The 144179-nt window shown below is 42.5% G+C and overlaps 1 protein-coding gene across 1 annotated transcript; it reads right to left on the bottom strand.

Moving 5' to 3' along the window:
• Positions 1-72064: 72064 nt before the first annotated feature.
• On the bottom strand, positions 72065-135233 carry CLCN4 (chloride voltage-gated channel 4). The gene is made up of 12 exons (XM_063450098.1): positions 135147-135233; positions 131071-131222; positions 128413-128512; positions 122226-122413; positions 106619-106741; positions 104518-104724; positions 104333-104413; positions 102081-102626; positions 98074-98260; positions 97212-97610; positions 82033-82249; positions 72065-73043 (listed from the first exon to the last, which is right to left on the bottom strand). Exons 2-12 carry the CDS (start codon positions 131212-131214, stop codon positions 72953-72955), a joined length of 2283 nt encoding a protein of 760 aa, XP_063306168.1. The 5' UTR covers positions 131215-131222; positions 135147-135233; the 3' UTR covers positions 72065-72952.
• Between the last annotated feature and the right edge of the window lie 8946 nt (positions 135234-144179).

The raw sequence follows: 144179 nt of genomic DNA, 5'->3' as shown, positions 1-144179 counted from the left end.
TTCTTCATAAAAGCAGATCGATTAAACTGTTAATAGCTACAGACTGATTCCTCTCTTGCAACTGTCACTAGTCACTTCGTCCACCCACTGTAAAGCACTGCGGAATTTGTTGGCACTATATACATAATAACATAGTAACATAATAATTGTAAAGTGTAGAAAAGTGCCTTGTAATATATGTAATAGTAAATCTGAAATTTTTCAGTCATTCCCAGCCTTAACCAAACCCAGACAGGATGAGTCGATTCTAACATGCAACATTTCAGTTAATTTCCCTTTATGAATAGGCCCTTTCAGTTTTTTCTCCAAGACAGATTTATACTATTCATTGTGCACGTTAAGCAACTTAAGCTGTCATTAACAAACCCCAAATTCTTATTTGATATAAAAGATTTTGAGAAAAAAAAACTTTTTTAATAACTACTTCACCACAACATATATCTGCAAAGCATAGCAAAACTGTATTTAACTTATCAGCTATTTATAGGGTCAGTTAGGCAGGACACACAGCTTAATTTGTACAATTATCATTAGGAAGGCTTTTACAGAATTACTTCATTATAAGTACTCACCCAAATCCCCCATGATAATTCAAAAGCTAATTAATTACCTTAAAGCCTCATACGTTTATCCTACCGATAACTATACCCACCCACATTGTTTTTCCCCGCCACTGTAATCATTAGCACATGCCACTAATATATCATGGCTAGGCATTTACCAGCATGCTCTTCTTGAAATAACTTATAAACCTGGGCCATCACATACAGGAAGTGAATTAGTTCTGCACTTAGTAATAATGGCTTATATACAGGCCAAACCCAAAAGCAGATCTCAAGTAATAAAATCATAGCATTTTTGATAATCAGAGTCAGAAATTTGATATCTCTTCTACTGCTCATTTGTAAGTAAGAAACAAATATTGTAAATATAATTAGGGTTTAAATGGACATTGAATATATTGCATAAGTTATATAACTGCACAGTAGGATACACAAAGTCTATGTGTGTTGCAGATTGTGCACCTAGACCACTTCATTGAGATGAACAAGTTTGGGTCTCTATAGTGTCCCTTTAATGCTTATACCAAATTGGACACATCATGACTAATTTACTCCTTCATCTCTACAAAAGACACATCGTTTTGGCATCCATACCTGCCGTTGTTATCTTATTTATTTAGTTTTCTTCTTTGTTATTATACAGTACTGTTTTAACCAGAGTAACGGTGTAATTGCGAGTGTTAATAGGTTATATATTTTTTCTCTTCTTCTCAACAATGGCCTGTGAGCCCATAAGTTCCTACTATCAGTAATGCGGCTGTGTAGGTGCATATGGGGATATTATAGAATATTTTGGCCATTTTGATGGACTAAGAAATAAAGCCAGAAATTAAAGATTTTCAGTCGAGAGATTGACAGGTATGTTTATTTTTTTTCTTTCAGTGCCACAGAAGCGAGCAGTACAATTTCACAATAACTAGCTATTTATAAATACTAGTGTGATCAGGTTTTAATCTACTGGTTTATTCCTGTATATTTGTACTCAGTTATACTCAGAAACCAAACTGTGAGCTGTGATAGTAAATATCACAGATGTACCAGCTAACTACTGAGTGTTACTGACTTTGGACCGGTAGGCGTGATCCCGACCCGCACTTTGGAGGCTCCCTGGCTCTAGCAGGGACATGTGGTACTGCTGTGAATATAGGCAGACTCAAAAGCAGCTCACTCAATGGTGGGTGCCATGTGTCCGTTGGATTACTGTGGAGAGACGTCTAGTACTCTGTATCAAGTGGACAAAATCTTGATTTTTGGAAGAAACTTCAAGTCAAATGGCTCAAACCTGCTCCAAGAGAATTATTAAGCAACTCACCTCAGAGTTCACCCCAACGTCTCCAGCGCAAAATTATACCTCCACTCACTTAGAAGGCATGCTTCTGGTGGCGGAGGCCCCACCGGCATGCTTCACGGATAGCTGAGTGTTGGAACGCATCGAAACTGGGCATATGCAAGGCTAACATTGGAGATTCACGGCAGGCTTGTGTGAAAAGAAGAAACCAGCAGACAGCAATGGATCTCTCCTACCACTACACTAGGATACCGCTAATGCACGCACCTCTGCAATTAGGCCTGAAATGCTACACCATTTTCTGGGACTGTGTCCTGTCCTTGGAGGGAATAGGGTGAATAGGGGGCTGGGTATCTTGCCTCACTTCATATCCTACCAAGCCAAGTCAATAAGAAGCAGTGGTTTGCTGATTTATTTGCTTAACTATTTTTTGTTTTTTCCTTATTGACTACATCCTCTTTTTTGTCACTACAGTAATATGAGTCCTCTCTTGTTCTGGATATTTGTGCATAATTTCTATGGAAAAATTATGGGAAATATTGTTACTCTGCATGTCTACCTTTAATACAAAGATTGTGCAAATTTACATGTCGCCATTGTTATACTGCCCTAATGTGCATTTTGATGTATTGTAATGCTCAATAACGCACAACTTAAATTTAAAAAATAAATAAATAATTCCTTGCCGCTATAAAAGAAAAAAAATATTAATTTTGTGACTAGTTAATAATTTTTTTGGAATTATATTTTCAATATAACAGGGTCATTTCCAGATTAGAATGCTTCTTTATTTTGTCAGCCAAAGGGGTCTGCCCTTTAAAGCTATATATAAGTATTCTAGCTAGCTTCAGCTCCCACCCAGGAGACAGTCTTGCAGCTATTAGGCTGTTCAGTTTATATGGTTCTGGTTAGTTTGCCTGCCTACTGTTAGCAGTGCAATTAGATCAACTCCGTATCAAATTTATACCTAGTGATCAATAACTATTATAGTATTTCTCTGTGTGTATTTACCGGTCTAACTCAGATGCTCTTCATTATCTAGGGGTCTGTCTAACAGTTACTGGAAATATATAACAGGTACGGCTAATATATAATGTAAGTTAATCCTCCCCAGTAAATCTCCCTATATCTATCACCGTACATCTCCTCCCAGCCAAATCCCTTCCAGCATCTCACCTTACTTGCTCACCCAAGAACGTGCTCACCCTTTATCCTTCCGCAGCACCTCATCTTATATCCTGCCACATCATCTTATCAAATAAACTTCCCCAGTACCTCACCTTATATCCTTCCACAGCACCTCATCTTATAGCCTGCCACACCATCTCATCATATAACCTGCCCCAGTACCTCACCTTATATCCTTCCACAGCACCTCATCTTATATCCTGCCACACCATCTCATCATATAACCTGCCCCAGTACCTCACCTTATATCCTTCCACAGCACCTCATCTTATATCCTGCCACATCATCTTATCATATAACCTTCCCCAGTACCTCACCTTATATCCTTCCACAGCACCTCATCTTATTTTCTGCCACACCATCTCATCATATAACCTTCCCCAGTACCTCACCTTATATCCTTCCGCAGCACCTCATCTTATATCCTGCCACATCATCTTATCATATAACCTTCCCCAGTACCTCACCTTATATCTTTCCCAAGCACCTCAACCTATATACTGCCCCAGCAAATAGTACCTCTTGCTCATCTCTTACCGCATTATCTCTTCCTTGCCTGATCACTCTGTAGTATATTTCCCCCTAAGCCTTCCCCAATATATCTTATCACATTCTTCCTCTAACATCTATCCACAGACTCCCCACAATATCTTCCCACAGCCATCCCAATATATCTCCCAACAAATCTCACAGTACACCTCCCTAATGTACATGGCCACATCCCCAGTGCATCTACTAATATCCTCCGAGTATATCCCCTTATTTATTCACATATAAATGCACTTATCAGACACATTCACACATTTATGTTTGCACACACATTTACATATAGACTTATATACATAAACACGCACACAATGTTTTCGATATTTGCCATCCATCTTCATAGCTAGCTGTTAGTGGCAGGGGGCAGGGTCCTCCAATCACAGCCGTGTCCTCTCCACCATAGAGTTCGTAAAGAAGGTCTGTGTAGCACGTACAACTTCACACAGACTAGTTTTCTCTGCACCACCAGACAACAAATGGGTCACAAGGGCAAAATGTATAGTTGGCATTTTCCATATTATGTAGAATAGGTTAATAGGTTAATAGTAGAGAAGTAAACCCCTGATAATGCAGCAAAATTCAGCCTCACTATCTGAATACGATGAACGCTAGGAAAACCTTGCATGTCCCTGCCTTATGTGTCAAAGGTTAACAAAAAAATCCCTCTTTATCCTCCAACCAGACTGTTTGGAGGACTCTTTATACTATAACTTTAACACAGTGTTCTGAAGGCCTAGTCTTGCTGTATCTACATATTATTACCAGGCAAGTATCCAATGAAGCAAGACTTGCCTGTTAGAGTTCTGGGACTGGTTAACCGTACATTATTACACAAGAAAATATCAGTAGTTTTTTTTTTAAATTAGGTCTATTTCAATTTAATATAAATGAATAGATCTTATGATAAACTTTACAAAGTCTTTTGTAGGCTAATTTCTGGTTCAGGTGAAATTTTTTATTTGTGAAAAAACTATAAAAGCGTTTTATTAAACATTATTCATTTGTCCCAGACGTACCCGTTCATCTGGTCTTTATTTAAAGCAAATGTTACTTTTTTGTATTAAACCCCACCTGTAGCCCATTAAAGACTCTTCTTGCTATATCAAAAGGAATACAAAAGGTATCTTAGTAATTCGGTTAAGTGACAATACAGATAATTCATAGCTATGGCTACCATAATTTTATATTATAAGCTTAATTTTAAAAAATGGCAAAATACATGGATACAGTCTCCTGTCATATTAAACAATTATTATAATTTTGTAATTAATTACAATTTTAAAAACAGTTTTTAAAGTAATTTTAGAAAGCAAGCATTCTTACATATGACCAATGTTCATATGAAAATAATTCAAATTGCTTAGTAATTGCTTAGATTGCTTAGTAATGATAAATAATCTGTCTTCTACTATTATTTTTGCTGTTTTACTGTTTATTTGAAACACTTTGTATCTATTCTGTCCGTATAGCATGTTTTACTATTTGTAGATTAATTAATCTAATGTTAATGACTTACTGAGTTATTGTTTGTGCTACATTATTTGTCTTCTTAATGGTTTTAGTGACATGTTATGTCAAATGCTATAATGTTATTAATTTTAAAGATATTCGTAGAAAACAAGTTCAGTGAAAAATATTTCAAGTAATACGTACCAATGAATAGAAAGAATCATGGGACTTTACACAATACTCTTCATGAGCTCCACTAAGCTAAGCCCTGTTAGGCAGAGCTGGCTCCTTGACTGAGAGTGTCATCAGAGCACCCTCTCGGACTAAACACAGAGATCTCCTGGAGGGAGAGGACTGGCCAACTCAGGAATGACAGACACACACGCGCTTATACCCACATTATTACACACACGGTGCTGCACATACTGCTACCCATACAATTACACATACACATATTCATACTCATTTTGTTGCCTGTGCTGGTACACATATATTGTGCTACCCACATTGTCCACATACAAACTACTACACACCTTTGTACAAACTACTACTACCCAACTATTGTACTCACACACAAACACTGCTACACACAAACTACTACACATACTGCTGGTCAAACTGTACACAAATACACCATTAAACACACAACTGCATGTGCAGTTCAAACACTCTGTTACACATACATTCTACACAAACACACACAGATATACAAATATACTCGTAGACATACACTCACACCACTACTCTACAGGTTTCTGTCCCGGTCCCACTTCTCTTTAATCTATTTATAAATGATCTTGAAGTGGGCATTGAACGTCATTTGTCGGTGTTTGTGGATGACACAAAATTAGGTTAATACAGTCTAAACCTGATATAACTTCACCACAGATAAATTTGGATAAATTGGGGGACTAGGCAGGCAAGTGGCGGATGAGACTCAATACAGATAAATGTAAAGTCATGCATTTTAGGGTTTAGTTAGGGATAACATTAAAGGAAAAGGACTTGGGAACAATTATAGATCACAAGCTAGGCAACACTATGCAGTGCCGGTCTGCCATTGCAAAACATAAGGGGGATCTGTGCGTCTGGTCTTGTCATGGCATGCTGATGACAGGTGCGAAATATGCACATAATTGACACTAGTCATGCTCCATGCTGGTTAATAATGCTACTGGAAATTGAGTAACACCAGCAGCAGATATGTACTCCAACTCTGTGTGTGCAGTGTATCACATCTCTGAAGTGGTCATGGTGCTTGGAGTAACCCTTTAATGAAAGCACGGATATTCTTCATTCATTGCTAGGGTAATGAGATTAAGTGTGAATTTTCAAGAATTCAATGAATTTCAAGCTTTAGAACATATTAATAAAATGTTCAGTAAAAAGTTAAGTATCCTTCCAGTTAGCTATTTTGTTCTAAAATTTTAAGTTGACTTTGAATCCACATTGAATTCCTGGCAGTTTCCAACCTTAGTGAATAAATCTGTAAGTCGACCCGAATATAAGTCCAGACCCCTAATTTTACCCCAAAAAACTGGGAAAACTTATTGACTTGAGTATAAGACTAGGGTGGGAAATGCAGCAGCTACTGGTAAATTTCTAAATAAAATTAGATCCCCAAAAAATTATATTAATTGAATATTTATTTAGTATGTGTATATAATGAATGCAGTGTGTGTGTGTGTGAAAGCAGTGTGTGTGTGTGAAAGCAGTGTGTGTGTGAAATCAGTGTGTGTGTGAAAGCAGTGTGTGTATGTATGAAAGCTGTGTGTGTGTGTGTATGCAGTGTGTATGTGTATGAGTACAGTTTGTGTATGTGATGCAGAGCCTTGGAGGGGGGGGGGGGGCATTTTTATTATTTTTTTTAAATTATTATTATTTTTTTTATATATATATATTATTATTTTTATTTTATTTTCTATTAAAATTTGTATTTATTCATTTTCGTCCCCCTCCCTGCTTGTTAGCTGGCCAGGGAGGGGGGTCCAGTGGCATGGGCTGTGTAGGAGGGGGGCTGACAGGGAGCTGTAACTTACCTTTCCTGCAGCTCCTGTCAGCTCCCTTCTCCTGCGTTCCAGTCAGCTCCAGTGTAAGTCTCGCGGTCTGAGTGCCGCGTGGAGTGTTGCCACGGTAACCCATGGCAACGCTCTGACCCCGCGGCTCTCGCGAGACTTACAGTGGGAGCTTACTATATAATACACTAGAAAGACACACCCCCAAAAAGTGTACCTCACACACAATATATAAAATATGCACAAAAGCGTGTATAAAACCCCAAGGGTGATATACACAGGTAGAGGGTGGTACAAAACAATACAACCTGTTTATGGCTGATCGTGAACGTGGAATCTATTGAATGGCAAAAATACAAAATATGGTGAAGTAAATAAGGCAAAGATAAATTTTGCACGTGGTAGAGAACTTACAAAGGAGAGATGGTAATCACGCCTGTCACCCTGTCAGGGGTATTGTCCAAATGAAGGATCAGATGTATATGATATAGACTGGATAGCAGTGGAAGCAGGTGTCTGTCTCGTAGTATATGGAGAGGAGAATTTCCAGATTCAATCGCTTATACGGCAATATCACTTTTGCTCAGGAATAAAAGAAAATAGAAATAGTGCAGATTGTATAAAATTTACAAAATTTATTACAAAGATTGCACTTACAGAAAATCAGTGGTAAAACAGCATGTCTCCATAATGAAGTTTTGGCCTGGTCTCCAGATGGTAATAGAAAGAGATCCCAAAATGGAGATGCACAAAAACAATAAAATAAAATAAAATAGAATGGACTATAATAACAGTGCTGGTAATTAGCATAAAACGTCCAGAGTGTAGTATCCAACGCGATGACTTCCTCAGGGATGTAGATATGCTGTACTCTTTGAGAAACGAACTCAGGGCAGTCCCACCATGATCCAAGAACCCGATCCAGCAAAAAATCTGCAAGAAGGGGCAGAAGCCTTGAGCAGCTACCTGCAGGAACTCTGAAACTAAATGAATGATGGAAAACAAAAAATGTGCTGAAAAACTCGACTTGTACTCGAGTATATACGGTACTTGTTCTATCTATTTCTAGTATTAATCTGTAAATTCTTTTGCAAATTCTTTTATTTGTATTTAATTTCTAGATGGTTTCTGTGCTTTATTAATATTAATTTTAGCTTTGATCACACATTAACTGTGATACGCTGCCCAGTATCAGAGCTAGTATCCTTTTTTTTATTGTGAGGGTAAGTGTGCGTGTGTGTGCCAGTGTGTGCCTATCTGTGAAAGTGTTTCTATATCAGTGCCTGTCTGTCTGTGTATGTGTGGTGTATGTGTGTGCCTTTATGTGTCAGTGCATGACTATCTGTGCTTGCTTGCACTTGTGTATACTTAAGTGTGCCTGTGTGTTTAGATCAGTGGCATCACTAGGGAGGTGTGGGGGTGAAAGCATGAGTTACTATATGGGATGACACCAATCCCAGTGACGCGGCTGCATGTGAACAAATATGGAATTAAACTGCCAAGAATTAGACATTTCAACTTAGAAATCCAAATCAAGGCTTTCTGGTGTCAAAAACCTATTTATCCAAATCCTCAATCATCAACTTAATCACCCAATTAAATGTCATCCTCTTTCAATCTATATTAGCTTGACAAATGACAGTAAGTTCAAAGGCTCTCCAGAATTAGTGGTTCTACATGTGGATAGATAATGGGCTGCATTTTTTCTAACTTCTTTGATGCTTTTACATCTCAACTGCTTCTATGTGTGTTGCAGTTAATCGATTTATCAATTTAAAACTTTTGTAAGATAAAATATAATACATTCCACCGTATTTAATACCTGCTTAGAATCAAAAATTGTACACTTACTGTATGTGTTCAAACCTATGGAAATTCACTGGGATATGTTTTTGTTTTTTTTTAAAGGAACACATAGTATTCCTGACCCTATAGTGCTAAACCCACCATTTAGGTGGCTTGTACCCCTCTCCCTCCCCCCGCCCCCCGTTAGCCTCCTTAGAAGGAATTAAAACTCACCTTAATACCAGCGCTGCGCAGGTCTGCCGGTGCAAGCTCCGTCCCCTTTGTGACATCATCAGAATTGCCAATCTTTAGCCAATCCAATACTTTCCCATGGGGAAAGCATTGAATTGGCTGAAATCGGCAAGAGGGCAGGGCCAAACACCATTTTGGCCAATCATCACCTCCTCATAGAGATGCATTGAATCAATGCATCTCTATGAGGAAAATTCAGCCTCCCCATGCAGAGCGTGGGTACGCTGAACGGCAATGCTGCCTACTGTGCAGCACTGAGCCAGGAAGCACCTCCAGTGGCTATCTGAGGAGTGGCCACTTGCAGGTGTTCTCTGAAAAGGCAGTGTTTGCATAAAAATGCCTGCATATAATGATTATATTCACCAGAACAAATACATTAAGCTGTAGATGTTCTGGTGACTATAGTGTCCCTTTAAGGCAAAAAATTGTTCACAGACATAGATAATGCCAAGGTTGTTCCACTATAAGGTTATTTAAGTGACCTCAAATGGACAGTAAACTGTAAAATGTCTTTGTCTTTTTTCCTCCATTTATCTTTATAACTAGTCAAAATGTTGTACCCATTAGTACAGCTGCTTACACTATTGATATTATGTTGGTGATTTCAATATATAAGGTCTGTAATTATTAGAAGACATGTCTCTGTATTGTTCTATAAAAGCTATTTGGATCTAAACATGTATATTGCTGGAAAGTCTCTTCTGCGTTACCTAATCTGTAACTCTAACTTGTTCTGACAGCTTCAACATAGCTGATGGTTCAAAATGGTTTTAGCTCTCAACTTACATTTTCTCACTAAGGTGTAGACACATTAGTAGTGCCAAAGGAAATTATATACTATGAAAATCTGAAGCAAAGCACAGACATGAGTATTCAAACAAATTAGGAGGTGTGACAAGAGCAGTCAATTGAAGTGAATAGCAGATCATCCATCGTTACAATGTGTCAGTGTCATTTTAATATTCCATGCCAAGTATATGCCAATACCACAACCAGTTAGACTTGTTCTTACGGTTTCTGTGTGTGAGAATAGAATACTGTAAACTGAATTTAAAAAAAAAAAAAAAAAAACATTAATTATTTTCAAAGACCATCATTAATTGACTATAGATTATCAACTGTATATCAAATAGATAAAGAATACAATAAAAGAATACAATACAATAAAGAATATATATATATAATCATATCACACTGTATTGCATCTTTTTTAATTTTTTTATTATTTAGTATTTTTGCTGTGCAGAGATAAACATACAATTGTGTGATGCCCAAATGGCATAATACAGAGCTGACAAATTAAGTGGCAATTAGTGTGAACATGCACATTTTTAGAGTTATAACATTACACATAGAACCATGCATAGAAGTCAAAAAAGGCTTTTCTGGCTAAGACTGGTGGTGCATACTTATGGGTAACATGATTTTTAGGATTAGTATAGAGTTCCTAGCATGGTCTGGTTGTGCAGAAGAGAGTATTAACCTCGGGTGACTATGCTGTGCTGGTCTACCTTACGGGCACACAAAACATCAGTTGCAGGGTGAGTGCAGTTCATATTCGGGTGTCGGTGACCAGTGTCTCTGGGTGAGTGCCTCTTAGCTTCAGCCGATGTCCTTGGGTGGCATATTCGTTGACCGGCAAGAGATGGCTTCATTCCAGGGTCGGGTACCCCTCCAGCTCCAGGTCTGGGTGAGAGCCGGCATCTTTGTTCCACCGACTCGGGTACTTCTAGTGTCCGAGTCTGTCCCTGTTGTAGGGTGGACGGATGGTGTAGGTGCTGTGCGCCTCTGCTTACGGCACGTCTTCCATCCTTGTGGGTGAAGCGGGGCTTGCAAGCCCCTTGTGGCTCTCGACCTGGAGGGCAGCCATTTGGGTGCTTACTTGGTGTCTCGTTTGATGCGCCCTGAGTAGGCCCCTGCTCCTCCGGTCGTCTGCCATGTCTTACTCCTTTCCTGTGCCCAGTCGCGATTCGTCGCTGGAGCTTGAGCCAGAATTGGGCAAATATCTGGTCGAGCCGTGTTAGGGCTTCGTTACATAATCTCGGGAATCATTCTGGTAGGCCCTCGCAGTGTGTGTGTTGCAGTTGTGGCGTCTGCCATTTTCAGATTCCGGAGGCGGTCACCACAGTGTTCTCGCTTGGTGAGTGTCTGCTAGCGTGCTTGCTCGGATCCGAGGGGACGGGGGGGGGGGGTTGAGGTGTAGTTGGACCCAGTCCGGAAGCCCAGCGCGGGAAGACCATCCGCTTCTCCCCTGCTCCTCTCCCAGTAGGCTGCAACAGGACTCCCTGGTATTTTCCAGGCGTTAAATTCACAGATTGCTTGTCCGGAGGTCCCCTGCCCTCGGGAATACTTAGATTGGGTTGTGGTAGTCGTTTAAACAGGTTTTATACCCTGTTGTTGTAGATTAATGCAGGAGCTCTAGTTTAGCACGTCTGGCTCCTTTGAAGGTCAGGCCCCGCCCCCACACTGTATTGACTTTTAAGAAACCATTAATTTTATAATTACATAGTTGTATGCAGTATTAATATTATTACTCCACTACTAAGAAATGCATGCTCAGGGTGTTCTCCCCAATTCCCTATTTTTCTGTATATATTTGGGATGAGCACCCCACCCTCTACTTCAGGTGTCGCTTGGAAGTAACCACAGTAAAGCATAAATTCGAAGAGTCCTTCTAAAAGACGTTTAATCAGTAAGTATTGCAGTTGGCATGTTTTATCAACCATGTTAAAATAGCAGGAGCCACTGATATTGGGGTACTTTGATGGAGTGATGGGGTATCCATCCTGGTAAAATATTTTATAAATAAATAAATAAATATGGTGCAACCAAATCCTTACATTTGTGACAGGTGATTTTAAATTGTTTTGTAAGATTTATCACGGTATTTTTGTGTGTGCTGTTCCCTTACCCATTATATTGCATATAGTTTTGTTTTAACAGTAGCACTACATCTAAGAAATGCATATTGTGGGTGTGCCCCCCACCCTCAACACTTTACTAATTTTCTGTATTAATATATGTGAACCAGAAGACCAACATAGGTGACTATTAATATAAGACTGTAACCTATTGACTTTGTTTATAGGAACACTCCAAGTACCATAACCACTACAGCACTCTGGTGCTCCTCCCCATTGTAAGGAGTCAAATCATTTTAGCATGGTTTGACTTCTGACCTGTGGTCTTTTGGGTTCCATCCCCTGCCTCAATTACGCGGTTTTGATAGCTGGAAGCTCTCTTCACTGAACTAAACTTGGAATGCAGGGCTCAACTCTCAACAGGAAGTAGTGGAGGTGAAGGGCAGTGCCCAGTGGACCCCAGTTACTAAGTGAAACTTGTTTAAATCTTCTTACAATGGGGAGGAGGCCATGGTACTCCTGGCACCATGATCACTACAGTTGGGTGGTGCTTGGAGTGTTCCTTTAAAGAGAAACTTAAGCACTAAACAATTTTATCTCATTGAATTGTGTAACGGATCACCGGGCACCCCGACTGGGTACCTCCATTGATGAATGCTCCTAATGCTTCCCGAGGTCTCCAAGCACTCCACTTGACATCATAAGCACTGCAGACCCCACGAACTGCCACAGCTTGGTTGGGGTCTCGCCGTCACCTACCCACCTTGGACCTACGACAAGGCTCCAGGTTCAAGTGGGTGAACCTCTCTTTCCCCAGAGAGTGAAGCAGGAACAGGAACAAGCTCTTACAAGAGCTTAGTGATTATTCAAGGGAGTTTGAAGAGCATAGCAATCCCATGCAGCAGATTCCCCCAATAAGAGAAAGGACTGATTGAGGGTGAAGTGGATCTGCAGGTTTAATGGTATAGCTGCTCTTTTATACAGTTTTTCCCCACAAGGTTACCGCATAGTTACCGTGATACTGTTCCATTTTCCATTTGTTTTATTACTTAACACAGCTTTATCAATCATTCATTTATTTTGGTGGGCAGATAGTTATTAATGCCAGGGTAGTAACCCTTCTAGAACTGGCAAGTAACTGTGTTTTAGTCCATACATATATAGTGCTTTTAATGCTAGATCTAATGTTGTAATATTTTTATTTTCCATTTTAATTATAATATGATTTGAATTGTTTTGGTTATATATTTATTTTTTTACTCTTGGAACATTCCTTAAAATGTACTCTATAATGTATTTCATTTTACTTTTCCAGTGTTATTTTCATTTGTACTCTAATAAAGAAATTAACTATAATATTTCATTAAAAAAAAGTATTGGCAAATTTTAGAGCCTTTTTTTTACGTATAGAATATTGTAAATATAAAATCAATGCCTGGATTACAAATGTAAGGTTTAAAAAGACTTGTACAATTCAATGTTTTCCTCTTCAGTGTGAATAAAAGAATGTAATCCAGCTTGTCGTTGTTTTGTCTCTTTGCAGGATTTGTAAATGTGATGGAATTGGAATTGGGCCCTAAGCTTTTCGTATCTCATGTCACTGAGGACACATTTTACAAAACCAAGAATAAAATCTGCCACTGCCCTAAGGTTTATTTTGTTTTCAATATTGTAACGTCTTTATCTATAACATTTCAGAACATATTTATTTTCCTATATGCCTTAAGCTCTAATTTTCCTGAAAAGAAAATAGGAAGTATTTGCTATATTTGTAGCAATGTAATGCACATTGTTGGGGAAGAGGAAATCATTCAAACCAATCTTCTTCTACCTGATATCCATCGTGGAGTATATGACCTCAATTGTGCTGCACATTCTTCATTTGCATGAAATTCTTCTAGTATTTTATTTATTTCTCAGTACAATTCACTTCTAAATATATCTACGAATTCTACCTTTCTCCTTTCTTTTCAGTTTTGTTTACAGGTTACAAGTGGAGCCATAGCCATAGCTGCTGAGATGGTTTATTCTCAAAAGTGATTTAGAAGTCAGTATCTTTTACATCTACTACAACTGCTCTCAAGATGACCTTTGACTATATCGTAGCTCAGTCAATATTGTTTTACACTGCAATGGGAAAATAACTGGCATAAGCGTTTAAATCACAATTGAAAAACTGCAACAGATCATCATGGTTTGCCGTTTTAAATTTGGAAATATTGAAAAAACCATAATGGGGTATGTGAATGACCTACATGGAAACATAGACACCCTAAGACAATGTGCTTCTCTCCTCTTTGTCAATAAACAAAATAAAAAATTTCAAATATATAAATAAATAAAATTAAATATATAGTCTCTGTGCGACAAAAGCATGTACACAGAGAGAGCTGTCTAAACCAAATACATACAAAATATTAACTGATAAAGAAATTGGAACAACAAGTAGCATTACCCCTTTTTCCAAACAGTGTGCTGTCAGGTGGAGGTTAGTTAAAGCGGCACTATTACCGCCCTTTTAACCTCCAACCTATTTGCATTTCAAAAAAATAGAATCTGGAGTCTGTAAGTTGGGGAAGCAGGAATTCCTTCTTGCTTCCCCTCAATGTGCAGCAGTGACAGCAGCGGGTTGGGGCTGAGTTAAGCCCTGCCCACTGTCGATTTGGCCCCCGCATTTGAATTGCTCCGCCCCACTTTCCTTTTGTGCGCCCAGTGTGGTTTTGAAGTAATGCGGCTGTCTGTCCTTACGTGTGTGAGCTGTGTCGGCTGCCATGGCGGCCTGTGCTGCCGCACAGCTCACACATCCTAAAGCCGGCCCTGGTCATGGCAGTGAGTGGCACCCGGGGTGGACCACGCCCCCCTTGGTACGCCACTGGCCACAGCAAACCACCAATGAGTACCAGAGAACCGAGGATTGGCGTGTGGCACAGTAGTACCACGGCCTAACCCACCAGGAAGGAAGGAGAACAAATGACACAACCCAGAGGGAAATAAATACACCAGAGCCTGCAGGGAACATCCGTTCATTGGTACATAAGTGAAAGTGTGTGGGGCAGGCAGAGCCTGCCAGTGATAAGGGATAAACAGGAAAGGGGCAAACAGGGCCCTGTGTGCAGGTAGAGCGTGCCAGGAAAGGGATAAATAAGGCCCAGTGGGCAGGTAGAGTTTGTCAGAAAAATCTGAAAAACAGTAATGGGGCAGGCAGAGCCTGCCAAGAGAGGGACAAAGAAGGCCCAGTTTGCAGACAGATTCTGCCAGAGAAAGGGGAAATAGTAATGAGACAGGCAGAGCCTGCCAAGAAAGAGACAAATGAGGCATAGTAGTGTGTAGGCAGAGCCTCCCAGAGAAAAGGATAACTAAGGCCCAGTGTACATGCAGGGCCTGCCAGACAAAAGGGGAAAACAGTACTGGGGAGGCTGAGCCTGCCAGGAAAGGGACAAATAAGGCGCGCAGCCACTTCCTAACGCCCCCCCCCCATGTCCTCCCTCCCTCTATGGGGGTCAATATGATCCCCATAATAGCATAATTAAAATCTCCCGAATGCCCTACTCGCTAAACTGCGAGTAGGAGCATGTCTATTAAACAGTGAGCAGCTTGTAGCTGCTGACTGTTGTAAAAAATAAGCTCCCCATCCCTCAAATCAACTAATGGGGGACCTAGTACAGGTCCCACATGGTGGGGCATCTAGAAAAATAATTAACAGTGGAGTACATAGTGTCCTCCCTCAGCCCCCACACATGCCCCGCGAGTGGGGCTATTCAACGGAACGGCGGCGGGTGAGGGAGGTAATAACACAAGGGGAGGGGGGCATACTGCCTCCCCCGGCCCCATCCATGAGTGGTGGGAAGGGGCCTTAAGTAACAAAAGAAGGTGGGAGCACCTATTATCTCCCCCCTCTCCGACCCCCAGCCATGTGCGGCGGGTGGGTGCCAAAAGTAACAAGGGGGGGATCTATTGTCTCCCCCCATCCTGCCCCCACCCATGAGTGGCGGTGCCAAAAGTAACAAGAGGATAGGGGGGACCTATTGTCTCCCCCTCCTACAGCCCCCACCCATGAGTAGCAGGTGGGGGCCAAAAGTAACAAAGGGGAAGACCTATTGTCAGAAGCGGCGGATGGGGTTCCTAAGTAACAAAAAAAGGTGGGGGGACCTATTGTCTCCCCCCCTCCGGCACCCAGCCATGAGCGGTGGGTGGGGGCCAAAAGTAACAAGGGGGGGACCGATCGTCTCCCCCCATGCTGCCCCCACCCATGAGCGGCAGGTGGGGGGCCAAAAGTAACAAGAGGAGGGGCGGGTCCTATTGTCTCCCCCTCCTCCAGCCCCTACCCATGAGCGGTGTATGGGGGCCAAAAGTAACAAAGGGGGGGACCTATTGTCTCTCCCCTTTGACTCCCACCCATGAGCGGCAGGTGGGTCCCCCAGTAACAAAAGGAGGGGGGAACCTATTGTCTCCCCCCACTGGCCTGACCCATGAGCGGCGGGTGGGGGCCCTAAGTAATAAGAGTGCTCTGATAGGTAAATTTAAGCCCAGCAAGTGACCAATCAGGCAAGGCTCAAAAGTTACCTATCAGAGCACTATTATTGGTTGGTTTCAACACTCTGAGTCAAATTGCAGGACATGGGAAGGCTTTATAACCTTTTCCCCACCCTGCAGAGCTCAGTTTTGCGTGGTGCCCTCGCTGGGTGAAGATGGATTATTTTTGAAGTGTCAGGTTCGGCGGGAATAATGGATTTTTATTTGACCTTTTTTGGGGCTGAAAAAAAAGAAGGTTTAAGAAAAAAGAAGACATCTAATGGTAAGTATGAATTTGTTAGAACAGTGAGCAACCACAGGCTGCTCATGGTTTAGTAGACATGCCCCTACTCGCAGTATAGCAAGTAGGGGCATTCGGGAGATTTAAAACTCCATTATTCACTAATACTAAGTAAACTTTACTTAGTATTAGTAAATCTGGCTGAAAGACCAATTTAGATCTTTCAGCCTTTTCGTACATAGCTCCCTAATGCCATGGGAATTAGGGAGCTATCTACTCGCAGCACGAATAGATCAGCATTTAATTCATTCGAATGAAATACTGATCTGAACAAAAGTCCTGAATTGCATCCTAATATGAATGAACAAACTCTGTTAGGGTGAAATTCGGTAGTTTCGCCGGCGTCCTGTCTATGTAATTTGACGTTTGGGAATACTGAAAGCAGGTATCGCGCGATCAAGGAGGAAAGCTTGAGTATTGTGGGAAAATTTATCTGACCCACAGGAAGTAGGTCAGAGCTGGTCAGGTGTATGAAAAATACATAAGACAAAGTAGTCCCTACTTTGTCTTATGTTTTAAAGAAAACTAGAGCAGACAGGAAGAAAAAAAGAACAGATCGTGAGGGAGGGAGAGAGAGAAAGCAATTAGGGAAATGTTCGGCATGACAGTGCTGCTTTACGTAAGATTTTCCCATCCTATGTATTTAAACACGTTAGCACAATATTGTTATAAAAGGATATTTAGGTAGGGATATCTTAACTATGTTGGAATTAGGGAACCCAGGAAACACTATAACAAGAGATACATACAGGCTCAGCGCTAGTTTTTCAGATAGTCGGGGTAAAGCACATTCACACATAAACTTATTGAAAATCTGTGCTTAAAGAAAACCTTCCAATGTATATGATCATTATTAAAGCAGGTATGAAAAAACAAAATCTAAATAGGGTTTTTTCTCTAGCGTGCCCAAACTGTATACAATTTTCCAAAGATTCAGGACTAAATTCCTGTGATTGATACACCGACATTTTAAAAAGTGAGTGAACATGATGAAAAGGGAACATTGCAATCCCTAACATCCCTTCCTCAGGCTTTGTGACAATGAATAAAACATCTATTACAAAAACCACACAAGAGGACAATGACATGTGCAGAAATCTATACTTAAACTGGGGATTTTATATCACCATCTCTTCCAGTGTAATCCATAAAGGGAATCACAAACGTTCTATTAATGTATAAAAAAAACAATAAAACTCACATTTGCTAAGAACGATTCAGGTGCATAACGTAATGGTGTAATAGGTAATTATCCCCCGGCCAGCTGATTCCCCATTACCTTTCTCTGTCATAGTCTCTTTGGGACTCACTCTTTAGCTATCAAAGGCCTCATTATTTATGACCAGGGCACCTCATTAGTCATTATACCTTATGCTTTAACAAAACACATTGTATGACGACAGTCTTCCAAGGTTACCAGGGTCCAGTTAAATTAGGACAGGGAAAAGCAAAGTCAGTTTTGTAAGAGCTTGGTGTAGTGAAGAGCCAACATCCTCATTATATTTACCAAGATGTTTCTCCATTCATTACCCAAGCCATCTATTTAAGTATGAATAGTACAAAAGGTAAGGTCCCTAGCGCGTGTTTGTAGAGCAGGTAGGCAGCTTGAACAACCCAAACCAGAGTCTCTTTTTTCTAGTCGTGGATATTGTGGAAAGGGGACAGAGTAAAGCAGCGCCTTAAATGTATCCTCAAAATCCAATCAGGAAAATTCAATGTGAGAGGACAAAACAAAATATTTATTTATTTATAAAATATTTTACCAGGAAGGATACATTGAGATTTCTCTCGTTTTCAAGTATGTCCTGGGTCCACAAAACATTACATTGATACATTAGGGTACAATAAAATACAAAAACAATATTAATACACAACATATACAAAATTTAACATAGAACTTCCTTCCCTCTCTCCTGCCAGCCCTATTCACTTACTGTGTGCCTTTCTTTCGGGCCGGTGGGGAGATCAAAGACCTTCATCACCAGCCCATTCGCAATTCGTTGGGGTAGGAGGAAGGTAGGACACAGGCGGCTGTGTTCCTCTCGTGAGCAGACTGGTCGGAGCAATGCCGCACGTTACCATGGCATAGCTCCGAGCCAGCAATCTGTTTACGGGAGAAGTAAAGGCCGTCTGCAGCAGCAGGAACTGCAGGCTACACTTCCCCCGCTACCACTGGACCACCAGAGCTGGCAGGGCTTTCTTGTCCCTCCCCTTCTAAAAGGTAAGAAGAAGGGGGGGTGTAGCATTTATTTTTATTTTTTTAATAAAATTATATAAAATTATAAAATATTAATATTCTCCCTTATCCCCCCAAACACACTGCACTCCTCACACACTGCACCCTCACACACATACATACATTACAACCCTCACACACATACATTGAACCCCTCACACACACACTCACTGTGAAATGAGCAGCTTCCCACCTTTGGAGGGCCCTAAGGTGGCAAGCCTGCCAGCTCTTGAGCCCCCCCATGAATTGAGGCAAACAAGGCATCTGCCGGGGGTGTTTGAAAGTGCATTGAAAGTGCTGCCCAAGGCAAATGCCTTGTTAACCTCGCTGTAAATACAGCACTGCCCCAACACAAAAAAGTTAAACAAAATTAGAATGAAGTATGTGCATTTGAGCCTGTGTATATATGAATGTGTTTTTGTATATTAGTCTATGTGTACATGTATCTGTGGGTGTATATGAATGGATGTTTATGTGTGAGTCTGCTTGTGTTTATAAGTCTCTTTGTGTGTGTGTGTGTGTGTGTGTGTGTGTGTGTGTGTGTGTGTGTGTGTGTGTGTGTGTGTGTGTGTGTGTGTGTGTGTGTTTGTTATGAGTCTGTGTGTATGTATATCAGTGTGTGTGTGTCTGTGTGTGTGTATATATGATTCTATGTGTGAATATATGAATGTGTGAGTAATTTTTCACAAATAGGTGATTCTGGGGGAATAGTGAGACAAAACAAAATTATACAGTTTGGGGGAGGGGTGGAAAATACATTTCAACATGGCTCCCATGTAACTTATGTACAGACAATTAAAGTGAATATAGAGCAGCATATGATGTTTAGTTCCCATTCTCTCTGCTTACAGTGCAGACTGATCATGCTGAGCTGACATACTGGGCAGAGGAGATTGAATACCTGCTCTGTCCCTGTACCTCTCAGTTGCATTATAGTGTGCAACTCAAGTAAAAATTATTACAAGTAGATTTGTAAGGCATAATGTAATCAGTAGTACCGCCGCTCTCGTCTTTAGACTTGCAATAAATCATCAGACACAAAGTACCAATTGCTCCCTTTTTTGAGTTTTTACAGTCATTTGAATTAATAATAGGAATCACAATTCATCAAATAACAGCAAATTGAAGAATTTAGTTATATAACCATTTTAATAAATAACTTTTTCAATCTGGAAAAAACAATCTTTCTTCTCATATCAATTTGTTCTCTTTCCTTCTTTAAAAAAAACTTTTCATTCCATCACGTCCTTGACCTCCATCACCATCTCTTCATCTCCTGAGTATTCATAGCATATTCTCCATTTTGGCCATCGGGCTCTTCACTAACACTAGTATCTGTATTACGAGGTATACAGAGGCCACTGGGTAAATGTATTCTAGGATTAGGAGGAGAAGGTGGTACAGCATGTATGTTGTGCTCAAGAAAACTGCTATGCAGTGTACAAAAGTCTTGACAGTCCCTCGCAGTAAATAAGAATCTAGCATTAGATGACATACTGCTGAGCACACAAAGAAACACACATAAACGCATATGTAACAACATAAGGCAAAAAAGTTGATGACTCGTTCAGAGAATGGTGGAGGTTTGATGTTTTTTGCTGAGAATTTCACCTGTATCAAAGCAGTGGGGAAAAAAGGGTATAAGAAGGAACAAGTCATTTTTGGGAGAATTACAACCTTTCTTTTTCCATTTTGCTAATGATTAGAGATGCCATTGGACACAAAGAATGTATTCAGTAACAAGAATGTCTATCATGGGTAAACAAATCTCTCCAACTGTTAGCTACAACGCACTGTAGGCAGTCTGACAGGGAAACAATGTGTTGGCCGTTAGATGTCAGTCTTCAGTTTATGTTTGGGGGAGAGGGTTGACTGAGAACATACATGGGGCAGAATGAGAAGTGATGGGAGCTGGATAAAGGAGAATGTTAGCTGTAATAAAGTGTGTGGGCAGAAACTAGTTGCAGGGAGTGGTTGTAAATGCTAAGTAAATAAGGACATAATTTGGAAACAGGAGTTAGTGAATAGATGAAGGGAAAACAGACAAGGAAAACAGTGACTGATATGGGTAATGAAGGGCATATATATGGCTGCCCATTGGCAGGTGCATGAGGTGTGCTTCATGTGTCCAGGCACACCCTAATGAGACAGCTATACAGGCCAGCAGGGAGATGAAAATATCACCCTGACCAGTCCTGCATCACATCTCTGTTATAAAGGAGCTTGGGACAGAGGAAGTTCTGGTTCTATTTTGGCAGGTGGTTCATTGGTCCCTCATTGGTCCAGAATACCCAGATGTCAGAGGAGGGCACACATGGTCGTGTAAGCTCTGGCTGTGCATAGCATTGCCTCGAGTGACCACGGCAACACTTTGACACTATCTGTGGTGCTGGAACTCACTAGACATGCAAAATCTGAACCAACATTAGACCACTATAGCAAGGTAACTTAAGATGGAGGGGGCTGGACTGATGGGGGTCTCTGATGCCTGGTGTACCTAGGGTGACCTAAGGAGCTTGCTTGTGCGTAGTGGATCAGAGTATTACCACAGATTACCATGGCAATGCTCTGATTCTTAACCCAGCGCCAATCATAAAGTGTATATGTGGTCCGCACAGGCGTGTAGACCATATTCTGAGACCTCTTGGACCACCAGGAACAAATTCAATATTGATTCTTAACATGCCCAACACTTATCATGCTTCTACCCTACACTACTTTTATTTCCCCATCTGTGCCACAACCCCTATACTTTGTCATCCTTACCCCCTACACTACATTTCCATCCCCTTACACTATAGCCAATATATCCTGTCCATCTATACAATACAGCACCATGTCCCTATTCACCCTTTATACATCTTCAATATCCCCTACACTACAGCTCCAGCATCCCATACAACAGGCCTATTCTATGTCCACCTCTATGCTACAGACCCATCCTCCTTTATGCTACAGCCACCTCTATGCTACAGACCCATCCTCCTTTATTCCACTGCCACCTCTATGCTACAGACCCATCCTCCTTTATGCTACAGTATTGCATGTTTGTATGTACTCTGCTTGTAATGTTGCATTCCTATGGTGTTGCAGCTTAAAATATTGAGTGTTTTGTGGGGATGCTTCTTGTGTATGTTTATATTTGAAGTGGATAGAGGATGTAGTGTAGTGTGTGAGGAGAAAATAGTGTGTGAGGAGAAAATGAGGTCTGCTGTCTGTGTGGAAAGGGTTTAAAATGTATGTGAGTTGGGATAGGGGCTATATTGTGTGTGTTTGTGGCAGGGTAGGGTTGTAGAGTGGAAGGATAGAGTTGTAATGTGTGGAGATATGGGCTGTAGTTGCGAGGTTATAAGGGCTGTACTATGGACGAGATTTTGGGCAGGATGAGGACAGTGTTAAAGAAACACTTGAGCACTATAACCTTTACAACTCACTTACGTGGATATGCTGTCCTCCCAGTCAGGGCCAGATTTCCCATAAGGCCACCAAGGCATTGCCTCAGGGCCGACCGGAGAGAGGGAGGACTGCTAGAACCCTTTATCAGTAGTGCTACAGTAGAAGTGCTCGGACTAGAAGAGATTAGTATAACAATTAGACAATATCCATACATCCCCCGAGCACCCACGCCACATCTAGTCTTCCCCATCATTAGATGTCTTCATATGTTACATCACATGCTATGAAGTGCCTGGCTCATTAACTGAGAGCACTCAGCTGTTACTGTCAGCCAATGAGTTTGACTCTGCTTAGTTCAGTGGAGCTAACTGGACTATCCAGCAATAATATTTAGAAACAGCGATTGCAGGTGTAAACATCCAGTGGGACTAAGTTGTTACATAGTTACATAGCTGAAAAGAGACTTGCGTCCATCAAGTTCAGCCTTGTTAAACTATTCTAAAACTGTATGACAAACTACACTGGGAGTATGTCAAGGGCAGTCCTGGTACCATTGGCACTGTAGTGGATATTGTGTTTGGAGTGTTCCTTTAATAAATATACACTTTTATATAGCACTAGGAAATAAGTAAGGGCTCTATAATTCATTATTATTGACCATTGTTAATAATATCACAGCGCTAGATTATTCTGCTGCTGATTAAGCTAGTATTTTAAGTGTATTTATATTTCATGCAAAGGGTCCTTAAAATTTCATATTTCACTTATCCTAATTATTGAAATAGATAGATACATAGATAATTATGAAGCAGAAAAGGGATGCACTCACCGTTCTCATTGTACTTGCTGTTTTGGCAAGAACACAGTTAATACTTTAATCCTAAATAGGTGCCTTTTCACCCGTGTTGGCGAGTAGGGCAGATATCTGATATAATGCAGTTAATGTATAGCTATCAGTGTTCAGTAGGTTCTGAGTGCCCATGGAATGTTTACTATGACATCACTGCGTGTTACCTAGCTTTACTGTTCCTTAATTTATTATGACATCACAGTGTTTTACTTTTTCTGTTGTGCAAAGTCTCTACTGAGTACTGAAATACTGACTTTGTTATATCTTGATGTTTTTTCATAGATAAAACAGAAAGCTTAAAGGAACACTATAGTCACTTAAATTACTTTAGCTAAATAAAGCAGTTTTAGTGTAAAGATCATTCCCCTGCAATTTCACTGCTCAATTCACTGTCATTTAGGAGTTAAATCACTTTGTTTCTGTTTATGCAGCCCTAGCCACACCTCCCCTGGCTATGATTGACAGAGCCTGCATGAAAAAAAAACTGGTTTCACTTTCAAACAGATGTAATTTACCTTAAAGCGGCACTGTCATGCCGAATCCCGTTTTTTTTTTAACCCCCCTCCCGCCTCCACTACATCCAATCGACCCCCTAGTCACCCCCAAATGCCCCTAAGCCCCCCACATTACCTCTTTTTAATTCTTTATCTTCTGCCCCGATCTTTATTCAGGGCGCCGCCATCTTTGTGTGGGTAGGTGAAGTCCCTGTGGGACACGTCATCTACCCACACTACACAGACTGTGAGATTCCCGCACATGCCCAGTGAAACACCTGGACATGCGAACGGGAATTTCATCTATTCATTCATTCATCAGACAGACGAATGAATGAATAGAAAAAATCAGACGAACAAACTAACACTGTGTATCAGTGTTAGTTTGTTCGTTCAGTTTATTACAAGGAGGGAGCTACCGGCGTGCAGCTCCCTCCTTGCAATATGTAAAGACAGAAGCGGCAGGGAGCAGTGCTCCCCACCACTTCATAAGCCCCCCATGTCCCCCCTCACTCTATGGGGGTCAATATGACCCCCATAATAGGACAAGGGAGATTAAAATCTCCCCAATGCCCCTACTCGCTATACCGCGAGTAGGGGCATGTCCACTAAACAGTGAGCAGCCTGTGGCTGCTCACTGTAAAAAAAAAAAAAATGGTAATAAGGGGGGGACCTACTGTCGTCCCCCCCGGCCCCCACCCCTGCGCGGTGGGTGGGGGCCCTAATAAAACAATAAGGGGGGGGGGACCTTCTGTCCTCCCCCCCGGCCCCCACCCCTGAGCGGTGGGTGGGGGCCCTAATAAAAACAATAAGGGGGGGGACCTATTGTCCTCCCCCCCTGGCCCCCACCCCTGCGCGGTGGGTGGGGGCCCTAATAAAACAATAAGGGGGGGGGACCTATTGTCCTCCCCCCCTGGCCCCCACCCCTGCGCGGTGGGTGGGGGCCCTAATAAAACAATAAGGGGGGGGGGGACCTATTGTCCTCCCCCCCTGGCCCCCACCCCTGCGCGGTGGGTGGGGGCCCTAATAAAACAATAAGGGGGGGACCTACTGTCCTCCCCCCCGGCCCCCACCCCTGAGCGGTGGGTGGGGGCCCTAATAAAACAATAAGGGGGGGGGACCTACTGTGCCCCCCCCCGGCCCCCACCCCTGCGCGGTGGGTGGGGGCCCTAATAAAAACAATAAGGGGGGGGGACCTATTGTCCTCCCCCCCTGGCCCCCACCCCTGAGCGGTGGGTGGGGGCCCTAATAAAACAATAAGGGGGGGGACCTACTGTCCTCCCCCCCTGGCCCCCACCCCTGCGCGGTGGGTGGGGGCCCTAATAAAAACAATAAGGGGGGGGACCTATTGTCCTCCCCCCCTGGCCCCCACCCCTGAGCGGTGGGTGGGGGCCCTAATAAAACAATAAGGGGGGGGGACCTACTGTCCTCCCCCCCTAGCCCCCACCCCTGCGCGGTGGGTGGGGGCCCTAAATGAACCCCCCCCCCATCAAGGTGACTAGGGGTCCCAAGCCCCTAGTCACCCCCCACCCAAAACATTCTATCCCCTACCTACCCCCCTCACCCTAAAAATAGTGAGGGGGGAATAAAATAACTAACCTGTAAAAAAAAAAAAATTACACTTACCATTTGACGTCTTCTTTTTTCTAAATTCTTCTTACTTCAGCCCCCCAAAAGGCCAAATAAAAATCCATAAACCCGTCGCACTTTAAAAAAAAAAAAAAAAAAAAACGAGCGCAAACAAAAATTAATCCATCTTCACCCATGGAGGGCACGCCGCGTACTGAGCTCCGCAGGGCGGGTCTGCCCCGCCCTGCAATTAGGCTTAGAACACAATGATTGGTTGGTTTAAACCAATCAGAGTGCTCTGTGTCATTTTACACAGCGTGGGAAAATTCAAAAGAACTTTCCCACGCTGTGTAAAATGACAGATCACTGTGATTGGATGGTTTTCAAGCCATCCAATCACAGTGCTCTGTGTCATTTTACAAGCGTGGGAAAATTCAAAAGAACTTTCCCACGCTTGTAAAATGACACAGAGCAGTGTGATTGGATGGATTTCAAGCCATCCAATCACAGTGCTCTGTGTCATTTTACACAGCGTGGGAAAATTGAACTTTCCCACGCTGTGTAAAATGACACAGAGCACTGTGATTGGATGGCTTGAAAACCATCCAATCACAGTGATCTGTCATTTTACACAGCGTGGGAAAGTTCTTTTGAATTTTCCCACGCTGTGTAAAATGACACAGAGCACTCTGATTGGCTTAAACCAACCAATCATTGTGTTCTAAGCCTAATTGCAGGGCGGGGCAAGGCTTTATAAGCCTTGACCCGCCCTGCGGAGCTCAGTACACGGCGTGCCCTCCATGGGTGAAGATGGATTAATTTTTGTTTGCGCTCGGTTTTTTTTTTGTTTTTTTTAAAAGTGCGACGGGTTTATGGATTTTTATTTGGCCTTTTGGGGGGCTGAAGTAAGAAGAATTTAGAAAAAAGAAGACGTCAAATGGTAAGTTTAATTTTTTTTTTTTTACAGGTTAGTTATTTTATTCCCCCCTCACTATTTTTAGGGTGAGGGGGGTAGGTAGGGGATAGAATGTTTTGGGTGGGGGGTGACTAGGGGCTTGGGACCCCTAGTCACCTTGATGGGGGGGGGTTCATTTAGGGCCCCCACCCACCGCGCAGGGGTGGGGGCTAGGGGGGGAGGACAGTAGGTCCCCCCCCCTTATTGTTTTATTAGTGCCCCCACCCACCGCTCAGGGGTGGGGGCCGGGGGGGAGGACAGTAGGTCCCCCCCCTTATTGTTTTTATTAGGGCCCCCACCCACCGCGCAGGGGTGGGGGCCAGGGGGGAGGACAATAGGTCCCCCCCCCCTTATTGTTTTATTAGGGCCCCCACCCACCGCTCAGGGGTGGGGGCCGGGGGGGGAGGACAGTAGGTCCCCCCCCCCTTATTGTTTTATTAGGGCCCCCACCCACCGCGCAGGGGTGGGGGCCGGGGGGGAGGACAGTAGGTCCCCCCCCTTATTGTTTTATTAGGGCCCCCACCCACCGCTCAGGGGTGGGGGCCGGGGGGGAGGACAATAGGTCCCCCCCCCTTATTGTTTTATTAGGGCCCCCACCCACCGCTCAGGGGTGGGGGCCGGGGGGGGAGGACAGTAGGTCCCCCCCCCCTTATTGTTTTATTAGGGCCCCCACCCACCGCGCAGGGGTGGGGGCCGGGGGGGAGGACAGTAGGTCCCCCCCCTTATTGTTTTATTAGGGCCCCCACCCACCGCGCAGGGGTGGGGGCCGGGGGGGAGGACAGTAGGTCCCCCCCCTTATTGTTTTATTAGGGCCCCCACCCACCGCGCAGGGGTGGGGGCCGGGGGGGAGGACAGTAGGTCCCCCCCCCTTATTGTTTTATTAGGGCCCCCACCCACCGCGCAGGGGTGGGGGCCGGGGGGGGGGGCAGTAGGTCCCCCCCCCCCCCCCCCAATCTTTAACCCCGCGCAGGGGAGGGGGGGTGTTTATTGTTTTTTTTGTTTTTTGTTTTTTACAGTGAGCAGCCACAGGCTGCTCACTGCTTACTAGACATGCCCCTACTCGCGGTATAGCGAGTAGGGGCATATTATTTACTAATACTAAGTAATCTTTACTTAGTATTAGTAAAGTTGGCTGAAAGACCAATTCAGGTCTTTCAGCCTTTTAGTAGATAGCTCCCTGATACCGTGGGAATTAGGGAGTTATCTACTAAGCGGCTGCAAGATGCAGCCGCGGCAATGAATAGGATCGGAGTTTCATTCAATAGAATGAAATTCCGATACAAACAAAGTACCGAATTGCATCCTAACACCAATGGAGAATTCTGTTAGGATGCAATTCGGCAGTTTTGCCGGCGTTCTGTCTAAGTGACAGGACGTTTGGCAATACTGACAGGAAGCATTGTGGGAACAGGGAGGAAAGCTAGGGATCATGGGAAAATTGCTCTGACCAGCGGAAATGAAGCACACTTTGCTCCTCCGCTGGTCAGAGCTGGTCAAGCGGAGGAATCCCATAAGACAAAGAGTCCCTACTTTGTCTTATGGTTTTAAAGAAAACTAAAGAAGACAGGAAGAAAAGAAGAACAGATCCTGAGAGAGGGGGAGAAGAGGAAGAGATTGAGGAAAGGTAAGTTCGGCATGACAGTGCCGCTTTAAATAATTGTATCTCAATCTCTAAATTGAACTTTAATCACATACAGGAGGCTCTTGCAGGGTCTAGCAAGCTATTAACATAGCAGGGGATAAGAAAATCTTAATTAAACAGAACTTGCAATAAAGAAAGCCTAAATAGGGCTCTCTTTACAGGAAGTGTTTATGGAAGGCTGTGCAAGTCACATGCAGGGAGGTGTGACTAGGGTTCATAAACAAAGGGATTTAACTCCTAAATGGCAGAGGATTGAGCAGTGAGGCTGCAGGGGCATGTTCTACACGCCAAAACTGCTTCATTAAGCTAAAGTTGTTCAGGTGACTATAGTGTCCCTTTAAGTATTTTCTTGTGACTCCAGTGTGATTTTTTTTAAATAAAATTTGTATGAAATATAAATAAAAAAGTTCACTATTTGTTAATAAAAAAAAATAATTAAATGTTTTTTTATATTATTACCAAAAAAATTATAATTATTCGTACAAACTTTACAGGTTCACTTGTGCTGTACAATGATTTTTCATGTACCCTATATCTAAATTGCTTGTTAAATATTAAATGTACACCTACCTTTATCTATTTTTGTGGGTGATTTAACCTTACTTTCTGCTGACTCTCTAGTTTATATACTTTTCCATATACATAGATTTACTCATACATACACAAATACATATATGGTATACAGATACATTCACACATGTATACATACACATATGAGTGAGTGCTCTCTTACGTTTGTAACTTTTGCTTTGCTGAAAAGGCAATGAAACACTGTAAGAGAGATTCAGGTATTAGTAGGCTGCTTCACACAGGGGAGGGTCTTGGTTGTGGTAGAAATCTAAGTATACAGAATGTGTGAGCGCTCCTAAGAACAATTCCAGATATGAGATATATCAATATTTAATATTTAATTTATATACAATACATATAAGTTGATAATAGCAAAAACACTATAAAATCATCATATCATAAATAGAAGAGTTAAAGTTAATTAATAGCATCTTTCAAATCCCAATCCCTAAGAGAATTAAAGGACCACTATAGTGCCAGGAAAACATACTCGTTTTCTTGGCACTATAGGGTATCTAGGTCCCCCCCACCCTTAGGGTCCCCCTCCTGCCGGGCTCTAGGGTGAGGAAGGGGTTAAACACATACATTTTCTCCACCGCCGGGCTCCCTCGGCGGTGGGGACTCTCCGTCTCCTTTCCCCGTCATCAGTTGAATGCGCATGCGCGGCACGAGCCGCGCAAGCATTCAGCCAGTCTCATAGGAAAGCATCCTCAATGAAAATCACAGTGAGAAGCGTGGAAGCGCCTCTAGCGGCTGTCAATGAGACAGCCACTAGAGGCTGGATTAACCCACAGGTAAACATAGCAGTTTCTTTGAAACTGCTATGTTTACAGCAGAAAGGGTTAATTCTAGATGGACCTGGCACCCAGACCACTTCATTAAGCTGAAGTGATCTGGGTGCCTATAGTTGTCCTTTAACTGTGGTCTGAAAGACTCCAAAGCACAAATCTACTAAAATGTATCAGATAAATATAACAAATATATATAATATATATATATATAAAAAGCAGTGATATCTGAGAGGTAGTTATTATGATAGAGGTATTCCTGATCACAATGCAAAAAAACAACTGTGAACTGAATACCTCTAAAATAAAAACAAATTAAAATAAAAATAAAAACGAAAAAACAAATAATAAGTATCAGATAAGAGCTGATAAAATTATTAAACTAGTAAATCAAGTGTCTGCATATAGCACAAAAAATGGCACTCTCAATGGGGTAATCAGGCCTAAACAGTGGGGTATGAATGAATTAGATAACCCCCAAAAATAGTAAAAATAGTGATCCACCCTACATATCTATTATGGGCATAGAAGTTATATGTAAGATTTCTGATACAGTCAAGCAAAAAAAACAAAACACCTCAATATAGCTGAAACCAAATGGATTTTTAAATTAAACACACTTAAACCATATGGTCTAAATCATGGTTCGTCAACCTGGTCCCTACCGCCCACTAGTGGGCGTTTCAGGATTCCAGGTGGGCGGTAGGGATTTCCAGGTTGATCGGGCGGGCGGGTGTGAGCCGGCGGTACCCGTGCGACTGGGTACCGCCGTGACCATTTGCGGCTCCGGCCCGCCCGGTAAACCGCCGGGGCCGCCTTCCAAAGTGTCCATCGGGTGGCCCATGCTGTCAGGGCCACCCGATGGATGCGGATTGTAAGGGGGCCCGGTCAGCGCTGGGCGCTTTAACAGCGCGACCGGGCCCCCTGTGATGACATCAGAGCTGGGAGGAAGTGATTCCCCGGTCACTCCTCCCAGCTAAAACTGAGAGCCGCGCGGGAGGAACACCAGGGAGTCAGAGTGGGAACTCTGACTCCCATCCACCTGAGCCACCACTAGACCCCAGGGAAAGTCACCCTCCTGCACCTTAAAGGTAGGAAACAGGAGGGTGACTTAAATATAATGTGTGTGTTTGTTTGTGTGTGTGTGTGTGTGTGTCTTTGTAGGTATGTCTTGTGTGTGTGTGTGTGTGTGTGTGTCTGTCTGTATGTGTCTTTGTATGTATGTCTTGTGTATATGTGTGTGTGTCTGTCTGTATGTATGTGTGTCTTGTCTTTGTATGTATGTGTCATTGTATGTGTGTCTATGTATGTCTGCATCTGTGTGTGTCTGTTTGTATGTGTGTCTGTCTGTCTGTGTCTGTATGTATGTCTTGTGTGTATGTGTCTGTCTGTATATATATATGTGTGTGTGTGTGTGTGTCTTGTCTTTGTATGTATGTGTCATTGTATGTGTGTGTGTCTATGTATGTCTTATGTGTGTGTCTGCATGTGTGTGTGCATGTCTGTTTGTATGTATGTGTCTTGTGTGTGTGTGCCTGTCTGTGTCTTTGTGTGTGTATGTATGTGTGTCTGTCTGTGTCTTTGTGTGTGTATGTATGTGTGTCTGTCTGTGTCTTTGTGTGTGTGTGTATGTATGTGTGTCTGTCTGTGTCTTTGTGTGTGTATGTATGTGTGTCTGTCTGTGTCTGTATGTATGTCTTGTATGTATGTGTCATTGTATGTGTGTGTGTCTATGTATGTCTTATGTGTGTGTCTGCATGTGTGTGTGCATGTCTGTTTGTATGTATGTGTCTTGTGTGTGTGTGCCTGTCTGTGTCTTTGTGTGTGTATGTATGTGTGTCTGTCTGTGTCTGTATGTATGTCTTGTGTGTGTGTGTCGTATGTGTGTCTTGTCTTTGTATGTATGTGTCATTGTATGTGTGTGTGTCTATGTATGTCTTGTATGTGTGCCTGTCTGTTTGTATGTATATGTCTTGTGTGTGTGTCTGTATGTGTGTCTTGTGTGTGTGTGTGTGTCTGTGTGTGTCTGTGTGTGTCTTTGTGTGTGTGTCTTGTATGTGTGCCTGTCTGTTATAGTGGACTATAGTAAGTGGGCTACCTAGCTCAGCCTTCCTACTGGGCATTGCTATAAGGACGGTTAAAAAATAGAAAAAAGGGGAAAAAAAGGTGGGGAGGGGAATTGAGGAGGGAGAGGAGATGAGCTGACGCACAAATGAGAAATCATATTATGCGCAAACAGAGAAGTTGTCTGAATATCACTGAAAGAGACCTTCGTTTGTTCCTTACGAAAATCGAACCAGATATCAAATATTTAGTCTCGCAGCATCAACCTCAAGGATCTCATTAATCACTAGTAAAGGTAATTTCAATTTACTTTATTGTTTTCTCATTAAACGTTATAAAGTTAAAAACCTTATAAACCTGCATTAAGTAGAAATAAAAAGATAAATGTACGTACATTTATTTTTTTAAAAAACACCCTCCTTTCTTAAAAATATTCCACATTTGCGCGAAAACTGGTGGGCGGTAAGAAAATTTTTTCAACCAAAAAGATGCATTAGTGGGCGGTAGGTAGAAAAAGGTTGACTACCACTGGTCTAAATGATAAGATACACCAGATCATTTAACTATGAATAGTATTGTTGATCTACAACCCAGTTGGTTTAAAAAAAACAAACAAAAAACTCCCTAATGTGACATCATCCATATTATAACTACAAGCTATAAGTTTACACATAAATCAAATGTATTTATAAATCAGAGGTATAATTCAGTAGAAGTCCCCGTTTACTTGATAGCCTCAGGCTAGTCCTTCATATTTTAGATGACACACGATTGTTTTTAGTTTTTTTTTAAATGTGTTTTTATTTTATATATTTATATAGTGTTATGCTGTCTGGCATCATATTTATTTCTTTATTTTTATTTTTATAGTTATTTTTGAACATTATACATCTTCACCTGATAACCTACATTATTTAGTTATATTTTGCACGTTGCACTTATTCCTGATCAATATGTATTTGGAGGAATCCATTTCTGTTTTTCTTTGAAGTCCATTTATTACTCATTAATTGTCCAGCTTTAGAGGGTATATAAGCCTGACATCTGAGATCTGGGACAGCAGTCCTGATAAAGTCTCCGCAGGAGATGAAACGCGTTGACACTTCTGTCTTAGCTTTAGCCTTCATTGATAACAGTACTGTTTCTTTAAGGAGGCCGCTGCCTTTTTTTAAGTTACCGGCCGCGACTCACCACGAGATTTCATCTTTGTGTGCTCCCCCATTCCGGTACTGGTAAGTAGTGTTGTATGCTCCAGTGGACCTGTCGCTACAACACTTGGACATATAGTGTCAGATCCCAGGTAAGGTCGGGAACATAGGGGGTTGAGCTCGCTGAGAATTGATTTTACTACAGACATCCCTGCAATCTGTGGAGCCTTGTCTCAGCATCCTTCTGGACCGGTGGAGGGGCCCCCCGCAGTTCAGTATATGTTCTGAGACATTTATTATTTTCTACCTGCAGGTTTATTTTTGCTATTATTGTGTGTGCATATTGTGTGTTTTTATCCCCTTTTTTGGGGGTTATCTAATTCATTTACACCCCACTGTTTAGGCCTGATTACCCCATTGAGAGTGTCATTTTTTGTGCTATATGCGGACACTTGATTTATTAGTTTAATACATTTTATCAGCTCTTATCTAATACTTATTATTTGTTTTTTTTTGTTTATATTTTTATTTTAATTTGTTTTTATTTTAGAGGTATTCAGTTCACAGTTGTTTTTTTGCATTGTGATCAGGAAACCTGTATCATAATCACTATCTCTAAGATATCGCTGCTTTTTATGTATCATTCAGATACTTGTTACATTTATCTGATACATTTTAGTAGATTTGTGCTCTTGAGTCTTTCGGACTTCAGTTAATTCTCCTACAGCATTGGGATTCGAAAGACCCTATTAATTAATTTTAACTCTTCTATGTATGATATGATGATTTTATATAGTTTTTTCTATTATCAACTTGCTTGTATTGTATATAAATTAAATATTACATATTGCTATATCTCATATCTGTATTTGTTCTTAGGAGTGCTCACACATTCTGTATATTCTGAAAAAGGCAATGGACCACCGATTTTTCAAGAATGAGTGTGTCGCTTCCTGCATCCACACACATGTACACATACAGACATATATGTTCATACTGCTGCAGACCATTTTTAAAATCATTAAAATCCGTTATTCACTCACAATTAAAATGAATCATCAAGCACATCAAGTTATTGGCAGTAACCCAGGATCCCTTTCCAGTCCAACAATAAGATACTGCCAAGATACTGCCTGCACTATTGTGTCTTCTTTCCATATTTAATGCACTGATGGATTAAAGGACTGTAGAATTTTAACAACGGATCTTACTGCATTGGTCTGTTCAAGGTATTCTATTCAAACAGAGTTTGTGAGTGCTCATTTGGCTATTCTATGTAAACTCTTTAAAGGCTATTATACTATATTTGTTTCTTTTTTTATGTACTCTATATTTGTTTCTTTTTTCTATGTACTTCTTCTTCCATTAGACCCCACATTTATATATGTGCATTTGTCAAGAGATCATGAGGGTAACAAAGGCATCACATGGAGAGTATATGTGGGTGTTCTGAAGTATTTGTATTTGAAGCTTTTTTTTTTTTTATTCACTTTTTATTGTATATTTCCTTGTGCTCATATTTTTTTCCCCCTACTTGCGCTTTTCATACAGGCTAGAGGATTTTTATCATATGATCATAGGCATCCACAGTATAGACAACTGCCCCTCTACCCACCAAAATGTCTTGATAATGACTTTTCTTTTTACAAATTGTTTTGCACAATTTTAAATCTGAGTTTGTATCCTTAATTGTGTGCAATACATGGTTTAGCTGTCAAAATGCCACTGCTTTTTCTCTATGGATATGTCTTGGACATAATAGGTAGAAAGCATGAGAAGTGGAACGAGAATGATTTGGTGCCTACATTTCACTAGTAACTGCAATTTCAATCTGATGCCAAGTTGTTTACAGTAAACTTGTTTTTTTATATGTGCCCTCTTCTATTTTACTTAATGATAGCATTTCATGGGCCTTATCAGTGAATTCAAAGTGATAGCCATCTACAGTAGGCACAATGAACACAATGTCCACATCAGAGTTATTCTTTAATTTTTAAGAGATTACTTTGAGTATTCGAAAATTACAAACAATGAAATGCCTGTAGAATGATTCAGTTGAATGTATGTCGTTATAATGAGCAGTCTTATTACACCGGGATGGCAATCTTGATTAATAAACAAGCACATATGAAAAGGCTCTGTACTGTACCCACTCATGTTCATTTTTTACCCTTCGACTTTTGGGTTCCTTTAGTGTTCTTTTTCCAATCTTTGTCTCTTTTTGACCATTGTTCTTGCTCATTAGCTGTACTTCTCCTTCCTAACATTCCTCCAGAAAATAAAAAAATTGCTGAATATGCAATGTGGCAATGCAATCTGTCGGCCTGATTTAGATCTGTGAACTATTTCCATGAAATCTGAATTTTGCATGCTTTTTAGATTCTTTGCAGCTGGATCACAGATGTGTGTACGTTGATAAAAACCTGCACTAATCAAAGAAAGTTACTACGTATGTATCGCACAACTGATATGTGTAGGGAAAATTGTATTTTGAGAATCCTAAACTAACAATGAAAAAGATTGCCGAGTTCAATATCAGTGAGCAAGCCACTACTCTAAAGAATAAAGAATGAAATGTATTGAAGACAAGTTAAATAATTCAGATAATGTAGGATTGGACACCTACATGTAGAATAGTGAACTTTCATATTATATTTTCAGCGCTACTGTTTGTTCCTTTTTACATTTAGTACATTTCTTTGCTCAGTTTTTTTACCATATAATACAATATTTATTCCCGGTGTGAACTGACATTAGTGTTTCATGTCTGAAATGTGGCAATTTTTATTTTAAGACTGGAATGTGTTGGAGAATTTAGTTACTTCTCGAGCATTTAAATGTACACAGAAGCCAAGTGTCATGAAATTATTATTAACGTTTAATATATCTCTGGCTAACAGTTTAAAAGTCACAAATCTGTTCCCCAATGTTATATTAATGGGTATCGTGACAACATTGAACATCCAGTAAGGTGTAGTTCTGCAAAAAAAAAGAAAAGGCCAAATAGGCCACTAGGAATAAATTCATATATAGGCCATTATAAAAAACAAATTGCAAGACACTATAGAGCACTGTTTTTAGTATAGATTACTAACCTTTTCCTCTGGGTATGTATGGCTAAACTTAACATTTATTTTAGATCTTTATTAACTGAAATTACAAGCAGTCGACTCTGTGGATTAGTATATACTAAGAAAAATGTTTAACTGAATTGTAAACACAATACCATAACCAGTAAACATAAAAAAATGCTAAAAAAATAAATTGCAAGAATACACCTTTAAAAAATACGCGCTCGCCCATACTCATGACAACTGAAGTACAGAGTATGAATGGTTTCACATAGATGTTGTTGAAGAAATTCAAGGTTGTATAGTCCTTTATTAATAAAATGAATAAGAATCAGAGCTCATCCTTAATGAAGCAGTTTAGGTGAATAGATCATGCCCCTGCAGTCTCACTGCTCAATTCTCTGCCATTTAGGAGTTAACACACTTTGTTTATACATCACTAGTCACACCTCAGATATAGTACTAACCCCAGAATAAACCTGATTCTATCAACCACACTATCTGTATTTTAAAGCTCGTGACAATCAAGCAAAAAAGGTTTAAACTGTTAAAACAAGGAAAGATGCTAGCTAGCACTAGACTAGCATGGATTCCGACGTGCGTTTCACCTCTATTACAGGCTGTGCTCTTTGTAGAATATCTGACATCTGCCATTCGCGCTTGAATTTAAAGGGAATTTAAAGGGAAAAATGGGTGTTACTTCTTGCCCTCAACTAAAATCTGATTGGTTAATGATATGATAGACAGCAAAATACTGCTGCCTAGCACTTCAATATTCCATTTTTCGAAGCACGACAAAATCAAGGAGGAGAAAGGGGCTGCTCCTATCATCCTGAAACTCACCTAAACAAAGATTTCACAACTTTACCTAAAAAAAAAAAATCATAATCCCATAATTATTTACATGTAACATTATCCTCTTAGTTCCCATGTACGTACACAATTTTGCTGAGATTTTGTGCAGAGTAAATTTCTGGCGTAAAGTGTAATGAGACATTGTGTTGTACCTCTGAACACTCAAAGAAGTCTCAACCAATATCATGAAAATAAATAGCATCCAGTTTTGCTCTTTAAATATACATATGTGAAAAGGCTCATCATATCAGTGTGCCTTGTAACATTATCTCCATATTCATGAATTGCCATTAATAGTTAAACAGCTGCTAAATGTTACAACGCGACCTCCTGCAGAAGTTTGTCAATTTTTCTTTCCTCATTTCTCAAAGGCATTAATCCAATTTTGTTTACGCTAAAAGTGAGAGAGCCATTAGATGAGGGATCCATTGTGAGAATAATTGATCCTGACTACTTGTTTGTCCTTGCCTTTGGCAACAATTACTTATGTTCAGAAGAAAGGTTAAAACAGATCCTGCCATTCAATCTCCCTGCTTTTATTATTATTAATATTATTATTTTATTCAGAAAAAAACACATACATTTATTTTGGAAATAATTAGATAATCTATGTGTATTTAATATTTCTGTTTTCATATGTCAGTGTGCATATTTCTACTTTGTCAGCATATATCCTTTCAGTATACATTTATATTTGTAGTATATAAGAATGTTTAATCAAAGCACTATGGCCCAGAATCTGTACTGGACAGCATATAAACTTTTGTGAATAATTGTAATCAATGTTTTGACAAAGGGGGGGTGGAGCCTGACCGTCAATGGAACAGACATGTGAGCCCTGAGCTCTCTCTCCCCCGGGCACTAAATCCACAACCATCCGCAATTGTATGAAGGATAATCCAAATCATAACACCCTCAGACACGAAGACACCCACAAGACTCAATATCTGTTGGGAGGCAACAAGAAAAGTGGTCAGACAACGCAGACATTACCCTAACAATCAACCTACCCAACATAACATGGTCATGGTGCCTCAATCCCACACTCCTCCACAACCCGACTACAAAAGAAGCCATCCAAAAAGCAATCTCCGAATACTTCACATTAAACAAAACCTCAATACAATCCGAAAGCACGCTTTGGGCAGCGCACAATCATAAACCTCACCTCTGCACAACAAAACAATAACTCAATAGGCTAGAACATACACTCAGACAGCTAATAACCTTAGAATACCAAAAAGTCCCAACTACAGACCTACAAACACAAATCATGAAATGTCAGGTAGACCTGAACGAATTCATGGCCACAGACGCAGCAAAAGCCCTTCAATGGACTAAAAATGTTATGAAAAATCTAATAAAGCAGACACCCTCCTAGCTCATTGACTGCGCCAACGAACCACACATAAACACATCGACAAAATCACTGCACTGAATGGACAAACTAAAGAACTCCCGGACCAAGTAGCTGAGGTCTTCCAGACCTACTTTTCAGAGCTCTACGACCACAATCCAGAAGCGCGCCTAAACCCGAACACCCTCTGGGACCTGATGGAACAGTACTTGAACTCAGTTAGTGTACCCACCCTCACCCGATCAGCCGCGGACCACTTCACAACCCCTGATCACCCGAGGAGAAGTGGCAAAATCCATTAAAAGTCTCAAACCAAACAAGAGTCCTGGCCCAGATAGGTACACAGGCCTGTACTATAAAACTTTCATGACCACACTCACCCCACACCTATGCAACCTATGCAACACAATACTAAAAGGCAACCCATTACCAAAGGAAATGCTCCAGGTCAACATCTGCCTTCTTCTGAAACCAAACAAAACACACTTAGAACCAGGCCATTACCACCCCATCTCGTTACTGAATGTAGACATTAAATTATGCACGAAAATACTTGCCAACCGCTTGAACCCTTACCTATACAAATTAATTCACCTGGATCAGGTTGGATTCATCCCCAACAGACAAGCATGCGATAACATCAGGCGCACATACAATCTCATTTGGGCAGTAACACATGAGAAAATCCCCACACTGCTCCTATTGTTCGACGCTGAAAAAGCGTTTGACCGACTACTCTGGCCATTCCTATTTGCGACATTGAATAAATTCGGGTTCCCACAACCCTTCCTAGAATCCCTGCAGACACTATACACCTCCCTCACAGCTAATCTTCCACTACCACCCACCCATCCGCCATAATTCAAAATACACAACAGCACGAGGTCGGGCTGCCCCCTATACCCCATACTTTTTGCCCTCTCGCTGGAACCACTGCTACAATCACTCAGACACAACAAAGACATGGCAGAAATCGCAATTTGCACAGAAGAATACAAAATCGCAGCCTACGCAGGTGACAAACTGCTGACTATCACTGACCCCACCAACTCCATGCCACCACTACTAGCAGCACTACAGGACTACGCAAAGATATCAGGGTATAAGTTGAACATAGAAAAAAAACGGAAGTCCTACCGATTCACATCGATGCACACTCACTCAAAAATCTGACACACACATACCCATTTGACTTCACCAACACTGGCATAAGATAACTAGGGACCCACATTCCGATAGACCTGACGCAAACATACCGGCTCAACTACACACTGCTTCACAAGATCTTAAAACCTGGACAGGCCTATCAATCTCATGGATGGGGAGAATGGCATCTGTAAAAATGAATCTACTTCCCAGATTCCTCTACCTGTTCCAGGCACTACCCATATAAATCATCACCACTGACTTTAAAACACTGCAAACCAAAACAGACAGATTCATCTGGGCCAACAAGAAAGCCAGAATTAAAAGGGCAACATTCTACATCCCAAATATATCCAGGGGCCTGGGCCTCTCCCACTGTATACATTACTATCACGCAGCGCAGTTAGCACAAGTACCACACCTACATGCCCCATACGACATAAAACGATGGGTGGCCTTGGAACACATGATCTTTGACAGGGACTTTCCATTGCCCTATGTCTGGCTACCCAATCAAGCTAGACCACAACGACCCACCACCACCCCAGCACTACTAAACTCAATCAAAATTTGGGATAGGATCACAACCAAATGCTCTTTGACATCCGTCCCATCCCCACTCACGCCAGTACTACGCAATGCACAGTTCGTCCCAGGCATGACCAACCAACACTTCTCCAGATTTGAGGACAATGACCTCCTCCGCTTTTACCAATTCTTCCAAAACTAAACACTTCTTTCATTCCCAGACCTCCCCCAAAACACTGAACTAACCACCTTTCATCACTTTCGATATATCCAAATTCGCAGATTCCTGGACACACCCATCAACAAAAATGCAGGCACCACGAAACTCACCTCCTTCGAAAGAGCCTGCATGAACCGCCCGATCCAAAAAAGCCAGATCTCCATACTCTACGCAACCATAATCACAGCCCACTATGAGAGATCCCTGACATATGTGTCGGCTTGGGAGAGGGATCTAGGACCACCCTCAGACTGGGGAGACATCTGGGAAGCTACAGTTTCGATATGCGTAAATCACGCAGAACAAGCGTACAAAATGCTAATGCACTAGTACCTATCCCCTCTCCGACTTAAACAAATGGGCATTTTGAACAGTGACCTGTACTGGAAATAATGGGGGGGAAAGGGCACCTATATCCACGTTTGGTGGGAATGCGCTCAAATAGGTCACCTGTGGCTCCAAATATCACAATTAGCATCCATGATATTATATACAAATATCCCACTAGATCCATGGACATGGCTCCTTTCAAAACCTCTCAAAAACACCCCCAGGTACCAAAATAAACTAGTAGCTAGAATCGATCTGGCAACGAGAAGAGCAATCGCAGAAAATTGGGGCAGACCCGAGGTACCATCGCTACAAACAGTGATACGCAAAATATAGGACGCCAGGAAGATGGATAAATTATCCACCCTGGTATATGATACCACCACCAACTTCAACAAAATATGGGACCAGTGGCTCTTCGCGTTCCCTCAACCCACGTGAGGACCCAACCACGTGAGGACCCCCACTGCTACCCTTTCTCCACTGCACTCCCCTTCATCCCAAAGACATTAACTCCCCCACTCCACTACAACAGGATACCCTTCCACCACCACCTCCTTTTTTCTTTTTTTTTCTTTTCCTCAATCTTTTAGCTACTTTTCTATTTCTCCCCATCTCTCTCCCCTCTAGTCTCTCCCCATCGGGTGTCTATAACTCTCTTCCCCTTGCCCCCTCCCCACACACTATGCACGCACACACCACCACCCACACCAGACCTCATACACCCCACATACACACCCAGCACACACCCCTCACGCACACAAGCACAAGTGAAATGCAAATACAGCTCTCAGAAAAACAACAAAAAGTAGACCGAATAATACCCACACCACCACTAAGCCAACAGACGCTGACTCACCATCAGATAATAACTGACCAACATAAACAAGAGGTCAATACACACAATTCACAATGCTCTACAGACCAAACAGAGAACAAAGGAAGAAAAAGCACCTCTTCCAATACGGAACACCATTCAACAGTTTCCCACAGTTTGCATACTAGGCCACGTATCAACCACCTTTTAACACCCCAAACATCATAGTACATTCGAATATACAGTGAAAACGAAATTGGACTAAACTCGCTGCAAAACTATAGATACAGATGTATGACGAAATATCAAACAGCCAAAATGTATTCACGTTATGTATTACCTCAAGCAATTATCACCGTATTGTGCAAAGATGATATTGAGAAACATGTTTTACCCTCTACTGTACGAATGTACGAATTATAAAAAAATGTCTTGACAAAAAACAACAATAAGAGTGAAACACATTGATAGTGGTCATTCCTGTCAAAATGACCTGTGATAATTAAGTGATAATTGTGACTGAATTTTAAATTTAAGGCCAAAATTGCCAAACTGTAAAAGTTCTCCAAGTTAACTATGCTTCCAAATCAGTAAATTTGGCCTTACATTCATACCCTTCAATACTAGCGTCTCAATACTAGCCAGTGATGCAATCATGTTACTGGCTCTGCCCAAAGGTGAGGATTTACCCTGAATATGGGCTAATTCACCTGAATTACTGATGGGTCATTCTGGCATGAGAGCACGTTAAGCTCCTTGCCAATCAAGCAGACCAGCCCACTGATAGTGGACCATGCAGTGTCCTAGTGCCCTTAGCAGGGCTGCCATCAGATTTCTGGGGCCCCTGACGCAGCTCAAGGTCTGGGCCCCTGGGGCTCGCCCACGAGTCCGCGCACATGGCCCACCGACAAGTCCACCCACAGAGCCCATCCTGAGTCCACCCACAAGGATGAAGTGTGTGTACCGAATGTGGTGTGTTTATAGTGGATGTAGAATGTATAGTGGATGCAGAGTGCATGTGTGTCGTGGTTTCTGTGTGTGTGTCGTGGACACCTTATAGCCATGGCTCGTGAGAGTACGGGAGGTGGAGGTCAGTGTGTCCTGGGCCCCTCTTTTAAGCCAGCATGGGCATATATATATATAATGATACTCGCTATATATATGCACAATGGAGGGCAGGGGGCCCCAGACCCGCCTGGCCCCAGGACCTCCTCCTCCTTGACAACCATCACGGTTGTCATCCCCTGATGGCGGCCTTGACCTTTAGTGCAGCACAAGTGCTTCCAATAATGTGCTTATGCTACACTTTTTGGGGACAGTTCTCTGAATTTTCTCCCTAAAAGCAAGACAGCAGGGAACAAAGTTGTGATGGTTGGGAGCCTTCTCTATAAATGTCTGACAGTTCCTACTTTAGTGAATAACTTTTTGACTGTAATGAAACAGATAACTGTCTGAATGGAAAGATATGAAATAGGGCAAAGCCATTCTCTAATAAACAGTGAGCATCGGATGAGGGTTTAAAATTTAATAATGCAGGCTGGACAGGTCACTGCCCATCCCCTGCCTCTACCTCTGCATGGCCAGTGTGTGGTGGTTCTAATAAAATAACATGAGGGAGGTATATTTAAGTCACCTCCCCTTCCAACCATGGGCATTCAGTTACTATTTAATTTAAAATCAATGCTTTGTACATATTTAATATCTTATATTTTGTTTAGGGTGTGATACAAAAAGCACACATTTTAAACAAAACACACCAAATGCATAGAGCTGACCCAGTTACTGTTGGAATCTGGACATTTTCAGGAAAAACCTTATGTGTGTTTCTGTCTGTGTGTTTATGTGTGCGTGCGAAGGACTTTTACGGTCCACTTTAGAGCAATATAAGACAGGATTTCCTTCCTTAAAAGGTCTAGTTTTGTCAGACGTGCGAATAACCCCCTATTTTGGGTTAATTTGGAGTCACTCAAATGAATGAATTCAAATCTAAATTGTAGTGAATTGGGCTTATATCTTTGCGTTTTCTGGTCTCCACATATGCAAGGATATGTTCATATTTTATATGATAGAACCTGATATACTGTAAACATAATTTAAAGAGTTTCTTTCTACATTTAATCTTCTTTTATGACAATACATAAAATCAATATCTCACAGTCTACTCTGTTGCATCATTTTGTCACAGAGAGAAAGTTGCAGTATTTAACATTAAGTACTTCATTTAACCCAACAGTGAAACCATTTCTCCAAAGAGAGATCTACTGAATTGTGAATATAATTGTGTTGGTGTTTCTACACCTTCTGCATGAATTGAATGTATAATAGATATATTTATCTACTGTGTTAATATGTATTTGTTTTATTTAAAAATAGATTCCAGTCAGATTTTTTTTTTTTTTTTTTTTAAATATGCTGTTTTCAACACGTAGATCTTCTATTAAACAAGCGAATTGGTGAAATTGGTGCAATAGAAGTAAACAAGAGAGCTGTATACGATTAATTTACACACCTTAACCTGTGATAAATGCAGGATAACAAAAAGTAAACAGAACTTTATGCACAAAACATTTTAGTATCAGCAAACAATATATTGGTACATTTTGAGCTGGAAACTTTTTTTTTTTGTAAATCCCGTTGTTATTATTTAGTAACGAGGTTTTACAATAAAAGATAACATCATTTTAACATTTAGTGTACTTGAGTATGTAGCAATTACAAGACTTTGTACATTAAATACATGCTATTATTATTATTTTTATTTCGCCAGCATATTGCACACAGCACTTTACAATATTATAAGCGGAAATTTTAACAATAAATAAAACAATCACAAATTGTTACAGGAACAACAGATTGATGAGGACCCTGCCCTAGTCAGTGGTGTATCCTGGTTTTGTGCTGCCCTAGGCAGGACAAAACTCAGGCGCCCCCCCTTCCCCCCCGCGCCACCCCCACCCAACCTTTCCCCCCGCCCCGCATTCTATATACACACACACACACATTCACTGACAGATACGCATACACTAGCTAACAGAAACACACACTCGCTAACAGAAACACACACACACTAACAGAAACACACACACTCAGTAACAGACAAACACACTCACTAACAGACAAACACACTCACTAACAGACAAACACACACTCACTAACAGACACACACACTCACTAACATACACACACACTCACTAACATACACACACACTCACAGGCAAACACACACACTAACAGACACACACAGACACAGACACACACTAACAGACACAGACACTAACAGACACAGACACTAACAGACACAGACACTAACAGACACAGACACTAACAGACACAGACAGACACACACATTAACACATTTTTTTACATTTATTTTTAACACATTTTTTTAAAATTTATTTTTAACACATTTTTTTTTATTTTTTTTAACACATTTTTTTAAATTTATTATTAACACTTTTTTTTAAAAATTTATTTTTAACACAGCCCCCCCCCAGCCTCCTTACCTTTGGGAATGCTGGGGGGGGTCTCTTCCTCCCTGGTGGTCCAGTGGCTGCTGGGCGATCGGGCTGCACTGCCTGGCGGGCGGGCGGGCGGCCGGCGAGGGAGCACTTCCCCTGAGCTGTCTGCTCAGCTCCCTCGCGCGCCTCAGAGTGAGGCTGGGAGCCGGAATATGACGTCATATTCCGGCTCCGCCTCCCAGCCTCACTCTGCGGCTGGCGAGGGAGCTGAGCAGACAGCTCAGGGGAAGTGCTCCCTCGCCGGACGCCCGCCAGCGCCGCCCGACCGCCGGCATGTCTGTTAGCCCCAAGGCTAACAAGACATTTGCCTTGGGCATTTGGGGGCGGCTTTTTTTGCCGCCCCCTGGAAAATGCCGCCCAAGGCAAATGCCTTGTTTGCCTCGCGGCTAATACACCCCTGGCCCTAGTTTAGTCTACAATTCTTAATTCACATTCTCAAATTTTAGTTGCTTTAAAGTTATGTAAATATTTGTTCACTGTTGTGTCTAGAAAAACATCTGTTCAGGCCTTTTGGCTCATCAAATGTTTATTAAGTTGTGTACCATTATTTGGTAAACAGTATTTAACTTTGTACCACTATCTCAGCACCTGCACAGAGAAGGGTAAAAAGGGGTAGGAGGAGGAGTTGCCTACTACAATATATTATGGTGTCCAGTCAACTCTATATGGGAGGACAGTGTTTATTACTTTCAATGTCCCCCATCCATGTAGCTGGCAATACCCTTCATCTTATTTTTTTTCCATGAATGTGCAATCTCTAATCTCTGCAACACTCCATTTCCTTTCTAAGATCACCACCTCATTTACTCTAAATAGCCCTACCCCATCATCCTCAACCTAACCCCCCTCAACTAAGAAGAAATCTGAATTAAAAGACCTCCAGCAGCTATCAGCTAATACTGATTCCCAACTTCTATCCATCCCTACTCTATCCTGTCCCTCACTGGCTATATTCTCATATAACACTACCCTCACCTCTGCCCTGGACACTGCAGCCCCGCTCCAAACATGCACTTTGAGGAAAACACGCCCCCAACCGTAGCACACAAAATCAACACACTACCTGCAGAGATGTTTCCATTCTGCTGAACGCTGCTGGAGGAAGTCACGCACCCAGTCGGACTTCCTCCTCTACAAATTCATGTTGCGTTCATACAGCAGAGCCCTTGCCAAACAGTCCCACTTTTCCTCCCTCATTAGCTCATGCTCCCGCAATCCCAGGCATCTTTTAAATACCTTTAACTCCCCTCTTTGCCCTGCTGTGGCCACCCCCACAACTAGCCGTCTCTTTTCCTCTCGCCCGCTTGATCCTGTCCCTTCTCACCTTATCAGATCTATCTCCTCTTGTCTTGTGCCTTCCTTAACATACATCTTCAATTGCTCTCCCTCTTCTGGTGTTGTCCCTGCTGCCCTTAAACATGCTACTGTAGTACCCATCTAAAAATACCATCTCTTCCTCCCCTCCCCTTCAAACTATTGTCCCATATCTTTACCCGTCTGACTTGTTTCCTCAATTCCAACTCTCTCCTTGACCCTCTTTAGTCTAGCTTCCGCCCTTCCACTCTACTGAGACTACTCTTTTTAAAGTCACTAACAACCTAATAACAGCTAAATCCAAAGGGCACTACTCCATACTAATTCTTCTTTACCTCTCTGCTGCCTTTGACACTGTTGACCTTGTTCTCCTTCTCCAAACTCTTCAATCACTCGGTCTCTGTGACACTGTCCTCTCTTGGTTTTCCTCCTATCTCTTCCAATGCTCATTCCGTGTCTCCTTTTCTAAAGATACATCCTTCCTTCGTCATGTCTCTGTTGAAGTCCCCCAAGGCTCTGTACTTGGTCCTCTTCTATTCTCTCTTTATACTGCCTCTCTTGGCAAACGTATTACCTCATTTGGATTCCAATACCACCTGTACAATGATGACACTCAGATATACCTCTCCTCTCCGGACCTCTCCCCTGCCATCCTGCAACGTGTCACTGCTTGCCTTTATTCCATCTCTGACTGGATGTCCTCCTGCTTTTTGAAACTCAGTCTCTCTAAAACGTAGCTCCTTGTCTTTCCTCCTCCTAATACTGATCCTCCTCTTTTGCTCTACTTTCAAGTTAGTAATATCAAAATAAGTCCAACCTTGCAAGCGCACTGTCTTGCTGGTATACTTGATTCTTGCCTCACATTTGAGCCTCACATCCAGTCAAATCCTGTAGATTCCACCTTAAAAACATAGCCCGCATCTCCCCTTTCTTACACAAGATGCTACTAAGGAGCTTGTCCATGCTCTAGTAAACTATTGCATGGATTATTGTAACTATCCTAATAGGTCTTTCCACAAGTCGTATTGCCAAGCTACAGTGTGCAATGAATGCTGCAGCTAGACTGATTTTCCTCTCCTGTCGCTCCTCTCACACCTCTCCCATCTGTCGGTCTATACATTGGCTTCCTGTATCCTATAGGAGTCAATTCAAGGTACTAATCCACACCTATAAAGCACTAACCAATTTTAGCCCCTTCTATATCTCTTCACAGATTCACAGGTATGCCCCTTCTTGGTCTCTCCGCTCTGCCCATGACCTTCTCCTGTCCGTTGCTGGCACCCACACGGCCAAGTCACACTTGCAGGACTTCTCGCAGGCGGCTCCTTTCCTTTGGAATAGCCTGCCTACGACCATTAAGCTCTCCCCTAGTCTTCAATCATTTAAAAAGTGTCTCAAAACGCATCTCTTTAGGAAAGCTTATGGCCACCCAGAGTAACCTCTACCTCACATACCTTCCCCTTGCTCTATCCTGAAGGGCAGCACTCTATTCTCTCCTCCAGCTCTGCTTCACTCCACCTTGTTTGATTGCTACCTCCTGTCCTGTTGTGTTTTATGCTCTACCACCGATAGACTGTAAGCTTGTTTGAGCAGGGCCCTCTTCAACCTATTGTTCCTTTAAGTTTTTGTAATTGTTTCATTTATTGTTCAATCTCCCCTTTGATAATATTGTAAAGTACTACGGAATATGCCGGCACTATATAAATACCAGTACTATTAATAATACTATGTTAAATCTCCTTTGCTATAATGGATGTCAACCTTTGTGCCCATTTGGTCATTTAGGTTTGTTGCAAACTCTTTGCACTAAAGATCTGTTCCTTCATCTCCCATAATTCCTACATGTGTATATACAAGGGCTCCAGGTAGGGAATATCTGTTTTCCTCCACAATATATTCTTATGGTTAATTATTTCTTGTACACCCAGGTGTTTTGTTTTTTTATGTGCATGCAAAGAACAGGCAGACTCACTATGCCCCAACAACATAAGCAAGACAAGTAATATCATAAAGCATATTAGTATAAGGCACACAGGGACAACTGCACCTTTTCTTTTTATAGAAAACAAGAGTGGCAATCAGAATGACATTTGGAGGGTGCTAGTTGGACATTGTGTAGTCACAAAGATTAGTCATGCCTCTATTTAAAATTAAAAATATTTAAAAATTAAAATGCTATTCCGGTGGTACCTCACACCACAACGCCTAGCCACCATGCACCAGACGCCGACTAACACATGCTGGAAACAGTGCGGGGAGACGGGGACATTCCTACACTGCTGGTGGACGTGCCCGAAACTCCGCCCGCTGTGGCAAAGCGCCACCCAATTAATCACCAAACTGTTACACAAACCATGCCCGGTGGACCCTTGGGCCCTGTTGCTATCCAAACCCATAGAACCATTCACAAGATCAGAAAACAAACTAATTGCCCGTATCGCACTGGCCATCCGCAGATCCATTGCAGAACTCTGGTCCACGCCCCGTATCCCACCACAAGACATGATCACACGAAAAATAGTAGAGTGCTCGCAAATGGACAAATTGACGGCACTAATTCGAGACACCCCTAAACAGTTCCACAAAATATGGGACCCATGGCTGGAGGGGGACACGACTATCCCCTGGTGACTCGCACACACAGACAGGGACACGATCAACATCATAAGTAAAGACTGAACCGCCAACACTCCACCACAACACTGGCTCACCACAAAACTCATACTCCACATTACACACTCTAGGCCCTCCCGGGGCTCGGGCGGGGGGGCCCGACGCCCCGGGCGGTCCACAGGCTGTAACCCCTTTCTATATCCCAACTCACCCATATAAGACCACCTGCAGGGATATCAACCCACCTACCTAATCCCACCATCATGACGTCCCCTAACACAACACAAACAGACACACAGCACACCCACGCATCAGAGGGACGCACAGACGACCACCCCACCAACATACACATTACCGAACCCGACAAGTACAGACCATTACTGTGACCCTACAGATGGGGCACTGTAGAGACCACGCACAGCCTATCACAAACGACAAGAGATGGACAAACCCGACATCTGGATCTACAGCAGGACTACCCTCAGCACGAGTCCCCAACACCCTCACCACCCAATACCAACTGGGCGATCAACCAGGCAAGCCCACTGACGCAACCCTAAACGAATCACCCCCGACGGACACGACAGATAGGAACCAAACAACGTCCCCGACGGGACTAGACACTCTAACCCTGGCTGGACTCACGACCTGACCAGACCCCCACCCCCCCCCCCCCTTTAACCTAAAGGCAACCCCCCACCGCGACGATATTGGTATACACAATTACTGGCTCCCAAAAGAGCGAGAATGAACGCATGGATTCCTGACCACCAATCAATACCGATACATCACTGTATACCATTGCTTGCTTTATAATATTCTTATGCGTACCCTGCGATGGTACAAATCTGAATGGATGCAAATGTTATGCCCCCACCCCAACCCTTTCCCTCTTTTCTTTTCTGTACCCCCTCTCCCGAATATTGATATGTTTATTTAAATACACAAAAAATCCGACAAATAAAGAATGATTAAAAAAAAAAAAAATATTTAAAAATATAGCCACTGGAGCATCTAAAAGAGCCACATATGATATAAACATCATAATTTTGTGTGTATATAAGTAGACTTGAAAACTCTTTTTTTTTTAAATTCTTTATTTTATTTGTGCTTGAGGTAACAATAAGCGTACAGAGGCCACGAAAGGCGCTGCAAGCAGTTTCACATCATTTCACAGTGTGGCAGTTTAGACAGCACATTTTTGTGTTTTTTTTTTATCATGAAAGTAACAGGCTATAAGACATTCGCAGATTGCAAGAAACATGCTAGGTTACATGTGTATACAACAAAATTATTCTCGCTTAGTGTTATGGTTAGGTATGCCGCCCTGCGTGTTATTAGGTTAGATGGTTAGATGTTTGTACCCAGGTCACCATTACGGCCGAGCCGGTTCTCGCTGTATTAATTATGTTTGTTGCGTGCTGCTATGTGGTTGCGGTGTGCTAGTTTGTGCATTGCTAAATAAAAGCCTGAGCTGACAAAAACTGCTGAACTTCATCTAGTGGACAGGATATGTTGGTAACTCTGCTTTGTATCACTAGCAAAAAACAGAAGAAGAAGAGGAGAGAAAAATAAAATAGGAAAAGGAAAAAGGTGAACTGTCATAGCTTATAGGTGTATGTATTGCACATTCTTATATTTTAGCATGCTGCAGACATGTAAGCATGAAATACAGTAAGAGTCCTGAGATCATTCGCTTATGCTGTAAGAGCACCCCGACACCCCAGTGGCAGGTCGCCAAGCACCTGCACTCCAAGAAGGGATGTCATGCAGGTTCTGCGCCCCCAATGAGTCCAGAGCTGTTTCGTTCTGTCGTTGCTGCCTTGGGTCGTAGCTTGGGTACTGAAGGCCCGTGAGTCCCCCTGTGATGTGGAGCCCTCTTCCGCCGCCTTCCTCTGGCTGTTTGGTGCCCCTTCTCTGCAGTCCGTCTGGTAGGTGTCGCTGTGCCATTGTGGAGGTGGTGCAGGCCCGCTCCTCGGAACAGAGTTAGGGTGTGCACTCTGCGCTGGTCGTCTGGGCAGGTCCGAGGGGTCGAGTGCTGGGTGTAGGGTGATGGGTCTGTTCCTCGCTGGTCAGCAGGCAAACGCTCGCGCCTTTTTGTCGAGGGTGGGATCCAGGCCTTGGTAGTGCTTATCCGGTGGTTGCTGTGGGTTAGTGGGTACTGGGTTATTTCATGCAGGCGCACAGTGCCTGCGTGGGATTCCGGAGGGTAACATCCCCTTGGAGGCCTGAAGTGCTCGTGTGTGCCAGCAGGGTCGCAGTGCCGCCATCTTAGTTGCGGTCTGGGCTGCGTTTTGGCGGCCTGTCAGGCCTCGAGAGCTTCAGTGTAGTCGGGGCCACAGGGCGGATTGGGTGCGGGCCGGGATCACCCCGGGAGTCTGGCTGGATAGCTTCGGGCAGGATAGTGGGCGGCGTATACTCCGACTCTTAATGCATATGTGTCCGCTTGTAAGCCGACTTCTTGTGCTGGAAAGACACCCTGAGGCCTGTCCAGGACTCCTGTATTCCAGCTCTGCTGATCGGGATCCAGTGAGATTAAAAGCCTCAATGGGTGGCTGACATCGCCGTGTAGAAGGAGGCCTCGTATTGCGCTGGAGACATCCCCTAATGAGATAATGGTGCCGCCCTCTATGTGATGTATGAAGCCTCCAGTCAGGCCCAACATATCTCTTCTTGGGGGCCCGTGGCTTACACAAATTCCTGAGGGTCAAGAGCACATCAGGCGCCATAATCCAAATCAGGATGTGGCTTCCACATCCCCTCTGGATTGGCTGCTCCAGTTTCGCCTAGAACTTGTCACATATGGCCTCATAGGCCCCACTGAAGGCTGTCTCCCAAGCACACTTTGCTTTCCCAAACTGTGGCGACTGTAACTGGGAGTCGGTGGCCATCTTGGCTGTTTGCTGTCGTGCTGGCTCACTGAGCCAAGATAGTAGCCGGAGAATGGTGAGTATAGTGATGGACCAAAATAACCCCTCCAGTTAAAAAAGGAGGAGAGAACAAGGCTGTGTTGCAGGTTCTCAGGCAGACTGGATAGCTTTAGTACAAGGGATCGGTCGCCTCCCTGCAAACATAGGCACTCCAGACTAGGCCATACTGTCAAGTATTTCTCCAAAATAGTCAATATCTGATGAAAAGGATCCAATTTAGCTCCAGCTGGGTCTGATTTATTATAGCCCAGCTTAGAAATCAGGTTTATTGGTTTAGCAACTGGAACAAGCCTAAAGGCCTAGAGATTTGCATGAGCTGGCATGCTAAGCACCCTGTCAGCCCCAGGTAGGCCTTTTTATGTGATGTAGATGGAAGGGGACTGGTTGGGCCTTTGGGCAATCCCACCAGATGTGTATTGCTGTGCCCTTTGCCTCTAAACATCTCCATCAGTTTCCATTGCAAGTGAGATCAAATGTGGCAAATAACTGGGGGTTCTGTGCCATAAACCCAACAGCTTGTGTGTCGATTCCTGCAACATGCATCGCCTGGTGCATGGGCAACCCGCGTAACACCAGCTAATGCAGCCAATTGTACTATTCATCTACTGGATATCCATTGACCCCCACCCTAAATCCTGGCTGTCAGACTAATGTCATCACATCTCTCTCCCCCTGCCTTTTGGCCATGATTTATGCCTGTTGGGAAATGCGATTTGCTGTAAGGAGCCGTGGGTGTGATTGTGACCCCGCACTCCCCTCCCTCCAATTATCACCGGTTAAAGGGCATGGAGGTCCCTGGCCCCCATCATAGTTTCAGTAACATTCATGCCAGTTAACATTTTTCCACTATGTTTTACTGCATCTACCCAAATTATGCATTGAGCAGAACATTGCTGTATGTAGGTAAATGTAGGAACGAAATAATGACAAAACACTATTAAATGATTAGGGTGTATGGGACTCTGCTCTATGCCTTGAGGTCCCATTATAAACATACTTGGTTAGATTGTTAGAGGCTATATTAGGGCTAAACATTCCACTTTCGCTCGTCTATCAGCAGAGGCGGCTCTAGACTTTATGAGGCCTTAGGCGAAACTCAAACATGAGGCCCCACTAACGAAAAAGTGTCACATATACACATTGATGCACAGTTTACCTGTGCATGTGCCTGAGAGTGTGTCTGACAGAGTATCCTTGTGTGTGAGAATGTATGTCTCTGTGAGCATGTTTGCGTTTTTGTCTGAGACTGAAGTGTGATGTGTGTATGGCGGGTGATGGTGTGAGGGGGGTGATGGTGAGAGGGAAATGGGGGTTGATGTGAGAGTGAGGGGGGTTGATATGAGAGTGAGGGGGGTGGATGTGAGAGTGAGGGGGAGTGGATGTGAGAGTGAGGGGGGGTGGATGTGAGAGTGAGGGGGGGTGGATGTGATGTGAGAAGGAGGGGGTGGATGTGATGTGAGAAGGAGGGGGTGGATGTGATGTGAGAAGGAGGGGGTGGATGGTGAGGGTGGTGAGGGGGTGAGGCTGAGGGGGGTGAGGCTGAGGGGGGTGAGGCTGAGGATGGTGAGGGGTGAGGCGTGATGCTGAGGATGGTGAGGGGGTGATGCTGAGGATGGTTGGGGTGGGGGGTGATGCTACGGGTGGTGATGCTGAGGGTGGTGAGGGAGGGTGATGCTGAGGGTGGTGAGAGAGGGTGATGCTGAGGGTGGTGGGGTGGTGAGGCTGATGGTGGTGGTGAGGCTGAGGGTGCTGAGGCTTAGGGTGGTGGGGGTGCTGAGGCTGAGGGTGGTGGGGGTGCTGAGGCTGGTGAGGCTGAGGGTGGTGAGGGGGTGAGGCTGAGGGTGGTGGGGAGAGTGGGGAGGCTGAGAGTGGTGGGGGTGGTGAGGCTGAGAGTGGTGGGGGGTGCTGAGGCTGAGGGTGGTGGGGGGTGCTGAGGCTGAGGGTGGTGGGGGGTGCTGAGGGTGGCGAGGCTGGCTGAGGGTGATGAGGCTGAGGGTGGTGGGGAGGCCGAGTGTGGTGGGGGTGAGAGAGCCTACCTTTAGTCCCTGGTGGTCCAGTGGGCTCCCTGGTGGTCCGGTGGCCACTGCTCCCGGTCTGCAGCTCCGCAGAGCTGCAGACCATGTAATCTTGCAAGACCATCAGAGCGTTGCCGTGGTAACCCACGGCAACGCTCTGATTGGCCGGTTTTCGCGAGACACATGGTCTGCAGCTCTGCTCACTGCGGAGCTGCAGACCGGTGTCTGCGGTGGCTGGCCGGGCAGCCAGGAGGGGCCTCGCACCCCTGGCGGCATACCGGGCAAGCCGCCGGGCCCCCTCCTGATGTCAGGTCCTCGGTCAGTGACCGAGGACCTGACACAGTCTGCCCACAGGCGGTTTAGGCGGCCGCGAGGCCCCAGCCAACGCGAGGCCTTAGGCGGCCGCCTAAACTGCCTAATTAGAGAGCCGCCTCTGTCTATCAGGTTCTCTCGTTTGAGATCAGGTCAAAACCCCAATCTTTACAACAAGTAGGTATTTTTCTACCTATAACATGCAAGTTTAAATTTTGTAATATGTGCACATTATTATAAAGACAATTCTAAAAAAAAAAATAACTACATGCAGCTTATTTTAAACAGTACCTATGTACTGCATTCACATTGTGCCTATCTAAGTTACCTTTGTATGGGTAAATAAAAAGAAAAGGGTGTATGAGGTTCTGCTCTATAACCTTTATATCTCTAAACTCCACAATAGATGTACACAGTTACAGCTTTACAAGCTGGGTTGAGGCTTAGCATTTCACTTATGTTGGTCTGTGGAGGTCAATAACAGTATAAACAATTGCAAACTTTGACTGTGCCCCCATCTTTTGCCACTCATGTGCCTATCTACCTGTGTTACGCAGGCCCACATTTCATAACCCTAGCATATTATTATTCCGGAAATATAAGAAAGGACTTTACCTATATACTGTGTTCACAATGTGTTCACCCATTCGTTGCAAAACCAGACATTGCAATAAAAAGCGAAAAGGCAGAGAGAAAATAATGGCAAAATGTAACTATATAATGCTAAAAGAAAAGATAAGAGTTTCAGAGGATCTGCTCTGCGACCGCTATGATTAAGCTGGACTACAAACCTGTCTTGTTATTTGTAGTCTGTCTCTCCTGTGTTGCTGCAGAAGGGCTGCCATTACCTGTCCTGTGCTCAGCGCCATATAAAGGTTCAGAGGATCTGGCCAGCACCTGTTGAAAGCGAGTAGTTGCAACATCTTGCCAGGGTCACAAAGTCCTTGTCAGTGTGGATTACATGTTGGCTATGCACTGTGTAAACCACCAGGCTGGTAGGGAGTTCTTAGCAGAGGTTTAAGGGGTCGTTTGTAGCCTAGCGTTGCTGGACATACATCCAGAAAGAGTTGGAGAGTGAAGCCCTGGTAGTTCAGGTCTGAGGTCTTATCTCGTAGTGGGCCTGCAGGTGGGTTCTGTGGTCTCAGGGGCCTGTGGACTCTCACAAATTCAATCTGGGTATGAAACTCTCTGCCCAGTAGGTTATTAAATATCTTCCTTAGTCTTGCAGTTTTGATGAGTCTTTGCCTTCAGGGAGTCCCCTGAGGTGTTGCTGCGACTACTATTATCTAGGTCCGCTATGTGATGGGCCATATTGCGGAGTTGTTCTGTCTGGCAAGCAAGTGTATCTGTTGTAGTCAACTGGGCAAACAGCATGTTGTTGCAGCCTGCATCCAGCCATCCCACGAGGCCATGGATATCAACCTGGTGTCAGGATTACTAGTTGATCCAGCATGTAGAATTGTGTCACACCTAGGACTAAAAGGTAACGTCTTACCAGACCTTAAAATGGCCGGACTAACCGTACCCAAGAATAGTCAGAATACTAGCCAAGGTCAGGGACACAGAAGGAGACACAACAATGAGGGAATGCCAAAAGTCAGGGATTCAGAATACAGGGTAGTCAAACGAAGCCAAAGTCAATAACCAGAAAATTACCGCTCAGAAACACACTCTCAAACAACCACTAGGGAAACCATGACAGGGCAATGAGGAAAAGTAAAATTGCGTTTAAATAAGTCCTTTATAAATCTGATTCGTCCTTTGACCCCAGAATGTGCGCGCGTCTTCTGCGTGACGTCACATGCATGCCGACGTCATCATCAATGAGGGCGGATGTGGGCCTATAAATTGGCATGGATCCACAGCAAATACCGCAAGGTGAGGCTGAATATGTTACACCTGGATCAAGTGGAGGTAAGCACTAATGGAGGCCTGAAGCATTGTGTTCACCTCTCATAGGTCGACATTTGTGGGTAAGGCTCTCACCAGGGTTAGCCAGTCTGCAGTCTGAGGCAAGGGTGGGCCTGTCCCCGTGTCAGGTCTTGAGCCCGCGTCTGGTGTGGTCGTCGGGTTGGGTTTTTTGGGTTCCAGAGATCAATGTGTTCCTTTCGTTTTCTGTGACTTCCCCATTATCTCTGTAGGCAGGGAGATTGTGCCAATATAGCGACGGATTTTGGAGGGATAATACACTCAAGTGGTCATCTTCCACCGTGTCTAGGCCATGCCCCTGAACTGGTAACATTTAATGCAGCCACTAGCCTGGAACAAATATCAAATACATAATAATAATAATAATAATAATTCATACATAAAAAAGTATACAAATATTGTATACACTATTGAGCAACTGTTAAGGAAATGGGAACTGGTGATTTTCAACTGATTTATTACTGCATAAGTTTTAATCAAAATAAGCTTAAATCAATACAATCTTAACTAATTTTTATTTTTAGGTGACAAAAGAACTTGTGTTGTGCCTTTTAACTTCACATACTATATTTGCCAGTTTATAGATGTCAGATATAATGACAAACATGCAAAAAATGCTTCTTGACAATGCATAACGTTTCACTGTTAACAAATAGTTAATATTTTATTATATACATGGTTTTATATGGAACGTGCATCTGGGAGGCATTCTGCACTTTCATTTTCATTGTTAAAGACTTGCATGATGTCAAAGTGAATCTTCCACAGATAAAGCACATTTGGTTTTAGCTATTATAACTATTGGGACAAGTTCGATCTTGGCATGAACTAAGTTCCTTACCATTGATGTGGGATTATTAAAAATCTTTATTGTACTTGTATTGAATTATTGTACTAACTCCATTTTAACCTTATATTGTGACAATCCTCCATTTTGTCCTCCTAACCTGACTTCTTCAATCCTCCATTTTGTCCTCATGACTTAACTTGTTCATTTTAAAACTACCTTACGTGACTGAATTTCCCAACCCAATTAGTATAGTAGACAAAGACTGTATTTCCTGCAAAGACACAGGAGTTGCTGACTACTCCCTAAACTTGTAAGATAGTATAGTTTGAAGGCCACGAGAACACAGTAGTAATGAAATGTTCTATTCATAAGAGACCTTGCACCTGGACATGAGGCCTGATATCACTGACCGTGTAAAATGACGCTCAAGACCCCCTTATCCCCACCCGTGTCCAGAACAATCCCACCTCTGGTGGGTGGGCACGGGACTAACCTCTTAATTTTTTGAACCAATAAGTAAGACACTAACCCCGACACTTAACAATTAATCCAATTGATGATGTTTATTTGCTGATATTCTAATAATCAATGATGACGCAAAATGCCTCTTAAAAGGGCCTGCGCGCCCGCTTTTTGTGCACTTGCCAATAAACTTTCTCGAAGTTATTTTAACCTGAACCTTGTGTGTCAGACTTAATTACTTCAGCGTATATACGCAATTCAATTTTATTAATTTGGACAGGAACAGATAGACATTTAAACATTTTGGTTTACTTTTAAAAAGTACCATAACAACTTGGCGCCCAACGTGGGGCATCGGGCTATGTCCGGCCGGTGAGCCGTCCTAAGGAAGACAAGGGTGGACGGAGGAATCCAGGGGGAAGGAAAGGAGATTGATCACCTCCAGGTACACGGTAGAGACTTCTGCAGAGCCACCGGTATGTTCCGGCCCCTTTGATTGACCCGTCCACGTGTCTGTGACTGCTTCCCGGGAGGACATCAAAGACAGGTAATATCTTGCCCGGTGTCTCGTTACTCACTTGTTTACCTGCATTTTAGTCTATCTGTTGCCTGGGTGTGTTTGAATTGTTTGCCTGTTTCCCCATTTTGAGATAAAGGGGGGTGGACCTGCAGGGGATTTGCCTGGGGTTCTCTGTTTTGCTTGTTTTCCCCTTTTTTGGGATAAAGGGGGGTGGGCCTGAGGGGACTTGCCTGGGTCTTCAGTTTGTCTGTCTATCTGTTTGTATTTTACCCCTTTTGGGATAAAGGGGGGTGGACCTGTGGATGCGTTCCTGGGGGTCTTCTGTTGCCTGTTTTACTCCTTTTAGGAACCACGGTGCTGTGGTTGTAGGGAAAAAGGGGGGTTGACCTGTGGATGCGTTCCTGGGGGTCTTCTTTGCCTGTTTACCTCTTTTAGGAGCCTCGTGGCTGTGGCTGTAAGGAAAAAGGGGATTGTTGGAACTGTGGATTTTGTGTAGACTCATAATTTCCTGTGATCCTTCTTGTGTCACTTTGAGAGCCTAGCTAGCTTCTTTGTGCACGTGGTAACCCGCAGCTTCAAGTGTGAAGGCTGAGGGAATTCCAGTTTTCTTTTGGTAACCACAACCCCGAGCGCTGGGGCTGGTGGAATTCCAGTTTTCTGTTTATTTGTGGTAGGGGACTTAGTCTTGTGGCAGGGGACTCTGTTTCCTGGGGGGATTCAAGTAGGCATTGCTTGTTTTCCGCATCACGTGGTAGTGAGACTTATAAAGTGGGTTTTATAGGAGCACTACGGGAGTGAGGATAGAGGTGGCCACATTCTTGTGGGCTACTGTGCAGAGGGAGGCTGACGGAACTCGGACCGGTGTCAGTTGTTTTCCGTGGCCGCTGGTAGTGAGACTTACGAAAGTCGTTCTCCGAGCGGAGACACTACGGGGTTGAGGGAGGTGACTTTGGAGTAAGCACACGAGTAAAGGAAAGGGATTATTGTTGATTTCATTTGATCTGTGATGCATGCACTGTATTTCAATTGTATTGTTGTCTTGTTTGTCTAATTAGGAGTCTCATGCACTCCTGTGTCTGTCTCTAAGGATTTTCCTTGCCTTTCATCTTTTCTACACTTCCTATATTATTATACTATCCACTCCTATTTCTCTTAAAAGAGAAGTGATTGGTCACACACTTCTCACCTCGCTCCAATCCGTGTCTACCACCCCGGGTAGGCGGATTCAGTGACTAGTCTACATTTTGGGAAGACGCACCAGAGAAAGTCCCTCGGTTCTCAGGTGGCAGTTGAGCATTGTAGACGTTCTTGTTCAGTTTTCCTTCTCTCTCCCTATATCTAGGACGCTGGTATAGGGGGAAAGGGATTATGGGGCAGGATTTAAGCAAGCCCAGTAAGGGCTGGTTAGCATGTGATTTAGTTGAGGACAGAGAGGGCGAGGAGATGGTTAAAGGTGTTGAAAAGATTGCAAAAGTATGTAAAATTGCTGTACCAACAGGTGGAAGATTGCAACCAGAAAGTTGGCGTAGGTTACTGACAGAAAAGAAAGGCAAGCTTACAGATAATGGTTTATTAAAGACTGCTGAAGCATGGTACAGAGTAGCGAAGGCTATTCAGCTAGAAGGTTGGGTTGAGGAAGAAATAAATCACAAAGGTGTGAAATTGTTTGTGTATCATAATAATTGTGTTACTGGGGTTTACCCTCAGCCAGCGCCCCAAAATGGCGCCCAGGGAATGTCTATCCCCAAGGTTCAGTCAGCAATAGGTGATAGCCAGCTGACTATGTTCCCCACTCCCAATCCTCCTAACGCCCATCCCATCACCTCCCCTGTCTGCCCGGTCCTGAATTCTGATGGATCTTTCTTTTCCCCTTCCCCGTCTCTAACATTCCCATCATCCTCATCCATCCCTACGCTACCTGCTGTACCTCCTCCTAACATCTCATCTGCCATTCCTTCCCTACATTCTCTCTCCGTTAATGATCCCCTCCCCTCTTCATCCGCCCAGCTAACCACCTCCTCCACCCTTGCCCCGGCTCCTCCCTCTACACCCACCTCTACCAATCCCTCTCCGTCCCCTCCCATCTCCACCCCAGTCCAATACCCCACCTCCTTCCCCTACCCAGCCTGGCCCTACCCCTTCCCATATCCCATGGCCCTGCCCTATCCCGGGTATCCACTACCCCTTCCCCAAGCCACTCCCCAGGTTCCGGTCATGCCCAGTCCGGCACAGTCTGCCCCGGATGTGCCCACATCCAACATGGCCGCCACTTCTTCCCTTAATCCTAATGCAGTACCTTTTCCGGCCACCAATATGGCGGCCCCCAGTACAGCTCTGATGCCGGTAATTCCCGGTGACTACCTATCCCCAGGTTATGACTCGCTAGCCACCCCTGCATCTGGGACCCCCGCTCATCCTCCGGTCCTGTCACCTCACCCGGGCCCTGCACGCAAGAGAGCCCAGATCATAGAATTAGATGAGGAAGAGGAGGATAGGCTATCCCAGGACTCATTGGAGGCTGCAGGAGCCGCTGCAGGAGCCTCAGCTCATCGTTCTATCGATGATCCCTTTGGACACAAGGGTCGGGGAGAACGGACCCCTCCTAAGTATGTTGCTTTTAACCCCACTCAAGCTAGTGCATTAATGAAATCGCTCCCTGACCCAGAAAAACAGCCTATGCCTTTTTACCGAGGGATAGTTCAAATTCAAAAGACTTATTCCGCCGCATGGCGTGATTTACTGAGCATTTGTGCTATTAAAGCAGGGGATGCATATTGGCCGAGCATGGCCCGTCACCTCAGTACAGATCTGCTTTCCAGTGATGTTGAATACCCCTCCGGGGTAACCTTTTGCACCCAATTAAGAGAATGGGCTAAGGACAAACTTGCAGATCAGGCTGCTGGCCTTACTGATGTTATTCAAGATAAAGGAGAATCAGTGGAAAGGTTTCATGCAAGACTGTATCAAATGTTTACAGATTTGGGATTTGATCTTACTGACAAAATTCATTCACAAATGCTGTCAGGTGCGTTTGTCCAAGGTGTTAAAGACTCTATACGCAAGGGAATCATTGCTGCACGCCCTGAATATAAGGTTGTTTCCCTGGATACCCTGCTTTTAGTTGCTAGAGGTTTGGAATCTGTTCAGACCCCAAGAAGACCCACTTCAGCTCCTCTCATGGTATCCCGCTCCACTCCAGTCCCAAGAGGTACCAGACCGGAGGAGGGGGGACATTGCTTTAATTGTGGAGCAAAAGGGCACTTTAGAAGTGACTGTCCAGAACCAAAAAAGGAGCAAAGGGAACCCAGAAAGCCACCCAAGCCTGCCCCGGCTCCCAAAGCCACCAAACAGGTTCCAATAGTTGAGGAACCCGATGACTAGGAGATTGGCAAGCCTGTGTCCGTAACCCCTGTCATGGCAGTGTCTACAGGGGATAAGGGGGGGCCACTTGCCACAGTGACTTTACCCATTGAAGGCCACCCTACCACATTTCTAGTTGACACAGGTGCAGCCCGTAGTGTTCTGCGAGAACAAGACCTGCCAGACCCATCCTTCCTGTCCAATATTGATGTCTCTTGTGTTGGAGTGGATGGCCAGCCAAGACATAGCCCTTTAACAACTCCACTACGAGTTGGCTCTAGCCTGCTTGCTCGCTTTGTGGTATCCTCCACATGCCCAATTAACCTGTTAGGTGCTGATGTACTCTCACGCCTGCAAGCATCCATCACCTTCACCCCAGACGGGCAGGTAGAAATGTTTACACCTCTATCTGTATCAGACACCTCAGCCCTGTGCTCCTTGCCTCTGATGCTGCATTTAGAAAAGCCCCGTGAGGAAGCAGCAGAATTAAGGTCCAATTTCCCAGAGGAATTAAAAACACAGGTGCCCGCCAAGTTATGGTCCTCAGGCCCAGAGGACATAGGTCACCTAAATGTTCCCCCTGTGGTGGTAAAGCTTATTCCAGGAGCTAAGTTACCAAGAAAGCCACAATATCCATTAAAACCAGCACAGTCTGCTGCCATTTCTATCCACATCAAGGCACTCTTAGAGAAGGGTGCCCTGGTAAAATGTAAATCTGAATGCAACACCCCATTATTTCCTGTGAAAAAGAAAACTCCAAAAGGTGAGCCAGAGAAGTACAGGATGGTCCAGGATCTCCGTGCTGTTAATGAAGCTACCGTCCTGGACACCCCTCTTGTACCAAATCCTCATACTCTGCTCTCTGGGGTCCCACCATCTGCAAAATTTTTCACAGTCATTGACCTGGCCAATGCCTTTTTCAGTGTCCCACTGGACCCATCCTGTCAATACCTGTTTGCTTTCACTCATGAGATGCAACAGTATACCTGGACTGTCATGCCCCAAGGGGCACAAAATTCTCCAAGTCAATTTGCAAAGGCCATGAGTACCATCCTTGACCCATGGCAAGCTGAGCACCCAGAAGTTGTCTTGCTCCAGTATGTGGATGATCTACTGCTCTGTGGAGACGATATTCCCACTACTGAAAGGTGTTCAATTAGTCTTCTTTCCTATTTGGCAGAACAAGGATGCAAAGCTTCACTCATCAAGCTGCAATTCTGCCAATCTTCAGTGATTTTCCTTGGACATTGCCTATCCCAAGGCACCAGACACCTTACTCGGGACCGGGTAAGAGCTGTACTAGACATTCCACCTCCAAGGACTTCAAAGTCTCTCCATGCCTTCCTAGGCCTCATTTCCTACTGCAGAGCATGGATCCCAGAAGCCTCTCTGCTTATGCAACCTCTCTATGATGCACTTAAGTCTGACCTATTCTGTCTGACCAATGAAGCTCTGGACAATTTCAATGCTCTCAAACGTGCCATTGCTTCTGCTCCTGCCTTGGGCCTACCTGACTACACCAAACCTTTCAAATTATTTGTCTCTGAAAGACAAGGCCATGCAACAGGAGTTCTCACCCAAACTAATGACTTGAGAGGCCGCCAGAGGCCTATTGGATATTTCTCATGTCAACTGGACATTGTGGCCAGAGGGACCCCTTCCTGCCTCAGGGCCGTTTTTGCTGCAAGAGAGCTCATAGAAAGAACCTCAGACCTGGTCCTTGGCCACCCTCTGGTTGTTTTGGCCCCTCATGACATTTCTGCCATCATCAACCAAGTCCAGCTCAAGCACGTGTCTCCAGCCAGACACCTGCGCCTACAGTGTCATCTTCTTTTGCCTGACAACATTTCCATCCAGAGATGTCAAGTGCTTAATCCATCCACTCTTCTTCCACTCCCTGAGGGGGGTATCTACTATGGATTCATCACGGATGAGACCTACATTTACCTGCTCTGCGGGTGTATCAAGAAGATCATGCACCCACATTTGACATTTCAAGAAAATGGGAATCCTCTCTGTGAAGGCCCAGATTACGCCTTCTGTACCATGTGGTACAAACCAAACATTTCTCCCGAACCTTGCTATGAAGATGAGCTTTACCACTGGACTGATGTGAAGCTCACTGCTCAAGACTTCTATTGTGATTCTGAAGGCAATAGCATGGTCTTGGTCCAGCTACCTCAACAACTTAACTACCTTTACCGCCATTGGGATACCGCTATCCCACATATTCCTGTTACCAAGTTGAAGACAAGGTCATGGAATGATCTTGGGCCCATGGCAAAACTATGGGCCACCATGAATGAAGAACAGCTACAGGAAAATGGTATTGCCAAATACCCAACAACTGACCTTCTAGAAGCATGGCCACGCCATTTCCTGGAAAAGGAATTTCAAGATCTGGTCATAAAGAATGATTATGACCCAGAAACACCTCATGACTGTTTCGAACAGATGAAAATGGAAACAGTGCACTTACCAACTGTGCATGAGAATCCATTACCAGATCCGGATTTTACCCTGTTTGTGGACGGTTCAAGATATGCTGATGAAGAAGGAAGATACCATACAGGATATGCCGTAACCACAACAGATGAAGTTATCAAATCATCATCTTTACCACCAGCAATGTCTGCGCAAGAAGCTGAATTACAGGCTCTGACTTCAGCATGCAAAATTTCCGAAGGAAAACGTGCCAACATCTATACAGATTCAAGATATGCTCTGGGTGTGGCACATGACTTCGGCCTAATTTGGAAGACAAGAGGATTCCTTACCACCGCTGGTACACCAGTCAAACACAGCACTGCAATCAAGGAGCTAATGGATGCCCTCCTACTCCCCAAAGAAGTGGCCGTTTTGAAAGTCAAGGCCCATGGGAAATTGGATACAGATGAAGCAAAGGGCAACCACTTAGCTGATCAGGCTGCTAAGCTAGCGGCCAGGGATCTACAGGAAGTGGACGAAGAAGTGTCCGGACAAGAAGAAGAAGAAGTTCCTATTTTTGCTCTGCAAACTCTTCCTACTGATTTGCGAATTTTGCGAGAACAGCAAGCTGCAGTCACTCCTGAAGAAATCCAGTAATGGAAAAAGAAAGGAGCTGTCCATAAGGACGGAATATATTACAACAACTTCAAATTTTGTCTTCCCAGAAAATTATATCCAGCAGTTGTCCAATGGGCACATGGGCCTGCACACCTGTCAAAAGAATTGATGGCCGCCCTCATACAGAAGTATTATGAAGCACCTGGAATCACAACATTGATCAATAGCTTCTGCAAGGCCTGTGTCATTTGTGCAAAATGCAATCCAGGAAAACCAATCAAGGTGCCTGCAAAACACCTGGCGAAGCCCATGTACCCCTTTCAGAGAATTCAAATTGACCACATCCAAATGCCCAAGAGTGGGCCCCATGAATATGCACTAGTTATAGTGGACATGTTCTCAGGCTGGCCAGAAGCCTACCCAGTGGCCAATATCACTGCAAAAACAACCGCAAAGCGCCTACTTACCGATATTGTATGTAGATTCGGACTCCCAGAAGTCATTGAGAGTGATCAAGGCCCAGCCTTTACAGCAACAGTGACTAAAGAAATTTGGACTGCTCTAGGGGTGACTCTAGCCTTCCACACCCCTTACCACCCACAAAGTAGTGGTAAAGTGGAGCGCATGAATGGCACTTTAAAAACCAGAATGTTAAAAATGTCACAAGAAACAAAGATGCCCTGGCCAGAAAGCCTACCAATAGCTTTATTTAGTGTTAGGCACACACCTAGAGGGAAACATTCACTGTCCCCATATGAGGTTCTATTTGGGACAGCACCCAGACTAGGTTGTTATTATCCGCAGCAGTTGCAGCTCCAATCGGATGTTTTAGTAGACTATGTAACTGAACTTGCAAGTGTTTTAAACAAAATACATGCCCAAGTTTTCTCTTCAATTCCAGATCCCGAATTGGATACAGGTACCCATAACCTGCTCCCCGGAGATTGGGTTCTGGTCAAGAAGTTTGTGCGGAAAAGTACCCTGGAACCAAGATTTGACGGTCCATTCCAAGTTCTCCTGATTACCGCAACCTCCGTCAAACTGGCCGGTAGGCCAAATTGGATCCACGCTTCCCACTGCAAGAAATCTCCTGCCCCAGAGGAAGCGAATACCGCACAAACATGTATCTCTGGTACACCTTCTCCCTAATTAGCCTTATAAAGGCCCAGCAAGTAGCCATTACCAAAGATATTAGTGGGTACACCTTCTGGTATAATTCATCGTGCACCCAGGTGGCTACTTATACCTTTGACTACTGTGATATTGTAGAATGCCCATTTCCCACACCACAAATCCAGAGCATCTATAGAGATATCCCTCATTCGAAAGGCCCATATGTTTGTGTAGTTGACAAGCAATGGGGGTACAATTGTGACCACTGGGGGGCGGCGGGATGGAATGCCGGGCCTGCCTGGGGTTACAAACCAAAAAGTGCCGTATCTAAAGTAGATGATCATGGTAGATCCCTTCTCCAGAGAATGACTTTGAGAAAGCCTGGGGGGGGTACACCAATGAAATTAATCCTTAACATTGAGCATCCAAGCCCCACGGATGCAGACCAGTATGTGATGGGAATGTATTGGAAAAAGGGTTCCTACCGTAAATTAGGGCATTTCTACCTCAAAGATATGTGCAACTCTTCTGAGTGGCAAGGGGCCACCCATATGGTCCCTAACCCATTAAAACCTCATATCCAGACCTTTCAAGACATGATGGCCATTGCTAACCCCACCTTTGAAGATACCATGGCCGCTGAAACAGGTTTTAATGATGTAAATCTATGGTTAGAATGGATGAAATATAATGCTAATAAGCATAATAAGACCGCATGCTATGTGTGTGGCGGTGCCCGGCCTCACCTGGGTACTGTGCCTTTAATCCTACCAGTAGATATAGAAGAATGTGTTTTAAGCCTTTTTGCCTATCACTATAATTTTAACAGGTCCATATGTATTGCATGGACAAAAGAGTATCCTCTCCTAACCCAGGATGTCAAACCCCCAGATGGTATTACCGTGTATAAAGGTAATTACACTTGTTATGCTAATTACGATGGAATGGGTAAATTCTTGGGTAACTTCTCTAAGGGGTATTGTGCTACCTACAGAAATGTCTCTATGGACTTGTTGCAGTTTCACACCAGGTCATTAGGGGATATTTACTGGTTGTGTGGGGATTTACAGCTAAGATCCAGAATGGATAAGCAGTGGTGGGGGGAGTGTACTCTGGCTAAAGCCATTATGCCTATACATATCATCTCTGACACACACCTCGTCACCCATGGGTCCAAGCACACTAAGGTTAAGCGTGACGCCCCAGTGAAAGGAAGTTTTGATCCTCATGTGTATATTGATGCCATTGGAGTACCTAGGGGGGTGCCCAATGAGTTTAAAGCAAGGGATGAAGTTGCTGCAGGATTTGAATCAATTTTTACCATAGTTACCGCAAACAAGAATTTAAATTGGATAAATTACATTTATTATAATAAACAGCGTTTTGTTAATTATACCAGAGACGCCCTCCAGGGGTTGGCCGAACAGCTGCAGGCTACATCCCAAATGGCTTTCCAGAATAGAATGGCCCTAGATATGATCTTAGCCGAAAAAGGGGGGGTTTGTAAAATTTTGCCCGACACCATGACATGTTGTACCTATATCCCAGAAAACACAGGCCCTAATGGTAAAGTTACATTAGCCATAGAGAAATTAAATGACCTGTCTGAAGAGTTAAAAAGGAATTCTGGGATAAAAGATCCTTGGGAAAGATGGTTTGGTTGGATGACAGGATGGCAAAAGGCTTTAATGCATATTGGTATGGCTATACTAATTTTCCTTTTTATCTTTGCTCTTCTCTTTTGTTGTATCCTCCCATGTCTGAGAAAATCCCTCATGAAGACTGTTGACCAAGCGGCACCCACTTTCACCCATCTCGAAGTTGATGACCAAGAATTCCAAGACATCAACTCACCCTGTCTGCCGCTGCAAACTATCCCTTTTGTTGATAAAGTGCAGGAATTCTAGGAAGGGACTAGCTTAGGGACAGCATCTGTCAGTGAATGGTAAAGGCCCCGTGTGGAGAAGTGGTGGGTTAGCTGCCATGGGACACCCATGGGTGTGAAGTGTTCGAGAGCCATACTGACGGATGAGTTAGCCTATTAGGGTCAGCTCTAGGGACAGACTTGCACTTTGCATTAACACCTAGCTAGCGGCCACGGGGTTTCTGTGCCTTTGGGTTAACACGTCTTCTGATACTAACAAATAAAGTTTTATCTCTTAGAATCTAACATTTCATAGGGGGGACTGATGTGGGATTATTAAAAATCTTTATTGTACTTGTATTGAATTATTGTACTAACTCCATTTTAACCTTATATTGTGACAATCCTCCATTTTGTCCTCCTAACCTGACTTCTTCAATCCTCCATTTTGTCCTCATGACTTAACTTGTTCATTTTAAAACTACCTTACGTGACTGAATTTCCCAACCCAATTAGTATAGTAGACAAAGACTGTATTTCCTGCAAAGACACAGGAGTTGCTGACTACTCCCTAAACTTGTAAGATAGTATAGTTTGAAGGCCACGAGAACACAGTAGTAATGAAATGTTCTATTCATAAGAGACCTTGCACCTGGACATGAGGCCTGATATCACTGACCGTGTAAAATGACGCTCAAGACCCCCTTATCCCCACCCGTGTCCAGAACAATCCCACCTCTGGTGGGTGGGCACGGGACTAACCTCTTAATTTTTTGAACCAATAAGTAAGACACTAACCCCGACACTTAACAATTAATCCAATTGATGATGTTTATTTGCTGATATTCTAATAATCAATGATGACGCAAAATGCCTCTTAAAAGGGCCTGCGCGCCCGCTTTTTGTGCACTTGCCAATAAACTTTCTCGAAGTTATTTTAACCTGAACCTTGTGTGTCAGACTTAATTACTTCAGCGTATATACGCAATTCAATTTTATTAATTTGGACAGGAACAGATAGACATTTAAAACAGTTTTGGTTTACTTTTAAAAAGTACCATAACACCATGATTTCAAATAATGAATCTGTTGTTTGAATCATCATTACATTGTTTATCTTTAGTCAGTAGTTTGCCTTTTCTTATGATCTAATATTCCATAACTTCACTCTGAAAGCAATGAATATATACATGGTACATCTTCTAGAAACTGTAGCGCAACAATAGATACACAGGGATTTATTCAAAAAGTTCCAAATTGTTGAAATCTGAATATGATAATTGAGATACATTTTGACATATACAATTCAATTTGCTGCAATTCAGAAATTAGTGAAAAAGACTTTCTTAAAGTATGACTTGGGAGTTTTAAGCGAATTTCTGATCTTAGGCCAAAATAGGCAAACTTTAAACCAAGATGACATGGAGATTTATATATTTTTGTTGGCTATTGTGGCATAAAATTTGATATTTGTTTTGAATTCCTTCTTCAATGGATAACTGTGTATGCCTGCTAATTAAAACCTTATCCTACATAAACCGTTAGATTATTAACTTGGAGACAATCCTGCTGTCTCAAACAACTTCTATCTGTTAAACTAGACTTTGCTGTTGCATTGCCTCGGTCAAGCACAGACAAATATTTGGAAACATATAAAAAATCACCCAACAAATACAACCTTTAAATGTGGACTGATACATAAGTTTATATGTCTTTACTACATATTTGTATTGTATTTTTTAACATTTATTTTATAACCTAACTGACCCAATTTTAGTAATTCTTTCAAAGAAATAAAATTTTAAAAAAAACTAGCACAAGTTTCTTTTAAGTATCACTAAGTGCATGTCTTCAGGGTGACAACAAAAAAATGCATGAATTAAAAAGATATTAAAAATAAATCAAGTCTCAGGAGCGAAATGCGTTGAGTAAAGAGATCTTAAACTTTATAATTAGAGTGCATTTTATTTCAATTTGAAATGATTCATGTGCCTCGCAAATTTTAAATATATATTAATTCAATGGGCTCAGAATTTTAAATAGTGTATTTAATAGCAAATAACTGTATGCAATTTTTTTTATGGCAATTTAGCAATGAAAGGTCAGATTTTAAATGTATTTTTTACTCACGTAAAATAATTAGTAAATTGATTAAACAATATAGAACCAGCATAAATATACTTTGACTGCACAGTTCAGTAAAGGGTTCTAAATTTATTTATAAAACTCAGTAAAAGGGTAGAATGGGAGAAGTGTGTCATACACCTCATAAGAATATGAGAGTGATTGACAAACAGAGGTCAGTATTGGTGGTTCCAGTTCCACCGGACAGGGCTTGTACCCGAAATAAAGTATTAAACAAAAAATAAATGAGTATAATAGAGACTCACAGAAGTGGGGCTCTTAAACTGGTTTTGATACAATAAATGGTGAGCAACTTAATACATATGATGATGACTAAGCCAAACGCACTGAATACTTATGAAGTATCAAAAATATTCTAATAGGTACCTCCAAATATAAGGTATTTGGTTTTAATCAAAATACTTTATTATGTTCAAAAAAGGAACAGAAATCAAAAAAACACAAGAATACCATCAGAGGAGTACCAAAGAGAAAAGATACAGTGTATAAAGAAGGTAACACTGAGGCTTAAGTAGTAGTGGTAGATTCTCTAAACAGTGGAAAATTAGAGAATCCACCAGTATATAAGTGATACACTTAAGGAGATAGTACAATATAAAGCATAAACCCTAGATCTCCTAAGATAGGACACCTTCAAGGGTGTGCTAGGCTATCCCTAATAGATCAGAAGGAATCTATAGGCTAAGCCCCTGCAAAGGAGAGAGTAAAAGAGCAAATATGTATCCCTACAACTCCTAAGAAACACCTTCAAGGGTGTTCTATACTGTCCCTAGGAGCAATGAGGAGAACAGGATTGTACTAATCAAGCTGCCTGTAGTGGTATTCCTTCTAAATAGCATCAGTCAGTGCTGTTTGGACAAAAAGCATGGGTGAACCAAAAAAATTAAACACCTAGTGTTCCCATAGTGACCTAAAGTGAATTAAAAATAAATAGTGAAATAACTTTAATAATATTTCACTATTTATTTTGAATTCACTTTAGGTCACTATGGGAACACTAGGAGTTTAATTTTTTTGGTTCACCCATGCTTTTTGTCCAAACAGCACTGACTGATGCTATTTAGAAGGAATACCACTACAGGCAGCTTGATTAGTACAATCCTGTTCTCCTCATTGCTCCTAGGGACAGTATAGAACACCCTTGAAGGTGTTTCTTAGGAGTTGTAGGGATACATATTTGCTCTTTTACTCTCTCCTTTGCAGGGGCTTAGCCTATAGATTCCTTCTGATCTATTAGGGATAGCCTAGCACACCCTTGAAGGTGTCCTATCTTAGGAGATCTAGGCTTTATGCTTTATATTGTACTATCTCCTTAAGTGTATCACTTATATACTGGTGGATTCTCTAATTTTCCACTGTTTAGAGAATCTACCACTACTACTTAAGCCTCAGTGTTACCTTCTTTATACACTATCTTTTCTCTTTGGTACTCCTCTGATGGTATTCTTGTGTTTTTTTGATTTCTGTTCCTTTTTTTGAACATAATAAAGTATTTTGATTAAAACCAAATACCTTATATTTGGAGGTACCTATTAGAATATTTTTGATACTTCATAAGTATTCAGTGCGTTTGGCTTAGTCATCATCATATGTATTAAGTTGCTCACCATTTATTGTATCAAAACCAGTTTAAGAGCCCCACTTCTGTGAGTCTCTATTATACTCATTTATTTTTTGTTCAGTAAAAGGGTTATTCACCGAACACAGGATATGGTCATAATGGACAAATTCCAGTGAAAATTATTGCATTCCAACTGCATTGGCAATTCAAAGATTTAGTAAAGCCAATTCCGGTCAGAATTTGATCGGTCAGACTAGATTTGAAGATGAATTCAGTGTCCAGATTAAAATCGGTGCTTTTACATACAAATCCTATACAAAGTATAGGATACAGAAGATTCACAAAGCACCAATTTTAACAAAATTCTAAACCGAAATGCTGCCGATTGCAGCCACCGGACAAATAGTTTAGAAACCCTTGGCGGCACAAGGGTTAATTATATAGTAGTTGGCTAGTGCTTGCTAGCCAGCTGCCACATTAAATAGCTTAATAATTAAATAAATAAAAAGCCTAAGGGGGTCAGATAAGACCCCTGTGTTCCTATAAATGAGGTATTTCATCTCTCTATGACCTTTACCTGCCATTCTGCTAGTGGGGGCATGCATAATACATTTTTAAACCCAACAACTGGGTAGTCATTGCTGCCCAGTTAATGGAAAGGGGTCAGCAAATAAGAGGGGAAGAGAGTTCCCCCCTTTGAGGTCCAGGTGAGGACTTTAAAATAAGTAATGGAGAGTGGACAGTAATCTTTTCTTCAGCCCCAACAAAAGCCAAGTTAAAATTGATAATAACACAATAAAATGAATGATTTTCTTTTAAAAAGATTCCAAAACTCGAACTTTAGTGAATAGACATTGACCTAAAAACGTACATGTTGCACATATCAGTCTTTTACTCATTGTTCATAATGTAACATGTTTAACTATATATTTATGTTATGACAATCTACTGCCTTCTAATTTTAAGCTCTTTTTATTTAGGAGACATCAAAAATCTGACAATATTTAAAAGCAGGTCTAAGCACAAGAAATGACGTAGGCGTAGTACAGGATGCTAGAGAATATCAATATGTCAATTGAGATGGATGAAATAGAATTTGCAATAAACAAGTAAATTGAGAATATCATAGAATGAAGAATTATGAGCAATAACCCTATGTTGTAGTGAGGTCTTCAAAGTTTTTAGGATTTTTTACAAACATAAAACCTATATGAAAAATTTAACTAATTAAAAGTTAATGGAAGAGAAAGAATGTGTAAAAACGGTAGGATAAGCCTGAAGGATTACAAAACCAGAGGTTTACTCTATATAGCACCTGATGAATATACCATGTGGTAGTTTCTAAGCTTTAGGGGATTGCAATTGGGTATCTAAAGAGGAGATGTAAGGTCTCCACATAGGGAAGAAGGATTAGTGCTTTTCTTTTTAATTGTGCTTTATATCAGTCAAAAAGCAATAGACCCCTGGAGAGTAAAATCATCACTGTTTGCAATTCATTTAAAATGTGTTTAACAAAAGGTGAAAATTGACTTGAAATTATCTTGCTCTACATAGAGTTAATTAGGAGGATTATTTAGAGGCATCTCACACATTTTACATGTGTTACAAAGGGTGTAGATTGTATTGTTTACTATGTCTAGCAGTAAGACAAAGTCATCGGTCTTCATTAACACTCCCTCCCATGCATTTGTAATGGAATCCTAATGAAGTAGTGGTATGTAGCCAGATGTCTAAAGAAAAAAAAGAAGAAAAAAAAAGACACATTGTTTGGTGAGTGTTTTATTAACACAAATAATTTAAAATTAGCCATCATAATGCACAAAGTTACCGGTCGGTAAAATCTTGTATCCGAAGTAAAATATAACTGTATTATTTTTAAAGTCATAGCAATAGACCAAAGGCTCTAACAGGTCTCGTCTCTAAACCTTTATATTGTGTGCCATACAGCACTGGGTGATGTAAGCATTTATAACGAAAAATTTACTAATAATAATAAATATATCTCTTTAAACAAAGTCAAAGTCAGCCATGTTTTTTCAGACGTAGATAGATAGCCTTCTTAATGATGAACATTAAAGATTGGTAGTGGTATTAGAGGTTTCCCAAGTAGGTATCACCAGTGTCGACCACAGTTTCAAGTGCAGACATTAACAAAATAGCTAATTTCTGGAATGACAGGCGCAAGTAACTGGTAAATCCTTTGAGACGTTTTTACGGAAAAAAAACGTATTAATATAAATCTGTGCATATTGTCCTGGTAAATGTTAATACTATTGAATTTGTGTGAACTTAAATACGCAAGAAATGCACACATTTGTTTTGCTCACATGCATTTGTACCCTACATTTGAATTGAAAAGCTCTGAATGGCATACGGCTGCTTTGAGCAATAAAATTGTATTTGTAAAGCATTAACAACTAATTCTCGAGTGTTTTTGCTCCATATTTCAAGTATCAAATCCATTTGCAGGGGATATAAAAGTACTGGTGCCCAGGTGTTGGTTGGCATTCCAAATAAATGCAGCAATCCCCGACACGTTGCATCTGCATTCATTAACCTTAGTCTAGAGCTAATTCCTGCTCTTCAGGGTGTTTTCAAGATTAATCCATTCAAGTTTATCCTCGTAAATGTTTCCAAATAGCAGTGCTCCTTGCTTGCTACCACTTTAGTTGAACATGATTGATTCAGGGTCCTGGTTTGCCATTTGAGCCATATGCCTCAAAACATCTTTCTTTGTTATAATTCCCAAAAGCCTCCTGTAAAAAACACACAGAAAAAAAAGTAAGGATCGTTTGCACACAGATCATTACATTTTATTTTATTATGCATGTGGTTCCAGCAAATCACACCATTAGAGTCCCTCTGCTTTTGTAAAACAGCAAGCAGCTTAAAAAAAAAACCTTACAAAAAAAAGTGCTTTTAAAAAAAAAAATCTAATTTTCTGGGAAACACTGCAGATGTGATACTAAAATGACTGAACGCATTATTATCCACACATCTTAAGTATTCACACTTCTCGTGGCAGGTCAAGCATGGCATTTAATATAGACTTGTGATTAAAAAAAAAATTGTTGCTGTTGATTAAGATGATTTCCCACGGATGATATTAGATAGTACAGTTAACACAAACAGGAAGATAGACATTGGTATTTTAGAACATTAATTTGCTGTAGCATTTAGCACCACAGTTTGTGAAGATTTTTTTTTTCCTAAAAGCTGGGAAAAATCTGATGAGTTCTTGCTCTTGGGCCTTTATAACCTCTGTGAAAAAAACAAACAAAAAAAAAACATAACTTTCATGAGACCCACAAAAAAAAAAAAAAACTCTACCAAAATAGGATATTGAGGCAATAACTGCTTACCTATGTCAGACAGTATTTCTTAAATTATAAGAGACTCTGCAAATGATTAAGCGTATATATATGTTTATATATGTTTATAGGAAGGATTCTAATTCTTGCTGGTACTTGTCAGACATATTGTGCTAGGAATCAAGTTGTTACAATATAATGTTAAGTAAATTAGGTACGATTTATGTTTTTTTTATTACCATTCTTTCTCCCCATCTGGGAGTCATGGGGTTCAGAGGCATAGCAAAGTCATGAGGCACTCGGATTTCACATAGCCGCATGCCCCCGACAGGTTGTAGTCAACTGGTCTAGTATTTTTTTAATAATAGTAATAATAATAATGATATGAAATACAATCCCAAGGTTAGTTAAATGAATAGTCATTCGATTCGTACAGTATATAATCTCTATCCCACTCCCTACTTTACTTTCTCCTAGCCTTGTACCCTTACTGTGGACAGCTAGGGTGCTTCTGGTCTCTCCTCCTCCGTACAGACTGTGTGGAACTCACACAGCAGTCACACGGGAAGTCGTTTCTAGCAAAGGGAAATGTTTAAGGCCAGGAGCAATGTGGCGGAGAGAGAGTGTAATGAATTATGCGGGCATCACACCAATACATGCAATGCAATGCAGAATAACTTGTGGGCTTGTTGGGAAATCTGTGGATATCTCCAACTAGACCATAACTGCTGCCCAGATGCAACCAGTGCCTGGTTGCTCTGGGCCTTTGGTCCATGACAAAAGTAGCAGGGTGGTCAGTCTGCCACTGACCATGCCGTGCATGTGTTATGATGCAACTGCTCTCTGATGCCAGTGTAATGCCAGGGCAGACAGCCCAGCTGATCCTGTGGCACCTCATCAGACCAGCACACAAGAACATCTGCCCTCTCTGACTACGTAAGGGTTTGATATGCTTACTGAAGAACAGTTTTTCCATAGACGTCAATAAATAAATTGCTATTCAACAGAGTAAATCCTTACTCTGCCGAGAGAATCCCCTGAATTTGATCTGCCTTTGAGCTGCAGGTTGCTTTAAAAAGCTACCACAAATGGCAGAGGCTTATGTTTGAGTCTCATGAATAAATCAAAGTCTAATGCATTGTTTTAACCAATTATAGGTTAAAGACTTAAAATATGACGTCTAATTGTGGCTCTGTGGGCAGTTGCCCTGATCCCAATTGAGACAGTGCCAAATTGTATGTATATGCTAGGATTGTGGGTTGTCACATAAGTCATCTAGAAAGTTGCTTTGGCGAACGTTATCTTTGAGGTCTAGAAAGTAATGTTCAGGTAAGTAAAGCATAACTGTAAGCTATACATTTACTGGAGATTTCAGTGGACTAATGCATAGTTTAAATGTATACCTACCTGCTACCCAAAGAAAACACTGTTGTAAAAATGTCAGCCTAATGCATAGTTTAAATGTATGCCTACATAGAAAAATGTTGTACAATTTAAGGATGGCAGACACACTTTATAATAGACGTCTGTGTTATAAAACAATTATTTAAAAAAAAAAATAAAAAAAAATGATACCGCACTCAAGCTTTAAGAAAAAAAATCTCAAAATACAGTTTATTAATACAACGTAGTCATATTGGATAGAGTCCTAACCTATCCTATAAATAAGCAGAATTGCTAAATTAGATACACATATAGGCAACACAGCTCAATAACTTGTCCACCAGAGCTAAAGTGCAAAACACAACATAAAGTGCTAAGTTCCAAATCACCATAATTCCTATGAACCAATACACATAATCTAAAGTGCAAACAATACATATAAAATATACAATACTGCCTGTCCATGATCCTGTGCACTGAGTTAAGTACTCTAATATTATGAGGGCTCAGAGAGATTAAAAATCTATAAAACAAAATTCCTGGGATATAATCTTAGTCCTGTGACCTGTCACAATCCTGTATATATTTTGTCTGATCCAAAAAAGTAGAAAAAATCCAGACAAAACAATACAAAAAATAGAAAAATATGCAAAAATAGAAAAAATGCTGATACAGAACCTGAAGGGATGTGAATTCCTGAGCGTGCAGGCCCGGATTTGCCTGCCTTCGTTCTGATGCACTAGAAGGATTTAACAAAGACATACATACCGAGATAGCATCCTGGGATCATCCTGCTTTTCTCCTGCTCCTTAAGGATTCTGCCCGTCCATACTCCATTGACATACTACCTTAGACCATCAGGAGGGCTCCATGATGCGTTATGGGTGAGATCTAACCAAGCCCCTTGCATAGAACTTTTTTTGTGTATCAGCATTTTTTCTATTTATATATATATTTCTATATTTTTTCTATTTTCTGTATTGTTTTGTCTGGCTTTTTCTACTTATTTGGATCACGGGATAACTGTCACCAGACAGTATGCTAACTGCAGTTAGTTTAGGCACTGTCCAAAATCCCAACCAATACCATCACAGAGACCAACAAGGTCATATAGGACACAGTATTCTGCCAGATGCTTCACTGAAGGAGAAACAAAGCCCACCATGGATTAAGGCAACAAGTAATGTAAATCGTAAACTGGATTAACTTTACAGAGGAAAGGTCCTTGCGGCTAAGGAAATACAATTGTATGCCCATTCCACAGGTACCGGAAGCAACTAAGCAAATGATGACAGCACTGGCAACCAGACTGAGCAGAGTCTATGAAAATGTTTGCCCTGTTTATCAAAGAACCATCCCAGGTGTATGTACAACTGCATGGTAACCACATACCCACCCAGAGCAGAGGCTGAACAGTACTGGAAAAACATATGGTATAAAGAAACTTCACATGATACCAAGTCCTTGTGGCTAGTAGACCTGAAAGTAGACAACTACATGCTTCCAGAACAGGAGCCAGCCGCCATCACAGTGGTCGATATCCAAAAATGAGTAGCCCACATGAAGAATTGGCCAGCTCCAGGACCTGATATAACCCACGCCTACTTAATAAAGAAATAAAACAAAGCTGCATGAATGCCTAGCAGAACAAATGGACTAGCTACTAGCAACAGGCTCCCACCCTGACTAACTAACACAAGCAGAACAATACTGGTCATGAAAGACCATCACAAGGAAATAACACCATCCAACTACAGACCATGAAAGGTCCTGTCCGGCTTGCACCTATACAAGGTCAGCAAAACAATATGAGCCTTTATCAAGAACTCAATAGGCCAGTGGAAAACAAGTCTAGCAGCCAATTCCAGGACAATAACACAAGTGAACATTGAATGTGGCATGTACCAAGGTGATGCACTATCCCCAGTGCTGTTCTGCATAGGCCACAACCTGCTTAGCCAGATCATCATGAAGAGTTGATTCAGGTTCAAGACTGAAGCTACCGTCAGTCACCTACACTACATGGACTACAAGCAGTATGCCAAGAGTGAACGGTACACTGATCTACCTAACTAGGATATACAGCAAGGATATCGGAATTTTGTTCGGACTAGATAAGCGAGGGTGGATGATAACAAAACGAGGGAAGATGATCAAGACAGAAGGAGCTCAAGTACCAGTATGCCAAGAGTAAGTGGAACATCAACCTAATGATCCACCTAACTATGAGATAAGGCAAACAGATCAGCATGTCATTCGAACTAGATAAGTGTTACCGGATGATAGCAAAAAAGAGGGAAGAGGATGAGGACAGAAGGAGTTCAAGTACCAAAAGGTCAAATAGGGTTCAACAAACATATGGCAACCACAGGGAAAAGGCAAGGAAGATAGCAGCATCCAAGTACCTCCAGAAAGTCAGACAGGTCCTAAAGTCCCAGTTTAAAGGCAGAAGCAAGATATATGCCAACAACACAAATGCCCTATCAGTCATCAGGCACCCGGCTGGAATAATAACCTGGCCAAGAGAAGAGCTGCTTAGCATGGATGTCAAAACCCAGAAACTACTCACTATGAATGGAGGATGCCACTGAAATCCAGCACCCACTATATACCAGCCGGAAGTAAGGGGGTCAGGACCTGATGAGTATCAAGGCCACAGTCCTAAATGAAAAACAGAGCATCCACAAGTACATCATGAAGATGGTTCTCAAAGGTGAACTGCTAAGGGAATGCCTGAGACAAAAACAGATAGAGGATGCAGAAAAGGAGGAGGTTCCATGGCAAAACAAGGGGTGTACCACCTGCAGGTACTAGATGTGGTTCACATTATGAAATTCCACCAGTGGTTGGAAAATATAGGTAAAAAAACATCAGTAATCATAGCAGCTCAGGACAAAGGCACCCAGCACCACATCTATAGACACCAGGCAAGACCCAAAGTGCAGACTGTGCAAATAGGCATCTGAGACAATCCAGCACATAGTAGCCGCGTGAAAGATGTAAGCAGGGACAGGATACACTAAGAGGCACAACCAAGTTGCTGGGATTGAATACTAAACTTTCTGTACACTGCCTAAGTCCAGATGGGAGATACCGCAAACGGTAGCTGAGAAGGACAGGGCTAGGTTCCAGTGAGACTTACAGATCCAGAAAGACAAGAAAATAGTGATCTACCAACACAATGTCCGTTTGGTATTGCCAAGCAACCTGACATTGTGGTTGTAGATAAGACTGCATTTGTGGTGGATGTGGCAATACCAAGTGACTATATAAACTGAATATATAATCAATACTTTATTTGCACAATAGTAGGATAATAAAAGTACAATAAAGACAGAACAAAAAGACAAAGTAAAAAGGCTAGAATCTATACATAAGTCTGTCATACAGTACAATCCACTAAACCAGTGACTATAACTTCAGGAAGAAGGAACATGATACGGTGAACAAATAACAAGTATGGAAAGAGGAGCTAGAAATGATGTGGAATGCAGTAGTAGTCCCAGTTGTGATAAGAGTCCTATCCCTTCAAGTTGGAGAAGCTACAGCATGTTCCACTTTAGTAATACATTATTAATAGAAAATGCTGCCCAAATACTATACGAGAACTCACTAAATGGAATTTGGTATTACTTGTGTAATTCAGCAATATTACCTTTGAGTAGGTTCTGCCAAGATACATATCAACCTAATAAAAGCATATAAATGTGGTGAATTTCTACCTAGTTCAGCTTGAAAACTAGGAATACTGAATCACATGGATATAAAGAATGTGCAAGGTTCTCAGCTGGCCCTTGTTCTGAGAGAAAATACAGACTGCATTAGATTGTCTAACTCACTCCAGCTTTAGATACTTCATAAACACCACACCACTAAACGAATGGAAATGCACATCAAGGCTCTTGAGTGACACCAAGTGGTCAGCTTGATAGAACGATGAAATCAAAATAGGATATGTTTTTGCACACCTCCAGAGCCTTACATCAACATTATTATTTTTAACTTGGGCATTTACATTGTACCAACATTTTTGCAGCACTTTAGAAATCATACAATGTGGATATTTATTAAGTATGTGAGTAGGGACTTGGACTTCAGGGAAAGAGCACTCTTTTATGGGATTAACCCCCCACCACCACCACATCTCAGCAAAACACTAGTACTCTCATGAGTGCCTCTCACACTCATATTTTTAGTGTACATTAATCTCCTTATTTAAATCCCTTACTTTCCCTTTCTCATTACTCTCCAATTTCTGGCATACCAGAAATCTTGATCTTAATCTTGATCTTCGTGATAAAACTACCTTCTTACAATGTCCAAGTGACCTTTGATATCCTCCTGAAGCAACGTTTCTTGATTATCATCAAGGAACTTCATCTTCACTTATTAAAGTTATAACACAAAGTAACATTTTGTAATATCATTCACATAATCTTAAACGCTCTAGATCTTCCAACACTTAGTGGAAAGACAGAAAGGGAGGAATAGATCCACAACAATTGCCAACCGAATGTTGAAATGCGGATTTATTTGTATAATAACCTACTTTTGATTTATGTATAATTCATTCATTTATGTACCTTCCAATCGATGTAGCAAAATGCACTTTTACTGTATTTCTACATGCAAAAATATAAAGTAAAGAATTAAAAAAACAAGTACCGTATATACACGAGTATAAGTGACCCCAAAAAACTGGGAAAACTTATTGACTCGAGTATAAGACTAGGGTGGGAAATGCAGCAGCTACTGGTAAATTTCTAAATAAAATTAGATCCCCCAAAAATTATATTAATTGGATATTTATTTACAGTGTGTGTATATAATGAATGCAGTGTGTGTGTATATAATGCAGTGTGTGTATGAATATAGTGTGTGTGTGTGTATGAGTGCAGTGTGTGTGTGTATGAGTGCAGTGTGTGTGTGTATGAATGCAATGTGTGTGTGTGTGTATGAATGCAGTGTGTGTGTGTGTGTATGAATGCAGTGTGTGTGTATGAGTGCAGTGTGTGTGTGTATGAATGCAGTGTGTGTATGAACACAGTGTGTGTGTGTGTATGAATGCAGTGTGTGTGTGTGTATGAGTGCAGTGTGTGTATGAATACAGTGTGTGTGTGTGTGTGAGTGCAGTGTGTGTGTATGAGTGCAGTGTGTGTATGAATACAGTGTGTGTGTGTGTATGAATACAGTGTGTGTGTGTGTGTGTGTATGAATGCAGTATGGGGGTGTATGAGTGCAGTGTGTGTGTGTGTGTGTGTGTGTAAGTGATGCAGAGCCTTGGTGGGGGAGGGGGGGCATTTTTTAAATTATTATTATTATTATTTTTTAATATATATCTATTCATTTTTTTTATTATATTATTATTTATATTTATTTTCGTCCCCCCTCCCTGCTTGTTAGCTGGCCAGGGAGGGGGGCTCTCATTCCCTGGTGGTCCAGTGGATGGGCTGTGCAGGATGGGGGCTGGCAGAGAGCTGTTACTTACCTTTCCTGCAGCTCCTGTCAGCTCCCTTCTCTCTCCTCCGTTCCGGTCAGCTCCCTTCTCCTCCACTGTAAGTCTCACGGCCCCGCGGAGCGTTCCCTGCAGTTCTCGCGAGATTTACAGTGGAGCTGACCGGACCGGAGGAGAGAGAAGGGAGCTGACAGGAGCTGCAGGAAAGGTAAGTAACAGCTCTCTGCCAGCCCCCAACAGGACCGCCGGGCTTGTAATGAGCCCGGCGGTCCTTGTCTGTATTATGGCAATGTAAGTTGCCATAATACAGACACTGACTCGAGTATAAGTCGAGTGGGGTTTTTTCAGCACAAAAAATGTGCTGAAAAACTTAACTTATACTCGAGTATGTACGGTAATTGACAGACTTAAGAAGTAAAGATATATTCAGGCAGTACCCTCCATCCCTTTACCACCTAATGTAATGTAATTTTGTAATGTTTATACTGAGTGTGTACCGGTGGTTAGTTGTGCGTTCTATTGCATTAATAAGTTGGGCACACAAAGACCTTCTTCACAATCCTCCACTATAAGTGAATTTATTACATTTTAAAGCAACACACCAAGACTTGAAACTGAAAACTGATAACCGAAAAGCTGAAAACTACTACTAAGGAGCTTACATTAGCTCTCCTGAGCAAAGTCCAGCAGTACATCAATTAATCTCTCTCAGCCAATGAGCCTGAATGTAGAGAACTTTCAGAAAAGAGAAGGCATGGAGAAGCATCCACCAGACACTAGGTAAGAAGTCAAACCGTTACATCAACAGTTTAACTCCTTACATTGGGGGGAGAGGGCACTCAGTCACATGTATATTTAAACCATCAGCATGGAAAAGGCGTGTTTGACATGCTCCTATTAAATGGATTGATGTTAAGCGCAGCATCATTAAACCACCACTAAAAAGTTCAAGAGGAACCCATTAAAGATAAGGGTACTAATATGAGGTGTTTGGTTAGGAGGCCTTGGTTTAGAGGGCAACTACTTCAAGGAGAAATGGATTGTAACTTACATGGTTCTCATGGTTCATAGCCAAGTGAAGCCTTATGGTACTCTCTATTCCTAAGTCTTCCTTAGCCTTAAGCCCATCATAACTCAAATTTCTCCAGTCTATTTCACCCTTGAACACTGGCTAAGCCTACACATAATTAAAGAATCTTACCTTTCAAGATTATCTTTTTTTGGGTCACCATAAAGGGACTGCAGTCATACAAATACATCATCATTAGAATGTTGCCTTGTTTAACAGTGACATTTTAAATGAAGGATATTAAAACGCATCCTTCCTTTACAATTTGTGTCCTGCATATAATATATATATATATATATATATATATATTATACACATACGATTTGTAATATTATTGGGTAAACAGACAAATAATACAACATAAAAACGAAGATTGACATAAAGAACAGTTATACTATAGCTTAATAATTGTAAACTTTTTTAAAAAATACCTTTGGATATGTGGACCATAAAACTTAGGGGAGAAACGTAAAACTATTGTATAAACACATATAAACCAAATGGTTCTAAATTGAAATACTACTCACCCACTGCGAGTAACAAGACATTGCCTGAGTCCAAGCTTTCGGAAAATGTCCACCACTGTTTCCATAGGCGTGTGGTCAGTGACTGTAAATGGACTCAGATTGAGTATTCGTCGCAGTTTCAGTGGGTGTGGGCTGTTAGCAGGGAGCTCTGGGGGGTCCTCCGTGAAATATATTATAGAATTGCTTACAACCCCATCTTGTCTCTGTCTGGCATTTTCTATAAAAACATAATTTGTCAAACTTAGTGATTTCATCAAAAGCCAATCACACATATTATATCAACTAATTTTGCAAAAATGATATATGAAGAAAGAAAATAAAAAATATATATATTTTTTAAATCATCTATCCCTATTATTAATGTGAAAACTTTATTGTTTGTACACCTAAGGTTCATAAAGGCAGTTCAGAGGCCAAAACAAAGGAAAACATTAAAGTAAAAAAAATAAACAGGAAGTATTAGAAATGAAAGCGCATTTTGGCAAGCAAGAAGAATTAAAAGGGTATACCCAAATGGGATTTTTCTGTTATTGCTTTTGTCTGAATCTGACCTCTTTTCCTGCCCTCTAGCAGGGTGAGAGAAGAAACTGACAAATATTTGTGTTATTGTAGTAGATCTGTCGTCGACATTTTAGGCACTATAATATATCACAGTAAATGCTGCTTGTAACTTCTAAGCAGTTGTTTTTATAGACTTTGAAAAATTAATTTCAAGCGAACGTTTGCTTCCCTAGGGCCTAATGGGCACTCAACATCATGAGGGACCTGAAATAATAATTTTTCTTTATTGCATAAAAAATGAAGGTAGCTTCTCAGCAAGTCACACATTCTAACTGACTGGCTCTCATGGCTAAGTTTTAAAGCATATTCACAACAATTTGGATGCAATTCAAGGATGCCTGGCTTCATGCCTACCAACAATGGCAGATATGAATGTGGGATAGGAGTTAAGGAGGACAAAAACAGGTATTGTATATATGTGGTTGTGGCAGTACTGCCCATAAAAGTGCAGTAGCTGCATTGGCCAGCCAACTCATGACAATTCGTACTTAGAGTGCTGTTAAAGCGCCCTCATGTTGACCGAATGCCCTAAGAAGAGTTTGCACAGTGCAAGTGTGTTTAATGAAGTACAGAGCTAAAATTGGGGCAGGAGCCCCAAAGGGGTAGTGTCCGTCTGAATCCAGATATGTTGGGACCTGTGCACGACTTTAATTTTGGGTTTTGGGGGGTAGGACAGGGGAGGCAGAACTGCAGCTGCAGGCACTATAACAACTTCCATAAGATAAAGTTGTTAAAATGCCTACGGTATCCCTTTCAATAGAATAAAGAACATCAGCGTAAACTACCAAAAATCTATTTGAAAGAAGCTTTTCAGGGTTTTCAAATGTGTCCATATTAGTGAAAGTATACAGACCATTACCTTACGCTATTTACGATTTTATTCAAGATTATACTATCTAGGTCTCTAAAGATAAATGGACAATGGAGTAATACTAAAAAACCCTCCAGTTATTTAAATGTGCTTAGGGATTTGAGATCAGGGCCAAAGCTACCAGAAGGCGGCACTGGCAGTCTAAGGGTGCACCAACCCGGGGACACAAATGTCCTGGTGACCAGCAGGAAGAAAGAGCACTGCACTTTACTGCTAGCCACTTCTTGTAGCGTGGCCGTGGCCGAATGCCAAACTCTGTTTATGACTGTGTGGAGGGGGCGGGGATATGGGTCACGACCTAGACCCTTTCCTTGTCTCTTTCTTCCCCCCAGCTTCTTTCTGTAGACTCTAGGGGGAATGAAGACACACAGCAATGGTCTGGGGGAAGAAAGAGAAACACAAAGGTGCTGGGGATGTAAGAGATGCACAATAGGCAGTTGTAGGAGACACACTAAGTGGGTGATAAAATACACTAAGGGACAAATGGGGTAAGACATTCAAGATAGGGGATATGAAACACTAAAGGGGGTAAGAAATTAAAACCAGGGCTACGAGACAAAGAGGTGAAGATACATTTTTGTGATGGGGGAGGGGTGGCAAAATGCATCTTCACCTGTGTAGCTAAAAAATTGCAGTGGCCCTGTTGGCGATAATGCGCAAGTAATTTTTTCTTCAGTTTTTATTGTATGTATTATAGTCATTGCTGCTGCTCAGGAGTAATGGGAGTTTGAACGCAGAGCTTAATTTGGTATGTTTGTATTTGCTTTTGTATTACACAGCCATGTTACAGTTCTGTTACCTACCCCATCCCCCACATTAAAGGTTAATAAGTATGTAAGGGTTTCAAAAAATTCCCATCTCTGTCTCATTAGATATATTACCTTCCAGCTTAAAGCAGCACGTGAATTGTTAGTGCAGTACTCACCTAAGAGGTTTTGCTTTAACGTGACAGGTGAGCTTAAGCTTTAATGGTCATGGGAAGTGATAATGAAAAGTTATTTAAACATTTATAAGGATTTGGGATAGCGCACAAGTAATTTTATCTTTGGCTTTAAAGATAAATATTAATAACCTCAGAAAACTTTGTTTTACAACCTGCAAATTCACAATACTGAAATGTAACAGTGAAAACAGTTCAGCATATTACAAATTCAAGAGAGAGAACTTAGCATATGAGTTCTGAACGCAAACATATTTTTAAAGCATACAAAGTCCAAAAATGTGAACCACATCCCATTGGCAACACAAATGTTTATCCACAAATGTTCTCTTGAGACATAAATATGCCTTGTTATAATGGCGGTTTAACCTTTTACATAGTCAATCAGTACAGTTATGTGTTTCTAAACAAATAGCATTGACAAGGCTATCATTCAACTATTTATTTGGGGACTTAATATGGAAGTGACAAGCCCATTTTTCGTAGTCTATGTTAGGGAATATTTAAAAATGCCATGTTGAAAATATTGGGATTACATCTACACAACATCTCAAAATGTTCTGCTTTAGAAATGGATCTAAACATTAATGAACATGTTAATTTCTCTACATCTGAGGGAATAAGTAGATTAGAATTCACAATTCTAGTCTTCCCAGATCTGACAATACTTTTATTTAGCGTTTCTGTTGCCAAACCTGTAAGGGATGTTTTGCCTTCCAAAAAGCTTTTTCTGTGGGAAATCTATCTCCAGGGTTATTCACTAAAATGAAAATGCTAAGTGAATTTGAAACTCAAGGTATAAATAACTGACCTGGAAACAGCTACTTTGGCTTTGAATTCACTTTGACCTCTCGTGTTAGTGAAAAACCCTGATATAGTCTGTGTATGGAGTTTGTTATAGTAAATGCAATGCAAGAGACAAAACTTTATTGTACTTAACACAAAGTGAAAAAAAATTATGTGATCTATTCTTTTATCTTTTTTTTTTTACAATTATCTGTCAAAAGGCTCTAGGAATATGTCTTGATGACAACTGAGCTAAATAGCTAAAATCAAGTATTTTAGGTGGACTAAACAAACCTTGTAGACAAGGCAGCACACATTTCAAATGTCAAATCCATCCGCATACACAAAAAACAATCTCTGAGTACTATCACCATGTATACTAGGCAGAGCAGTCCCCTGTGGAGCTACAGACATGCTTAAAATTTTAGTCCCGTCACATAAATGCACCAGATTTTTCACATATTCGTTGCACACGCACTACAGCCTATATTAATATACACATATGGCAGCCCCTAGATACACACACATATATATATATATGCATATATATATATATATATATAAAAATTTTTCGAAAGGTGCTGCACTCACTGTTTGCTCCAATAGAATGCCCGGTGCTTGATCGGCAAAAATTATAGAAAGTAGAATTGACAGCACTCCAAGGACTTCTTCTTAAAAAGTAACTTTTATTCTTCCAAGTAAAATATCAACGTTTCAGTCTAGCGATTCTAGACTTTCATCAGGACATATTCCACATTCACATAACTCTCTCTTATATACCCACTCTAAACAATCAATACACTCACCCCTCCTGTGTCTGGACCTCCCCTCCAAGCTTCTCGGTTCATTTTCGCGCCGAAAATGCCGGTCGCTTCCTGATGACGTCATCGTGCGTCATTACGCATGCGTCATGACGTCCGCGTTACTGCGCGTGTGTCATAGCTGGGGCCCTTCGTTTACACTTGGTTACCATGGGGACCAATCGCCAAAACGGCTGGAACTGTACTTTCCAACCCAAATTCAAAATACTGCTTTACTTTTAACACACCAAATTTACAGTACTAACTGCATGCATATTAAAAACAACAATGCTACATTGCACTCATGACCGGAGGTTAAACAGTCCAAGACTACCGAGCTGATAACGGATTTACTTAAAGGGACAGTAACAACCTATGTCTATTCACCAGAATCTCTTGAACAGCATATATTGAACAGCATTTGAGCGTAGCATAAGCAAACAGCACATATGAACAGAGCTGTCATAGTCAGTTGCTCCAGGCCAACCTGCTCCTTTGTAGGGTCCACCAAAACAACCTATGTTGCAAGTCCTGTTCCCCTTTCCAGCCAAAGTATAACATATATTTACATATTTACAGGTGTCACACTCAGTATTACCCCCAATTACCCAGCTAGTGTTGCTTCTTATATTAATCTACAGGGATCTCCCTTCCATATCCTGAACATCAATCCTCGTGGATATGTCAGACGGAGCCTATGGACCAGCCTCCATGAGGCTACTCATTTGGTAAGGATCCGGACCCCAGAGTAATACTCAATAGATAAAATTTGCTTAGAATCGTCCTATGACCAGAAACCATAGGCCCAACACGCCTTTCTGTCTAGACGGGGATTCCTAGAACCTCTCTCTCTAACCCAGTATCAATCCTTGTGTTCCAAATTCAATTTCTTTACACGGACATATACCTACTACATGTCATATCCCCGTGAGGGAAACTATTCATATTTGAGAGTACATACTTATGTGGGTCCCCTGTGTGTCATTCTCAGATCCCCCAACCAGACCATCAACCTTTACCATGCATGGTCCATGGGTCCTTCATCGATAGCTAGTGGGACACTCCACATTAATTACCCGGCAAATGTTTTACTCATCCATCATTAGGGTATTCAGTCCGTCGGCCTGTCCCCAAGGGTGGGCCTACGGGTGTGATAACCCCCTATCAGGAGTCAATGCAAAACCATCAAAATCCAGAGGCGTATGGACACCGCTAAGGTAGTTAGAGAAAGACCGCTAGTGAGTATTTCTCATTAAGACCTTTAGGTGCGGTTGTTTCCAATGTCCTGATCCAATAAATTTCTCTTTGCAGGAGCATTTTCTTCCTGTCGCCTCCTCGTATTGGTGGTGGTATTTGGTCAACTGCCATCAGTTTCAATGTCGTGAGGGCATGTCCAGCTTCCAAGAAATGTTTAGCCACGGGCAGTTCGGAACCATTGTCCCGATAAGCTACCCTGATACTTGAGCGGTGGTTTCTAATACGTTCCCTCAAAGGCAGATCCGTCTTGCCCACATAGGCCAATCCACATGGGCATGTCAATTTGTAGATAACGTAGTCGCTGGTACATGTAAGGCGATGTCTGATGGTGTATTGTCTCCCCGTTAAAGGGTGTGAAAACGATCGACCGGGGACCATGTGTCCGCAAGTGACACATCCCAAGCAGCGGTAACAACCCGCATTGCTGGTCATTGTTTTAGTCTCATAGCAGTGGCGGGGATCCGTTCTAACCAGTAGATCCCTAAGGCTCTTATTCCTCCTATAGCTCATCATCGGTGGGGCTGAGAAGATGTTCGGAAGTGTGGTATCATTTCTAACTGCCCGCCAGTTGGCATTCACTGATCTCCTCAGTGCCGGGGATGCTGTATTGTAAACAGTTGGAAAAACCAAGCGTTGGCTTTTAGTATCAGGTATGGTCTCCGTCTGGTTGCATCTCTGCAGAGCACTGTTTAAGGTCGTTACTTTATAACCACGTTCCAGGAACTTATTCCACATCGTCTTAATCTGCTCTTGAGCTCTATTTGTATCAGAGTTATTTCTATATACCCTCAGAAATTGCGAATATGGCAATGATGCCTTTAGCGGGTTAGGGTGAAAACTCCTGGCATGGAGGAGTGTATTCCGATCTGTAGATTTGGTGAATAAGGTGTATGCTATTTTGTTGTTCTCTCCAATACTCACTCTTACATCAAGGAAGTCCACAGACGTGGGACTAGCTGTCATAGTCAGCTCAATGTTAGGACTCGCCCTGTTAATCGTTGCCACCATCTCTGTAGCTGTCTCTAGGTCACCCTTGATGATGAAAAACAGGTCATCGATGTATCTCCCATACATCAGTATCTTGGACTTGAATGGTGTCATTATATGTTCCATTTCGAACCTATACATGTAACAATTTGCGTACATGGGGGCCATCGCCGCCCCCATCGATGTCCCTGCAAGCTGGCGGTACCAATTTTGCTCGAAGCGGAAGTAGTTACAAGTTAACACTGCTTCAAGAAGTTCTATTGTAAACTCAATAGGAGGTCCTTGATAGTATGTTGATTCTGCCAATACCAGTCTTGTTGCCGTTATACCTTCCTGATGTGGAATAACGGTATATAGACTTTAAACGTCACAAGTAAGTAACATGATGGGTTCAAGAGGAAGCTCGATGCTCGAGATACGTTTTAAGAATGTAGGCGTGTCCTTCAGGCATGTAGGTAAATTGACAACTGTCTCTTTCATCTGGAAATCCAGCCATTGAGCGATCGGTTCAAGTATTCCTTTTTTCGCCGACACTATGGGTCTTCCCGGTGGTTTCTCGATGTTTTTATGTACCTTGGGTAAGGTGTATAAAACGGGGGTTCTCGGATTCCGTTGTATCATAAACTCATAGAGTTCGTTGGACAAAAAGTTGGCTTCCAAGCCTCTTTTCAGTATTTTTTCAAGATGGTTCTGCAGTTGTGCCGTCGGGTCTTTCGGAATCTGTACATAAGTATGCTGATCTGATAGTTGGTGCAGTATCTCCTCTCTGTATTGTACATAGTCCATCACCACTATGCCTCCACCCTTATCAGCAGGCCTTATCACTATTTTGTCATCATTAGATAGTGATCTGATTATCTCTCTGTCTCTCGTCGTGCAGTTGGAGTGTGTCTTCCGTTGTGTCTTGAAGATCATCTTAGTTTCCTTTTCTACTGATCGGAGGAATGTTTTAATTGTGGCCTGATTCGGTAGTGGATCAAACGAACTAGGAGGTTTAAATTTCATATTTTTGTCTGCTTCTATCGCCGGATGGTTTTTGAAAAAGTCCTTCAGCCGCATTGTGCGTCCAAATTTAAAAAGTTCAGTTTCCCACTGTAGCTGATTAGGACCCGAAGTTGGAACAAAAGACAATCCCATACTCAGCAACTTAAACTCATCCGGGAAAAGTTGTCTAGATGATATGTTAAATACTGGTCTTATTGTTGGGACCGTGGAGGTTTCCCTCTTGCCCCAAAAGGTTCTCCCCTTCTGGCCCCGTCTCGTGGTAAACCTCTTTCTGACGCCTGGTTCCTGTGTTGGTTCCTTGTTTGTATCCCAGGGTACTCCGTCTGTGTCCCCTCTAAAAAAGGCCCAGTTCTTGAATTTCTAGCTGAGTTTGTGTCAGATTCTGAGTTTGACTCCCCTGACGTTTTGTCAATCGTAAACTGCCTTGGTTTCCGGATGAATCTCCGTTTCCTGGCAAATCTTGGGCGGTCTTCGTGGCCACTGAGCCACCTATATACAGTGTGTTCCTTGTAGTCTGAATCTACTTTCTGTTGTTTCTCCCTTTTAAACCTTACCAGGTCACCCTTGTACTGTTTCACGTTCTCCTCTAGCTTAAGGAGAGTAGGTGCTGCTTCCACTGAAGACAATAGTATCGTCTGTCGCGTCTCTAATTCTGTGATTCTCCTACGTATTTGGATTAAGTCTTCCCTCACGTCTTCAATAATAACCAACATTAGGTCCAGAGAGCATTTGTTAAGTACGGCTATCCATTTCCTGCAGGTTTTCGGCTTCAGTCTCCCAATAGTGGGGATATGTTTAACCCTAAAGCCCCTGGGTATCTGCAGCTTTTTGTGGTATTCGGAAAGAAATAAGCCGTGTAGGTCTAAATCTGTTTCTCGTTTTTTAAGTCGAAGTAATTCGAAGTAGATCTCCCTTAAGGAAACCGTACTAGGTAGATCTGTGGTAGTTTCTGCCCATCTAATCCTGTCTGCGTCGGTGTCATTGTATTGCCATAGCTCCGCTTGTTCCGTTAAACCTCCAGCCAAGGTAAAAAAATCCTCCATGTAAACAGTGTAAAAACTAAAAATATTGATAAATGTAACTTACTCTTGGACGACCAGCTTTCCGCTAAGTTTTAAGAGTAGGTACAAAAAGCAAAAGTCAAATTATTTACAATTAACTCCAGGGTCTTGAGCCCCAAGCACAGGATGCATGCACAACCGGCTTAGCCAAAGGCCATATCAAAATACAAAAATTTTTTCGAAAGGTGCTGCACTCACTGTTTGCTCCAATAGAATGCCCGGTGCTTGATCGGCAAAAATTATAGAAAGTAGAATTGACAGCACTCCAAGGACTTCTTCTTAAAAAGTAACTTTTATTCTTCCAAGTAAAATATCAACGTTTCAGTCTAGCGATTCTAGACTTTCATCAGGACATATTCCACATTCACATAACTCTCTCTTATATACCCACTCTAAACAATCAATACACTCACCCCTCCTGTGTCTGGACCTCCCCTCCAAGCTTCTCGGTTCATTTTCGCGCCGAAAATGCCGGTCGCTTCCTGATGACATCATCGTGCGTCATTACGCATGCGTCATGACGTCCGCGTTACTGCGCGTGTGTCATAGCTGGGGCCCTTCGTTTACACTTGGTTACCATGGGGACCAATCGCCAAAACGGCTGGAACTGTACTTTCCAACCCAAATTCAAAATTCAAAATACTGCTGGGTTGGAAAGTACAGTTCCAGCCGTTTTGGCGATTGGTCCCCATGGTAACCAAGTGTAAACGAAGGGCCCCAGCTATGACACACGCGCAGTAACGCGGACGTCATGACGCATGCGTAATGACGCACGATGACGTCATCAGGAAGCGACCGGCATTTTCGGCGCGAAAATGAACCGAGAAGCTTGGAGGGGAGGTCCAGACACAGGAGGGGTGAGTGTATTGATTGTTTAGAGTGGGTATATAAGAGAGAGTTATGTGAATGTGGAATATGTCCTGATGAAAGTCTAGAATCGCTAGACTGAAACGTTGATATTTTACTTGGAAGAATAAAAGTTACTTTTTAAGAAGAAGTCCTTGGAGTGCTGTCAATTCTACTTTCTATAATTTTTGCCGATCAAGCACCGGGCATTCTATTGGAGCAAACAGTGAGTGCAGCACCTTTCGAAAAAAAATTTGTATTTCGATACGGCCTTTGGCTAAGCCGGTTGTGCATGCACCCTGTGCTTGGGGCTCAAGACCCTGGAGTTAATTGTAAATAATTTGACTTTTGCTTTTTGTACCTACTCTTAAAACTTAGCGGAAAGCTGGTCGTCCAAGAGTAAGTTACATTTATCAATATTTTTAGTTTTTACACTGTTTACATGGAGGATTTTTTTACCTTGGCTGGAGGTTTAACGGAACAAGCGGAGCTATGGCAATACAATGACACCGACGGAGACAGGATTAGATGGGCAGAAACTACCACAGATCTACCTAGTACGGTTTCCTTAAGGGAGATCTACTTCGAATTACTTCGACTTAAAAAACGAGAAACAGATTTAGACCTACACGGCTTATTTCTTTCCGAATACCACAAAAAGCTGCAGATACCCAGGGGCTTTAGGGTTAAAAATATCCCCACTATTGGGAGACTGAAGCCGAAAACCTGCAGGAAATGGATAGCCGTACTTAACAAATGCTCTCTGGACCTAATGTTGGTTATTATTGAAGACGTGAGGGAAGACTTAATCCAAATACGTAGGAGAATCACAGAATTAGAGACGCGACAGACGATACTATTGTCTTCAGTGGAAGCAGCACCTACTCTCCTTAAGCTAGAGGAGAACGTGAAACAGTACAAGGGTGACCTGGTAAGGTTTAAAAGGGAGAAACAACAGAAAGTAGATTCAGACTACAAGGAACACACTGTATATAGGTGGCTCAGTGGCCACGAAGACCGCCCAAGATTTGCCAGGAAACGGAGATTCATCCGGAAACCAAGGCAGTTTACGATTGACAAAACGTCAGGGGAGTCAAACTCAGAATCTGACACAAACTCAGCTAGAAATTCAAGAACTGGGCCTTTTTTAGAGGGGACACAGACGGAGTACCCTGGGATACAAACAAGGAACCAACACAGGAACCAGGCGTCAGAAAGAGGTTTACCACGAGACGGGGCCAGAAGGGGAGAACCTTTTGGGGCAAGAGGGAAACCTCCACGGTCCCAACAATAAGACCAGTATTTAACATATCATCTAGACAACTTTTCCCGGATGAGTTTAAGTTGCTGAGTATGGGATTGTCTTTTGTTCCAACTTCGGGTCCTAATCAGCTACAGTGGGAAACTGAACTTTTTAAATTTGGACGCACAATGCGGCTGAAGGACTTTTTCAAAAACCATCCGGCGATAGAAGCAGACAAAAATATGAAATTTAAACCTCCTAGTTCGTTTGATCCACTACCGAATCAGGCCACAATTAAAACATTCCTCCGATCAGTAGAAAAGGAAACTAAGATGATCTTCAAGACACAACGGAAGACACACTCCAACTGCACGACGAGAGACAGAGAGATAATCAGATCACTATCTAATGATGACAAAATAGTGATAAGGCCTGCTGATAAGGGTGGAGGCATAGTGGTGATGGACTATGTACAATACAGAGAGGAGATACTGCACCAACTATCAGATCAGCATACTTATGTACAGATTCCGAAAGACCCGACGGCACAACTGCAGAACCATCTTGAAAAAATACTGAAAAGAGGCTTGGAAGCCAACTTTTTGTCCAACGAACTCTATGAGTTTATGATACAACGGAATCCGAGAACCCCCGTTTTATACACCTTACCCAAGGTACATAAAAGCATCGAGAAACCACCGGGAAGACCCATAGTGTCGGCGAAAAAAGGAATACTTGAACCGATCGCTCAATGGCTGGATTTCCAGATGAAAGAGACAGTTGTCAATTTACCTACATGCCTGAAGGACACGCCTACATTCTTAAAACGTATCTCGAGCATCGAGCTTCCTCTTGAACCCATCATGTTACTTACTTGTGACGTTAAAAGTCTATATACCGTTATTCCACATCAGGAAGGTATAACGGCAACAAGACTGGTATTGGCAGAATCAACATACTATCAAGGACCTCCTATTGAGTTTACAATAGAACTTCTTGAAGCAGTGTTAACTTGTAACTACTTCCGCTTCGAGCAAAATTGGTACCGCCAGCTTGCAGGGACATCGATGGGGGCGGCGATGGCCCCCATGTACGCAAATTGTTACATGTATAGGTTCGAAATGGAACATATAATGACACCATTCAAGTCCAAGATACTGATGTATGGGAGATACATCGATGACCTGTTTTTCATCATCAAGGGTGACCTAGAGACAGCTACAGAGATGGTGGCAACGATTAACAGGGCGAGTCCTAACATTGAGCTGACTATGACAGCTAGTCCCACGTCTGTGGACTTCCTTGATGTAAGAGTGAGTATTGGAGAGAACAACAAAATAGCATACACCTTATTCACCAAATCTACAGATCGGAATACACTCCTCCATGCCAGGAGTTTTCACCCTAACCCGCTAAAGGCATCATTGCCATATTCGCAATTTCTGAGGGTATATAGAAATAACTCTGATACAAATAGAGCTCAAGAGCAGATTAAGACGATGTGGAATAAGTTCCTGGAACGTGGTTATAAAGTAACGACCTTAAACAGTGCTCTGCAGAGATGCAACCAGACGGAGACCATACCTGATACTAAAAGCCAACGCTTGGTTTTTCCAACTGTTTACAATACAGCATCCCCGGCACTGAGGAGATCAGTGAATGCCAACTGGCGGGCAGTTAGAAATGATACCACACTTCCGAACATCTTCTCAGCCCCACCGATGATGAGCTATAGGAGGAATAAGAGCCTTAGGGATCTACTGGTTAGAACGGATCCCCGCCACTGCTATGAGACTAAAACAATGACCAGCAATGCGGGTTGTTACCGCTGCTTGGGATGTGTCACTTGCGGACACATGGTCCCCGGTCGATCGTTTTCACACCCTTTAACGGGGAGACAATACACCATCAGACATCGCCTTACATGTACCAGCGACTACGTTATCTACAAATTGACATGCCCATGTGGATTGGCCTATGTGGGCAAGACGGATCTGCCTTTGAGGGAACGTATTAGAAACCACCGCTCAAGTATCAGGGTAGCTTATCGGGACAATGGTTCCGAACTGCCCGTGGCTAAACATTTCTTGGAAGCTGGACATGCCCTCACGACATTGAAACTGATGGCAATTGACCAAATACCACCACCAATACGAGGAGGCGACAGGAAGAAAATGCTCCTGCAAAGAGAAATTTATTGGATCAGGACATTGGAAACAACCGCACCTAAAGGTCTTAATGAGAAATACTCACTAGCGGTCTTTCTCTAACTACCTTAGCGGTGTCCATACGCCTCTGGATTTTGATGGTTTTGCATTGACTCCTGATAGGGGGTTATCACACCCGTAGGCCCACCCTTGGGGACAGGCCGACGGACTGAATACCCTAATGATGGATGAGTAAAACATTTGCCGGGTAATTAATGTGGAGTGTCCCACTAGCTATCGATGAAGGACCCATGGACCATGCATGGTAAAGGTTGATGGTCTGGTTGGGGGATCTGAGAATGACACACAGGGGACCCACATAAGTATGTACTCTCAAATATGAATAGTTTCCCTCACGGGGATATGACATGTAGTAGGTATATGTCCGTGTAAAGAAATTGAATTTGGAACACAAGGATTGATACTGGGTTAGAGAGAGAGGTTCTAGGAATCCCCGTCTAGACAGAAAGGCGTGTTGGGCCTATGGTTTCTGGTCATAGGACGATTCTAAGCAAATTTTATCTATTGAGTATTACTCTGGGGTCCGGATCCTTACCAAATGAGTAGCCTCATGGAGGCTGGTCCATAGGCTCCGTCTGACATATCCACGAGGATTGATGTTCAGGATATGGAAGGGAGATCCCTGTAGATTAATATAAGAAGCAACACTAGCTGGGTAATTGGGGGTAATACTGAGTGTGACACCTGTAAATATGTAAATATATGTTATACTTTGGCTGGAAAGGGGAACAGGACTTGCAACATAGATAGGTTGTTTTGGTGGACCCTACAAAGGAGCAGGTTGGCCTGGAGCAACTGACTATGACAGCTCTGTTCATATGTGCTGTTTGCTTATGCTACGCTCAAATGCTGTTCAATATATGCTGTTCAAGAGATTCTGGTGAATAGACATAGGTTGTTACTGTCCCTTTAAGTAAATCCGTTATCAGCTCGGTAGTCTTGGACTGTTTAACCTCCGGTCATGAGTGCAATGTAGCATTGTTGTTTTTAATATGCATGCAGTTAGTACTGTAAATTTGGTGTGTTAAAAGTAAAGCAGTATTTTGAATTTGGGTTGGAAAGTACAGTTCCAGCCGTTTTGGCTATTGGTCCCCATGGTAACCAAGTGTAAACGAAGGGCCCCAGCTATGACACACGCGCAGTAACGCGGACGTCATGACGCATGCGTAATGACGCACGATGACGTCATCAGGAAGCGACCGGCATTTTCGGCGCGAAAATGAACCGAGAAGCTTGGAGGGGAGGTCCAGACACAGGAGGGGTGAGTGTATTGATTGTTTAGAGTGGGTATATAAGAGAGAGTTATGTGAATGTGGAATATGTCCTGATGAAAGTCTAGAATCGCTAGACTGAAACGTTGATATTTTACTTGGAAGAATAAAAGTTACTTTTTAAGAAGAAGTCCTTGGAGTGCTGTCAATTCTACTTTCTATATATATATATATATATATACACACACACACTACAGCCCCTATATGCACACACCCTCTTGGCATACACTACACTAAAGAGACCAATGTATACACTACACACTCTTGATACACAAACACTCACAACACACAAACACTTACTACCACCCCTGTACAAATACACACTAATAGCCCCTACACACACATACAACAGCATTTATACAAACACACACACTACCCTATACACATACCCTACACAAACACACTACCTCATACACACAAACTATAGCCCCTAAACATGCCAACTACTTCCCCTGTACACATGCATGAACTCTACACCCCCTATACACACAGTACACCCTCTTGAAATACTACACCCCATAAACAAATGCAGAGATGCTCTCTCTCTACAATCCCTAGACAGACATACACACAGACAAGCAATCTCTACAGTCCCTAAACACACTCTTACCATACACTGGAAACACATGCACACACACTACAGTCCCTAACCACACATAGTACACCACAAACAGACTACTTTACATTCACTAAACCACAAACAATTCAGTCACTAGCTAAAGTAGTGCAAGCTTGTAATTACATTTAGTTGTGCTTACATGCGAGATCTCTCCAGCAAGGCTCTGTACAGGAGAGACCAAAGAGTAACAGCAAACCAATATGTTCACTTCGAGGTGGTGCGCATGTCATTGTTGATGGCATGGCACGCCGCACGCCACATGCCCTCTCTCTGTCCCTGTCCCCTCCACAGGGTTGCTCTACCTCCAGATGCCTGGGTAGAATTTTTTTGGTTCATGATGTTATAACAGCAATGGAACTCATGTATGGCAGTGGAACTTATATAAAAAGAGTGAGTTCCATTGCTGTTATAACATGACTTTACTAAACATTATTAGAACTAACACTGCATATAACACACTGTACATTTAACTAGGAAAAGTCAAACCAATGTCTCTGTACCAAGCTTGCATTACTCCATGAAATTCTCTCCAGTATTATATGGGATGTGGGAATTGTTATATCTATCATTTCTTTTAGTAACCATGACTTTAAATAGTCACCTAGAACAAACAAAGCAAATATATTGCAATCAGTGTGGTATGACAATTCCTTTCAAACAAACATAGAAATGTTTGAAATATAAATCTATAAACAATAACTTACTGATTGCAATTATGAGTTCTCTTCTTTGGGCAAAGCCAATCAGACGCTCGGAATCTCGGGAAACCACAACAGGGAAACCATTATAATCTGTGTCTTTGATTAACGTCTCTACATCTTCCACTGTCATATTGTCCTGGGTAAGAACAGACAGCGGCGGTTCTCCACGTCGTGGTCTCATGACATCTGTAGCCAGTGTTCTGTGGGTAAACTCATCTTTAACATCCAGGAATGGGTAACCATTTAAATGAATATGTGCTTCATAAATCCCTTCTTTGCCAAATGCGTCGGCCACCCATTTGCTGGTTACTGCTGCTGCCATAAGAGGTACAATGTACTCCAAACCACCGGTCAACTCAAACATGATGACAACCAAGGAAACTGTCATTCTGGTAACACCACCTGTGGATATTTAAGAACAGCAGGTACAGCAGGCTATTGACCAACTAGAAGATTATAGTAATTCACAATGCACAACAGTTTCACTTTAACACACTTCAAATACGAACAGGCAACGTTTTAATCTGCGTCAGCTGCTCCCCATGAAGTTTAGTCCTGAGGATTTGTTATCACGGACATCTTAGACAAGGAAACTGTTAGCATCATCAAAGAAATAGACCGAAGAATATTCTATAGAAATATTTGCCAATGCTCAGTAAAGTAGAAACAGACCAGGGTAGCAATCAAAGTGCATAGACATATGGCAATTTGGTATTTTTAAGAATTTGGTAGGAAGGCTATTTCCGAAGAATTATTTTGCCAAATAGCCATATTGAGGTATTCTGAATTTCAGCTACACAAATCAATATATTTTCTGGGTAGTTGAAATTGTTACACTTACAAACATTAACGTGTTCAACAGTACCTAGACACGCTGCTGCTCCCACCATAGCATAAAGCCCTGGAGTCACACAGTCAGCCCCTGGTTTACACCAGTCTCTAAAGATGATCCAGTCATGGTGATGGTAAGCCAACTGTTCCACTCCAACACCAACTATGCGGCCAGCAATGGCTCCAACTGCTATGCTTGGAATAAACAGACCAGAGGGAATCTGGAAGAACATTTAAAATAAAATAAATGTTTATACTGCCAGTTTAAGCATAAAAAGTATGGTATATAACATAAACCTGTCAGTAATTTCTGTAATGAAAACTAAATTTTTTAAAGTCAAAAGATCAGCATCAATTCATAAGCATTTTGGCAGGTTTATTGAATATACATTAAGAAAACAATTCAGATTTAAATGTTAGATTGGACAACATGATATAGTATTATTATTATTTTATTATTTACGGTATATAGCGCCAGGGGTAATGAAATAGGTTGCTAGAAAAGTATTCACTGAGAACAAAGGTTATTTTTGACAGTTTCAGGAGAGGAGTCATGGGGAGTTAGGGGGGTGGGGCGCTAACAGTTTAAATTACGCTAACAGTTTAAATTACGGAGAAGGGAAGGGAGTTCCACAGAAAAGATGCAGCCCTGGAGAAGTTTTGGAGGCGAGCATCAGATGTGGGCGTACGAACAGAGGATAGACAAAAGTATTAATATAGTGGATGCCTTGTTGAAGATGCAGTTTCAATGTTTGGCAAGATGGCATATATTGTTAAAGTATTCACTTATAATCAATACAATCAGAATTTTTCATGAAATTTTACATCTGTTTTATCTTTAAGTCCATCATTAGCTATGATTTTTATTTTAATCAGTTTAGACTATTGAAATATTAAATACATTTTTCCAGCCAATCTTCAAGTGGTTTCTTAACCAAACACATAATTGATTGAACAGGCTGGAAGGCCAAGACAATTTTCCCAGAGAGTAAGTTGAGGCTAAGACAAACAAATGTATGCACTTAAATAATGTATTATAAGAAATTATATTTGGGTTTTATTTCTAGGAATCCTTCTATAGAATATATAGAATTATGTTGAAGGTTAAACACATCAAGCCTGTGTTATAATTAAATAGTCAGACAGGCAGCCATATTTTAACCTCCAAATCTATTGTCAGTTTAATAATATCGGCAATAAAACAATATGGATTAAATAAGCGTAAGTATGTATTGGCAGATTTCTTCGTAATACTGTAAAATACAATTCTCTTTGATGGTTTATTTCACTATTGTTGTGAATGAGACAATGTATGTAAAATATTGCATGGTCATATGGAATTAGATGATAATGAGTGTGCATTTTAGCGATATGTTGGGAATACATCAACCAAAATATTTAAAGAATTAAGATCAAAGCTTAAAGCAAGAGGTTTTTATGGTATGATGTAATGCAGAACTCATGTCTTTACTTTGAAAAAATATAGCTTGTGATTGTGGAAGTCAAACAGAGTTGTATCTGTTTTGAGTATATTTGACTGAGCTCTTTAAGAGTGCTGGTGTTTACAATGGTTCTGGAAAGGACTGGATTTGTTATTGACTGGATTGTGTAAAAAGTTTTTTTTACTGCGTACTACATTCAATAAAGTTGCAACAGATCATGAGAGAAGGTGGGGGTTTAGCGTAACAAAAACAAAATACTTTTTGCATGTTATGTGCAAAGAGCAATATTTGAACGCAATTCTTTAAAAGGATCATTCTTCATGGAAACCAATGAAATGTTCTTTCTGATGTTTACACATTTACAACTCTTACCCATAATGACCATTTACCGAGTTCCTATTGCATGGAGATGCAAAGAAAACACATTTAAGACCATTTCACAGGCAGCCTATAAGGTTGTTTAGGAGGTAAACTGACATGGAATATTAGCCTCCCTCCTTCTACTGCCTCCACGGAGCCAGATTACCCTTTAGTCAACCAAGTCGGCCGCCTAAAAAAGAAATTTAAACACTAGAGCCCTTTGTACGGGAAGTGTTTAGGAAGGCTGTGCAAGTAACAAGCAGGGAGGTGTGGCTAGAGCTGCATAAACAAAATTATTTACCGTATTTATCGGCGTATAACACGCATTTTTTTCCCCTGAAAATAGGGGAAAAATCGTGGGTGCGTGTTATATGCCGATATCCCATAATTACTTACCTGTCCTGAAGCGTGGGCCGGCTTCACAGCTTGCACCGCGGTACAGGAACTTTAATTTCATGTTCCGGTTTCCGGCGGGACTGAAAGGAAGTGTGCACAATAGTGTGCACACTTCCTTTCAGTCCCGCCGGAAACCGGAACGTGAAATTAAAGTTCCTTTACGGCGGTGCAAGCTGTGAAGCCGGCCCACGCTTCAGGACAGGTAAGTAATTATGGGAGGGGAAGTACACTATGGGAGGGGAGGGGAGGGGGGGAAGTACACTATGGGAGGGGAGGGGAGGGGGGGAAGTACACTATGGGAGGGGAGGGGAGGGGGGAAGTACACTATGGGAGGGGAGGGGGAGAATACTATGGGAGGGGAGGGGGGAGAATACTATGGGAGGGGAGGGGGGGAGAATACTATGGGGGGGGAATACTATGGGAGGGGGGAGGGGGAGAATACTATGGGAGGGGGGAGGGGGAGAATACTATGGGAGGGGAGGGGGAGAATACTATGGGAGGGGAGGGGGAGAATACTATGGGAGGGGAGGGGGGAGAATACTATGGGAGGGGAGGGGGGAGAATACTATGGGAGGGGAGGGGGGGAGAATACTATGGGAGGGGAGGGGGGGAGAATACTATGGGAGGGGAGGGGGAGAATACTATGGGAGGGGAGGGGGAGAATACTATGGGAGGGGAGGGGGGGAGAATACTATGGGAGGGGAGGGGGGAGAATACTATGGGAGGGGGGGAGAATACTATGGGAGGGGAGGGGGGGGAGAATACTATGGGAGGGGAGGGGGAGAATACTATGGGAGGGGAGGGGGGAGAATACTATGGGAGGGGGGAATACTATGGAAAGAGGGGGACACTATGGGATGAGGGGGGAACACTATGGGATGAGGGGGGAATACTATGGGATGAGGGAGGGGGGGGAATACTATGGGAGGGGGGAAATTTCCTGGAATTTCTTTCTAAAAATGAGGTGCGTGTTATACGCCGGTGCGTGTTATACGCCGATAAATACGGTAACTCCTACATGACAGTGGATTGAGCAATGAGACTGAATGGGCATGATTTATACACCAGAACTGATTCATTAAGCTAAAGTTGCTTTGGTGCTTATAGTAACTAACAAAAGCTATATGCAATGTGCAGTTTAGGTTACAGATAGTTGTGCTTGGTGGGAGTTTTTTTTTTTTTTTTTTACTGATGCTCTTTAGTTTATTTTTTAAATAATATATATTTTGAATATAAACCCACATTTCGGTTTGCTCAAATAATGCAGCTGTAACTGATGCACGGAAAATGATCCTGGAGTTTGTAGTTTCTACAACAGAAAGAAAAGAACTGAACTAACAGCTCCCAAGAACTCCTGCTGTTCCCAAAATACAGCACTGTGCAGGAATTTATGGGATTAAATTAGCACTACCACGGACAGTTCAAGGAGCATCATAAATGGCGCAGTAATGTCCTGGTCTGGACACAGCTTATTTAAAACCTAGAGCTTTACAGCAAATGTAAATTTAACAGTCTTTTTTAAATTTTATATTATTTTTCATTTATTGTTTGTTCGTATATTTTCTAATGTATTATCTAAATAACACAATAAGGCTGAAAAGGTACATGACACCAATGGACATCTCCATCTATAGCGAATTAAAGTTTACTTTACCACAATCCAAAAAAACAATATATATATATATATATATATATATATATATATATATATATATATATACACATGAGCGCACGCACGCACGCGCGTGTACACACACACAACATTGCAAATTGAATGCCATATAAGACATTTCATCACATATAAGACAAACAAAACAATGATGTAATTAATCATATGTCTTACCTTCATGCCAAATGTAAATATGGTAATTATAATTTTAAAAATGAGCGCTAGTGTCAGTTGCCACATTGCTGTATAAACACCCGCCCCAGCGGGCCTATCTGGAATGTCATCTACAGGTCTTGTCATGTTAGGATCATTGATATAGTCACAGAGCTGAGAAGATTCTAGTGCTCCACAGTCATTGAAGAGTTCTGAGATGAGTTCGCTCGTGCTTCTTCGTGTGTAGGGATTCGGGTATGCTAGTATAGCCGTGATAGCAGTAATGGCAATGACCTCCAGCACAGGATACTTGCCAAGTTTGGTGGTTTTACGTCTCCTACACCATGCAATATTACAGCGAATGAAAAGAGTCCCCCACAGACCACCAAAAACTCCAAGGAGAATGAATGGAAATAATTCAGCCATATACCACGGAGTGTGATATTCCACGTAAAAGAGTACCAGGCGGCTGTTTCCAAATGGATTGATAGATCGTAGTGTAAAAGCAGCAACTAAGGCAGCGAAAAATGATCGCCACAGTGTTTTCAGAGGAAAATAATAACTGACCTACAAAATCAGAAACAGAGTAAGAAACACATATAGTTCTCTTATGTCAAGAAAATTCACAAAATTACTTGAAACGTATTCCAAATTAGTTTTAAACCAGGAAAATATTATATTGCAGTTGTTATCTATTTGTGGTTTAAACCCAAAACTGAATCCCCTTGTTTTTTGTGTTTTATAGAGTGTAATATGTATTCATTTTCAGTAATATAATGTGCGCTTGAGTTAATTTTATAACTGAAGGACGGATCACCAAGCCAATGCTATGTACAAATTTGGGCCTCTTATAAAATTGTTTTATAAATTTGTGTATTAAAAGACTTTTAATTTAGATGTTTTAGGAATGCTATGGTCAGTAAATCTATTTTTTTTAAGAAATTACTATCTTGGATGTTGCTGAAATACAACTCCCATGATTCTCTGGCTATCTATGTAATTCAAAGAATCATGGGAGTTGTAGTTCAGCAACATCTGGGGGGCCGGAGTTTGAGGACCCAAGGCTTAATCTATTAGTATAGAAAGATTATTTGCATAGCTCTAAATACAGGAACAAATGCTTCTCTTTCAGTAGTTGATTTTTTTATGTCATGGCTCTTTCTAGAAACTTCTCTAGTCTAACCTGAGTTCAATCTCATTAAAGAAACACTACTCTGTTAGGAATACAAAACAGTATTCCTAACACTATAGTGTCCATCTTCCTCCACCCCACCCCCCCCCCCACTCCCTTCTTTCACTAGATACGTGTGTAATCACTCGAAAAGTATATCCAAAACACACAAAACCTTACTTATAAATAAGAGTTAAAAATGCAGACCAAATGTTAAGAACAACACAGTGAAATTAAGTTTAATATATGCGTAATATATAATATAAATGCATACAAATTAAAAAGTATAAGCATTGGCACAAAATATATCAAGTCTAAAAAGCAGACAAAAGGCAGGCCGCAACTAAATGATCTGGTTTTTGTCTTCCCTGGTGATTTGTGTCTGAGAATATTTATACTTTTTGCATTTTTATTTGCCTACATTCTGCATATATTAGACTTATTTATATTAAAAAAAATGTCCACAAAAATATGGTGTGCTGTTCATTTTCCCAATTAAATGCATATTCATACCTAAATCCGTAAAAACTGCAAAACTTCTTGCAACCATTAATGCACTATGCAAAGTAGTAAAGGTACACAACAATGCGATCTTGTGTCTGATTTCAGAATTTGCTGACTACTCTTAGCATACCATATGCTACAGCCTTTTAAGATTGGGCACAGTATATCTTGACTGTGCTTTTATATTTTGTATAAACTGGGGTAATTTAAGCAGCAATTACATTCATGGTCACTATTACATAATGCATACTTTGAATAGTGCTTTCCAAAATTAGTTTTTCTGTAAAAAAAAAAAAACAAACAAACAAAAAAAACTGTCCCTGGCTGTGGTATAAATATGTGGATGCAATCCACTAAGCCAGGGGTGCCCAAACAGTATTATCCCCAGATGTTTTAAAACTACAGTCACGATGCTTTATCATTTTAAATGCATGCAAAGCATCATGGGGGTTGTAGTTCTACAACATCTGGGGATCTACCTTTTGGGCACAACTGCACTAAGCAAACAATAGGGAACACCACATATCAATGTGAAATTTGCAAAAACACTACATTAAAATGATCATTACAATAAGGAATTATGTATATGGAATTGTACCTCTTCCAAACTAAAAAGGACACCACCAATTGGAGCTCCAAAGGCAACTGAGACTCCTACAGCAGCGGCCGCTGAAAGTACCTGAAACACACACAATAAAGTATTTAAAGTATTAATGCACATCATCGAGCCACAAAAAAAAGAAAAGGAAAAGATGAGGTTTTGACTTAATTCCTTTAACTCACTTCTCTCCTTTTTCCTTCGTTTTTGCTGTATTTGGAAAACAGACTGCTGAACAAATTGCCACAACAGCAGGCTACGTGTACAGATGGGCCTTCTTTCCCCAGGCTGAGACCCGAGGATACTACCAGGACAAGTGTCACTGTTTTTATCAACAGCGTCCATTTTCCAAGGTATCCTCTTATTATAAAGCCACTGAGTATTGTTTTTATCTGCAAGACAAAAGAAATGATGAGAAACGTCCTTTAACAGTTTAGCAGTTCACCGTCACATGTGTTATTAGTTAGCAGAAAATATCAGAATATCATAATAACAATTACAGTTCAGTTTATAATCCAAATCATATGCTGTTCTTTTAAAATGGAGCAACAATGTTATAGAGATGCACATTTTTATATTAACAACAAAATGTAGCCTACCAGAGAAGTCTATGTGTGATTTGTTGTGAAAGCATTGTACATAAAGTTGGTTGAATGTAAAAATCCATTGTTGATGTTTGTCTATGGCATGACTGACTGAAGAATTCTGTGGTAGCTATAACTAAACAATGTGAAGTGCTCAAGGAAATAATATATGTTGCTGTCGGTTTCTGAGAGTGCAATACCATTGAAGGTTTATATACTTTAAACGGGACATATTATGCCCACTATGACGAACACATTCCATACCTGCCAACATTTCAAACAGAAAAAGAGGGATAATATTTGGGGTGTGAGTGGTGGTGTTGCCAGGATCATGGCTGTCCTGAGAAATTGTAGGTGACTCACTAACAACAATTTATGCAACTAAAATGTAATATAGAACAAGAACAATATATCTAATTTCCACAGACTGATTTCTAAACAAATTTATTGTGGTTAAAGACACATTAATGTGGGTATTATTGCTGTGGAGCTCTGTTATACAACTAGACACAAAAACAATAACTTGAGTCTCTACCCTAGTATCATAGATCCAGGCCGGACTGGTGGGCCGCACTGGCCATTGGCTGAGGCTGACAGGGGAGATCAGAGGATCTCCCCTGCCAACCCATGCAGAGCCGGCACCATCTAAGTGCTTTCAAGGGATCATCATGGAATTAACAATCTCCCTCACCAGCCTACTGGACCGTTACTACAGGAGAGGGAGGGGATCTATTCCTCTCGCATGCTGGGCAGTTTGGAGCTGCAGGCTAGAGTTACCAACATTGGACCACCAGGACTTCCAATGTCCAATCTCCTTGGCAAAATGTAAAAGAATGGAGGGGGGATATAAAGATTTTAATTTTTTATTTTTATTTATTTAATTATTTTTTAAAAATCTATATATTTTCTCCCAGTCCCATCTCAACATCACACAAAATATAGGCCTTACATCACCCAACAATGCACCTATCACACACTGCACTACTCACACACAATATAACCCTCACACTCATTGGACCCCTCACACGCTAGATTCCCTATAGACACTATACCCACACACACACACTGCACCAGATGCACACATTACATTCCTGCTTCCCACTACATCCCCTATACACATTCTGGACCCCCTATGCACCTACTAAATCCCCTGTATGCAAACACACACATTACACACAGCCTATGCACACACACACATTGCACCCTTTAGCCACTCATATTACACCACAAACACAACACAACTGAAAGCGACCTATTTACACAAAACACCACACAACAATCAGTTTACTCTACATGCAAACAGTCTCCAAACACATGCACAATACACTTTTCTGGTCCTTTTGTCTACTAGTATCCCACTTATGGAGACACCAGAGACAAGTTACAAGCAAACACATCAAATGCTGTGTCATTAAATTTGTTTGTGCTGTGCAGAACAAATACAGGGCTTTTTTTCTCATGTGACAGCTCTTCAGCAGGGTTTTGCGTCCGGGCTGCCCTGCACTAGCATTGAACCAACATGCTCCCTTTGAAAGGGGAGAATGCTTGTCATCGATGACGACACAATACCTCCCTCTGGCCCCACCCTCTTTCCACAAGGCCAAGGTGAATACATTTTTTTTCCAAGTATGGCCCTGCATAGATAAACATAATAACAGTTAATCTGTTGTTATATTCATGCAATGTAGCATAAAATGTTTACCTCAGGAATTCCGGATCCACAAGCATAGGGGGCGAAAACTCTTACTAGTGTAACTGCCAGGAAGGAAAATGTTAAAGCCCACATTATGTAGAGAAAATAATTCAAGATGTATGCACTGGCCCCCTGAAAAACAAAAATAGAAAGGTTAGAGACATTTGCAGTACAGTGCAGTATAGCATATAGCTAGAAATATAATCCAGACATACAAAAACTGTGATTTTCTGTTCATCCTTTGCAGTATTACAAATAAAATCTTAAACCACGGGACGGATCGAAGAATTAAAGGACAACTGTCACCTCAAAAACATTTTTAATATAATAAATCTTCTTATTGAAAGGAAACAGATTTATTTTAAATTAACTATATGTAAAAAATGGTATAACTCATCCCTGGTTTCTAACAGGATCCTTCAGCCATAGACATAGACCTTGGGTCAGACAAGGTTTTAAAACTGACAGTCTCTGGGGGGCGGAGCCTGAACTCGGAGCTGAGCGGACGTGTGCTGCACGAGCTCCCGACCGCCGGACCGGCTTTTTGGGGAAAAATCCCAGATATTGCACAGCGACTGATGCCACATTGGGCTACAACAACTGGGCACACGGCGACAAAATGGCAGACAACTTTCCCCAAGGCCTACGCTACCGCAAACCGCGGCAGCAAGCTGAGGCCTGCAGACGGCTAGGAGGGGGAAGTGCGGCCGACTTCCATACCGACTGGTACGTCCAGCAGACCCACTCTACTCCTACCACCCCCCCCCCCCTGGACCGGTGGGGGTCATCCCGGTCCCCGCTTGCCGGCACCCTGGAGTCTCTCTGGAAACAGAGTTATTACAAGCGGAGGAGCCGCACCCAAGACGAGCGGTGAAAATGGTGGCACCCGGGATCCGACCCGGCGCCGCTACTATGGGCCCCTACCGCGAATCCCCAAAACGACCACCCAGCAGGGCAGGCAACAGCGACCGACAAAGCAGGCAGGGGAGCCGCATGGCATTAATGCCGACACTCGCTCCCACGATCACAGGAGCTGGTGCGTCAGGCGGGCCCAACCAACGTGTACCTCTCATGACGCCAGAACCTGGTACCAGCATGGTGCACCCCCACACTCTACAGCCCCAGCGACATACAGTGGCCTAACTTGGAGGCCCAGCCCGGGGTCTAGCGGCAGAGCTAAATTCCGACCGAGGGGCACCCTTAAAGACACACAACTGGACGCTCTGCAGGAGAGCTGGGAGAAACATAGCCTCAACAAACCGAGAACCGGCCGAAGCAACGCAAGCAAGCCATGGGGCGACAACGGAACAGGACTGAAGCATCCACCTGCTAGCAACCCCCCCTCCCTGGGCATTGGCTGAACTTTTTAACACTTGGACTGCATCTGAGCTGCAGGTTTACTACCAATTATTTAGATCTATGTTCTGGAAATTGTACACAATCCTGCAGCCACTATGCCTTTCAGACCCTGCACGTTACTCTTCTTATTTTGTTTTGTTTAGTGATTCGGCTCATCATTGATATGTATATGTTATCTCTCCCGCTCTTATCATATTAATGCTTATTTAATTAGTACATACTGTATAACTCGCAGATACTACCGCTAGTACACTAAGCTGAATATACCTTCATTTACTAAATAGCAACCGTGCGAATTTTGAGGTGAAGTCCACAGTTACTACTGTGTGCACAGCATGCTGGAGACTCCCCATTTTTTGTTGAGGACATACTAGCTCAGCCTTGTTCAGTTCGTAATTTTTAACCCTACAGGTCCCGCAGTTTGATGTACCTGGGCCTATACCCAGTGGCACACTGTCTCCACTGCCTGCATGCCTTCACGTTTAGCTAGCCTGCCCACACACGGCCACAAACGACTAGCTCCTCTTAGCCTGATGTCAATAGCCCGCATAGCCACATGAAAAGCCTTCGGATTATACACAGTGGCTCTAATACGTGAAGCTAGCACATCTTGGATAAACAACCTGTCTACATCACACGTACACTATTTCTAGCCCATGCAACCACTCTAGCCTGTTCCTGCTTCAAGCATGATATAACCACTTTTGCAAGCAGCTAAGCATTTATTGTGTAAGCGTGTTCCTACTATTTTAGTTAAATTTACGCGACAGGGAAATATTGAACCTGCGCATTTATTTTGTACAAAGATTGCACACTTAATCCCTTACAACTAGTTAATGTTAAGCGACTTAAATTGCATATAGACTAAACCTGTTCACATAAGCGACATTAAACCATAATATATAAAAAAGAGGTATGAAATAAAACTGACAGTCTCTATGGTCCTCCCTGCTGAACTCCCTACACAGAAAGGAAGACTATAGAGACTGTCTGAGCCAAGGTGCATGTACATGGCTGAAGGATCCTGTCATATACTAGAGGTAGGAAAGAGTTGTTCCTCTTTGAACATGTATTCTATTTTCTTTCAAAATTTCATGAAATGATTATAACATATTACAAATGTGTTTTGAGGTGACAGTTTTCCTGGGAAAACATTAACACCCCTGGACAGCTTTCGAGAGGCACTCGAGGTACGATGTGTAGATACTTTTTCAGTTAGTTCTGCAGGATTTTCAGTTAATATTTAAGAGAAGCTGTGCAGCAGTTGTTTACGAGAGCTTTACAGTAGTTCAGTTCTCAGGTAATCGTGAACAACATTACGTGTGCCTTGATACTTTAATTACGTGTGGAAAAACTTCACGAACAACTTTTTTTTTTTAAAGATTCCTCTCGTTTAGAGCTCTGTTCCCTGGTGCGGTTTGTCTTCTGCAATGTCTCTAACTGCTCAAGATAAAATATGGTGATTTACAATATAATCCTATTAAATTATGCATTAGAATTTACAAATCGTACTCATCGAAAAGTATATGTAAATCCAAGTATATGTATTGCTTGAAATGTCTAGAATCCCATTGAACATTACACAATATAACTCAGCCGCTGATTCTTTATTATTATTCTTTTTAAAGCGCCAACAAATTCTGCAGCGCTGTACAACGGGAGGAATAACAGAAAAGTATTTGCATGAGTCTCCATATCACCAGGTTGAGATAAGAGACCCTAAAGAGGTATTTAAGATGGTCTTTGCTATATCATTCTGATCAGTCAGCAGCTGCCGTGTGATGTCAATGCTCCTTTGCATGGAATTGCAGGGTTTCACACAGAGAATATCACAATGAAGCCCTAAAGGATAGCTCAGATAAAACAAAGGTACCAGATTTCAAGCATATTTTTCTAATCACAGTCGGAGAGGTTATCCTGCACTAAAATAAAATTTACAGCTGTATTTTTGTAGATAAGCTATCAATCCCTGCGTAGTAAAACAATATTGTGGTTTTTTTTTTCTATAATATCCCTCTAAGGCCGATGCAATTTTGCATCAAAGGGAGAAATTCTTTCCTTACTACAAGATGGGCAACAGATTTCTCCTTGGACAAACTTTGTTTCTCTGTTTAAATGTATCCATTTGCTAGAATGTAATTCAGCCTTATATATTGTAGTCTATATATACGGACGTGGCTATGTTTAGCTTGTCATTTTTTCCTTAGTGTTGTCATTTTGTCTTGGTGTGTGGCTTATTTTCTATGTGTCTGTGTGTCACCGTTACTGCTTTAGTGTGTTTCTGTCTACTGTTCTATATATATATATATATATATATATATATATATATATATATATATATGACTGACTTTCTAGTGGTTTAGCTCAGATTTTATCTGAGAGCTATGTCAATCAGGGACAGCTGCTGCTAATGGTTTTTGAGCTGGCTGGTTGTCAGAAATAAAAAAACACACAGAGGATTAGGGATACTCTGATGTTATACACGTTGGCTGCCTTAAGCCCCCATCTAAAATTTCAAACACTGAGTAACATAAAATACAGACTTATGTAAAGGATACCGATCCCCTAAATAGATCTAGTTTGTTTGAATGTTCTAATTGGCAATACTAAAAAACACCTAACGGTATTTTCTCTACTTTTGAAACTTCGGATGATTTCAATGTTGTGGCTGTTTTGTGAGACTGAAAAGTCGCTGTGTTCATAAGAACCTAGCAGCATTGTACAGCGCTACGGAACTTGCTGGTGCTATATAAATAATAAAAGCTATTTGAGGCCCCCAAAAAAGCCCTCACAAAACAAACTAGACCACCAGACACAGTTAGTATTAATTGTTTATTTTTTCAAAATGGTAAATGTACAGAAAATCGGTATCGGTAAGTTATCCGCTATCAGCCTGAAAGTTCACAGATTATCGGTATCAGCATCAGCTCTAAAAAAAATCAATATCGGTCGATCTCTAATAATTACATCACCTAGAACAGGGGTGGGCAACCTACAGCACTTCAGATGTTGTGGAATACATCTCCCATAATGTTTATACAGCCATGATGTTACCTACAAGTGCTTAAAGCAAAAAAAAAAAATATATATATATATAAATACTTCTTAACATCTATTTTTGTTTGCATTTGATTAATTAAAGCATCCTTTAAAATTTAGTTAATCAAATCCAGAATGTTACAGCTGTATATAACCAATTGATTTATCCAGTCTTCCAGTTGTTTTTTTGTTTTGTTTTTGCAGAATTCATTATCCATAACGTATTCTAACTTTCTAATTGTCAGTTCTAAAGAGCATTTCTTTTTTTTATATCCTGTACAGCTGATGTAATAGATAATGACACCATCTGACTATCTCATGCCATAGCCTTCATTCACCCAGACTCCTTGCACTCACAAAGATCTTGACTGATTTGTTGTGAAGTTTCACAGTATCACAGACACTGCTGAGCAAGGTACGTCTGCTGACAATAACTCCCACGGTGTAAATGACAGAGATACACATGATAGGTTACTGATGGAACAAGGAGACGGTCAGTCGAAACCTGCAGATGTCAGTCACGCCGTCTAAGCATACAATGCCCTCATACTAGGGGTGTTATCACTATATTAAAGCCTAACATAACCTAAAGCCTTGGATAAACAAAATATCTGTCATGGCTTAGTAACAAACCATACAGTGTAAAAACACACCAGCACGCCATCATATGAACAAGGTGTAATTCCACAAGGATGGTGAACAATACAATCTCAGCATGATGAATAAATAGATGATATACTGCTAAACTCTACTAACCTGTCAGCTCCATTGAACTGATCAAATGTGTCAATTAAAATGTATTTCATTAAGTATAACAAACAAAACATGTCAGATTGAAAGATTGCACTTTGTAAAACAATCATTAAATAAGGCTTGCTATATTTCATACATCTATGGGTGCAAACACATTAATGCCTTTACCTCAGGCATATCTTGGGATTGATCAGTCCCAGAATAAACATTACTTTAGTCCAGTCGTTCTACTATGCACAGAGGTGTATAAAATATATCAGGGTGTTTATTTGTCACTCCTCACTTACCAACCAATTTGTTCTACGACCGGGACGTAGGAATGGAACCCGGTTGGTAAGTGAAGAGTGCTTGTATACCCATCATTGGATTCTCTATAATTATTAGTTGCCTCGTTTGTTGCAGCAGACTGACCATTCGAGCAACTGGGCACAAGCTGAGGACACAAGGTTGTTTGAATGGGCCATGTATCTCCAGCTGTCTCTCCATTGTCAAAAGATTGAATTTAGGAGGCCAGCTCCCATTAGTTAATGTTAATGTGAATCTTTGCAAAGATAAAAAAAAATAGAGGCCTAACACGCAATGTTTTTTTTGCAATTTCTGAGAAAGTCACACACAGTTGGTAAGGTGAAGGAGGACATCATTGGCATAAGCTGATTCTAGAGTAACCTATCATGTCTGTGGAGAGTCATATAGTGAGAGAATAGCTCATAGGAAACATTTGGCGGAGCGAGAAATGTAACTAAGGCCATTTTATAATGTCAAGTACTTCCCATTGTCTAAGATAGGAGCAGAGAAGTTGCAGAAGAGTGTTCAGTCCACCATTTTAGGGCAATATTGCTTCTAGTATTCTCATATAACTATCTATGTAGAATAAACCCTACTTGGTCAGGATGTATAAAGGAGGAACCAAAAAGTCGTTTAAGAATCCGGAAGTCTCTCTAATGGCTGTCTAATATTTATAATAGTTTTATACTGCAATAATTAAACTTGCAGGGTTAAGGGAGGTGAAGGTTTAAAAAAGTATATGTTGAAAAACGTGTCAGCGTTTTATGTGATTTAATCTGTTCAATCTACGTCAAAGTAGTCCCTGTGTTGTCTCAAAGTATATTTGGGCTGGGGGGCGTGGTTTGGCTGCCAACCGTGATGGCCGTGTAGTTGCAGTGCTCCGCCAAATCCACACTCAATCCAGCACCTGCCAATAGCATCGAGACTCAGATTACAGCTACATATATCACAAAATGCCAGGCTCATACTCCGGAGCCAAGATGAACAAGAAAAAGAAAGGTGACGGGAGAGAGATCCCCAGGACAGTAGCCGAAATGCTGACAGCACCACAAGGCTCTCAGCCGCGATGGCCGACAGCACAGCCCGCATGGCTCCCTATCCCCAGCATCCACAACGGGCAGCAAGCTCCCGACTATCAAACGTGAGACACTACACACATCTTAACGAAACTATTGGAATTACAGTACAAAAAGAGTTAAAGCAGAAATACAGGCACTGGGCACGAGAACAGCGGCCCTGGAGGACAAGATGGAGCAAGTCACACGTGCCCACAACACGGTGGTGACACACTCCAGATCCATGGAACGCCAGATCACCGACCTGGAGATGATGGTAGAAGACTTGGCAAATCGCTCCAGACGCAATAATGTGAGGCTCAGAGGCCTCCCTGAAACACCCAACGAAGGGGACCTGGTGTATAAGATGGAACATTATTTCAAACACCTCATCCCAGACGAGCACTGGGCAATTGACACACTTCCTCCTGGATTACTCATCTCACCAGCCCAGACTCTTGGCTAAGTACTGAACAAGGGGCTGATAGCCCAATATGTTAGCGGGGGGGGGGGGGGGGGGACTCACCGGGTGGGACGAGGGATAATTTCACACAGCCCCATCAGCCGGGATGCAAATCCCTGCTCCCCACCTCTCGGCACTGGAGGAGAGGAGAACACACGCCCTACTAAACCACCTGAGCACCTCCCAAACATACCCTAGCATAATGGGGAACCGACAAGTACACGACTCCAGACACCCGGAGTCCCCGACCAAACTTTCCGAGCTCATAACAATGGCCCCAGCCCTCAGCCACTACCGGGCCGTTTCAGCGGTAATCACCGCTCTTAACTACCCGCTACAGGCCACCTCAACTCTACAACAAAGCCACTAAAAACAAAGGGGTTTTTGACAAACTGCTGTTGAACTATGATAAGGGTCAAACAAGCTGAACCGTTGTGATGTTTATGATGTTTACTATAAGCTTTATTGTTGATAATGATGCTTGCATAACCTGATAAACCCCTGGGGGGATGGAGGGCAAGGTGGGTCCGCCATCGGCGGGATATAGAACACCTGACATACGCTCCTCTGGCGGCGGCCTCACCGGGGGTGATAGGGGGGGTGTGCCTTGGGGACGGCTCTCTAATTATACAAGACGCCAACTGCACCCACCTCTGGGGGGGCCGGTTGGGCCCGGGGGGAGGTGAAGGAAAGACAGGGAACATTTCAGGACCGCAGTACCACCCGGCCGTCCCGTTGTACACCTGGCGACGGGGGGGCAGGGTCACTGGGTCCCTCCGGGTAGGGGCTCCGGACAGGAATGTCCACCTCCTCGCCCAGGGGGATGCCGGGCGGCCCTCCCGCCTTCAACACCCCAGGTGATGCCCCGACGCACAACACCATAACAGGGCATAGCCGAGACCCCCGGTGGGAACAGCTACCACCTACGAAGGTCAAACCACAACAACCCACGCAAGGCCAACCGGCATCAGCCGGACTCCAAGGCCCTATGGGGACAGGGAACACAAAATGACACCCCACCAGACCTCCACCGCTCACCGAAATTGACTGAACTACACAGACTAAAATTGAGCAGACTAAAATTTTTTAAAAAGTACACTAAATGCAAACTGACTACATCTGAGGCCTCGCAACGAGGCACAGTGGATCGGAGAATCACTCGACCCTGCATGGGACAGACAATTATGACCTGCAGGGAGAGGGAACATCCCCGCTCTACTCTGGCAACTAGTAAGACTAAATTAAACATGCTCCACCTAAGTTTGTATATATCTTGTTATGTTATACCCAGTTATGTTATAATTTATTTTATCTCCTGCACGAGTGAAACAACAATCCAGATACATCGCAAAGAACACAGGACAAAGGCACCAGATGGGTGGGAGACCGACAGACCCCAGACAGGTACGGACCTTCCACCCCACGCCCATTCACAACCCACAGGACAAACCCTCCCATGGCACTAAAAATACTATCCATCAATGCTAGCGGATTGAATACCCCTACTAAACGCAGACTTCTACTGCGAGACTTAAAATCGAAAAGAGCAGACATAACATTAGTACAGGAGACACACCTACCAAGAGCCGCACCTGTCAAACTAGGAGACTGCATCTACGACCTTACCCACGAGGCTAGGGCACTACGTAAACAAGCGGGAGTAGCCATACTCCTTCACAAACATTGCCCATTCAAACTGACACACAAACAAATAGACCCAGAAGGCACTTAGCACAACACCAAATTACACATAGTAAACATATATGCACCCAACGACCCAGACCGCGCTTATTGGGACACCATAGAAGCTCTACTGACCACTCTACAAGGGGGCATCCTGGTAGTAGGAGGGGACCTCAATGCAGTCCCCTGCCCAGCACTCGACCGCAGCTCTAAACCAGGGACACAGCGCTCACAAGGCAGAGGGGGACAAGACAAAATCTTACACTCATACACACTGGACTACTGGATGCTTGGAGGCTCCAGCACTCGGACACAAAGGATTACACATATTACTCAGCCCCACACAACACGTACTCTAGGATAGACAACATACTCCTCAATGGCGCGGGCATGGGCAAACTCATACACTCAGAGGTAAACAACATCACGTGGTCAGACCACGCGGACATAGCCATTACACTAGGGAACATACAACATCACAGCACCTGGACTTGGAAACTTAATACTAACCTACTCACAGACGAGGACGTAGTCGACAAAACAAGACAGAAAATCACAGAATACTTTAACACCAACGACACAGAAGAAATAAACCCAACATCACTGTGGGCAGCTAACAAATCTGTACTGAGGGGACATCTTATACAGGCAGCCACACATAAAAAGCGAACAAAAACAACGTTTACTTGAGCTACAAACCGCTCTGCAGAAAACCGAACAACAACACAAACTAAACCCCTCCACAGCCAAATACAATGAACTCCAAGCCATTCGACACGCTATCAGAGAGCACACCATAGCTGAAGTGACACGCTCCATTGTTTGGTCCAGACAACTATACTATGAAAAGGCCAACAAAATGGACACATTACTGGCACGGACACTCAGACCTAGACAGGGACACAAAAACATCACTACACTTCGCAACTCCGCTAATACAATAGTCACCACACCGAAAGACATAAACGACACATTCACAGACTACTTCCGGAAACTATATAACCACTCACCACGGGAGGGCGACGCTCAGACCCAATAGATGACCCGCAGTGCCGACTTCTTAGCACACTCAGACCTACCCAAAGTGACAACAGGGGAGGCTAACGCTCTGGAAGAACCTATCACACCAGAAGAGGTAGAGATGGCAATAACCGCGCTCAAGGGCAACAAAGCTCCAGGACCCAATGGCTACGACATGAGCATAACAAAAAATTTAAATCGGAACTAATACCTCCTCCCCCCCTTACCAAACTGTGTAACCATTTCCTCCAGGGGGAACCCCTGACTGTGATATGGCTACAGCCAATATCATCTTCCTACCCAAACCCAACTAAGACGCTACCCTAGCCACAAACTATAGACCTATCTCCCTCATCAACTCGGATTTAAAAATCTTTGCGAAAATCTTAGCAAAAAGACTAACGCCTCTGCTACCCAAACGAATACACCTGGATCAGGTCGGTTTCATGCCAGGACGCCAGCTATATGAAAATACCCGCCGTGGAGCAGACCTAATGTGGCACATTTCCAACTTTAAGCTACCATCCCTTGTCCTCTCCCTTGACGCTGAGAAGGCCTTTGATAGAGTGCAATGGCCCTTCCTGTTCCACCTGCTACAAACACAATACATACTACATTACTGCAATAAAGGCCCTATACACAGATTTACAAGCACAAACCATACAAACAGGAGCCCTGAGAACCCGTTTCCGAATAAACAACAGAACGAGACAGGGGTGCCCCCTGTCCCCACTCCTATTCGCGATTGTTCTAGAGCAGGGGTAGGCAACCTACGGCACTAGTGCCATGCACGGCACTCTAGGTGCCTTTGCACGGCACTCTAGGTGCCTTTGCATGGCACTCAAGGCTACAAGAGCCAAACAGGCTCTAGCCTGTCAGGAGTCCCAGTGAAACTTCAGATATCTGCTAATACGAAAATGGGGTGAAGGACAATCCTCCATTTATGCATTGCAGCACGTAGAGGAAGTGATCTCAGATCACTTCCTCCCAGCACTTGTGGATGGGAATCCACACTGGAGTAGAGCAGCCCACAGCTTTCTGTTGCAGCTTCTGTCCTTGAGCTGTACCTGGCCAGCCTGGTCCCCACTAAAACCCAGGGAAGCATCAGAGCTGCAGAATAACCCTCCCCTCATACAAATAATACAAACACACACACAGTCAGCACAAACACAACACCACCAACAATCCCCATACATGCACACAACCCCACATGCAGCCTCTCACATGCAATACTCCAAACAGCCCCACACATACTCACACTACCAAATACACAATGTGACATATCCACCCACACACACAATTCCACAAGCAGCCCCCATACACAGCCCAAATGCATAGGTATTATACATGATACCACAAACTATTAATGAACATATACAATATATTAGCTCATATACGCACAAATACAACGATACAAAGCAAATGCAGTATAAATAACACAAGCAGAATATGGCAACATGCACACCTCAATTTAAAGAAATAGGACCGACACGCTCCGGGACATCACAATCATATTTCGGCACAGTGCTGCTAAAAGGTTGCCTACCCCTGTCCTAGAGCCACTCTTACAGGCCATCAGAACCAACCCAAACATAAAAGAGGTGCAAATAGGAGACAAACAATTTAAAGTAGCAGCATATGCAGATTACATACTCCTAACGCTCACAGACCCAAAGCAGTCAATGATCAACCTAGAAGAGCTACTACAAACATATGGAGACGTATCAGGGTATAAAGTCAATCTCACCAAATCTCTTAAGGACCACTTGCCCTGCCATCCTCAACTCCATCAGCCTATGGGACCAAACGGCACAGAAATATAAACTCACGGACACCCCTTCCCAAATGACCCCAGTGCTGCGCAACAGAGCATTCCCTCCGGGACTTAGGGCAAGAGACTTCAAAGGCATAGAAGCCACTGGCCTACAACGCTACACCCACCTCTACGCCGACAACCAACTAGTAACGTATGAGCACTTACAATCCCTTGCCCTGCTAAAAACTCACGACTTCTTCTGTATGTACAACTTAGTGATTTTGCACAAACTAAAGAGGTTAAAACAGCTATAGCAAAACGCCTAACTTTCTTTGAGCATATCTCCCTAAAAGAAAAAATGCCAACAAAACTAATCTCACTGCTATACAGCCACATATGCGCTGAATCAGGAACATGGGGACCACAAACATATACGGACAAATGGGAAACAGACCTGGGCAGGGGCGGACTGAGAACCCTCAGGGCCCCCGGGCAAAATAAATCAAGGGACCCCTTACAGGCCCCACCCATACTCCGCAGCAAGCGCCACCCATGTCCCGCCTCCATGCACCGCCTCCAGCCACACCCTACACAATCTTTAGACACAAGGAACAAAAGTGCAATAATCCCTTCAAGGCCCCAGTAGAGACTACAATTGAGGGCTAATGGGCCATGGAGGGGGGGAGCATTCTAGCAGAGGCTATCTCAGTGTCCTTTAGAGAGTGTGTTAGAAAGAATTTCCTCCAGGTCCCATTAGAGACTACAATGGAGTCTAATGGGGCCTGGAGGGGGGTCTCTCCAACACTCTGGTTCCTATTCACAATATAGCAACACAACATAGCTGATACCTAGGCCAAGTTGGCTCCTCTTACCTTAATTACTGTTGCTGGCTGGCAGTCTGTGGGCTTGCTGGAAGGCTGTGGGCTTACTGGCTGCGGCTGGCAGGCTGTGGGCTTGCTGGCAGGCTGTGGGCTTGCTGGCTACTGCCGGCAGGCTGTGGGCTTGCTGGCTGCGGCTGGCAGGCTGTGGGCTTGCTGGAAGGCTGTGGGCTTACTGGCTGCGGCTGGCAGGCTGTGGGCTTGCTGGCAGGCTGTGGGCTTACTGGCTACTGCCGGCAGGCTGTGGGCTTGCTGGCTGCGGCTGGCAGGCTGTGGGCTTGCTGGCTGCGGCTGGCAGGCTGTGGCTTGCTGGCTGGCAGGCTGTGGCTTGCTGGCTGCGGTTGGCAGGCTGTGGGGTTGCTGGCTTTAAGCCTAACTGGTGGCCTGTAGGCTGGCTGGCTGTCTACTGGCCAGCCTGTGGGCTGGCTGGCCTGTGGGTTGGCTGGCTTGCTGGCTACTGGGGCACTCGTAGATTATTTAAAGAAATAATCCATGCACAATAACCACTACTACTCTGTGTAGTCGTTATGGTGCCAGGAGGGCCGGGCCCCCCTCCCAGAGTAAGTAGTCAAACCGTTTAAGAACAGTTTGACAACTTACCTGGGGTCTGCTGGGATATGAGGCTGTAGTAGGGTATAGGAGCAGTGGTGCAATGTGTAAGGGGTGCAGTCTGTGTGAAAGGTTCAGTGTGTGTGAGGGGGTGTAGTGTGTGAATGTGTAGGGTGTGTGGGGCAATGTGTGTACGAGGGGGCTGTGTATGTGTGTGGCAATGTTAGTATGGGGGGCTGTGTGTGTATGGGTGGGCAGTGTATGTGTGTGTGTGTGAGGCAATGTGTGTAAATGTGTATGGTGTGTGTGGGGGCAGTGTGTGTGTATGGTGTGTGTGGGGGCAGTGTGTGTGTATGGGGGCAGTGTGTGAATGTGTATGGTGTGGGGGCAGTGTGTTTATGGGGCTAAAGTTCACTCTCACCACTGCGACCACCAGGAATACCTGGTGGTCACAGTGTTGAGAGTGAACTCTAGCCCGTAGCTCCAGGGCTAGAGTTTACTCTTGCAAGAGCCGTAACGTTGCCGTGGTAACCGCGGCAACGATCTGTGCTCGCGCAAGAAGGACCCAGAGGAGCTGCAGGCTGAGCTCCCGGGTCCTCTCTTCCTCCCTCCCCTGCCGGCTGCCCGCACGGTGCCTGCGGACAGGGGAGGGGGCAATTGCCCTCCTCTTACTCCCCCCTCCCCCTCTTCTTACCCCCCTCCCCCTCTTCTTACCCCCTTCTTACTCCCACTCTCTTCTTACCCCCATTCTTACTCTCCCCTCTTCTTACTCCCCCCTCCCCCTCTCCTTACTCCCCCTTCTTACTCTCCCCATCTTCTTACTCCCCCTCCCCCTCTTCTTACTCCCACCTCTTCTTACTCCTCCCTCTTCTTACTCCTCCCTCTTCTTACCCCCTCCCCCCTCTTCTTACCCCCTCCCCGCTCTTCTTACCCCCCTCCCCCCTCTTCTTACTCCCCCTTCCTCTTTTTACTCCCCCCTCCCCTCTTCTTACCCCCTTTACTCCCCCCCTCTCTTCTTAATCTCCCCTCTTCTTACCCCCCCCTCTTCTTACTCTCCCCTCCCCCTCTTCTTACTCCCCCTTCCTCTTTTACTCCCCCTCTTCTTACTCCCCCCTCCCTTCTTACCCCCCTCCCTCTTCTTACCCCCCCCTCTTCTTACCCCCCCTCTTCTTACCCCTCTCTCTTCTTACCCCCCTCCCTCTCTCTTTTTACCCCCCCTACTCCCCTCTCTCTTTTTACCCCCCTCCCTCTCTCTTTTTACCCCCCTCCCTCTCTCTTTTTACCCCCCTCCCTCTCTCTTTTTACCCCCCTCCCTCTCTCTTTTAACCCCCCCCCCTCTCTCTTTTAACCTCCCCTCCCTCTCTCTTTTAACCCCTCCTCTCTCTCTCTTTTAACCCCTCCTCTCTCTTTTAACCCCCCTCCCTCTTTTAACACCCCCTCCCTCTCTCTTTTAACCCCCTCCCTCTTTTAACCCCCCCTCCCTTTTAACCCCCCCCCTCTCTCTTTTAACCCCCCTCCCTCTCTCTTTTTACCCCCTCCCTCTCTCTTTTTACCCCCCTCTCTTTTAACCCCCCCTCCCTCTCTCTTTTATAGCCCCCCTCCCTCTCTCTTTTAACCCCCCTCCCTCTCTCTTTTAACCCCCCCCTCCCTCTCTCTTTTAACCCCCCCCTCTCTTTTAACCCCCCCTCCCTCTCTCTTTTAACCCCCCCCTCTCTCTTTTAACCCCCCCCTCTCTTTTAACCCCCCCTCTCTCTTTTAACCCCCCCTCTCTCTTTTAACTCCCCCCCCCTCCCCTCCCCTCCCTCCCTCTCTCTTTTTACCCCCTCCCCGTAGCGTGGCCGAGAGGCTCTGCGTCCGCGGTGCCGACCAGATTGATAGGAAGGTGCACACACACTGAGTGTGCACCTTCCTGTCAGTCCGGCCGGGTACAGGAAACAGAAACTCCTGTTCCGCGCGGAACAGGAGTTTCTGTTTCCTGTACCCGGCCGGACTGACAGGAAGGTGCACACTCAGTGTGTGTGCACCTTCCTATAACTCCGGCCGGCACCGCGGACGCAGAGCAGCTCCGCCACGCCACGGGGAGGGGAGGTGAGAAGCTGCAGCCGCCTGAGCGCTCTTAAGAGAGCGCTCAGGCGGCTGCAGCATTTAAAGGGGCGGCCGGGCCCCCTGATGGCGGGCCCCCCTCCCGGCCGGGCCCTCGGACCATGTCCGAAGTGCCCGACCGGTCAGTCCGCCCCTGGACCTGGGTGAAACACTGGAGGGGGCAGACTGGCAGGACATATGGGAGGCAAGCGCGAAAGTGTCCATATGCACAACACTACAGGAACAGGCGTACAAAACAATGCTAAGATGGTACACAACCCCCGTCAAACAATGCCACATGCAATTGAGCCCCACAGACACTTCCTGGCGACTATGTGGAGAAAAGGGCACATACATTCATATGTGGTGTCACTGCACCAGAGTAAAAGAGTTCTGGGGAAAAGTAGAAGACTTGAACTTCTGAATCCTACAACGGCGACTGACACTAGATCCCTGGGCTTGCTTACTGTCACGACCCATGGACGAACTAGACAAGCACGACCAAAGACATGCTCAACCTAGCAGCTCGGAGGGCATTAGCACAATACTGGATAAAGCCAGAAACACCCCTAAATAAGGGACAATTATTTAATGGACAAAATGACGGCTCAGGTTCGCAATACCATTGCTGGTGCTATATAAATAATAAAATAATAATAATATTCATATAACAGCAGTTAACGTTCTCTCATACCTCTGATTTGCCAATCGCCAGTTCAGACCATTTTTGCCACGAAGGGCAGTTGTCTCGGTCATCGAAGGTTGTTTCATTTGATGTCCAGCAGCACTGTTCATTGCTGTACCAAAAACCCTTCAGGCAGATTCCCTCCTTCAAATCGGTCATCCAGTCCACAGCTAAGTCTATAACACCAGCTAAAGTTCCTTAAATTTCAATAAAACAGATATTTAGACAGCAGTAACCAACCCATTTATAAATATGTTCTCTAAATATTAACCACTATTTTCAAAATAAATAAAAAAACAACTGATATTTAAATACATGGAACCCTATAAATATTTGGTTTGTGGGTGACCATTAGTCACTTTTGTGTTGGCTGGCCTACAATGTCTTCAGGTTATTTATAGTGTACTAAGTTTAACAAAAAAACAACAATTTCTGTTCCCCAAAAAAACAACGAAATAGCGAGACTGACGTTTACAGTAGCTACACTTATTTTACAACTCAATTTCATTCATTTTCTAAGGAAACACTGAAACCAAATGGCTGATGTAAAGAGTAATATCAAAGCTAACAGTATACTGTTTTTCATTGTATAAATAGCCAACATTTTCAATCCTGCTATACAAGTACAGTTAGTACAATAATTCAGCAATAGCATGTTAAAGCATTTATTTCCTTACTGTTGCCAGAGAAAAGACTTACTGCCATTGGTGATTAGAATAATAACTCAGAGACAGGGTGTCCATTGCACTAGTATTCTCATAGCCAACGACTATATCTTGACCGGACGACTACAGTTGTAATCAAATTATTCAACCCCAATTGAAAATCAGGTTTATTGTCCAAATTTACAGACTTTAGCTGTTTGCAATGAACAATCAAACAAAAGCAAATGAAATAGCTAAACACAATAAATGCTTTCAATGGTTTTCCCAAATTCAACTGAAAATGCTAATTATTATGACTTCTCCAGTCTCAAAATGATTTAATCCCTTTATGGCAAGTATCTTTAGTTGTGACGTCCGGCAAACAAAATGCATAGCCAGACAACAGCTTCTGCCAGCGTTCTTGAGGAACCTTACCACATTGCTCATGAGCAATGGCCTCCAGTTCAATAATATTCTTGGGTTTGCGTGCTGCAACTACCTTCTTTAAATCCCACCCAAGATTTTCTACGGGGTTCAAGTCAAGTGATGGCCACTGTAGAATTGTCCAGGACAAGCCCTAGTGGAATTTGAGGTATGCTTGGAATCATTGTCTTGTTGGAAGGTCCAATGACACCCAAGCTTCAGCTTCCTCACAGACGGCATGATGTTTTCTCCTAGGATTTTCAGTTGAACTTGTGGAAACCACTTGAAGCATTTGTTGTGTTGTTGGGCTATTTCAATTGCTTTTGTTTGATTTATTCATTGCAAAAAGCTAAAAGTCGGTAGATTTTGACAATAAACCTAATTTTCAATGGGGGTTGACTTTGAGGCATGTTGGAGTAGCATTATCATTGATCAAATATATAGTGAGTGTTTCATGGCAGGCTAGACATTGCATTTACCTGGAGCAAGTAAACATGTTTATTGAATATAGTACAGTTTGTTTTCATATGACCAGGGCCAGCGCAACCATAAGACAGCACAGATGGATGCCTAGGTAGCCCCGTGCTGGGGGATGCAATTTCCAGGTGACCGATAGGAGGGGAGAGCACAGCAAAGTGCTCCCCCTCCTATCAATCACTTCATGTAGCGCAAGAAGGGCAAGAACAACAAGAGCTTCCTGTGGATACAGTCCGCACGGTGACACTACATGGAACTAAGCAGGAGGTTAAGGTTGGAGAGACCAAAAAGGAAAAGGTTGGGGAGTAGAAGAGACCACAAAGAGAGTCGAGGAGTGGAACTAACCACAAAGGGACTGGGGTAAAGAGACACACAGAGGGGTTGGGTGGGGGAGAAAAAGACACACAGATGGGCTGGAGGGAAAGAGACACTAATAGGGGATAGGGGATAGAAAGAGACACACAGAGGGGATGAGGGTGGGGGAAGAGACACATAGAGGGGTTTTGGAGGGGAGAAAGAGAAAGAGAAGCTGTTCGGGGGAGGACGAGACACACAGAGGGCTATCAGAAATGAAAACGCAGCAGACTAAAAATACATTAGGTGTGTTCTATTGAAGCACAATCATATAGTGGCATATTTGCTTCTTTCTTCCAGTGTCATGCATTGACCTTATGAATGCCTTAAAACTTAGACCACAGTCAGAAATAACATTACAATATGCCAACAGCAAATTAATTCATGAAAACAGAAAAGTTAAATATATATTTTAAAGGGAATTAAAGACTACAGACAGATAAAAAAGTCCAAAGACCAATAAGCAAAGGAAATAAACTAGGATTTGTTTCCTGTGCCTAAAGGCAAAATATCTGAAAAAGAATGTAAAAAAGGTGAGGCAATACTTGAACTTACAACTGCCAGATGTTAATTGGAAACATAAATGTTGATTGGGTAAAAGACGTAACAGAACAGAAGTCTACAAGTCCTTATATCTTTACATATGAATATGGAACCACGAGCTACTGAAGATAAAAGTAAGCATGTGTCACTTTCCAAAACTTACTAGAATATACAGCAGCTACTTGAATATATTTGCTATTTTTAGACATGGCACTGGACAAGTCAAATCGAAAGGTGGTACCAAATGAGTGTTTCACTGGTTCCATAACCATCAGTTGATCACTGGATGGTTTGACATATAGCTCTCCCAACATAAAACCCAGACACTACACATGACTTAAGGTAAGGACAAAACAACTTTTTTGAACTAAAGACAGGACATATATCCAGTAGAAAGTGTGATATAATGGTAAAACAAGTAGGCAAACATGTTTAAACTTTATTGAAGACTGGGACACGGGTTGCTGGAGACATACACACTCGTAGTGCCAGTTTCTGTGCTCTATTGAGCAAATGAGGATGAGGAGCCAATCTTGTGAGTATTCTAGGAGAAAGAGGATTTTCCCCATAACAGAGGAGAGCTCCCTCAATCCAAAGGCACCCTATGGACATCATTACCCTAAGCAACCTACCCTGCAAAGAACAAAGTATGATCCACAGGAGGTGGAGGGAAAGGCACCATCAGCAGGCACTTTTAAAACGCCTATTTCCTGTGCTTCAATGCCGGGTAGAGCTAACTAAAGGTCTCCGGTAAGGCTTTGAGAAGTCTATCTGTATGTGTCAGAAGAATCTGCAAGGATGGGGTGTACCAGGATTTCAAGAAGAGAAAACCATGATATTGGGGATAGCATATAAAAAAGTAATGCACAGATTTTAAAAGTTTTGCTAGTTATGTCTAGCTGTATAGGTTTGGTGTTGTTGTGGCTGTAGTGTCTTGTCCCTTAGGCCGCTCCCATTCTTTATGTTGTACTGGGTCTCACTACCGCGATGCCTCCTAGGGTAAGAGACGATAGGGTCGGGGGCTCATGTAGGTCCGGGGGTGTCTGTAGTCTGTTGATCCGTCCAGTATCACGGAGTGTCCTAGGATGGCTGCACTATCTGTGGTCCCTGTTGCCGTGCTATTTCCCCTGCTTTTATCTGTAGTGGTAGATTCCCATCCTTTCCCTACTTTAAGTTGCGGTACCCATCCCTGCCTGTCCGTCGCTCCCTCCCCGTCTGTCTTTCCATCTCCTCCCCTGTCCGTACCGTCCATAGGTGTTTCAGCTGTGGTCGGTTCCCTAGGTTTCCCTCCCATGTTCTGTCATTACTTTTTGCTCTCAGAGGGGTCCCTAGGCTGGGGTTCCGGGAGTTTGCTTCGCCTAACGGGATCGTGCCTATGCGGGGGCGTAGGGTGTCTTCACGGGATATTATTATTAAAATCAACACGGGGATCAGATGTTGTTGCATGCTTGGAGGCACCGTCACCGGCAGGCCCAGATTCCCCCCGGGAGCTGGGTAGGGGGGGCACCATTCTTTGCTGCCTGTGGAGCCAATTTCAGTCACCACACCCCGCTGTATACGTTGTGATAAACAACGCGATGTTATGAGAGCTGGCCTGTTAGTTTGCAAAACATATGTCCGTCACATGTTACAACTTTACAACATGTTACAAATTATACAACTGTAAACTGGGGGGTTCCGGTCGGCCCATCAACAGCGCGCCCCCCTACAAATCATAGTGTTGCGACATGCATAGAGGCACCACCGTCGGCAGGTCTATACCCCCACTAGGAGCTAGGCAGGGGCGGGGGCACATTTCTTTGCCGCCTGTGGAGCAAATTTCAGTCATAATATCACGCTATACACATTGTTGTGGGTAACGCGGTATTATGCTGACTGGCTCATGGATTAGCAAGATATAGTTTAACTACATGTTTAGTTATGAGTACCCATGCATCGGTAAACCAGGGGATTGAGCTGGCCTATTAGTAGTGTGCTATTGCCGTCCTAGCGTCCTGGGGTTTAGTAGTGGAGCTACGTGGGGCCTTTGTGAGTTCCCCCAATGTGTGCCTTAACAAACCGTATAAACATCAGTCCTTTAGTCTTGTACCCCATTTCCTCTGGTGTAAGTAGAGTCCATGTCTTATGCCACCCCCTCCCCCCGACAGCCCCCCCTCCCCAAGTGTAGCATAGTTCTTTTAATTTCGTGAGGCTGATATTACCATCATTAACCCTTACTCGTAAACCCCTTGCTCAGTGGATGCAGTGTGGTTAGTGTATCACTTATCTGGATTCCTGGCGGTAGTTGCAGCCTTCTGGTATCCACGTGCTTCACGGGGGAGTAGGGTTGCCCACTGTCTCTCGGGGGAGGAGGGGCGGGTGATTATATCGGGGAGGGGGTTCGCGTCCAATTTTACTCCTCAGGTTCTGTTGGGTCCAGGTGTGTACAGACGTTGGGGCGTCTTGGCGATTCTTCCCTGCGGCGACGCTGCTGTCGTGGTGTTTGGGGTCTTGGTCTCTGTTCCAAAGGTCCAATGATCCAATCTGCTATTTCGGTAGGTGGCAGGCCCATGCGTTGTAAAAATCCCGGGCTCTCCTCCGGCCAGCGTAGGGGCACCCACTCATTTTGGTGTCTGGCAAGTAGGACAAAAGGCAACCCCCATTTGTAGGGGATGTTCCTCCCTCTGAGTAGTGATGTGATGGGGCGTAAAGCCCTGCGGGCCTCGAGTGTGAGCGGTGATAGGTCTTGGAATAGGGCCACGTCCGCACCGCGGAATCTCCACAGCGGTCTAGAGCGTGCCTTGAGCATTATTTTTTCCTTGTGCTTGTAATTGTGCAGGCAGCAGATGACGTCTCGTGGGGTGCTGTCTGCCAGCCTGAGTCTGCTAGCCCTGTGTGCACGGTCAAATGTTAGGGTATCCGGCATGTCAGCCCCCAGTATCTCCCAAAAGAGGGGTTTCAACGTGGCCTCCACATCCTCCTCCTCGGCGCACGCGGATATTGGAGCGGCGGCTCCTATTGTCTAAGTCCTCTGTCTGTAGTTGAAGGGCTAGTAGCATATGTCCCTGTCTAGTGGTCGCAGCGGTATTGGTACCTGCTCTCTCCGCCGTCTCTCTCACCGTTTCCTCTAGGGTTTGGAGTTTGCCGCCATGTGCCGTGATCTCTGACCGCAGGGCCATCACCTCAAAGCGGATTGCGGTGTGAAGATCATCAGATAGGACCTGGAGGTCACTTTTAGTGACCATCTGGGACGCCAGTGCCCTGATGTCCGCGCTGATGTCTGCGAGTGTGGGATTTTCCGGCTCCAGGGGCCGCGCGCGGGACGGGGACTCAGCCCTGTCTGGGCCCATCTGCTCGCGTGGTGCGGCTGCCGGGGTTTGCAGGTAGCCGTCCATGGGTCCCGCTTGGGAGTTGGTGGGGATGCTCCGGGGTGTCTGGGAGCCGTCTGGGCGTTTTGTGCGGCCCATATTTCGCCCTCGCTGGTGTCTGAGCGTGCTGGTTATGGCTGCTTGAGACGGAGCTCACGGATTAGGCTGCCATGTTTCTCGGCGGTCAGGCCACGCCCCCAGATTTTAAAAGTCCCCAAAATTCAAAAGCAGCAAGTTAGTGAGCCTATCTGCAAGATTCTGTTACAGCATGCCAACTGAGTAGCTCTTTGAAAATGAGTATTATTTACCTTTATATCATGGATTTAGAAATACCATCTTCAACCTTTCTGATTAGTGGTCCCAGGATGCCGAAGCAGAAATAATTGCCCGGCAGCTATATGTACTCACCAGCCAAAAGTCCAATAAGAAGCATTACAACCCATCCTGACCAGGCGTCTAGCAGACCTTTAACAAATTCAAACACTGATTCCTTGCTCTTGCTTGTGATCTGCAAAGAGAAAATAAAGAGAAAATAAATGGTTACCACATATTTTTTTATTACTGTGGCATAAGTTAAAAGGTCAGAGGTCAAGTCAGGCTCAGTGACCCTTTAACAGTAATATCGCCAATATTGTGTACGTGTCAGTGTGTGCATGTGTGTATAAGTGTGTGCATGTGTGTATAAGTGTGTGTCATTATGTGTATCTGTCAGTGTGTGTATGTTTGTGTGTGAATGGGTATTTATCAGTGTGTGCATCTGTGTGTATGTGTCTGTGTGTGAGTATGTGTCAGTGAGTGTATCTGTGTGTGTGTAAATATGTATGTATATCTGTGCAAGTATGTATGTGCATTATATGTTCATACATCCCAGTATGCAAACACTACATGCAAACACACCCCTGTATTAAATGCCAAAATTATATACAAACACCCCTTCTTTCAAACACCAACACTACACACAAAAGTACACCGAACACTACTTCCAAACACAACCAAGCATTCACACGCAAACATTACATAGAAGTACATCACTGCATTCCAATGGAAACAGTACACACATAACGCCTATACACAAGCACACTCCTATATGCACACACACATCTTCCATACAAAAACATTGTATTACATTCAAATTCACAAACACTGCTCCGAAATACAACCCTGCAAGGATGGGCAGATAGTAGATTCCTAGCTGGGAATTGTATGACATTGGGATGTGGATCTTTGTGCTAGAGGGGGGTCCAATAATTTTTTTTACACCAGGACCCTCACAAGACTAGTTCCGCCACTGCCTTGGTCAAAATCCAAAATTGTGTGCCACTGTTTGTTCAGTGGGTCCCCAATGGTCTGAAAAGGAATATCAAATAACCCAGGCCCCAGGAAAATGCTCATGAACTGTTTATTGTAGTAAGGCTGTCCTCTGAAGTGAAGTGCAGACCTTTCTGACAATAAAATGAGTCTAACCAACGTGTTATGAAGAGTTTTAAAAAAATATTACATAACAGGTGAAGAATGGGTCACTGCATTCACTTTAAAATTCATTAGTTGGACACCAGGTTAATGTAATGCATGTACGTAATTGGGTAAGAACTACTGGTATACGAAAGTTCCACAAAAATTAAATTAAGAGTATGTTTGTGCATGTAGGGGTGTATTTGTATGTAATGTTGGCATTTAAATACAGATGTACATTTCTGTGTAGTATTTGGTGTGAAAAGGTATATTTGTATATCATTTCGGATTTTTAATGCAGGGGTCTGTATCTGCATGTTGTGTTGGTGTTTGATTGCTTGGATGTATGCACATACACTGCCACATACATGCATACTTACACATTAACACACAGATACACACATATAAACAGATTGACACATACACACACATTTAAATACACCTGACACATACACACACTGACACATTACACTTACACTGACACAGAGATACACACACCTTGACTTATGCACACACTGACACATGCCCACACCCTGACACACAGATACACACACCTTGACACATGTATACATTGACACATGCATGCACACACCCACACATACACTGACACACACTGATAAATGCACACACCTTGACACATGCATACATTCTGACACACTGGATTTGTTCTTATATTAACAGACTTCTTTGGGGGAAAACACTTTTATCCTGAAGAAGACCAGTCAAATATGAGTGAAATCATTAGGTGTTTCTGGTACAATTTGACATAGACGACTGCTTTCACAAACTCTGATACTATTTATATATATATACAGCGGTGCATTCACACACCTACTCTACACACATATACATTTATGCATACAAACACTTGTAAGACACGCAAATGCATCCTTACCATCGCACGTCAGATTTATTTAAGTAAATTGCTGTCCCCAAGACTTTGTGTTCGTACAACCATACTCTTACCCTGACCTCACTTACCACTACTGAAATGGTTTTGGGGTGTGTAATGCAGTGGAGCTAAGCAGAAATATCCCACAGGGGCACTTTTGTGTCCAGAGCGATATCATCACCCTTTGATGTTCTTGACACACACATACTTGGAATGTATAGGTTTGCTTGAATATATATGTATATAAATGTCGCCATTGAGAGTGAGCCTGCATTTTGGCGCTTGTGTCATAGTTTGCATCTGCGTATGTTACTGTCAGTATACAGAATAACAAAGTGCACACACATACAAATATATAGTTTGAAATTTTACAAAGCTTTTAGAAAAGTATCTAACTTGGCAAACAAACACTGCTCTTATTGTGGGAGACAAACTTGCTAACCACAATACTTACTGCTTAAACAGCCCACAGAGAATGTATGTTTTCCTTTGATCACTGTGTGCACTGTTTCTTAATCTGTATTTTGTGTATGTTTGGGTCTTACCTGAGAGCATGTATTCGAATTGCATGTAACCAATCCAAATAATCAGACTGCATGTTGTTGAAAATACCAACATATTCATGTGATGTTGCACAAAAATTACACTTTAAATGTTTATATTGCTGAGATATTTAGGAAAAAGACAAGCACAGATACACGGATAAAAACCTGTCTGCTTACTTTTCTATGCCTGTCTGTGTCACGTGATTTTTCTCTCAGCCAGTCAATAGTATGGAAATCTTCATATGTTCCGACATCTGGAATTGGCTCGTCGAGAAAATCCATAAGGTTACTGGATCCATTTATCTCGCCTGTGTTCACCATTTTAGCAACTGTAACAAAGAGATTATAGTGACTGCAGGATTACATGAGGATTCATAAGTGCTGCAATTTACATTTTTAGATAGTTGTTTTAATGTTCTTTTTCTGACGTGTGTATAGAATATAACCAGAATATATACACTATTTACCAAGTCCAACTTTTTATATACTCTTTTTATAAATGCAGAAGAAACTTGGGACCAAACACTTTTTCCCCAAAGTACAGTGAGATTGGGGTTTCACAGGCTTACTGGTGGCAGGGCCGGCGCTACCATAAGGCGGCCCAGGCGGCCGCCTTAGGGCGCACCGGCCCTGGGGGCGCAAAATCAGGCTGACCGGAAGGAGGGAAGCGCACTGCGCTCCCCTCCAACCGTTGACCTATTGTAGCGTGGCCGAGCGCCCGGTTCTGCGGGCGCACGAGGGAGCACTCTCCCGTGTGTGCTTCCTCTTCAGCTCCCTCGCGTGCCGCATACTGATACCGGAGCCGAAAGATGACATCATCTCGCGGTGCACGAGGGAGCTGAAGAGGAAGCACACATGGGAGAGTGCTCCCTCGCGCGTGCGTGCCCGCCAGCCTGCCTACCTGCCTGCCAGCCAGCCCAGGAGCCCAGCAGCACCACTGGACCCCAGGGAATCCCTTCAGCACTCCAAAAGGTAAGGAGGCTGGGGGATTAAATAAAAAAAAAACGTGTTAGTGTGTGTGTCTGCTAGTGAGTGTCAGTGTGTGTGTCTGCTAGTGAGTGTCAGTGTGTGTGTCTGCTAGTGAGTGTCAGTGTGTGTGTCTGCTAGTGAGTGTCAGTGAGTGTGTCTGCTAGTGAGTCAGTGAGTGTGTTACTGTGTGTCTCTTACTGAGTGTGTTTGTGTATGTATTAGTGAGTCTGTTTGATGTCTGTTAGTGAGTGTGTGTTTGTCAGTGAGAGTGTATGTTTTGTAAGTGAGTGTGTATGTATGTCTGTCACTGAGTGTGCCTGTCAGTAAATGTGTGTGTCTGTTAGCTGGTGTGTATGCATCTGTTCATGAGAGTGTGTGTGTGTGTGTCTTCAGCACTTACCTTTCTCTAGCGCCGGACTCCCTTGGCGCTGGGGATCCCTCCGCCTCTCAGCTCCGAATGCTCTTGCCGCGCACGCATTCAAACCGCCCATAGGAAAGCATTACTCAATGCTTTCCTATGGACGTTCAGTGTTTTAGAACAGCAGAAGCTCCTCTAGCGGCTGTCAGTGAGACATCCACTAGAGGCTGGATTAGCCCTCGGTGAAACATAGCAGTTTCTCTGAAACTGCTATGTTTTCAGCTGCAGGGTTAAAACTAGAGGGACCTGACACCCAGACCACGTCATTGAGCTGATGTGATCTGGGTGTCTGTAGTGGTCCTTTAAGTGTGTGTGCATCTGCATGCACTGGCGTACATACCACGGTCGCAGAGTAAGCGCGAGAGGGGGGGGGGGCACGGATCAATTTGCGCACTGGGGCCCCATGGGTCATGTGTACGCCACTGCACCTACCCTGGTGTCTGCCGCAGGCTGTGTGGAGGGGGCGAGGATATGAATGACATCATATCCCTGTTCCCTGTGTACCACACAGCGCGGCTGGCGCCCTGTGATGGGGCTGGGCTGCAGGACAGGACTCCAAGGAGCCAGACAGCATGCATCCAGGGGACAAGATTGAACTGATGTAAGTATGTAATTGTGTCTCTGTATGTATGTATGTAGGTATCTGTATGCCTGTATGTTTCTGTATGTCTGTATGCCTGTATGTCTCTGTATAAAATGTATGTGTCTGTATGTTTCTGTATGCCTGTATGTCTCTGTATGTACAAATGTATGTGTCTGTATGCCTGTATGTCTTTGTACGTATGTGTCTGTATGCCTGTATGTCTCTGTATACCTGTATATATGTATGTGTCTGTATGACAGTATGTCTCTGTATGCATGTATGTCTTTGTATGCCTGTATGTATGTATGTGTCTGTATGCCTGGATGTCTCTGTATGTATGTTTCTGTATGTATGTATGTATGTATGTGTCTGTATGACGGTATGCCTCTGTATGTATGTCTTTATATGCCTGCATGTCTCTGTATGTATGTATGTCTCTGTCTGTGTCTGTATGTCTACACATTTACATGTTTCCCTTTAAACAACACATGTACATGTTTCCCTTTAAACAACTTAAGTGTTGCTTTAGCAGTGTGTTTGGGGTCATTGTCATGCTAGAAGGTGAACCTCCGTCCTAGCCTCAAATCACGCACAGAGTGGTACAGGTTTTGCTCAGGAATATCCCTGTATTTAGCACCATCCATCTTTCCCTCAACTCTGATCAGTTTCCCAGTCCTGGCTGCTGAAAAGCATCCCCACAGCATGATGCTGCCACCACCATGTTTCACTGTGGGGATGGTGTTCTTTGGGTGAAGTGATGTGTTGGGTTTGCGCCAGACATAGCGTTTTCTTTGATGGCCAAAAAGTTCAATTTTAGTCTCATCAGACCAGAGCACCTTCCTCCATACAATTTGGGAGTCTCCCACATGCCTTTTCGCAAACTCAAAACGTGCCATTTTGATTTTTGCTGAAAGTAACGGTTTCTTCTGTCCACTCTGGCATAAAGCCCAACTCTATGGAGCGTATGGCTTACGGTCATCCTATGTACAGATACTCCAGTCTCTGCTGTGGAACTCTGCAGCTCCTCCAGGGTTACCTTAGGTCTCTGTGCTGCCTCTCTGATTAATACCCTCCTTGCCCGGTCCGTGAGTTTTGGTGGGCGGCCGTCTGTTGGCAAGTTTGCTGTTGTGCCATGTTCTTTTCATTTGGTTATGATAGATTTGATGGTGCTCCTGGGGATCATCAAAGATTTGGCAGTGTTTGGTTAGTGGTGCCTCTTGCTTAGGTGTTGCAGCCTCTGGGGCCTTTCAAAAAAGGTGTGTATATGTAATGACAGATCATGTGACACTTCAAAATAACATTCAGTGATCCATCTTCAAAACTCAGTGATAACTCTGCGTTTAGTGAAGACATTTAAAATCTTCAGTTGAATGAGTTAACCCCTTAAGGACACATGACATGTGTGAAATGTCATGATTCCCTTTTATTCCAGAAGTTTGGTCCTTAAGGGGTTAAACAGATAAAATACCTATGAAATATACCTGTTCAATTTCTCAGTATGTGAAGTGCCAGTGGTTCCTTTGGCATCCAGATAGTTATATTATCGATAACATTGACAAATGAGTTCTAAATCACTTAAATTTCAGATAAAAATATTGGTGCAACTGAATGCAATGTTCTATATTTGCAGAAACATCCCTTAAATGACTAAATGTTTGCGTAGTAAACATATTGGATACGTACTGCACCAATATAATGTTGCAGTGTAATTAGTAACATATTATTATTATTATTTATATAGAGCCACCACAGTCAACAGCTCTGTACATTAGATGGACTGGCAAACAAGTAGTTGCAACTGATCGAGTTGGACGTAGAGGAACAGAAGGTGACGAGGGACCTGCTCAAACAATCTCACATTCTAAGTTAACCCAATTTTATGTTATTGCTTGTTTTAGAGCATTTCACACATTTCTACAAAATGTGACACTTGCACAAGATTAGAGCATAAAACCTGAGTGGCAATCATACTGCGTAGAATTTTATCTGTTACCCAATCCTGGGGTTTGAGAAGGCCTGGCTATTTACAGCGATCAAGAGCAGATATTTGAAATCATCTTGTTCTTTTTTTAAGATTAATTATGTATGCAATTGCCGCTCACTAACAAAAGGCCTTTATTTGTACTGTTGGACAATGGGCCTTTCTGCCTCACAGCCCCATATGGCAGGATTTCTGGTGTATATGACAGCTGCTGCAAGGCTTGGATGGTAAGTAACGCAGTAAACAGCACTAACATTCACCACTATTTTTATACACTTCCTATAAAACAAATCTCGTCTTACCTGTAATATAGCATCCCTCAGCCAAGATCCATAGATTTGCACAGCATCCTTTCCTGCATGACAAGGTTCTGAAAGCAGTGATGTCAGGGGGAGGAAGCAGTAAGAGTCATGTGATTTAAATCTCCTTTTACAGAGAGCAACCTGCCTCTGTCTGTCACAGAGGGATTTAAAGAAACAGTCACAGCTACAAACAGAAAGTTAAAATCCCTGTACATGTACGTGTTTTTTTTTTAAATTAGTTTTTTTGTTTTGTTTTGAACTGTGAATGGCTTTAAATAGAATGCCAAAGCAGCACAGCATGTTGCAGCATGAATACAAAAGCAAAAAGCGGATTACTGACTTTTGCATTTTGAGCCGGAGAAATTTAATTTAAAATATATTCCAAATAGAATTCTTGGGAATAAATGGAGTCAGTGTATTTAAATCGTTCCAGGTGTTTAAATATTAATATTATCAAACTGTTAAATAGTTATTTGGATTAAGAGGGTGTGCTAAGGCGCTATAACACTCTGGTGGCTTCCTGAACCCCCACATAACTTCAAAATCAACAAACTGTAACGGTGTATAACAGGCATAGGCAACCTTCGACATTCCAGATGTTGTAGACTACATCTCTCCTAATGCTCTTACATATACCAAATATGTGAGTGAAGCACTATATGAAAAAACTTAACCTCATGTGAAAACGTGCATGTACAATAAGAGAGAAACAGAAAAACAAAACTAGTGTAATCCAATAAGTATATATGTGGTCAGAAAATATTGGTCAGGAGATGTACTCACATGTGTGAGAGGCTACGGCAAGACCTGCTCTGATCTGTATAGCTTGGCAGGGCCGGATTAAGCGTCCATTGGGCCTGGTGCTGACAATTATGACGGGCTTAATTACAGAATCTTATCGACGGAAAACACTAAAATAGTCATACCTCCCAAGTGTCATGTATATGGTGGAGGTGGTGCTGGAGGGATACTCACAGGATATAGCGATCAGACAACACATACCCTGTGCTAATCTCTCGCTTTCATCTTCTAAGTAAATCCATACCCCCTAACAGCAGTGTCCGTTGAAGTAGGATTTCGTTTGGCGGGGTTAAAGAGTGGGCAATTGATGTGAATCACATAACCAGAACCACCCAAAGAGACAAACATGTCCAAAACGGTAGCCTGTCTGCATGAAGAATTAGATGGTCAGCCTGGTGTGAATGCACGTCAGGCTGCCTACCAATCATGGAGGATAACCAACCAATGGGCATACTGTGCAGAAAGCACCCTGAGCTTGGCATAAATGCATCTACTGATGCGCTAGCTCTACGCTTTCTAAGTGTCACGATTCCGGGAACCAAACACGCTAACACACACACAGAAAAGGTGCAGTACCGGACCTTAAAGTGGCCGGGCTAAGCACACACAGAAGAATGATAACAAATAAACCGTGCTTTTCTAGGCGCTCAAATTTGTAATTTGGTGAAGAACCTGGTTCCGCTAAGCAGCTCAACACACGTGAAGGTACCTCCAACCTTAACACAATAACATGCAGAATAGTGGGGTAATGAAAGTAGAAAAGGTCACAACAAACAAGACCCAGTGGAGCGCTAATGTAATGTATAAACTCACCCTTTTAAAAAGGAATATGAAATTCGAGGGAATCTGAAGAGAGAATATAATGGAGACAATAGTGTAGTATGTATGGACTTGAGGTACTTAAAGAGAGGAATCTATATGTAACACACTCACATGGTACAGAGCCTGAAAACGATAGGCTCAAATCACAAGCGCAGGGGTGTTTTAAAGCAAACACCAAGCCTCTTCAATGGTTTAGTAGCAATTCTCAAAGAAAGGGAGAGATAAGGGGACAATGGACCAAAGTCCTAGTGTGTTATCCTCAACCCAGAGTGGTATCAAAACAAGTATAAATGCTTGCTCACCTTTTTGAGAGCCAATTCAAACTGGGCTCTCAGTGTGATAGGTAGTGTGCCTTTAAGAGGGCACTGCTCTTCTTTGTAGCAGGAAAGTAGATGCAGGTCGTAGGCTCAAATATGTAAAAAAAACTTTTTATTTTAAAACACTTACATAAAATATAAATAAAAAGGTTCCCATAAAATTATGGTGTAAAGATGAGTCCTCTTCCGAGACGCGTTTCGCCTTATGCAAAGGCTTTTTCAATCGGTATCCTGCTAGTGTCTTCCTGCTGTTTAAATATCCAGAGAGTCCTTCCTATTGGTTCTTGCTGCCTTCCGGATGACCAAATATGGTAAGGGGTGTTCCGATCAGCTGTTCGTGAGTTCTCGTAATTCCGGAAGTGACGTATCGCCCTTGCCGCGACGTCACTTCCGTTTCAATCGTAGCCGCCATTTTGGTTAGTGGCAAGCTTCAAGCTCATTCACATATCATTAGTGTTGTGGAATACAACGTAAAAGGAAAGGGAAAAAGGGATCAGTTTAACATCTTAATTACATAGGTGTATTAGTAAGACAATAAGCCCAATAAGAGTATGTTTGGAAGGAGATAGACTTTATATTAAGCAACAGCCTATATTCGGCTGTGTAAATAGATAGTCATATTGATCTTATATCTAGGTTCTTAAATATATAAGAAAATTTACAATGATACTGCTGTCTTAAAGGGATACGGCAATCTCTATTAGGCTGTGTAAATAATTTGTCTTTTCAATCTTTAGGCTGTTAATTACATAGGTGAATTTTCGATAACAATGCTGTCTTAAAGGGATATACACCCAATTGGTGTTTAGTAGAATAGAAACGCCAATTGCAGACGTGTGTCACCCATATAAAGTATCCTATTCTGATAAATATATACATACATTACTCAAATGTATATATAAATCTTAAGTGCTGTTATTGTCTTAAAGTGATACAGTATCAATTCAATTATTATAAAAAAAGGAAAAAAAGGGAAAAATTGTGTTGATAAATAAAATTACAACTTATATATTTCGTCATAGTGAGGACCATATGAAGACTGAGATGAAGAGGAAAAAAAAAAAAGGAAAAAATATTTTATAAAAAATGACAAAGTTCAAAATCAAGATTAAGACCTCTAGGGTGTAGAGTGTCCAATTCCAATATCCACTTCATCTCAGCCTTACCCATTTTCCTCACCAAGTCATCACCTCTCCAATCTGTGACTACCTTTTGGATGCCCTTAAATTGTATCCATTTTGGATCACTATTATGCATATTTTTAAAGTGAAGTGATACGCTGTGTTTCATAAATCCATTTTTCACATTTCTGACGTGTTCCTGTATTCTCACTTGCAGAGGGCGTATTGTCCGCCCAATGTATAGGAGGCCACATGGGCACGTCAGCATGTAAATTACCCTTTTGGTGTGGCAGGTGATAATGTCCTTTATTTTATAGTTCTTATTAAGATCATTGGGATTTGCAAATTCCTTAATTGTTCTTTTAGGGTTATTGGTGTGCCTACAGGCCCCACAGACACCACAACCATAGAACCCTTTAGATTCATTAAAGGGGTTTAACACTTCTTTAGCTCTGGTCGAATTATTATTGGAAAGACTATTTCTTAAATTAGATACTCCCCTATAGATGATTTTGGGTTTCTCCGGTAGGAGAGTGTTTAGTAGCTCATCATTTTTAAGGATAGGCCAATGTTTATGGATTACTTTTTTGACTTTTTTGCTCTGTATGTTGAAATCGCAAATAAAGGCCAATTCACTGTCTGCAGAGGTGGTAGGTTTCACTTTATATTTCAAAAGGGATTCTCTTTCTCTAAGACTTATCTCATCATAAGCACTGTCAAGTAACTGTCTATCATATCCCTTATCTATGAAGTCCGTCATGATCTTTTGTGCTTGTTTATGAAATGTAGCAATATCGGTGCAGTTACGTCTTACTCTGAGAAGTTGTGCCTTAGGCGCATTAAGGAGCCAAGGTGAGTAATGGCAACTCTTGCCCTCGATGTAACTGTTTACATCAACCTTCTTAAAGAAGGTACTGGTCTTAATGGTGTTACTTTCGATAAAAATGTTGAGGTCGAGGAATTCGACAGAGTTCTTACTGCTATTTCTGGTAAGCTTGATACCCCAATCATTATTCTCAACACATGAAAAAAAGAGATCAAGGGACTCACTACTGCCCTTCCAGACAAAAAAAATATCGTCTAAATAACGATGATAGGACACCAGGTTTGCATCCCACCTACGGTCACCAAAAACAAAATGATGTTCCCAGTATGACATAAACAAATTGGCGTAGCTGGGTGCAAACCTGGTGCCCATCGCCGTTCCACAGATTTGCAAATAAAATGCCTCACTGAACCAAAAATAGTTATTGTGGAGTATCCAATTAATTCCCTCCAAAATGAAATCAATCTGAGATTGTGGAAAAAGTCCAGATCTCTCGAGGAAAAACTTTGTCGCTTCACATCCTCTATTATGTTGTATGATGGTATACAAGGAGTGAACGTCGGCTGTAACTAGCCAGCATTCATCATCCCATATAACATCTTTAAGGACCTGCAGGACATTAATGGTGTCTTTTAAATGGCCTTTACAGTTCTTCACTATAGGCTGTAGGCATTGGTCGATGTATTGGGAAAGCCTACTCGATATAGATCCTATTCCTGAGATGATGGGGCGCCCAGGGGGTTTGGTGATGTGTTTATGGATCTTTGGCAAGTAATAGAAAACAGGGATCCTGGGATGATGGATGTTTAGAAATTCTGATTCTTTTTTATTCAGGATACCTTCTAACTTGCCTTTGTCAAGCAATTTAGTATAGCTGACCTTAATTTCACTAGTGGGGTCTTTATTTAAAACGATGTATGTTGTAGTGTCGCCAAGTAACCTATTGGATTCTGCAATATAATCATCTTTCTCGATAAGGACAATCCCCCCCCCCCCTTATCGGCCGGTTTAATGACCAGTGTGTTGTCATTTTTGAACTTCTTTAGACTGTCTCTTTCTTGGAAGGTAAGATTATATTCATTCTTCCCGATAGGTTTGATACGTTTGATGTCCCTCATAACCATTTTTTCAAATGTTGACATCTCATCAGAGATGCAAAACTTGGGAAAAAAACTGGATTTCTCTTTAAGTTCCGTATGCACAAATTCATAATTTATTTCACTTGGCATAGGTCTTGTTGATGGTTTCTTATGGAAGAATTTTTTCAAACACATTTTTCTTTTAAACCTATTAAGGTCCAAATAGGTGCTAAATTTATCTAGTGTTCTAGTCGGGGCAAATTTAAGGCCCTTTTCAAGTAATGATTGTTGGGATTTAGAGAGCACTCTATTTGTGAGGTTAAAGATACCATTCTTAATTATTTTTTGTCTCTTTTTCCTCTTTTGTAAAGATACTCCTCCTCTAATTCCCCTTCCTCTATGGATCTCCGCCTCTTTCCTAATGGGGAGCATTTGTATCTCTCCCTTTCCTGGAGTTCCCAAAAATCCTCTTGTCTTGGTGAACGGTCTAGGTGTGCAAATCTGTTATATAGAGGAACATTATCCTCCTTTTTTCTCTCAGGTCTATTCAAATATGGTTGGCGTTTGTCGAAATGCACACTCTGTTTTTTCCATCTATATGTGTCCCTTCCATCAGAGTGGTCATTTCTTTTTTTATTATTGGGAGAGACAACGTCTCTTCTACCATAGCTATAGTTGGCCTCCGCTTTATAACTTGATCTATTCATTATTTTGGTTTGGGGTTCTTTATGAAAAGAAGTATCACTATTAGAGTGCCTCCTACCAGAGAGACCTTTGTGGGTGTTTGAATGGTAAGATATACTTCTATCAGGAATGTTTCTTTTAGGGTACTTTGTTCTTTGAGAATTATTTACATTATTATAGTTATATTTGGAGTATGTCCTGACTCTATTACAAATTTGAGCGCCTAGAAAAGCACGGTTTATTTGTTATCATTCTTTTGTTGTTAAATTACCTCTGTACCTGTGCAGGCTGCCATTTACATAATGTCGTTATTTGAAAATAGAAACAGATGCAGTAAAAATATTGATGCTCTGTTTAATGATGAAGAACTAGATGCCATGAGTACGAATCAATCACATAAAATACAACTACAAGACTGTAGATTTATGTTAGAGAAAACATTAGGGAAAGAGATTAAAAATAAGTGGGAAATAGCAACCCTTGAGAAATACAATAGAGAGAAGATCACACCAAGAGGTCTAAGGTTTTCAAAGGATCCTTCCTTTGACCAAGAGGAAGAAGACTTTATGACCGAATGGAATAACAAATTAGAGAGTTTTTCTTTTGGATTAATGGACTTAATTATTGAGAGACGCCGGCATAACCTGGCAAAACTAGATAAAAAAATTGATGAACTACAGAATTATCTAATAAACAATACCTCCTCAGAAGAATATACCTCTATTACAGAGGATATAAAAGACAATTTAGAAAAAATGGAAAAAACTGTAATTGAAACAAAAAAGAGAAAATACTTGAGGGATAAAAATGATTATGCCAATAATAGAGTCAGGACATACTCCAAATATAACTATAATAATGTAAATAATTCTCAAAGAACAAAGTACCCTAAAAGAAACATTCCTGATAGAAGTATATCTTACCATTCAAACACCCACAAAGGTCTCTCTGGTAGGAGGCACTCTAATAGTGATACTTCTTTTCATAAAGAACCCCAAACCAAAATAATGAATAGATCAAGTTATAAAGCGGAGGCCAACTATAGCTATGGTAGAAGAGACGTTGTCTCTCCCAATAATAAAAAAGAAATGACCACTCTGATGGAAGGGACACATATAGATGGAAAAAACAGAGTGTGCATTTCGACAAACGCCAACCATATTTGAATAGACCTGAGAGAAAAAAGGAGGATAATGTTCCTCTATATAACAGATTTGCACACCTAGACCGTTCACCAAGACAAGAGGATTTTTGGGAACTCCAGGAAAGGGAGAGATACAAATGCTCCCCATTAGGAAAGAGGCGGAGATCCATAGAGGAAGGGGAATTAGAGGAGGAGTATCTTTACAAAAGAGGAAAAAGAGACAAAAAATAATTAAGAATGGTATCTTTAACCTCACAAATAGAGTGCTCTCTAAATCCCAACAATCATTACTTGAAAAGGGCCTTAAATTTGCCCCGACTAGAACACTAGATAAATTTAGCACCTATTTGGACCTTAATAGGTTTAAAAGAAAAATGTGTTTGAAAAAATTCTTCCATAAGAAACCATCAACAAGACCTATGCCAAGTGAAATAAATGATGAATTTGTGCATACGGAACTTAAAGAGAAATCCAGTTTTTTTTCCCAAGTTTTGCATCTCTGATGAGATGTCAACATTTGAAAAAATGGTTATGAGGGACATCAAACGTATCAAACCTATCGGGAAGAATGAATATAATCTTACCTTCCAAGAAAGAGACAGTCTAAAGAAGTTCAAAAATTACAACACACTGGTCATTAAACCGGCCGATAAGGGGGGGGGGGATTGTCCTTATCGAGAAAGATGATTATATTGCAGAATCCAATAGGTTACTTGGCGACACTACAACATACATCGTTTTAAATAAAGACCCCACTAGTGAAATTAAGGTCAGCTATACTAAATTGCTTGACAAAGGCAAGTTAGAAGGTATCCTGAATAAAAAAGAATCAGAATTTCTAAACATCCATCATCCCAGGATCCCTGTTTTCTATTACTTGCCAAAGATCCATAAACACATCACCAAACCCCCTGGGCGCCCCATCATCTCAGGAATAGGATCTATATCGAGTAGGCTTTCCCAATACATCGACCAATGCCTACAGCCTATAGTGAAGAACTGTAAAGGCCATTTAAAAGACACCATTAATGTCCTGCAGGTCCTTAAAGATGTTATATGGGATGATGAATGCTGGCTAGTTACAGCCGACGTTCACTCCTTGTATACCATCATACAACATAATAGAGGATGTGAAGCGACAAAGTTTTTCCTCGAGAGATCTGGACTTTTTCCACAATCTCAGATTGATTTCATTTTGGAGGGAATTAATTGGATACTCCACAATAACTATTTTTGGTTCAGTGAGGCATTTTATTTGCAAATCTGTGGAACGGCGATGGGCACTAGGTTTGCACCCAGCTACGCCAATTTGTTTATGTCATACTGGGAACATCATTTTGTTTTTGGTGACCGTAGGTGGGATGCAAACCTGGTGTCCTATCATCGTTATATAGACGATATTTTTTTTGTCTGGAAGGGCAGTAGTGAGTCCCTTGATCTCTTTTTTTCATGTGTTGAGAATAATGATTGGGGTATCAAGCTTACCAGAAATAGCAGTAAGAACTCTGTCGAATTCCTCGACCTCAACATTTTTATCGAAAGTAACACCATTAAGACCAGTACCTTCTTTAAGAAGGTTGATGTAAACAGTTACATCGAGGGCAAGAGTTGCCATTACTCACCTTGGCTCCTTAATGCGCCTAAGGCACAACTTCTCAGAGTAAGACGTAACTGCACCGATATTGCTACATTTCATAAACAAGCACAAAAGATCATGACGGACTTCATAGATAAGGGATATGATAGACAGTTACTTGACAGTGCTTATGATGAGATAAGTCTTAGAGAAAGAGAATCCCTTTTGAAATATAAAGTGAAACCTACCACCTCTGCAGACAGTGAATTGGCCTTTATTTGCGATTTCAACATACAGAGCAAAAAAGTCAAAAAAGTAATCCATAAACATTGGCCTATCCTTAAAAATGATGAGCTACTAAACACTCTCCTACCGGAGAAACCCAAAATCATCTATAGGGGAGTATCTAATTTAAGAAATAGTCTTTCCAATAATAATTCGACCAGAGCTAAAGAAGTGTTAAACCCCTTTAATGAATCTAAAGGGTTCTATGGTTGTGGTGTCTGTGGGGCCTGTAGGCACACCAATAACCCTAAAAGAACAATTAAGGAATTTGCAAATCCCAATGATCTTAATAAGAACTATAAAATAAAGGACATTATCACCTGCCACACCAAAAGGGTAATTTACATGCTGACGTGCCCATGTGGCCTCCTATACATT

The sequence above is a fragment of the Pelobates fuscus genome, chromosome 1, assembly GCF_036172605.1.
Source record: "Pelobates fuscus isolate aPelFus1 chromosome 1, aPelFus1.pri, whole genome shotgun sequence".
Lineage (NCBI taxonomy): Eukaryota > Metazoa > Chordata > Amphibia > Anura > Pelobatidae > Pelobates > Pelobates fuscus.
Note: the sequence above shows the minus strand (reverse complement) of the source record. Positions and strands in the feature narration are given on the sequence as shown.

Coding starts and splice junctions, on each gene's coding strand:
- CLCN4 (XM_063450098.1), bottom strand. CDS start 131,214: ATGGTGAACACAGGCGAGATAAATGGATCCAGTAACCTTATGGATTTT. Junction 106,742..122,225: donor TGGCGATTGGCAAATCAGAG/GTATGAGAGAAC, acceptor TTTGTTTTTCAG/GGGGCCAGTGCATACATCTT. Junction 104,414..104,517: donor ACGAAGGAAAAAGGAGAGAA/GTGAGTTAAAGG, acceptor TGTGTGTTTCAG/GTACTTTCAGCGGCCGCTGC.